The sequence below is a fragment of the Bombyx mori genome, chromosome 1, assembly GCF_030269925.1.
Source record: "Bombyx mori chromosome 1, ASM3026992v2".
NCBI lineage: Eukaryota > Metazoa > Arthropoda > Insecta > Lepidoptera > Bombycidae > Bombyx > Bombyx mori.
This window is the reverse complement of record NC_085107.1, coordinates 6,486,877-6,588,866: the sequence shown is the minus strand read 5'-3', so window position 1 is coordinate 6,588,866 and position 101,990 is coordinate 6,486,877. Positions and strand designations below refer to the sequence as shown.

Genomic DNA, 101,990 nt, shown 5'->3' with positions numbered 1-101,990 from the left:
GGGGTTTCACTGTCGACTGTAGATACTTACTGATGGACTCCCTCTTATCCTTTCGGCCACGACATATTCTTGAGTTAAAATGAGAGGGCTTTTATACAGTTTTCTGGAGAGGAAGGGCTAATACCTAGATCTTCAATGATTTTCATGACCTTGACGGCAAAATTAGTAATACGGTTTATTTTTATACCAAATTTTCAACTAATATTAATAATTTATTTCTATCAAAGTAATAATAGATTGCTATGCAAACGTAGCCTTGAAATCTGTAATTGAAATGAAACATCTTAGTACGTTCAATCAGATTTATCTTTTATTGTGTGATAAATTTCTCACTTCAATGTGTTTCCTACTTATTATGAGACACGTGGTTTTATTTCAAGCATTCAAGCTCAGTCTTCAGACTTAGTATGCATTAAAAAGAATAATAATATTTCTTTAATTTTTATTCATTTATTGTTACACGAAATTCCATTATTATGTCAATTAATGTTAGAAAAAAAGGTAAACAGTTACAATGACACAACTCCTAAATATAAATTTCAATTGAAAATTTCGAAATAAAATTGATACTTTTTTCTTATTTCTTAATCATATATTAATTCTTCTGTACGTACCGCTAAAATTTTCTTAAGCTGGCTGTATATTTTTTTGTTTTTTTTTTGTGTTTTCTAGTTTTCATTTAAAAACGGACTCGTGAATATACGGAGCGATTAAGCCAAACTCTTTTTTTAATTTTATCAGGGTTTGAAAACGTATATTTTCCTCCATTACATTTTAATACATCAAACTGGATATAAGAAGATAAATTACTCCACGAATTATGTTATATGTACCTAATAATTTTCAATGTGATTTTTAGTGATTTCTCTCGGTATTTCTAATTTCCGTAACAGCACCTGTAAGTTTCAATATTATTACCTTTAACAGGGCGTTATGCAGATTCCGAAATCAAGATAATAAACTTAATTATACGGATGTATGCATGACCAAAATCTTTGCGTCTAATATTTTTCAAAAATCACTAAGCCCGTATGATAATTCTAAAGGCTACTGAATTCATCTAAAATCATATATCTAAATAGCATATATTTAAGTAAAACAACAATAATATCTAGTAAGAAATTTAATAGTTTAGAACGTTTAAAATAAATAAATTTTACATCTGTCTCTAGATAAGTCCTAGATATTTAAGTCCAAATCAATACTTTAAAAAATGCATATAGCACCATAGTCACCGATTAAATGCATTATTATGTAGGAATAGGAACTTCTCTATACTTGACAGTAATGTATTGCGAGGAGTGTAATAATTAGCTTATTTACATTATTTCCTTCTGTTGTATTTGCGTTTTAACTAACTATATCGGAATTGCTCTTCCGACTTCTTCATATTTACATTAACTTGTTAGACATATAAACACTGGATGATCAACCCACAGAGTTTCTCGCCGGATCTTCTCAGTGGGTCGCGATTCCGAATTAACGGTAGATTCAGCGAAGCACTGCTCTTGCTTGGGTCAGTGTCAGCTATTCCCTCAGGTTGAGCCATTGAGCTCACCGAAAGGGCCGTAAGTAGTTGGAATAAGCCCTGCGGCGACCAATGATTAGGTACGAAAAAAACTGGACAAGGGATCTAAATTCAATCATAGTCATAGATACATCAAGACTTAAATACGTTTTACATATGATATTTATAAAAAAATTATTAGTAAATATGATGGACACAATAAATAAATAAAACGCTAGGAAGAAGAATAAAAAGATGATAAGAAGATACATTTATTATGTGTTCTTATATGTTATAATTAACGCAACAAACTATTAACACGTTAGATCCACTGGACTCTACTATAAAGAGCGATAGATTCAAAAAATTACTCATCTAATAATGGTAATCCTATATAGGTCTGTGTGGTCATCCCAATGGTGCTCAATTTCTGAACGTCAAAATGTCAGCGAGCGACGTCCGCCATTACACTCGTTCTCTTTCAAATCCAGTCGCCAAGAGCAAGGCATCAATTTCATATTTCTCTTAAGTTAACTATTTAAATTTGTCATATAAGGGTAATATAAATATTCCATACTCAAAATACGGTCCACGCTTAATTATTACAACGCACTGTATAATAATGTTATTATACATTACTATAAAGTAACTTTAATAACGTTTTTTATAACTTTTTTACTTGTTAATTGAAAAGTTATGGGGTGTATACACTATTTAATACTAGAGTCATATAAAAACATATCACTGAATAGCGTAATTAAAAACTCAATTGGAACCCATATTTTTAATGCCATGGAGTACAATATTAAAATATAATTCCCATACATTATTCTGTAGCGCAATAATACAACCTACTCCCCAAACATCATATAAAATTACCATTATTAAGTCAAATCGCTGTCAAGGTATCATAATGGTTATTATGAGAATAATTATGAGAGTTCCGTTTTGTTTTTCTATTTGGCTACGGAACCACTAAAAAGTAACTCTTGGCCTGACATAAAGTTGGTAACATAATACCAAATACCATAACGGCCAAACCTCATCGGAGGACATGACATTTATATTGATGGGATAGCGTGGTTCAGAAAAATGCGACGCGCAAAATTAAGCATTCACATTTGGGTAATTACTGGTAATTTCCATAGGGGGGTTCACCTTAGCTTTTACATTTTACTTAGACAGATTGTCATTGCCGTTCGGTACATTCTTATTTATAAACTAGCTGACCCAGCAGCCTTTCTAGTGCCTCAATCGATAAATAAAAGACCTAAACTTTTGTATAAAATAAACTTAAAACAAATAAATCCGTTCGACGTGGAACACATCAAAGGGAAAACAAAATTGTTATTTTCATTTAAATCCGAGCATTTTCATATTTATCTACCTTTTAAAACTTCTCTGGACTTCCACAAATAATTGAAGATCAAATTTAGCCAAATCGGATAGGGAGACTAACGAACAGCAATTCGTTTTTATACATGACATATAGATAGATATCGTTGGCGGATCTGCATAAGACGGCGCATCTAGTGCATGCGGCAGAGCTGTCTATTCAGTCGCAAAACATGCGATCGCTTTTGGCCTATGCAAGAATTCGAATCAACATAAATGGCATTAAAGCATACTTGTTTAATCTTGAAACATGTTATCTCTGATACCGGTTCAAAAAAAAACCCACAGCCGGTTCGTCTTATGAAAGAAGAACCGACGAAACAAACTCCGCGAGCTTGTCTTATTATTTTATTCCACTACTATTACTCTTTTTGTGTTCATATAAACATTGATATTAATATTAAACAATATAAAATTTTAACAAAACAGAAGAACGACTTTGACAAAATTAAATGATGATGGGATTTGGGAGGATACGAAATGACGCGTTTAGAGCAATCGATGTCAATTAATCATTTATTATTGAGGATAACTGAAAAACTACTGGTCAGATCTTGACAAGAATCAGCTTTCTATAAAAAAAATTTATCAATATAGGTTCATCTACAAAAAATTTGTAAGGTAACACATATAAAATATACAGTCGAATTGAGAACATTCAGATTTTTTGAAGTCTGTTAAAAATACATAACCCAAAATAAAAACAGTTCAGATACCTCATACTCATAGGAAAACATACGCTAGTAAAAGAAATTCTTGCTTATTATTATATTATATAAGTAGTATTATTCTCTGAGACCTTGATTGAGAAGAATCGATTGCTTTCATGCTGTATGCTCTTTGCTACTTCTTGAAGTTTATATAACTTTGTAAATTAGGTGTAAAACTTCAGCAATATATTCTCAATTGTAAAGTCGGTGTTACAATTACGATATACTTGATATTATGTAAACAAAAACATGGAAGATTTTCAATTACTCAGTACTCTTCATGACTCACATGGTTAAAAATTAGAGTCGTTGTTGCCTAATATTAATCAAATGTATCAAGTAAATTGAATCCTATCTTACTTGGGTTTTGCTAGAAAATGGAATGCGAAAATTAAAATTTCGCAGAAAATTTTAGATATTGATAAAAGTAATGAATGGTCTCACACATTAAAATAAATGATTAGAATAGGTTATCCTAGGATTAGACACGCTTCTACGTTTTTACGCCACGGTTATTAATTTACTTTTATTGCACATACACGATAGCCCAGCTATTCTAGTGAGAAGTTTTCGCTGTCCATTGACATCGGCAATACCAGGGGCGCGGCCACTCCGCTACCTCCCATATGGTAAACGTTTTTTTTTATGGTATTTCACATAAAAAACACACAAAAGTATTTTTGAATTGTATCTCGCGAAAATGCGAGTAGTCTTTATTATCTTCAAGTATATCAATTTTTATTGAATTTAATTTTCTGTAAGCATTATTATAATGGAATTTGCAACAATTTGCATAATATGGTGATTATGAATGTGTAAGAGAATATTTTAAAGAAAATTGAAGTAATATTATATTTGTTAATAAACAATAACATGTAATAACACCCTAACACACCACGCTAGGGTGCTCGTCAGCGGACGCTAGGCGCACAAGTTCCCGAGATCGGACGTCGCAGGCGCTGCGGCAGGGTGCGCCGCCGCCGGCTGGCCGCTAGTGCTGCTATCATAAAGTGGCCCCCGCTCCTCGCGGCCTTCAGTCAAACCTGAGACCTGCGAACGCCAACACGCCTTCGCGACGCCCACTCTCGCAACGAACCGCCGAGACACAACACGCGAAGTGAACACTTGTGAGCGAGTCGCGCGCCCTTTCTCTCACGCAGTGTGATCGTGCTCTGGTACGTGAATGCAGAACCGGACTACTCTCTTAACACGAGACATCACCGATAGATCCGTTTGGACATTTAGCATTACCCAGCAGGTGAGTGAAATTTTTAATTTAGCACAGCGACTGTTGCATATGCGAGTTGTCGACGACCACGATCCTGTTTCAATATTACTTTCCAAAAGGCCTCCTTGAACGTCGCGCCGTCGATCGGTGGTCAAAGCGCGAGTCGCAGACGCATTCGCGAAATATTTTCGCAGAAATATCGTGGGCGTTCTGTAGATACACTGTTGGGGTTACGCGGATCTCGGCTCGTTTTCCGCTCTGTGAGTATCTGACGGTGTTGGTAAATATGCCGAGACGATTATGTAAAAGAACTAGTTGAACGAACGTCTGCTATTTTCTAGACTCGCGCTTTGTCCGCCTGTACCTCGCGCTGATGTCGCCGTAGTAAAAAGTAGCCGTCGATTCGACGCGTATGTTTGATTCTTTTGTTTGTATATTATCTACCCTCGAGTGATACGAAACAGAGAAACCTATTTTCATAACACCTACGACGTGGAGAGCCGTGAAATTTTATTATTTTTGATCAATAATAAAAACATGAGTTACAAATTACTTTTGTTCATATTGTGGTTTATTTATGTTTGGATGACGTAAATACATGTTATCTAGTGTAAAAGTATTCGTTTTATTTTTATGGAAATGCGACAAGAAAATTCTTTATTAACCTTAGTGTTGCAGCCAATTGATGCGTGATCCACAAATAATAATATACAAAAATTAATTAGGCAACTATTAAATGTAACGTTAGTTGATGATAACACTATAAGCATAAATTCTGTAGAAATATCTATTTGACACAATGATAGTAATGTTTACGTTACTATTTGTTCAACTAAACGCATAGTTTCTATGTGGATACTAAGCGTTTTATACATGCAAAAATGATGAAATAAAAATATCAATTAAAAAAAATTGTTAAATAAAAATCTTCTCTTTTTTTTGCGTAATTTATACAACAGCCCATAATAAAACATATAAAGTACAAATTCAAATTCAAATTCAAAATCATTTATTTCAACTTAGATGTCAGTATGACACACTTGTTGAATGTCAAAATACAAATAACAATGTTAACTCTACCACCGGTTCCAAAAAAAGCCACAGTTCTGAGAAGAACCGGCGAAACAAACTCAGCGGGCTTTTTTTTTTTGTTTTTTCTCAAATATTTTCTTTTTTTTTAAATAAATAGAAATATTCACAATAAAAGAAAAAACAAGTCAAAAAAATACAATTAAAAATAATAATAATAATAATGAAAAATGAAAAGGCCAGGAGCGAGCGCCTCATTCCCACGTAGTGCCATCTAGTAAATAATCCTTAACTTTATAATATGCCTTGTTGCACAAACGTTCCTTAACAGTTTTCTTAAATCTATGAACAGGTAGTAGTTGAACGTTTAGTGGGATCTTGTTGAAAAGCTGTACACCCAGCCCCCTAAAAGAGTTGCTTATTTTCTTAATTCGAGCCGCCGGCAACGCAAGCCTATGTTTGTTCCTAGTGTTCACATTGTGCAAATCGCAGACTCTGGGGAATTCTTCAATGTTTTTACGCACGTACAATAAATTTTCAAAAATGTATTGGGACGCTAAAGTTAGAATTTTGATTTCCTTAAACTTGTCCCTTAAGGATTCCCTCGGGTGCATATTATAAATAGCACGAATAGCCCTCTTCTGCAGGATGAAAATCGTTTCGACATCGGCAGCATTGCCCCATAGCAAAATGCCATAGGACATAACACTATGAAAATAACTAAAATAAACCAGGCGTGCCGTATCTTCATTAATATACATTCGTATTTTTTTTACCGCAAACGCTGCAGAACTAAGCCTACTCGCTAACTTGCATATGTGAGGACCCCACTGCAGCTTGGAATCAACTGTTATACCAAGAAAAACTGTCGAATCCACAAGCTCCAGTGTCTCTCCACTTACAGTAATATTAGTGTCAACTTGTTTAACATTAGGTGTGGTAAATTTTATACATTTTGTTTTTTTGTTATTTAATAACAGATTATTAACACTAAACCAATGTACCACGCGCGAGATAGCATCATTCACATCGTCATAATCTTCCAAATGTCGTTTAATTTTAAACAATAATGATGTATCATCAGCGAATAATACGACCTCGTGACGGGTTTCAATAAACTTAGGTAAATCATTGATATATACAAGAAATAGGAAGGGACCCAATATGGAACCCTGAGGAACACCCATATTAAGTAAGACACCGGAAGATCTGGTTCCTTTAACGTCTACTTTTTGGATTCTTCCGGAATCTAGGAATTTGCATATCTGTAGTAATTACTTTCAATATGTAAAAACCGTTAAAAAAAATCTTGTTAAGTCGGTTTTGCCTCCTCTGGTCAAGTTCACTGTACGGACAAATATAAAACTATTTATTATACTAATGTTCATATTAATCAATATAGCTTCTTAAGTGTCTCAATATAAGTATCTCTTAAGACTATTTATAAACTCTGGTCGAACGCAAGTTTATACTGACTTCCTTAATTTAATGACAAAATTTTTCCATTGCGGGAACCGCATTCCATTGTAATTAACAAGTTTCTAAAGTATTAATTTTTATTATTATTATTTTATTAAATTTATAAAGTAATAAACTAATAAAATAATGGCAAAATAAACATTTTATAAGCCAGTAATCTTCCAGAGAAAATATTAACGGGTTGTTGAGGCTTATATAGGCTTGCACGGGTGGATTTGAAAATTCTGTCTATTTTTAAGTCTTGGATCATTTAAGCATTCTCGTATGAAGGATCAAGTCTGTCGTTATCACAAAATAATATATGACTTTGCTCTCACGTTTCAAGGTGATTTAGACAGGAGTCCACGAATACCGTAGACTTATATCTACGGCATAAGAAAAATCCTTTAGACTTCGTAATGACAAAAGACACGGGCGGATGTACGTTAATTCAAATGCCCGAAATATAAAAAAAAAAGAAACTACTTTGAAACCTTGAACTTTATAAAGGTCGAAATAATGTGCCTCTACTTACGGTGTAACAGAATCGTAAGAGCAACTTTTAACGTCATCGCCAACGTGTTTAGCTCAAGAAATTCCTTTGTAAAAAATGTAAAATTGCTTACAAAGACGATCATGTACCAACTGACTGACCTTTGCAATGAGAAACTATTTTTTCCGCATATTTATAAATATTGAAACATAACTGAGGTGCGGCGCATGCTCTGACAATTTAAAGAATAGGTATCGTCTTAAAAAGGGTTTTTAAATATTTTTTTGTACGTCATATGCAAACAAATTTGAGAATGACTTAGAAAAAAAGTCATCATTATATATATGTCATTTTAATCATAATACACACAGAATATAGATATAATAGAAATTTAGAACACAACATTTATTTGTGTAGGCCAGTCTCTCAACCGAAACTATGATATGAAATATGTATGTAGCTATTGCAATTGTTCAGGCTTACAATTATTTATGATATTAGCAAAGGCAAATTTTAGGCAAAAATAAATGAATACATTCTTAAAGACATCATCTATTAAAAGTTGAATGATTTTCGCCTTAGAACACACACCGTTTGAAGTACTCTTGACGATCAGTCATTTTATAGAACATATGAACCAACCCTTAACTGCACTTTTGTTATTTTATCTTCCTGTACATTCGAAATAAAGGTATACACATTTCCATGCTGTTATACAATTTCTGTTGCAATAAACGTGACGTGATTCTTGTTTTCGGCCTGATTACCATTGCGAAATGGAACCAAATAGATTCTATATACAAACGTTTAGCTAACTTGGACATCTTCTTATAAACAAATTAAGTTACAGAAACGAGGTTTCGCACAGCATTCCTTGTTTTCTATAAGAAAAAGTTTTCTAAAAAGAATAGTTCTCGAACAATTCAAACAATAATTGAAAGAACGAAAAACTCTTGAAATGATTCCTCGTCAATTAAAGATAACTAGTTTGAACCGGTATGGTTCGGTTTTTGTTCAAAGCAACAGGATTAGTTTTTTTATTTTATTTATTGCATAGATGTGTGGACGAGCCCACAGCCCATCTGGTGTTAAGTGGTTACTGGAACCCATAGACATCCACAACGTAAATGCGCCACTCACCTTGAGATATAAGTCCTAAGGTTTCAGTACAGTTACAACGGCTGCCCCACCCTTCAAACCGAAACGCATTACTGCTTCACGGCAGAAATAGGCGGGGCGGTGGTACCTACCCGTGCGGACTCACAGGAGATCCTACCACACACACAACTGACACATGTCAGTTGCACACATAATTATTATAAAATTTTACTATGGGATTACGAGTATGTATGTACAGTAAGCACGTATTGTGACAGTAATGTAGTTTTCATAATTTCAAATTAGATTTAAATGATGACTCATTTTAATAAATTTAAATTGTTTCACATGTCAGACGTGTGTTTTAAAAAATACCATTATACATGTACATAAGTAAATTGTTCTTATGAATATTCTAATCTCTTTATATTTATTTTATATTATTGTTGAAATGAAACGGGGTGCTTGCTCTAAAAGATATCTTGATATTCATGTTGGAGTTTGAAAAACATTTGTTTGTTCGTGTTTTGTAAGATCGCGTGTTCATCCATTTGGGTTTAATCTTTCCTTAATAATAGCTTCTGACATTATGACATTAACGAAAAAAAGGTGTCGTGCTAGTCTTTTCATCAAAAATCTTGGCATTTCATAAATTTTAACGACAGAGCGAGTGAACAGCGGCACCTTTAAAAAAATTACATACCCTAAGACGTCTTATCAGAATAGGCAAGAAGATAATAAAATGAATGGCGCCAATAATTGGTGTTCTGTGATTAGTTTTGTATATTTTCTAATTTTTTTTTTTTCAAAAATATTTTAGCTCATTGTTATGCTTTACATAATATTATTTGACGAGAAAAGCAGCTTCAGCCAGTTTCGTACAACTGATTCATTAATGACGTAGCACTTATATAACTCTGATGTGAAATGAATATTCAAATAATTTTGCTATCGAATTAAAATTTAAAGTTTGGGGAAAAAGAAAAAGGGACGATCTTGCACCGAGACAGTGTTTTTGCTAGATAGATTACGGCCCAAAAGCTCGGAACTTGTTTGTATACACGAAAACTTATCTAGAAAATTTCGATGGCGTGATTCTAATTTATTTTAAACATTTTCTATTTTATCACAAAAAAATATAAATAAAGTAAAAAAAAGTTTTTAGTTCAATACAAAAATATTTATCCTGAAAATTAAATTTGAGTAAAGCTTTTCAAGTTCATAATGTACTGGTGGTGGTGAGTATTATAAGCCTCAATACGCATAACATGCCATTATTCTACCTAATTCTGCAGCGAGGCAGTCAAACCATCCAAGCAAGACCCTATACACAATACAATTGAGAGGTCACGTTGTGTTTTCTACAGGCTGGTCTGGAACCTGTTTACAGAACTACATATAAAATACAAAAGTAATACACGCCACAAAACTGTTATTAATGTGATAAGCAATTCGTATTGGTATTAGACAGTCAAGCTGTGCCAATTTATTTTACAATACCTTTTCAAGCAATAAATGCGATTTGTTGGCTGACAGACGTATGGAATACATAATGAAAAGTGACTGGCGATATTCATAACAAGCGACCGTCGGTTATTGGGAACAAATCAGATAGACGCTGAGAAGCGCGCTTGGGTTTTTTTTCGATTATAACAGTCAATTACATTGCGCGGTATTTTGGCTCAAGTACACGCCTATTGCTGAGACCGGTCTCAACGGATTCCGAGATAAGATACTGGAACAGGTTTGCAAGTGCGTCGTCCGTTCTTGGATTTGGCAATATAGGCAAATAAATGCACTCAGACAGTCAGTCAAGGTTGGCTTTATTGAAAACTGACAATTTAAAAAGTTAGCCCGCTAAGCGCAACCCGGTGGCGGCAATCAGTTTCTCGAACGTTAAATGCAACATAACTGTTGTGACACAACGAAACATGTTTTGTATTTGCACAAATATTTATAATTGATTAAGTGTTGCGCAAATATACTATGAGTATTCAAGTTTATAGAGTTAATTTACTATGCTGTGCGCTGTACGTACAGCTCATATAATATTAATATTTTATAGAAACAAATTTGTTTGTTTTGAATTTTCATAAATGAAGAGGAACTAAATTTGCCCTAGACGAAGCGGCGCTAAATTTGAATTCCGTCTGCAAAAAAAATATGCGTATGCGTTACGCCTATATTAAAGGGTAAATATTGACTTTACTAGTTTATAAAATCCTGTACTACGAAATCACAGACATCAACAAATTTATTTCGTCTATCAAAATGTGTACATAATATGTTCATATCTAGAAATTAATGTTACCATTTTGGTACAAAGAAAAGCAAAGGTTTTCTTTTTTTAAATTTGTAAATCAAATGTTACTAGTTAGGTTTTTTTTTTATTGCTTAGATGGGTGGACGAGCTCACAGCCCACATGGTGTTAAGTGGTTACTGGAGCCCATAGACATCCACAACGTAAATGCGCCACCCACCTTGAGATATAAGTTCTAAGGTCTCAAGTATAGTTACAGCGGCTGTCCCACCCTTCAAATCGAAACGCATTACTGCTTCACGGCAGAAATACGCAGGCAGGCGCGGACTCACAAGAGGTCCTACCACTAGTAATAGTTAAGTGCTAAAAATAAAGATCGTAATAATTTAAAGCGTTTTTTTTAGAGTCACCAACACAGGTAGTAAGTGGTTCTAAAGATTTGTATAAAATGATAAAAAAAAAAACATAAAACAAATAAAACTCGTGCTTTGAGCATCAGCCGTTGAGATATGAAATATTTGCTGATCACTTCTGCACGCAGCTCTTTCCGACTTCAATCGATAGTTATTAATACTTTGTGAAACGAAGGGAGCCAATTCAGAAGCTAGCTTTCAATTGCTTTGACAGCGGCTAATATAAATTTGACCGAACCGATAATAATATGTATTGAACTTTATTTGACTTTTTTTTTTTTTCCTACCTAAGCTGATAGCCTTAGGGGCTATTTTAGTGTAACCCTAACGTTTGTAGGTGAGCTCACGGGGCTCAAACCTGATGACGTTGCTAACACGAACCCTAGCAAGAGCCGTGCTTCGCAGAATCTACCACCGGATCGGAAACGCGACCCACTGAGAAGATCCGGCGAGAAACTCAGTGGGCTGTGTCTGAGAGTTAATTTACTCGTCGAGCCCTTCGTCGCAAGCGACGGGTTCGACGAGAACGGTGACCGGTGCTTGAAGTACCTAAAAGCACCGTTAGTGGATCGGGAGGATCCGAGATGACCTGTTTTGGGCGACTTCGACTGCTTTCCATTCTGTCCGCAGGATCGGGAATGTTCCTTTATTTGACGCTTTCGTTTTTAGATTAAGCTTTTGTTCATTTCAATCGCGGGCATAAAAATTACGTAAACGTAATTAGGAACTACAATATTATATTTTTATTGCCAATATTATAAAACAGCAAAGATGTTACAAATATTGTAATTAAATGGGCGTATACAGTAACGAAGTGAAGGAAAGGAAATAGGAAAAAAAGTATATGAAGAAAGAGAAGTAGTAATTAATAAAAAAAGGCCTCTAAGTAGCCTAAGTTAAAGTTAACAACCGCATTATCGGTCTTCGGTTGCTGTCTACTAATTAACAGATAACAGTAGACAAGGGTTCCGATGAGACAGTTATGCTAATGAATAGAACGAGATAGAAACCCGTCTGGGAGCAGCGGGAACCATTAAGATCGTACAAGCCTTTATCAGTTCATTAGGTAAATTACGTATACATTTCGACGGTCGATGAGAAGCGTTTCAAATATTTTAACAGCTGATTATTATTTTTTTATTGCTTAGATGGGTGGACGAGATCACAGGCCACCTGGTGTTAAGTGGTTACTGGAGCCCATTGACATCTACAAAGTAAATGCGCCACCCACCTTGAGATATAAGTTCTAAGATCTCAGTATAGTTACAACGGCTGCCCCACCCTTCAAACCGAAACGCATTACTGCTTCACGGCAGAAATAGGCAGGGCGGTAGTACCTACACGCGCGGACTCACAAGAGGTCCTACCACGAGTAAATAAAGTATTTATATTTTTATTTAATTTAAGTTTAAGATTAAGTACTTTTTTTTTTTTATTGCTTTGGACGGGCTAAGAAGCTTACGGCTTTCCTGGTGACGAATAGTCGTAGGACTTCATAAAAACAACGGAATGTTAATACTAGCGCTTGTCTTGGGATGTCAGTTTGAAGTCTTAATTATTATTAATAGTGGTCCTTGTTCGTGAGCACGTGCCGTATTTAATTTGAAAATAATGTTCTAAGAAATGAATCTCGTTTATATTTGTATCACTTGATTCGGGTATAACATGAGCCTGGTGGTAACGCTTTAGAAATTCGTTTCTACAAATTGTTTCAGATAATTTTTCTGCAAGTTTTCTTGGCGTTTACGAATATTTAAAAAATAAAAGTTAATTAATCATTTTAGTATCAATTAAAAAATACAGATCTACATTAATAAAGTTGCAAACATTCGAAATTTTGTGTCGTGTTCGAAGTCGTCGCGGCCTAAAGGATAAGACTTCCGGTGCATTCGTGTTGAGCAATGCACCAGTGTTCGAATCCCAGGCGAGTACCAATATTTCTAATGAAATATTATACGTACTCAACAAATGTTCACGAATGATTTCCACGGTGAAGGAATAACATCGTGTAATAAAAATCAAACCCGCAAAATTATAATTTGCGTAATTACTGGTGGTAGGACCTCTTGTGAGTCCGCGCGTGTAGGTACCACCGCCCTGCCTATTTCTGCCGTGAAGCAGTAATGCGTTTCGGTTTGAAGGGTGGGGCAGCCGTTGTAACTACACTTGAGACCATAGAACTTATATCTCAAGGTGGGTGGCGCATTTACGTCGTAGATGTCTATGGGATCTAATAACTACTTAACACCAGGTGGGCTATGACATCGTCCACCCATCCAAGCAATAAAAAATAATTTAGCTCGAGCACTCATCAACCGAAGATTTCACAATCACATGCCGTAAATACTTATTTAAATTACACGAATTCGATGTTCAAGTGTTTACGTTAAGCACATAGCAAATGTATTTCTTCGTTTTTATGCAAATAACGGTAAATGGCCTTTATTTAAATACTATATAAAATGTATATAACTTTACGTACTGAATAGCGCAATGTTTACATCAATATAGCGATCAATGTTATCTTCGATGGTTCAATAGCAGACGCGCGTCGAAATAACATTCATTAACGAAAAGCAGATAGGGCAATCATGGATAAGCGACACAAAATAATGACCCGTCTAAGAAATGGCAAGTTCTGTGCACCGGCTCCAATTAACATGATAGTTAAGCAATAAGCTTAAGATTGAATACAAAATAAATAAATAACCGATAATCAATGACATTACGTTCATTTAACATTTTTAGAAACTTTCTAATTCATAATTACGCATATTTCGGAATTTTAAAATAAACTTGCTTGCGTCATAGAAATGGAAATAGTGGGTTTTTAACAGAAATCTCCAAACGCTTGAAGGAGGTTACACGTGATGCTAAGGCTGGCTGGTACTTTGCACAGAGAGTGAGTCTGGCTGTCCAACGAGGCAACGTAGCCAGTATCTTGGTATGTGCCTCCTTCAAGCACATTGGAAGATTTGTTCTACTGTGTAAGTTGATTTATGTTAAATTATTTTGATTTGACTTTTTGTTAATAATAAAATCTTTAGTGAGAGGATAATACATATAAGACTTTTATTTCTTGTTGATACTACGCAACATTTATAGCAAAACCTAAAATCATTACAGAATCGTATATTCTGTGAAGCAGGGCCATTAATATTAATCTGAACTTCGTTTGTATTGTAACGGAATTCACGACGCAACCGTAAATGTCAAATAACTCGCAAACGGGTGAGCACATTGGATTTCCCACACCAAACTGCTTAGTTGTAAATGTTACTAAATGTTTAAGAGATAATAATTAGTTAATGTCGATGCTATGGAAGCACATTTTAACACCAAAATCGTTTCGATTAAATTGGTCTATGCTACTCAAAGAACTCACTGTTTCGTGGGAACAAAACACTATCAAAGGATTTCGTACCTACGTCACAATAACATACAGATACAAATAGATTAAGCAAAAATGGCCACAGTAGAACTGAGAGTGTGGGTGTACCCGAGAATTATCTTTACAACACATTCGTAGCTCTAGATAGACGAACTCAGGATAAATCTCATATAAAATTAATAGGAACTTTTATTGTAACTAACTGTAACTATATCTGTTAATTATCCATGCGGGCTCACAGCATATTCTATATTTTCATCCCAAGACGTTTCGGCCTTATTGAAAGACATTTTAGGAACAGCATTTTAGGAACTGACGTAAGTTTTTGCCAGAACACGAGTATCCAAAATGGCTTTAAAGTCATCTGCAGACATAGGATGTGAGTCAGAAGGAGGCCTCCCTAACGCTAGGTTGCAAGTGGCGCCATATTCCCCTTCCCTTTTTTATGTTTGAGAGATTACTGGCGGCCCGGAGGCCTTTCAATTTTACCAGGGTAGGTGGGCTCCTTTTCCTACAACGCAATGAGCCACTCACCCGAACTTGAATATTATATATATTCTATACTAGCGGCCCGCTCCGGCTCCGCTCGGGTCTTTAAATAAAATTTCAACGATATTTGACGTTGTTTTATTTTTTAAAATTAAAAACACTTATTGCGGCATTACTATAATAGTTAGGCATATGCTGTCGCGAGACTTTCTTTTCGCGAGAATCCCAAAAATTTTTTAAAAAGATTATAGCCTATGTCACTCGAGAATAGTGTAGCTTCCAAACACTGACAGAATTTTTCAAATCGGTTCAGTAGTTTCGGAGCCTATTCAATACAAACAAACAAACAAATCTTTCCTCTTTATAATATTAGTATAGATAATATTAGTATAGACTATCTAAGACATTCATCCGACAGGTTCGATTATACTCCACATTTGAATCTGATTAAATCAATACGGTAATGTGTTACATGAAAGAAGGTCAAACTAAATGATCGGAGTTGAAAAAACTATTAATTAGCTAGTTCACACAATTTATATTAAATTAGCGCCGGTTTGTATGTGAATACTATTTCTTAATTGGTGGAAGCTATAATTTGTATTTACGCAATATACATGTGTCTCTTACTGCGAGACAGACTCAGGCTTGATTTCTTTAAATTTAATTTCATTATTTAAAGTATTATTGCGATAGACATTTGGACGTTTAGAATATACGTATTTTATGTACTCACACAGAAATAGGCAAAGGCAAAACAGTACCTTTTCCTTTTTTTGTTTGGTAATTACTGACGAGCTTTAGTGTTATTAATAAAAATATATAAAGCAACAGCCAGTTTTTGTTCCATCTTACAAGAACATATTATTATATGTCAATAGTGTATATAGTGTCTATAAGTTAGCGACATCTGAAGATCAAAAAATAATGCAAGCCCCGCAAACCTGAATCAGGCAATTAATAATAGTTTCAATATGTTTCCCTAAATTATAGACCGTCGGTCACAGCTGCGGCTTACTTAGTGAGCTTCAAGACTTTTCTTATGTAAATAAGACATTATCTATCATTTTGTTTAAAGAAAACAAAATACCTCGGGCATTTAATTTCACTTTTGAGATGATTTATCAAAAAAAGCCTACAAAAATACAAAGCTAATAAAGTGCACGTCGGACATACAAATAATGTAGTGTAGTAGTAGTAGTAATGAAAAACTTAACGGAGTATCTCACACTACGTTTATGTGAGGAATATAAAATGTAGTTGTCAAAACAACTAAGAATCATTATAAGAAACACACTTGCGTATATAATAACACTTCAACAAGTCAACCACAATAAATATTTTATGGCACGACAATGTTTTTTTATTGATTTTATCATATTTAACAATACGTGTCTTCAATGTTCATTTTGCACATGAATAATCAAACAGTGCAGTAGTAATTATGGAACATGACTATAATTGCAATAATAAAAATTTCCTCTTAGTTAAAGACGTATAAAAAACCTTTAGAATAAAAACCAGCATAATAGTAGCTATTTCACAATAACATTTTTACTTCAATGTTATTTTTCTCAGTTATTTCTGACAAAGTATTTTTAATGAACGTGTTTATGGTAGTTAACATTCGTGCTATCATGCATTTTACTAATATTAACATCAGAATCATAATGTGGGATATATATTTTGCAATAATCACTTTTGTAATTTTGTGGTTTTTTTTTGTCTTTCGTTTTGTCTCTATCTCTAGACTTGAATTTTGAGGTCAATTATTCAGAGAAATCTTACTCTAAAAACGGTCACTCTATACATTGGAACCAAATACAATTGAAGATGAAGTCACAGATATTTTATCTTGAACTTTAACAACACGTAGTGGTTTTTTAAAATATTATTTTAATAGAATTTTGCTAGAATAATATTTTCGAGTATTTTGAATAGTTTAGTTATGGACAATATAGCAGCGGAGGTTTTTATGCCGATTTAGCCACGCGCCTCATCGAACCTTGTACTAATAAACTAGTTTAGTATTTTATTATTATTATATTTAGTGGTATACAGAAAACGCAGAGCGCGCGAGATGCCTTTACAACATTGGACCATCTTCTATCTTTGCCAACCTATTTAAATAAAACTAATATTAAAGCCTAACTTCATGTTAATTCAGAATCGAATATTATAGTTAAATTGGCCTTTATAATATTAATTAGCCAGGTCAAATTTAATCGTAAAAGTTTCTAAAGTTCAAATATAATACTAGTGATTGTTTTGTGTGAAGATAGGTCTTTTTATTAAGGTCACGTACATACACAGACACTTCAATATGATTATTAGTGAATTTAACTTCAAAAGTATTTGACCTGGTCTTACCAAATAGCTAACGAAATACGTTCGAAAAATAGGAAGAACATAAGGAAAATAAACAAATTTTAGTAGTGTTGAAATCAGATACTAATAAGCCATTTTTTAAGCATAATAAAAACGGACTAAACATGCTCTATCCGTTGCTTTCACTTCTCGATTCACGGAACCTCACGAGTTTATATTAATATATTTTGTATAACTACATAATTAAAGTACATCGATAACCGATTGATTTTTTCACTGGTTGTAGGACCTCTTGGGAGTCCGCACGGGTAGGTACCACCACTCCGCCTATTTCCGCCGTGAAGCAGTAATGCGTTTCGGTTCGAAGGGTGGGGTAGCCGTTGTAACTATACTGAGATCTTAGAACTTATATCTCAAGGCGTGTGGCGCATTTACGTTGTAGATGTCTATGGGCTCCAGTAACCACTTAACATCAGGTGGGCTGTGAGCTCGTCCATTCATCTAAGCAATAACCAAAAAAAAAAAAACCTATGCTATTTTAAAAAGTGAATAGTCCAAATAAAAACGTAATAAATCCGTAAACTTCATAAAACGTATTTTCATTGCCGTTGCTTTATTTTTCGTTTTTGTATGTATCCATTGTTACACTACCAATCCCTTGAGCCTTTTTGTAAACCTTTATAGAATACAAGCGGACAGCTCCGGCTCCGCTCGGATCTTTAATAAAAATTTCAACGAAGTTTGACGTTGTTTTATTTAAAAAAATAAAAGAACACTTATTGTGGCATACCTATAATAGTTAGACATATGCTGTCGCGACACTTTTTATAAATAATAATGTGCTCTACAAAGTCGTAGTACATTATTTTATTCTATCATCAATAGTTTTCGCAGGGCACGCGATGTAAAGAATATTTTTACACCTTGGGTTATATTATTGGAGTTTTAGTAAGGATCCCAAATTTTTTCAAAAAAGATTATAGCCTATGTCACCCAAGAATAGTATAGCGTCCAAACAGTGAAAGAATTTTTCAAATCGGTTCAGTAGTTTCGGAGCCTATTCAAATCAAACAAACAAACAAATCTTTCCTCTTTATTAGTATAGAAGATTAGTATAGATTTACCGTAGAAGAATGTACTAACTACCCTTATGAATACTACTTACAACATAATCGGGGCTTGATTAATTGTACAGATAGTTTCGTCGCGTTTCAGATCGAAAGAAACATTAATAGTCCACCTGAAGACAAACGTTTTGCGAAAAAAATAACAATAAATATATTATAACACATTTTGTAAACAATTAAACCTAGTAGTCGTTTATCCGTCACGAACAGCGAATTAAATAACAAATTAAAAATAAAAATACAACTGTCTATTACTCCAATACAAATAAATGAAAAAAACAAAACACAACAGTATCAGTGAATTATAAGATATTGAAGTCACCTCCGTGTCTGTACACTGCGAATAGTTTCAAATCGCAGTCAATGACATGAGTCGTATTGTTCATTCACGACAAGTGTTCGCAGTGGCAGCTGGTTTTGTCATTTGCCAGATGAAAAGTTAGTTTCACTCAGGATAAGCAATTGATTTTAAATGCAAAATTGTTTCAATTTTTTTCTTTCTTGTTCTTTTGCTTTGAAACAACTCACACCGAGTGATAATGGGTTACCGGAGCCCGTAGTCGTCCACCTTGAGACTTGAGGTCGAATTTTCAATTGTATTATGTAAGGGCAGTTCCAATCTTCAGCCCGGAGCGATAGAATGCTTCGCGGTAGAAATAGGCAAGGGGCGAATGTCATACAATTTAAATGTAAATTTAATATTGGTGGTAGGACCTCTTGTAAGTCCGCACGGGTAGGTACCACCGCCCCGCCTATTTCTGCCGTGAAGCAGTAATGCGTTTCGGTTTGAAGGGTGGGGCAGCCGTTGTAACTACACTTGAGACCATAGAACTTATATCTCAAGGTGTGTGGCGCACTTACGTTGTAGATGTTTATGGGCTCCAGTAACCACTTAACACCAGGTGGGCTGTGAGCTTGTCTACTCATCTAAGCAATAAAAAAAACGAATGAGCTCGCACCTTGTGCTTCGGCACGCAGATAATAGGCACCACAACGGTAGGTAATTGCGTGTGGCATTACGCCTGTCAACTGAAATGCAATTTAACGATCGTTTTTTTTTATTCCCTACCTATTCACTAGTAGTCTGGGGAGCTATTTCGAGCTATTTCGGATCGTAGTACGCTGGTACAATACTCAGAAAACGATGGGGTGGTGCTATTCTAAGCCGACGTCATACAGCCATGTAGTTACATAGTTAAAAATACCATTCGAACTTGAAAGTTTCAAGTGGAAAATATATGAAATATGCGAGTGTCTATCTATATTGTTTTTGTGTTCATATAAGTCGTAGCCAACCAATATTTAGAGATCTAAATATGTTTTATTGAGATATATCTCTCGCGTATATCGTTTAATTGTTCTAATAAACGAACACGCTTTGCGGTATCTTTGATGTAACCACTTCTTTCTAGTTCTTAATTAACAGTCGAGCTTATATCTTAATGACGATTAAATGTAGATTTTATAAACGGTTTCTTTGCTTTGATGGGGGGATTTGTTTGCGCCCCACCTGTTGTTAAGTAGTCAAGGTGGTCCATAGAAGTGAGCAGTGATCTCGTTAACAATAATATTTATTTAGATTCGAAATGAAATGGAGTCATACAAAATTTAGTTCATTCGAAAATACATTTTTTTATGGGATTTTATGACCTGGTAACTATGACCTTTAAGTCATGTCTTATTTTAATTTATATTCTTTATATTCTTGTTTTTATGAAAAATGGTAATACGAAGTGAAATTAAAAGAAATGAGGAGATGATATAGGATGAAATATAATCTCAGTAAAATGGTCGTCATTTACTGAGATTTTTTCAGTGGACTTTTTGTAGGATCCCGAGAAGTTACGTTCAGTGGCTTTGTTTCATTTTCCCATATTTGTGCACTTCCACAGATACCTCAACAGTTAATAAACCACCGTTATTACACATTTGAGCTCGTCCACCCATCTAAGCAATAAAAAAATAAAAATAAAAAATAGACAAAATAAAGCAAGTCACACAACTTCAGTCCTCGCGTTCCCATTCGAAAATACATTACCTTTTTATTACGTTTTAATTGACTTGCAATCGAAGGCCAAGGGATTATACCGATATCACAGTTTTTATTTCGTGCAGTAACGCAAAATGTCACCGAACTACATTAATGAGTTTTAGTCATTCAGTTCGGTTCATCAAACCTGGATGACCACAAAACGTGACCGTTCACAAACTCACTCATCGAACTCACTAATTAATCTGCATTGTTTGATTTTATTCATAAATAGCGTTACCGGATCTATTGTTTGCAATAGTAAATATATATAACACTCGTCACATAGTATTTTCGTGCCATACTGAAAAATGTAAATAGGTGGTAAATAGATAGAACTGGTGGTAGGACCTCTTGTGAGTCCGCGCGGGTAGGTACCACCGCCCTGCCTATTTTTGTCGTGAAGCAGTAATGCGTTTTGGTTTGAAGGGTAGGGTAGTCGTTGTAACTATACTGAGATCTTAGAACTTATATCTCAAGGTGGATGGCGCATTTACGTTGTAGATGTCTATGGGCTCCAGTAACCACTTAACACCAGGTGGGCTGTGAGCTCGTCCACCCATCACAGTAATAAAAAAAATAGATATTTTAATAAAAGAGGTATTAATTAAATACCAGAAAATATGTTTCGCTCTCAAATGTTATTGATCGTAACAATGTTTTGTTTTAGAACAGAATTGATTTATTACGTACTTGAAATGTCTGCTACATTATACCGTTTATCAGAATAGTCTTTTGAATCTACGGAAACAAAACTGGGAAGCCTTTGATTATACCAAACAAGTTAATTATATTGTGAAGGCATAAGGTCACGACTATTTCGTAAATGCCGTTTAATTCTGTTTTGCATCTATCCTTTGAATCTTCGAGTAGAGGCCGACCGCTCTTGTATACACAATAATATGCTTAATTAATATTGTAATTTAATCGGAATGCAATATTTCCTGCTAGTGTGACACTGGTGCAAGATTCAGAATTAGCCTATGTCGAGCCACATAATATAAACCAAAGACGATCAATGTCCAAATGTGTAATTACACGAATTTTCTTTGCTTAAATAAATGTTTGAAGTTTAATGTACATTATATTATGTTGTCGTGTGTTTTGTATTCTACGGAATCTCGAAAATTTTGAACTATATAAAAGTCTACAGCCGCCGCAAGAAAAAGTCCACGATCGTTAGAAATTAACGTAAAATACATAAAACATTTCGCTTTAAAAAAAACATGATTGTTTGCACACAATAAAAAGAAAGTAATAAAAAGAAAAACCCAATCCTGTTCGATGTCAAGTTACGCTCTACCGCTGATATTTCGCAAACTTTCACCGCGTGGAATAACATACAAAATAAAACATCATTGATGTTCCACATTACGTTCGCCTAGCGCCGGACGATGTAAGACGCTATTTATTTTCCTCTAGCTCTTTTACTAGGGTTGCCAGAAGTGCTGTTACAAAACTCGCGCACAATTCGTACAGAGCATTTCAACTAGCAACAATTATTTTCATAATTATTTGCGCATGTTTTCACGTTATCTCTTTACCGATGTATTAAATTATAGAAATAATTATGCTGTTTTACAGCGATTCGGTATTTTCAACTGACAGCCCTGCTTTCAACCCGTCAGGGCGGACATTTAAATGTACAAAACAAATACTCGACTCGAGCAAGGAACAGACGCTCGTTCGACCGTTAAGTTGACATAGTTATAGACGGCTGACATGGTTCGGCGGAACGGAACTCGACATCTCGAGACTGCAGCGAGGATCGACCCGGCTCTTGGTTTACCCTTTATTAAGCAACTGGCTTTTGCCCGCGACTTCGTCCGCGTGGGATACCTAGTTACTTAATTGGCATAATGCAAAATTTTACCCGTGACTTCATTTACGTAGAAAGTGAAAATATTTTTAAACAATACAATGTTAAAAGTGTATTTAAGGAAACAAAATCACGCTTTTTAACCGACTTCAAAAGAGGAGGTTTTCAATTCGGAAAAAAAACTGATTTTGAAATATTCTTTATTGGTGCTCCGCTTTTATTGGTCTTAGCGTGATGTTATATAACATATAGCCTTCCTCAATAAATGGGCTCAAATCGGACCAGTAGTTCCTGAGATTAGCGCGTTCAAACAAACAAACTCTTCAGCTTTATAATATTAGTATATAGATGTACCCACTCATTTTAAAAATAAACACAAAATGTGAATTTTAATGTGTTGCGAATAACAATTAACGTCTTTGGAACATTTGTTGGTTCATTAAATTCCTTTCCATTAATTTAAGTAATGTTCGAAGTATATTGCGAGAAATCGCAGTCATATTTTTGTTTTGTTTTGCGGCCGACGATTATATTATTCATTTAAAATATATGGCCAAAGTGTTTACTAAAAACAAATTTGCAGCATCATTCACGGCCAAAAATCTTGAGTAATTTTCGCATGCGCCTTTGTTTTTTCTAAACAATACTTTGTTAAGACTCAGTGAGGACACATTGGGAAACTCCGAATAACTTAAAATCGTTTTGAGACTTTTTACCGTTAAACAAAACTTTTTTGTTAATGCACGATGTGTATTGTTGATTAGGTCACGAGGAAAAATAAATAAATTATAAACTGAATAATAATAAAACCGTAAATAGGATTAGAACAAAAAAAAACTTGATTTTTATTGTATTTGACGATTATCCACCGTATCTAATTCTCGCTAATTATTTTCAAGTCAACAGGAAAATAATATTAGTTATAAAACGTGTGCACAGATAACATAAAAAAAAAAAACTAGATGATTTTATGATGATTGAAGATAATAAGCGAAACAATTTTTAATCATAGAAACAAGTTTGGATTTTTCGATTCATGGCCGTTATCGTTTTAGTAGAAAGCTTAACAACGAAGCACAGCTAAAAAATTGCAATTATAATTTTCAAGCAAAAAAGTTAAAGATCAAGTTAACGTCCTGTAGTTACGAAAGTCAAATTTCGATTACCGTCCATTAATATTTTTTTGTAATGCTGATAAATTGAGGTATATTTTGCACAGTCCCAACAAAAAATGCCTTTACGCGTAAGATGATTCAATGTTACGAAGTGGGAATATAAAATTTGTTTATTACTTTACACACGAAACCGGTGACTGTCACAAGACGACCCTTTACATAGCGGCTGAGCCGGCTTACCTTGTGTCTTGTGTCAATGACAGGGTTTTCAGGCAGAGCTTATTTCGTGACAACAATGTTTTTTGACACAAAACTGTCCGCCAACATCGATCATACGAATAAATAAGTACTTTTCAAGTGTGGTTTCAAATCAAAACGGTTTGTTCAGGAACGTATCCCGCTTGACTTTGTCTTTATGACTGTACAAGAGAGCGATTTAAACACAGCCCATTGAGTTTCTCGCCAGATCTTCTCAGTGGGTCGCGTTTCCGATCCGGTGGAAGATTCTGCGAAGCACTGCTCTTGCTAGGGCCAGTGTTAGCACTTCGGCTTGAGCCTCGTGAGCTCACCTACACGTTAGGGTGAAGCTGAAATAGCCTCTCAAGGCTATCAGCATAGGTAGGGGAAAAAAAAGCGATTTTTCTGTTTTGATGTGTTTCGTGGTAGGGTAAGTAATTTCCAACGTTTGCTCGGAACAAAGTTAGTTGTCACGACTTCTGGACTGTTGTTTGTTTGTCTTTTCACACGTCCAGGAAATTCCGTGTGCACTGACCGGATTCAACGGAACCTTTCTTCACTGTTAATTACGACTTTTTACCATCGTCAATGTTAATTTTCTTATCGCATTCAAAGAACGAGACGAAAGGCCGTTTTTATCGCAATACACTTAAATTTATTCTTGCAGTTAAAGAAAGATACTTAATACTTTGGCATGTGAATCTGGGGTTTATTAAAAGTGCAATAATAAGTGGTGCTATTATTTTATATTAAGTTTCTGTGGACTCATTTAATATTTCGCAAATTTAAAACTGTTTTAACAATGATTTCATATGTTAAATTGTGGAACCTACATACTGGTGGTAGGGCATCTTGTGATGTGTGTGTGTTTATTTTTGAGCGTCATTTATGCCGCAAAAAAATGTGTATATCGGTCTGAAGGTACACGATAGCGTATATCTTAAACATTTTCATGTCTATAGCCCCGATATTCAGTTAAAATCAAACTGAGTATAGCAAGATCAGGCCCTGTAGTACTCTTGTAATAGTATTTCATCACGGGAATACTCATCGATTGACACAAGATATTTTCTAATGCTATCAAAACACGACGTTAACCTTTCAACAGCTGATTTCGAATGTAAGTGTTAACTGAATATAAATATAGAAGTACTCGATTCACATGAGCCTCATAATTGTTACTTTGGTGTACATTTGGGTTGTTGTGGAATGCGACATACAAAGAACTGGGACATAAGGTTTTTAACCTGACAAATCTTACATCAGTGACGCAGTTTCACATAAGTCATTGCGGGTTTGCGTCGAAAAAATTTGAAAATGCATTTGTTGAGTTCCAATTAAACAGTACGTTCGTTAATAATTATTTAATGAATATAGCTATATCTTATCTTATACCTTTAAACGAGCAATTCTTGTATATTAATATATATATATAATCTGAATCTCGGAAACGGCTCCAACGATTTTCATAAAATTTAGTATACAGGGGATTTCGGGGGCGATAAATCGATCTAGCTACGATTTATTTTCAGAAAATGTTGTTTTAATCGTGTTTTCAATAATCAACTCTTGCCGACATCTCTTGGCGAATAATAATACTATTTTTCTTAATTGAGGGCAACTAATCGCTTTAAAGACACAACAAGATGGCGTTATCAAAAAAAAACCGAACAAAGCTCGGTCATCGTCTAGTGTATATTAATGAACAAAAATTAACAATTATTGCAACGTTCTCGTCTGGTAATATAATAAACACGAAATTGGCAGCGAAAAACGGGTCTTAAAAATCAAGAATAAAAACCTTTCTTGCATAGGCTTAAATGCAATTAACATCTGAAATTAAACGTACAAAGTAAGCAATGATTGTCCACTGTTAATAAAGATGTCCATGAAATATACACGTTAATAAATTAAGTAAAAACCTTTCGACGAAACGGGATTTGCATATGAAATATTTTTTATGATTTTCATATAATTACTAGTACTATAGTTACTAGTTACTATAATTACTAGTTTTATCAGAAGATGATTATATAAAATTCAAACTTTATTGCTGTTGATCTTAAATAAGTCTTAGATAGATAGATAAACTGAAATAAGAACTGATTCGAAAACCCATTTAGCGGTATAGTTATCAGAAGCTATTAATTTATATTTCTTAAAACAGATGTGGTACTTTGTTTCAATGGAGAAAATGGAAGATGAGCATAACAACGATACAAGTTTATTGGCTGGCACGCTGATCTGACGTCATTATCCGAGATGCGAAAATGTCCTTCACTGCTCTCACAAAATATATGTTTTTAATACATTTATGCAATTGCAATTACAATTGCGACATTTAAAGACGTCTTCTCGACCTTTTTGCCATGATTAACCATTTTGTAGGATATTATGTTAATTCTTGTCCATTGTTAACAACAAGAAAGAATGAATACAAGGTTGTAGATTCAAACGGAATAATACAATGTACATAAAGTATTTTAAAAAGTAATCAATGATTTTAATGTAGCATATATAGATTTACTTTGCCTTGCATAAATATATTATTATAAAATATCGCATATAAATTGGCTAGAATTTATGTGGACAGGAATAATGTGAATTCAATCTAAGTAAACTATTTATTGCCTATGTCAATTTATTAACACACAGATCTTATCTTATATCTTATGTAAACTAATTTCACCGACTTGTTCAAGAAAATCAAGAGCGTTCGAAATTGCCTCGTTGAAGGAAATAGGTTTTTATTTCTACTTCATCAGAAACCATGTGCATCACAGATGGTTTCTGATGGACCGACGATCTATTGAGATTCGCGGGGATGCGCTGGATGCAGGACCGGTCTTTGTGGCGAGGCTTGGAGGAGGCCTATGTTCAGCTGTGGACATCTGTGGGCTGATAAGAAGTGCATCACACAAATCTCACATCTTCCTGACAAAAACGGATAGCTTTCTTGAATCAACTTTGGGCACAAGAAGAAACTGAATTAATTTAGTTTCTGAAATAATAATTTCTTTCTAATTTTCAAAGTTAGCGAAAGTAATCTTGATATTACTAATTATCCTTTAGCATTTTAACTAACGGAAGTTATTTAATTAAAAGGAATTGAAACCTTAAGATCTGTATTAATTGAATCTGTGAATCGCGAAAACAAATGAAAATACTTTATTCATTGTGAAAACTATAATAGACATTGAGTAGGTAGGTGCTCTTGGAAATCATTTATTTTAGTACAAAGTCGATAGTTGAACATTTTGAGTCGCGCTAACTGTAATTGTCGTCACTCTTGTTTGTAACACAGCTAGGAAAAGGCTGAGGTTCTGTTTACTAAACGTTACGCGAAACTATGAAAACAACAATGAGTTCTCGCCGCATGGTTACGCAGCCAGTTCTCATTGTGGTGGTAACCGTGTGTGTGTGTATTACCATTGTTATATGTGTACTTTCATCGGATTTACGTTTTATAGCCATATAGTCAACTAGTACGTTTTAAAAATGCATGAAAAATACGTGCTAGTTCATTATCGATTCAATAAAAAAATATATCGTTTCTCGGTAAATTTAAAGGAAGACCTCTTCATGGAATCAATATAATAAGAGCATGCTCATTAATAAACGTCTGACCTTTAATCTTATGTCATTGTTTGTAATGTAAAATATTTTTGTTTTCAGTATGTTTTTTATTTTTTTATTGCCCTTGTAGGCAGACGAGCACATGGCCCACCTGATGGTGAGTGGTTATCATCGCCCATGGACTTCAGCAATGCCAGGGGCAGAGCCAAGCCGCTGCCTACCGCTTAATACTCTCCACAGGCCTCGTTTGAAGAAGAACATGTCATAGCGCCCGGGAAACACCGTGGAGGGGTTGCTGAAACAACAATATGATATAATTAAGTTTAATTTTTGGCTGCGTTAAAATAACTGCTATTTCGTAGTGGCATTCCTTTGTGGCAGAAATAAGTAAAATAGTACCAATCTGGCACACTCGCAATATATTCCACGAACCAATTTCACTCAAAATATGGTACCGACTCCCGTAATAACAAATAATGAAAATAATAAGTAATTTGTTATGTTATGTTTTTTATAGGCTCAGGCTGTATGGAACGTAACAGTACTATTATTATGTAATAAAAACCACTCTCTGAGTTGGAGTGAATCAATAATACTAAAACGATAAAAATAATATTTTTTTATATTTTATTTTAAGTTTAAATCAGGTAGGCCGTGAGTTCATTCACCCAACTACGTAATGAAATATATACATATATTTATAAAATATTCGTATATAGATTGGCTACCGACCAATTGAAAATCAAGTTTACAAAAAACACATGCTTTTGGTTTTTCGAGAAGTATACCTAAACACATAAGCCTTTAGATCATTTTGATTACCACACCATGTTTTTATAGAAACGTTATTTAGAAAACAATGGCGGCCCGTCCGGCCGAACGCGAATAAAAAAGCCGTATTTGTCGGCTCAAACTTTATTTACATCGCTCAACAAGCGTTTTTATTTAATTAATCAAACAATTAATTGAGATACATATTCGTTTTGAAACATAAAATGTTTACTGGAGTCTTTTATTTCATCACGTCATTTATTTCACCAAATAACATTGTGTTGAAGGTTCATTGGCGTATAGGATATTATTAATTAGATATTATTATTAAGACTAGTAGTTACTTGTTGTCTGATCCGGATTATATGTGTATTGGAATAAAAACTCAGAAAAAACAACTCAAAGCCAGAAAAAAGTAGTAAACAAATTACTAATAATTAAACAAATAACTAATTGAATTTCAATTATTCAATATTTTGTATGAGTATGCAAAGTATTTGATGTGTAATTAAAGGAATTTATTATGACGAATCCACAACCGAAACCACAAGAATAAAATGTTTATTATTTTAAATGAAATTTTCCTCACGTTCCAACATTCTAACTCGTTTATGTAATTCCCTCTTATTAGGGTATATAAGGAATACGATTAGTTATGTATGGATCCAAGCGTTTATCGTTGTTTAAGTTCATTTTGAATCTTATACCGTTCACAGGGACGTCTTAAACTAGGATGGGGCCCTTAGGCACACAAGAATTTGAGGCCCTTTTGAAAAGTAAAAAAAGCGAATTATAATTTAAAAAAATTACTGAGTATGAGACCATTTATTATAGGTAATCAAATACAGTATGATATAATATGTCATTAATGATATTAGAATGCTGCTGGAAAGAAACAACATCGATCGCCTCTTTGTTACTTTTTAATTACGTCTATATCGGGAGGTACATAATGTAAACAAGTGAATACGCACGCTGTGATACCGCATATCCTGCAACAAGTTCAGCCGGACAGCCTGTCAACCGTTCACATGCCCTATAGGTGAACTAAATAAAACTCAGTACCTGGAAAACCGCAATTGACTACATAATATAATATCGTAAATGCAGACCTGACTGAAGTGATTTTAATATAACATAAGCAAGAAAATATACAAACCTGTGAGATTTCGGTCGAAAGCAATATTTATTTATTTATAACTTCATATACTAGAAAGTATAAAGGCAGACTTAATGCCATAGGCATTCTCTAACAGTCTACCTTAGGGAAGTGCAGAGATGAACCTTGGTAGGTGTAGTTTGAAGGTGATATTACTTAAACATATGTGTATATATAACATACGTAATATTTATATATACAAATACTCGTACTTAAATAAATACATATACATAAATATATAGATATACATAAATATCGTTGTTTTCTTTTGTTTTAATAAATAAGGGCTTAATAATTTGTATCGCTGTAAACGATTTCGTGACCTCGATAAAGTTCCTCGATTCAGCGGCGGGTGTCATCCACGACGAATTAAGGCGTCGGACATTATGTTGTCATGTTATAACGAAAGAGCCTTGCCACAAGGTTGTTTCGGCGCTGCCCCGTGTGTGGAATCCATAATAGCCTTGCAGCAAGGCACAGCTCGAATCATATTACCTCTCTGTCTTTCGGGGTGCATTAGAAGGAGGTAAGAGAGGTTCGCAAAAAACCCTGTTATTAGTATAACAGGTATTTGGAAAACGTTACATTACCGAACATCCAAACCTGAATATTTTATCGATACTAAATTATTTTCCTGTTTTCTGTACGAAAAGTCATTTTTTTTAAATGAAACGAAAGCTTAAGTTATTGATGTGATTTATGCAAACGTCAGATATGATAAAGAGATAACATTAATATTATTTTTTTCCTTGAATATTTTACAACATCGAGCGCACAAGTATTGTGTGTGTATTTGACGTTTCTGATACATTGGAATTCACAAATCGCCAGTTGTTTTTTTCGCACATTAGCTTCCCCCGCATTACGTTTTGAGATTTCGACACGGCCTGTTAGACACAGTTTGACATCACGAACACGGTATTATGGAATGTTTTTAATTATTCATAGTATGTATAAGTAAATATACAACTAGCCTCATTTAATATAAATAGTAAAATAGATTCTGTAATACTAATATATCGTTTGACAATTAAATTGATTTCATTAAATAATATTTATTACTGAAGAATTGTATATATTATATAATACTACGCAGGCAGCGCTGCACTGGTTGTTCTGGCGAAGCGTGGGGCAGGCCTACGCCCAGCCGTGGACATCTGTCAGCTGAAAGATAGATCGACTCAATAAATAGACGGAGTGGTGGTCCTAATAAATTCAGGTTACAATACGCTATACCACCATTCTTCAAAACAGAGAGTAAGGTGGAAGTAAGGTAGAACCATAGCTGTGATGACAAGTGGCAGCTGGTGAAAAGCAGTAGAATCTGTGGGAGACCTGGTTCGCCTAGAACTTTCGATTAATTTTAATACTTTCAATAAAACCGCGCTATGAGAGTGGGGTGTTTACGTTTACACAGTGCCACTAGATGGCACTCGAGTCATAAACAACGATCAGGTGCTTTGTACAAGCCCAGAAAAACTTAAAATGTCACGAAAGTGTAAATAAATACGATGCTGATGCATTTTGTTTCATAAGTGGTCAATTTATTAAAGTTCAAAAGCTAACTGTTTCATGCCATGTATTTTTTTTCCGTCTAATTACGATCTAAAATATCGAAATTTTATGCTTTGCAATCAAAGTCAAATTTGGTGTTCACCCGTGTTATCAACGATATATATAACATAACAAATAGAACTCTATGTGACGTTATTATGTAATCGAAATATGCCCTGTCGAATTGTGGTCGTTTATGGGGCGGAACGAGGTCAAAGGCACGTACATGAATATATAAAACATTATGTAACGTGCCGCTGTAAAATCGAGCTATTGAATTTTTTTATAAATAAGCATTGTCGTTATTCCAGTCTTCATTTTATTTTCACACGCCGTTTTCATGTTGACATGTGTGTGGATAAAAACAGAAACGGTACATTACTATTCTGAAAGAAAAAAAATGTAATATATAGTATAATTTCATATTTACGAGTGTCTGTGGTTAGTGACTTTTGTAAGGTATACATGAAAAATTACAAAGATAGAAAGAAGCAGCGGCTTGGCTCTGCCCCTGGCATTGCTGACGTCCATGAGCGACGGTGACCACTTACCATCAGGTGGGCCGTATGCTCGTCTGCCTACAAAGGCAATAAAAAAAAAAGAAAAAAAAAAGAAAGACTGATGGAGAATTTATTTTCTTTTATAATGGTTTTTCATTTCAAGCTTTTGAACAACAAAGCCGAAATACGGTAACTGTTACCGGTTTTTCTTATGCTTTACGCGTGTACAAAACATATTAAAATGTTTCAATTAACATTACTTTTGTTTTTAATGAGGATTATTACCAACACCATTTGTTTTGTTAGCAGTTGTACTATCGGTCCAAGTTTTACATATTTATGTATTAACATATCAACTACAAGGTATTTATTATTCTTATTATTCTTTAGATAGTTTTATTTATTTATTTTTATTGCTTAGATGGGTGGACGAGCTCACAGCCTACCTGGTGTTAAGTGGTTACTGGAGCCCATAGGCATCTACAACGTAAATGCGCCCTTGAGATATAAGTTCTAAGGTCTCAAGTATAGTTACAACGGCTGCCCTACCCTTCAAACCGAAACGCATTACTGCTTCACGGCAGAAGTAGGCAGGGTGATGGTACCTACTCGCTCGTACTCATAACAGGTCCTACCACCAGTAAAAACGCCCAATTATCCAATCACCAGTGGTTTCAACTCTGCTAATATTGAAATTGGAACATAATATAAATTTATTAATTTACAAGTCATCCAAAAGAAACATTTTATCTAATGCAGAAAAGTCTTTTGTAATCGGAGTAGTGCCAACCAAGATAAGCTTCTTCTAGCATGCAAGGTTTTATGTAATATTTGACCCGCGCTACGGGCTGTACAGAATGTTGCCAGTCCTTTGAAATTGGCAATTAGTTTTATGTCACCAGATCTACACGATCATTTGGTAATAGGAGCCGTAACTGACAGGGCGGCTGGTGGCGTAAATAAAGGCATAATTAAAAAAAAAAACCTTGCAACCTGAGAGTTCATAGTTAAGCATGATATTGTCTACATCTTTCGCGAGCCGTAGACACAACTAAATCAACTTTTATATATGTACTGTTTACCATGTTTTAATGACATGATCATTTCCGTGAATAGCAGAGTAATGATTTTTTTTTATTGCTTTTTTAACCTCTTTTTGTTGCATCGATAGGTGGACGAGGTCACGGCCCACCTGATGTTAAGTGGTTACCGGAGCCCATAGACATTTACCACGTAAATGCCGCCACACACCTTGAGACATGAGTTCTAAGGTCTCACTTTTAACAGTAACGGCTGCCCCGCCCTTCAAACCGAAACGCATTACTGCTTCACGGCAGAAATAGGCAAGGTGATACTTACCCGTGCGGACTCACAAGACCTCCTGCGGGTTTGATTTTTATTACACGATGTTATTCCTTCACCGTGGAAGTCGATCGTGAACATTTGTTAAGTTCGAATTTCAATGTTAACCCATTATAAATTATAAGCATATAATTATTATCTACATTATAAAAGTATAGGAATCTATCCCCAGTGCAATTATGGTTTGTTTCTAGTAACAAGATCTCTTACCTCATAAAATATTACTGGTTATTTACGTTATCAAAGGTGCAGGTGTAAAAGCGGTTCGTGATAATAAAAGTAGTATTATAAAAGATAGTCGCTCCCTTACGACTATCTTTTTATTGCTAGAGCTACTATTGCTAGAAACATTGCAATTTATGTTTCACAGTCCCTGTTTTATATCAGATACGCGTTCTTACAAGAGCCTTTTCGATGTTGCGGAGAACCGGTCGTATCAGCGCAATCTGGCGCCATTCCACACAATCAAGCTATAACATCATTTCAAACCTTAAGTGTATATGAATAAATTCAATTTTGGTATAACTGCAATCAGGGTTAGAATAGACGACGCATAAAATGAGACTTCTATTTTAAGTTTGAATTTTCTTTAAAGAATCACGAATACTTTAAACTAGTTATGTTTATGCAACAGTACATGCATAATAGTAAAATAATCCAGAAAACAAAACAATAGTAGTAGTAATTTTAATAAAAATAATAAAGCAGTAAAAAAATATTTTTATTTATTTTTTATAACTCAACTAGTATATGCTGCTCATTATGGATAGGTTTATTTGATATTGTGTCTAAATGAAAAAAAAAAACGTATATCTTGTTCATGAATAATGTAATACTGTGAAATTGCTTTTGGGTACCCAAGACCCTGTTGTATTTGAGTACCAATACAATTACATATTGTGCAAACTATACAAATATGCACAGCTACAAACATGTTCAAAGTACATAAAGAAATATTGTTATTATTTTGTTTGACACAAAAAATAATGAACTGCGATCTTAACCGCGAAGTACATTGTTTTATTTGAATAAAAAATAAATCGTTTTGCGTATTTTACGTGTTTAATTCATAATTCAATGTAGCCGTTCTGGGGAACTTAAACGATGTGTACTCGTTTTGTTCATTCATCGTCAACCACAAAAAAATATATCACTTTTTTACGCACAGTAATAAACTCATATTACTCTAGCCCACTGAGTTTCTCGCCGGATCTTCTCAGTGGGTCGTGTTTCCGATCCGGTGGTAGATCCTGCGAAGCGCTGCTCTTGCTAGGGCTTGTGTTAGCAACGTCCTCAGGTTAGAGCCCCGTGAGCTAACCTACTCGCCCGGTTACGCAGGCATAACCCCTATTAGCATAGGTAAAATAATAATAACACTCTACTTACTAAATTAAGTAATTAGTGATACTTATTATACGTAACACCTATACCCAGGGATGCAAAACTGATATACATATATTTGTTTTAAAAAGTAGCCCTGTGTGCTTAGTGGGAGTTTTTAACGTTCTCGACAGCGTAGAAGTTAACTCAAATTTGTATGTAGCTGGAACAGCGCCCCTAGCGGCATACGTAGGCAAACGTTCCAACTCCGTACAAATTTGAGTTAACTTTTACGCTATCGAGAACGTTAAAAAACTCGCACTAAGCACACTGATTACGTAGACCGTTGTCATATGACAGCGTACAAAGCAAATGAAAGTAAGTTAACACGATTGTTTCTGTGTTGGGGTTAATGGTTTGTCAATAACCATATTTTACATTAACGATGCCTACATTTAGCTTCCGCATAGGTAACTGTAATACGTATACGTATTTTTAATAAAAACAAATTCTGTGTATCAAGTTAAGGTCTACAACGATCGATGCTCAAATTCAGTTTTATCACTATCGGATACAAATTTTTTTATTGAAAATTTTCATAACTATAAATTATTTATTAATTAATAAACAATATTTGAAGTAAGTTTCCTAATTTATGTTTTGTAATGTGACGGAGCAGTCAATTCAAAAATTTGGGGAAGAATATTAAAAACTAGGTAGCAACAACTATGTTCATTTCCAAACACAACGCGACTGGGCGATACGTCACGTGCTTGTGCTATTGAACAGTTGCTATTTACATTTTAAACATACATGCCGTACATTATTTGGGACATCGGCAAACTAAGAAAACGAAGCCATCAGAATGTCACCCGTTATGATCTTAACTGCATTGTAATGAGACAGGACAAGGGCCATCATGAAACGGAGCAGCTTAAGTGAACGATGACATTTAAATTAGTTTCAATGGTCAAAGACGAGGATCGGCTGGGAATGATCTTAATGAACCCTCGAGCTTCATTGTTCGTTTAAATCAGGGGTTCCCAAACTTATTTTGTCTAATGCCCACTTTGAGAATACATTATTTTTAGCGCCCCCATTTTTGTCACCTACCTAAAAACCACTATGGCGAGAGCTCAGTCGGTGTCTAAGGGTCCTCGTAGATGAAATTACAAATCGCCTCTCAAGCCTCTACACAACGCCCCTATTTTTTTTCTGGGTCTCTTACCGCCCCCCTTTAGGACTGCAGCGCTCACAAGGGGGCGTTATTGCCCGCTTTGGGAAAGGCTGGTTTAAATACTTGAAGCTGTTTCGAAAGATGAAAAAATAAACGATAAGTGCATTCTGTGAGATTCGCGATGCGCGGTCCGCCGGTAGTCAGCTCGGCAAACACCGGTTTGAGTGCGTGACCGTCTTACAGCAGCCTTGTCGGCTGGCGCCATTAATACTGAATTCTCTCACTCACACTCGTCAAACATCGAACGGTACTTTAAACTTAGCGACTCACGAGACGGATGAGCGGCTGTGAATTTGAATGATTTTCGCATTTTTATCATGCGCGCACGCACTGGTAAATGCTTTTTCAACGCTTATGAGATGCTTGCAAACAAATTTAATTGAAACACTGACGCGATCACGCTTGGGGGCAACAAAGTGGTAAGCACTTATTTGTGGTTTATTCAATTTTGATTCATACATTTTGAGAAGCAATAATTGTCCTAATTTAAGGTTAAGTTAGGTTTAATTTCAATTATAACACACACGTGTATTTCATGTTATTCACGCGAACCATGTAATACACTGTTATTGCCTATTGTTAATTATTTACTTACGAAACAATTACACATAAAATATTATTATGGCCCATTTTTAGCTTAAAGGGTCTAGAAGAACATTTGGGTATCTTATTAGTGCTAAAATTAATCAATTTTCTAATTGTTCGTTATCGATTCGATAATTGGACAAGCTACTCGAGTCTAATCGATTGACTATCGTTATGACAGTTGTGATCTTCAAACAATAGGCGGTAATCGATTATACAATGGTCTACTCATTATGCTGTGGAAGCTTCGAGATGGTCAAACGACAAACGATTGCACCTTGGAGAATAATCTAGAAAACACAATATTAAGCAGACACTTTTGTTGTAATCTCAAACAAAAAGTAAATTAGTAAGTTTATTTGTCTTTTCGTAAACGAAGCACAGTATGTAAGTGGATATATGGAGAGCTAAATTTGTTACAATGATAGTATGTAATACAATCCGTTTAAAAATATGTGTATATTTATGATTACTAGAGATCCCGCAGTAGTTGAAATTCGACTATAATTAATTGGAATTGTAAGTTTGTACACTATTATGATTGTATTTTATACTTCTATAACCAAAAATTTCGCCAAGGCTACACTACAAAAAAATATTAATAAAGACAAACATTATTTAATCTATTCTCAATTTGACCATAGACGTCGAAAACAAAAGTTTGACAATAAATAGTATGCATGCGTGTGTGCGTCAAATACATGGTATGTAGTGTGTGTAATGTTTTCTTTATTGATTTAATGTATCTTTTATTCATTATTTAAAAAAAATATTAGCATTGTGCACTTATTCTCTATATTCTCTATAAGTGTGGAAAATTTCATACTCCTCCGTCCGCGCAATTTTCGTAAAAAGGGATACAAAGTTTTTGCTTCACGTATTAATATATAGATGATTCAAGTAAATTACATGAAACAGGACATTAATGTTTGGAATCTAACACTCGCAATTTATGTATATACGCACTTGTTTAACGAATGTATGAAGTCGATTATCTTTATTATTACATTAATTTATTGGAAAAAATGTTAATCATTAAATGTAATATAAAACATATTTTTTATAGTTCCCTTATTAACATTGAATAAGGTGTGGAGAGTCATTGTTTTTAAATGTATCTTAGGCCCTTTACTTCTGACACATCGGAACACGTCACGCATAACTAAGACATTTTTTCCTCATATTTTCTCCATCGAGACACGTCCTGCAGCAATTGTAATGCGATCGAACTAAATTAAGTCACTATTCCGAATGTTGCATACACATACATATAGATTAGTATTCCCAGAAGAATTTTCAATGAAGGCTGTAGAGAGGAAAAGTAAATGCTTCTGAATATTTTATCTACAATGGATTTCTCGTCCTATTAGGACGTCCTATTCGTTTTATTACCTATGCGTGTTATTCTCTATAACTTTATTAAATTGTTTAAATATTTATTGTCAAGAATTTCTAGAGAATTGTACTATTTTTTCTTATAATCGACGTAACAATTTATTAAGACACAAAGAGTTGTAAAGGACTTTAACTGCGTCGTCCTTGCCTTGTTTGAAGAGAATGAACTGCGAGACGTGCTTTTTTCAATAATACCTAGTCTTCGTTTGTTTATTTCTAATATTATTTTTCAATTCTTTCAGGTATTTATATTAATTGATTTTTTTAGACAATCAACTGATTTCAGCTGAAAATAGGCTTAGATTTTAGACGTTTTATTAAGAAATTATTAAGATGATACTGCTCGGTTAAGCGATGAGAAATACTTATTAGATTAATTCTGCCCGTAGTATCTTAAAAATATAACAATAAAAAAATCAACTGAATTTGATCTGAAAATAGGCTTAGATTTTAGACGTTTTATTAAGAAATTATTAAGATGATACTGCTCGGTTAAGCGATGAGAAATACTTATTAGATTAATTCTGCCCGTAGTATCTTAAAAATATAACAATAAAAAAATCAACTGAATTTGATCTGAAAATAGGCTTAGATTTTTGACTTTTTATTAAGAAATTATTAAGATGATACTGCCCGGTTAAGCGATGAGAAATACTTATTAGATTAATTCTGCCCGTAGTATCTTTATAATATAACAAAGGATCGCCTGCTTAGTTAAAGATAAAAGCACTATGATTCATGTGTCATATTACAATCAGATCGAATATTTTATGTGTATTCAAACGTTAACTAATAATGCTCGTGCTACCATACGAAGTAACATAGAAAGATAGGACCGGAGACTGTAATAATATCATTGGAATAAACAAGAAATTAACTGTACTTAAATTTCGAGTGAACGCAAATAAAAAAACAAATTAGCATGTAACGAATTAGACGGACATTGCAATTAACATTGTTTTTCAAGCATCTTCCTCATAGTTTGTAAGCGAATTTTATGTTAAATAACGTTGTTACTAATTTAAGTGTTTTCTTTACGTACGTTTTCGGATTTATCAGTAAAAATGTTATGTATTTTTTATCGTTGCAAAACCGGGTATATTATTTTTTAATGGTTAATTTTATTGCCGTTAGATTATGAACGTTCTTGTCAGTAAATTATATGTAAAAAAAAAATTGTAAATATAAAAACAAAAGTAGGGGTTTAGTAAAGTTTTTTTTTTTTAATTCTTTTTGTCGCTATCTTTTCTTAAGCGCGTCTTTTTATGACCCTCATATAAAGTAACTTCATAGGGATAGATAATTTATTTTAGTTTAATCCTGTTACAGGCGCCTTGGTAATGCGCTCCGGGTTGTCCTTGTGTCGATTTTTAACTATTATTGAAGTTATACTTCTTTAGGCGCGTTATAAAAAAAAGATGAGAGTGATATTTTACGGTGCGCGCGCATGGTGACACAAAATTAACAGAATGAAGTTGTCTACTAAATTGCTCATTACAATGCGACCGACGTAGCTTGGCGAGTCTGAATATAGCCGCAGGTGAACTTTCCGAACCGTACCGAGAATTACCGAATTTATACGATGTCAAGAAAAGGGATGTCCAAAATGCGTGTTTGAGGATGTTGTTTAATCGATTTTTTTTCAAATTAATTAAAATTTAAATTAAAAAAAAAGAAATAAATTTAATATAAATAAAGTATAACTTCTTACGCGCGTACATAAGTACACGCACCCTTTTTATTTATACTACCATTATTTATTTCACTATTGGAAAAGTCCTTAAACAACTGATGCTATTACAAGACGTGGTTTTTGCAGTGGACCACTTACACTATCATTATTTACGTCGTTACAGTAAAGTGTAAAGTCATCACCGGAATACACTTTATAATTATAATTACATAAATATAATTAAGACCGACAATGCTCAGCTCCGGTGTAAATGTTAATAGATGAAATAAATTTGATTTAATTTGCACAAACTTTTCGAAAACACAAGACTAAAAATAGATCAAGGTTTCCTTCGTGTTAAATTCCAAATTATATTTATAGAAAAGTGACACCGTCCTAACATAGCAAAATATGATACAGTATATTACGTACTTTACGATGGCTTGTTAATAATTTAGATTACAATTAAACGAAAATGGATCTTCTGAATCTTCATAACACTTTTAGGCTAGTTAAAGATTACTTTTGATAAATTTCAACATACATAATATATACATATCGCTTCTTCAAGTATTCTGTATCAAAACGCTCCACCGTAAACTTCGTTATATTTTAAAATCAATTAAGATATCACATAATAATGATTGTGCGTAATAATATAATTTCAGTAAATATTGACACGCTTTATTGACATGGTAATTATACGGTGGGTGATAGATTTCGTTTAATTAGCATGCTCATTAAATCTCCGCAAGCGTAATTGAGTTATTTGGGACTACGGAACACGTAGCACGTTATAATAGAACTCCTTACTTCATGGACCATTCATTTGGATTTTCCAATACTAATATAAAAGAAGCCATATCCTTCGAATTGAAAACTTTTTATTGTTTTTGAAATCTGTTAAAATACATACAAATTGTTGTTGTTAAAATACAAAAAAATCGTTGTTGTTAAAATACAAAAAAATCGGTTTTAACTGTAAAGTCGGCTTACTGAAGATAGTTGAATGTGACAACGTCATAAGAAAATACTGATGGAATGGATTTATTTTTCAAATGAAACGCCTCAGAGCGAGGTAACGCCGCATGAGTCATGTTTTTTCGTGCGTGCAGCCGGCTCCATCGAATTATAAGACGTTGTCTCGTCAAAAAAATACAATAAATTGAATATCGGCATTAAAGATGTACCACATCGAGTTTCTAGGATTACTAAAATTCCGTGACTGCTTCGTTCGAAATTTCCACTCGCGCGTTTAATATTAACGTTGATTTGAATACCAATTGACCATTTGAATTTTATTTATCAGGACGCACAAAAAATTAACCAAATATAAGCCGCCCACAAAAACAAATATAAGGAACTTAACAATTAAACTCGAGAGAACGCCTTGCTTATATTTGACTGTTGACCATTTGAACCTTGACTTGACCGTCTCAGCGATGATTTTTTTTTTTTTTTTTTTTTTTTTTTTTTTTTTTTTTTTTTTTTTTTTTTTTTTTTTTTTTTTTTTTTTTTCTTTTTTTCGGGCCGGGGGCCGAACCTCCTACGAGGTCCCCGCGCCTAGGGGGCGCGCGGGGTATGTGAGACTCAACGACCTGCAGGTGTTGAGAGCAGATCGCGGGCCCAAGGATTTTAGGGCCCACCCACTAAACGACTCCCCTGCACTCTTACACCCGACGTCCGATCTCCGTCCGGGGTCAGAACCCATTCAGAGTAGGGGGGTTCCCGCGGTCAACACTACAACCAGACACGCGGCGCCACCCCGAGGACGCCCGACCGACGGGTCGTCGAGGCGATAGTCGATGACCAACGACGTCGGTCTCCGCGGTACGGCGGCCCTACCAGGCCGCCCGGGCGGTGCCGCTGGTGTTCCGGGATACCCCGCTGGGCCAGAACCAGCCTGCCGGGTCGGAACGCGATACACCGCCGACCGGGTTGCTCTTCAACAGTATGTTCGGCGACGACAGCGACGACGAAAATGCGGACCGCATCGCAGTCCGCAGCCGCCGACGCGCCGTCCCGTCCTCCTGGTGCCAGCGCGCTAGAGTGACGGTAGCGTGCGGCGCAGCCTCAACCCCCTTAGGTCGCCCCGTGACCATCACCGGGAGGAGACTGCCTCCTCATAGGGGCTGGAGCTGGACAAACGCCCTCCTCCGAACCCCGGCTCGACGGCGGCGGCACGGCGCCGAGAGGGAAGAAGAGCTCTCCCTCTCCCGTTCCGCCGCCTCCTTCTGCGAGATGGTGGACTCGCAGAAGTCGAGCATCGCCTGCCAGGACTCGTCGCTGCCGAGCATCGTAGCCACGACGGTCGGAAGCGACAAGTCCGGTCCTATTTTTGCAACGAGGACGCGGCGCTGCTCCGCGAAAGCGGTGCAGTACGCGAGCGTGTGCTCCGCTCTCAGCGATGATGGCTCAACCAAGGTAAGCCGAGGTACAACACAGAATTTTAATTACACGTTTAATACAAAACCATTTTCTCAACATTAAGTTTTATGATGATTAATTACTACGGATACATCATGAAATATGTATTCCATCACGAAAATTGTATTTAATGTGATTTTTAGAACGATTATTACGTAGAATATTCTGACTGGTACATTCTTAAACATTTGAATAATACGTCTGAAATCGTATATTCGAAAATTTATATGGCATATTATTTGGAAATGCCAATTAAACTTATTATAAGTAATTCCAATAAAAACTTATCAGAGTATTTCCAATATAAATGGTCATTATCTAGATAATTTTGATTGAACCTCCAAAGAGATGATTGTGTATTTAGATAAACTAAAAACATAGCGAAATTCGACGTGCATTCATACTGAAATTTTCAGACCGAATTATTTCGTGTTTTTTTTAGCGGTTAATGTGGCATCCAACATTTAAAAATTTCCCGCAAATGCTTAATGCCAATATTGTGATATGTGAGCGCGTTTTGGAGCTGTATTTTGTCATTAAGATCACGGAACACAACTCTTGCAATTAAATATTTAGTGATCGCACAGTATTATTATAGCCTATCTTCTATCTATATAAAAATGAATTGCTGTTCGTTAGTCTCGCTAAAACTCGAGAACGGCTGGACTGATTTAGCTAATTTTGGTCTTGAATTATTTATGGAAGTCCAGAGAAGGGACAAAAGGTAAATAAATATGAAAATGCTCGGAATTAAATAAAAATAACAATTTTCTTTTTCCTTTGATGTGTCCCCCGTCGGACGGATTCCTTTTCTTTGTTTTAAGTTTATTTTATACAAAAGCTTAGGTCTTTTAGTTATCGATTGCGGCACTACGCAGTCTGCCGGGTCAGCTAGTTATAGTAATAAATAAATATACTCTGAAACGTGATCGAAAACGTGACCAATCCGGGTGCACTGCATTACAATTTATTCAAACGTAACCTACCATTACATATGTATGAAAAAGACCCGTTCGATGTATTCGTGAATACCGAGACCCGATTACAAAGAGTTTTATATATGCTTCCAGCAAACTAGTATCGCGTGCCGTTGATCTTGGAAATACTAGATTGCCTTGATTTTATTTCTTTTTACTTTACAAAGTACACACTCGTGTCACCTATAGAACAAAAAAAAAAGTAATTGATTTTATCTGTCGCCACTACGTATTATTATTATGTTATATATTAATAATTTATGTTAAATGTATTAATTAATGAAACGTGGTTCTTATAGTGACGTAGGCTTTAGATGACAATTTCAAACCATCATCACGAGTTACTCTACGTGACAAACTTAGATTTGATAAGGTCTGTAGAAGAACGGGTAAGTCATCCGTATATTATTATATCTTTAAAAATAAAATAAAACTAGACGTTTGTATGTTAGTCCTCTATGCGTTCCTAAGCCGTTGGTCTGATTGTGGTGAGGTTTGGTGCAGTTGCTGTTGGTAATTCAGGGAAGGTTCTTGTCATATTTTCATCAATGTACAGTAAGAGTAGCGTGCGTAGTTTCAACAAAGTGCCCTTTGTCCTTCTGATTGTATTGAATTTCTTACTGGTGGTAAGGTGTGGTAGGGTGGGGAAGTCGCTATAACTATACTTGAGACCTTAGAGCTTATATCTCAAGGTGGATGGCGCATTTACGTTATAGATGTCTATGGTCTCAGATAACCACTTAACACCAGGTGGGTTATGAGCTCGTCCACCCATATTTAAAAAAAACTCACTTGTCACTTCAGGGAACGTCTCTGGTATCAGTACAATACAAATCAGTACACGTCCTCGCACGGGATCCATTAGTTCAAAACCATACATGGACGTTCGATCTACATAATATATCTCACCAGTTTAGTTATAAAAAGAAACTTGAACCGGCTCAACCGGCACCGCAAGCTATCGATTACTGCAGGTGTCTTTAAAAAAATGTTCGGGAGACTCCTTTTTTTTGTCCTTGGCCGCTAATTTAAGTGCAGTTTCGCACTACGACAAGTAAAGATTTCACATTCTACTTTCACCGGCTCGTTTTTTTCGTTGCTTGCTCGGTGTTAGTAAAACATTAACGCAACCTGGAAGCCGACGTGAATGTCGCCAACAAATCTCATTGTGTCAACGGCTATTTCAGTTCTCTGATGATTTTGTAACCTTTATAATATTGCTTTATACATATTTTAATTTAGACTACTACTGCATCTACTGCCTTCACATACGAGTGGGGTATATGAGTCGACTATTATCAAAGCCGGCAATGTGACTTCTGGACAATTATTGGTAAATCAGAAAAACGAATTATTGACTTTGTATTCCATTGGCAGTCACAAAACTCTTCTGAACGACATCTTAGATAAATAACAGGTTAAGTATTAACCTTTATTTAATGCAGGTTTTGAACCGTATCCTTTGAAGGAGACGATTATATTCAAATCAATCTGTATTGACATATCAATAATATTTTTTTGTCCAAATGCACAGATTGCCACCTTTGATAATAGACGACTCAGATAAAACGTTGTTTTGTGTAACCAGTAAGCTAGATCAATGTTTATTTCATTTCATTTTGTGTATGTAAGTATTACGTTTACGACTTCATTTTAATAATTTCGTAACTATTTTAATTAAGGTATCGGTTTCCGCTGATAATATTAAAATTCTGTTCTTCATATTTGAACAAATTGTAGTAAATAAAAAGTAGTCGATAAATTAACAATCCGAAGGCCGGGCTCGATATGACCTTGCAGTGGTGTATTGGGTAATAAAACTGTTTAAGTATACCTAGTACCTATTTGCCGATAAAAAATACTCATTACTATTTGACACATTTGTGTTATACGTATGAGTTTAAAATTAAAGATATGCACGAGTATGTACATGTCAGAAGCTAAGCATCGGATCTTATTTTGTCATTCATAACATACGGTTTCTCTGTGTTTTTCGTCCAGTTTTTGGGGTTTCAACAGTAATTTTAAGATTGTCACATAATAAATAAATTAGAACTAATAACAATTTCAAAATTTTCAAATTCGCTCATTTTCAATTTCAATCCATCAATTTCAAATCGTAGATATCCTATATCACATATATGAATACAAAAAGTACAGACTTTTTATTTAAATAACAATATACGCTGCGTGGCAAGGCTTGGGGGAGGCCTATGTCCAGCAGTGGACGTCCATGGGCTGATAGGATAGGATACGCTGCGTTCATAAATAGCTATAAATTGATATTGTTCATAATGCTTATCGTAATAGTTTATATAAAGTGCGACTTTCAAACGGTCACGACACATAGAATTCAAAAATAATCGAATACTCTGATGTACATATTTGTACAATTCTAAATCGTATTGCCATATACCGAGGTCTTTAATGTGGAAGTTTTTTGAGACAGCTTAGTGACATAAATTCACGTGATGCGCACTTATAAACATTTTGAACCGATCGATTAAATTTCAGTTTACGTTCATAACACTATAAGAATACCAAATACAGTTTGGTTGCAACAACAAGGAAAACAATAACTGGTTACTGGTACATCTGGAAGCACAATGCACAGAATCGACTACACTGAAGTACTGGTATTTTTTCTTTAACAGATCTTTAAATTTTTATACGTCATGAAACTAGCGCTAGTCAGAACGAAATAATTTTTTTAGCGCCCAATATTTCCAGTATTAATGCGGGCCTATTAATCTTTTTACGAGTATAGTCATTTACATTCTTATTATTCAATCCTTTTTTTTTAATTAGAGTAATATGAATATGAAAATTATATTATTAATTACAATTAAACTTGAATGTATTTAATTTATCGCAATCGATACGAGGAACCACTCGTCCGTGTGAACAACCCTGCTTACAATTTAAATGTGTATATTTGAGTCGACTAGTATCAAAGCCGGCAATGTGACTTTTGGACAATTATTGGTAAATCAGAAAAACGAATTATTGACTTTGTATTCCATTGGCAGCCACAAAACTCTTCTGAACGACATCTTAGATAAATAACAGGTTAAGTATTAACCTTTATTTAATGCAGGTTTTGAACCGTATTCTTTGAAGGAGACGATTATATTCAAATCAATCTGTATTGACATATCAATAAAATTTTCTTGTTCAAATGCACAGATTGCCACCTTTGATAATAGACGACTCATTTATTGTACTTATTGTGTACTATTCTCACCGTACTAGAAGTATTGTCTTAAAGTAGTGCAGTATAGATAAGAAGTTTATGTGTAAATTTATGTTCACGTGCGTACAATTTAGGTGACTATCTAAACCTGTTTTAATTTGCCTCCCCGCAAATTTTTACAGACTTTTTAAGGCACCTCCTTGCTATACGCCTTAGTCAATAATAAGTTAATTAAACAAACTACACTTATTGTTGTTTCATTCCTACGTTATCTTTAGCGCTTAAATAAATATAATTATAGAGTAAATAGTAAAATATAACACATTTATCATGTCCGTTATAGATAAAATATGTTCTTCATAAACACAGAAAAAAACCTCAGCGGTTAAGTCATTTTATACAATGCTTTTAAAACTATTACAGTTAATTTGTTGATGTATTATGCTTTGTCGTCGCAATATGTAATGAAAATTATACAATGATTAACAAAATTGTTAAAAAATGTTTTCATTTTAGTTTTGAACTTAACAAGCAAATTTGTAAAGATTTTCTCAAAAAAAAAACAAATTTTGTTTCTCATATCATTAGAACAAAATATCTTTTGTATTAACAAAATAATAGGACAACAAAAAAGGCGTATAGTTAATCATGGAGCTATTAAAACATTAATTACTCTCGAGTCAAGAGACTGTCTTTTTACTGAAACTCATTCATTTCACACGAAGTATTATAAGTTATAAACGACTCTAACAATTTGTTCCTATTAAATATAAATGTTTAGCTTCTAACCGAAATATTATATTTGGATAATATAAAAGCACAGAGCATTCTTTCGGGGTGTGAAAATATGTTACCGTAATATATTTTCTTTTGTCGCTGATGGCCTAAGGGGTTATACTGTAAACGTGTTTCGCCTCTCGAAAGATGGGCCTTCATTTTGTTTCGTTTGATGCGAGTTCTGATTCTTTATTTCAATTGCTGTTACATAAGACGTTCCCTTGTGCTCCTGTACCTTATTTTTATTTGTTTGAATATACGAATACTGACGTAACCACGGAAATTGTAAACTATTCTAAACTTCAGAAATAATTAACACGAAAACGAACCGTGATAAAATTTTAATTATGTCTATGACTAGTGTAAATCAAATAAAATATTAAATGAAATCAAGTTTATATATATGATTGGTTTAAAATAATATTTTTAAAGGAGGGATTTAAATAAAATAATATAGTTAGAGATAAAATAGGTATTTTAAGGCTGTTTAGTTATATACAAATACTAGCTGTACCCGTCCGCTTTGCTGGGTATTTAAAATTAAGATTATTATTTCGCACTCCCATAAAGATTCTCATCATTAACGCCCCCGCAACTAGTGTAGGGAGTCCAACACTCATATAAATATTAGCCTATCCATTAAGTACATGTATTTTCTACATGGATACTAAATTTCAAGTCAATCGGATGCACGGTTCAGTAGTTATAACGGAACATCCGTAAAAACCACTGCAGATTTGTATATTAGTATAGATGAACTTGGCTGTATGTGTGTTTATTTTCTTAAATAAATAAATGCTGCCCTACCCATCATTACGGTGAACGAGTTATGTTCGTATTAATTTTTTTAAACAAGTTCCCTCTTAAATGCATGCCGCACGTGAGTCACGGGGCCATAAATATTGAAGTAAAAAATTAAACGAAAGGCACTAAAGTCTCTTCGACAGGGTTTTTAAAGGCACTTTATTTGCCTTAATAACTGACTAAGAACAGACATGGTGCTGTAGAGAATTAAAGAACAGTTTCGAAAAATTAAGCGTAACTGATATATTTTCCTTACACATAGGAACGCAGGAAAAATTACATTTGTCTGAATTATTTTTAATTACACGATATACAACAAGGCAGCTGACACGCGGGACCGATGCATTTGCGTGTCACGCGAAGTCAACAAGGGGTCTACGACAGACTTGCTTTCTTAAAGTTTTTTTGCACTACCCTCCATGCAATACAAGTGAAAATCAGCTGAGCGTTTTAATGTCTATGGACTTCCGTAATCTTAACACCAGGCGGGCCATTAGTTCGATAATTTTTTCTTCATTATTCCTTCATCGTAAAAGTTGTTCGCGAAAGATGTGTTAAGTACGTATTTCCTGTATTCAAAAAATATACTTTGCTAAAACGATGGATGGACTTAGAATAAAAAGTCTGACAAAATAAGGTGCGGTGTAATGAAATGTTTCTGTAGCGTACTTAATACTTGTAATATAATACTTGTAATAACGAAAAACCGCCTACTCGTCATGAGATATCCGAAACTATCCGTCCGACGGACTTAAATTTGGGATAGATACTCCTTTTATAATAAGCGTTCACTAAGAACGGTTTCGACCAAAATGCTCCAGTTTTTTTTACCTACCCTCGTACTATCGAATAAAATAGCTCTTAGCTTAACCGTGACTATCTGAGCTTTAAACACAAATCTAACTGAATTCAAGGAAAAAACAATGCCTACATCTTGCTATTAAATCATATTCTTTTTTAAAATATTTTTTCTATTTCAATTATGCATTTAAATCCATGTAATAAACTAATGCGCACATATCTTGGAAATGACAGGCATTATGTTGTTAGTGACACTTAGAATGATTATTTTTAATAATAGTAATCTTTCGTTGGGCATGATACGGCAAAAACCCTTAATAATTTAGCTCATAAGGATAATAACAGAGATCACATTGAATTAAAATCATTATGTTTACCCTCGATTTGATGCAATTAGAGAAATGATGAACACGATGATGCGATAACAATGTTCATTATAACTACTTATGTATTTTTGTAATATAGTAATTCACCTAATGTCCGATTACATAGCAAAAAAATAAATTTGGGCATGAAAGACATGGGCATTTAGTTTCTATAAAGCCATGATTTCCATTTTCGAATTATAATTTCTTTGTATTTTTTTAAAGTAAATTTCGCCTGTGGAACGACCTTTAGTAATTTTTTAAAAAGTTTTTTCGTAAGACCTTAAGAAAAAAAACGTACGAAAACGTATTAAAACAGCTCTGTAATATACTTGCAACAGTGCTTTATTCTAGCAATGTACAGTGAGCTGCAAAAGTGCATGGACATTGTAAGACAGAAAAATTCTAACAACCTAAAATGAATGTCTCTTTAATATAAATTTTAAAATTTAGAACGTATGGCGAGTCAGGTTTGATACATATGTGTGTAATTATATTTGCGCCGGGGTCATTACCATATATTATTATATCTACAGCGTATTTCTAGTGAAAAAAAAAACCCACCAATGCCGTCTAATTTATTTTTATGACCTTTGATTGAGGTGTTCACAAGATTATCGGTTTTACGGTATCCACGTAATTCTGCTGCTGACTGTACATACTCATATTTTAATACTTCTTTCCGTAATTACTCAGTAGCCTACAAAATAAATTGATGCTCCCATGTATGACGGAACTAATTCTGCACATTCAATGACTTTAATAGTGGTAATTTGACGTTGTGTGCTGGGCATAATACGGCAGAAGAACCTTGATGTAGTTTACATCCATAATAATAAAAAAAAAACATATTAAATTATTATGTTTTATATATTTACTCCGATTTTATGTAAGTTTTGTAAGTGTCTATCTAACACGTCTATGTAAGTACACACTTGATAAACTAAATCATTTACTTTGGTCAAAATGAGCTATTTAATGTACACGTGTAAGATGATACACGTGTATATTAAATAGATTCCATTGAAATTTGAATTGAAAATAATAATTTATCTATATATATAAAAATGAATTGCTGTTCGTTATTCTCGCTAAAACTTGAGAACGGCTGGACTGATTTGGCCGATTTTGGTCTTGAATTATTTGTGGAAGTCCAGAGAAGGTTTAAAAGGTAGATACATATGAAAATGCTTGGAATTAAATAAAAATAACAATTTTGTTTTTCCTTTGATGTGTCCCCGTCGGACGCATTACTTTTATTTGTTTTAAGTTTGTTTTATACAAAAGTCTAGGTATTTTATTTATCGATTGAGGCACTACGAAGTCTGCCGGGTCAGCTAGTTTAGTAATAAAACAAACACAGAATTTGTATACAGTACAGAAAGCCCCACAGACAGCCCACTGAGTTTCTCGCCGGATCTTCTCAGTGGGTCGCGTTTTCGATCCGGTGGTAGATTCTGCAAAGTACTTCTCTTGCTAGGGCCAGTCTTAGTGTACTTGTTCGGCAAATCTAGTATAACCCCTCGAAGTTTCCAGAATAGGTAGGTTATTATTATTATTACAGAAAGAGAGGAGAAAGAAGAAATGTGGCCGTTTTAGACTTGTGAAAGAAATGAAAATATTTGTATTAAGTAGTATCTGTTTTTTGTCTCTAAACACTTTTCTTGAAACTCACAGTCATTACATTGCCGACATCGGCACCCATCGAAATTGTATCCCACTATCCTACCCCTTAAAGTAGAAGGCGCAACTGTTTTGCGATTGAAATAGACTAGTGGTACCTACTACTAGTGATGATAAAACAGATATAAAAATGATATAATTCAGTTATTTACCTAATAACAGCAGTGTTTGATGGCTTTAATTATAGATTACATGATATACTCACGCTTTAGAGAAAATGTTCAAAAATTTCATATCCTATTAAAAATTTGAACTGATCCATGTTTTAGATTTTGATATATACATTATTTTTTGTACATATTTTTTATACGATTTGTTTGATGTATGCGTTATCCTTAATTGGTATTAGCATAGTTGTTATTCCATGAAAGCTGCGTTTTCCTGTAATTGAGATAATACATATTCTAAGAACCTTTTATTCCTCTTTAGAAAAATATGTCTCCTATCCTTATATGGATTCTGTTCTTTCTTATATTCTGTCTAAATATTCTTTGTTGGAAAACCTAAATAAATAAATACCGCACTACTTCTCTTTGCCTTTTTTTTTATAGCTTAGATAGATGGACGAGCTCACAGCCCACCTGGTGTTAAGTGGTTACTGGAGCCCATGGACATCTACAACGAAAATGCGCCACCCACCTTGAGATATAAGTTCTAAGATCTCTGTGTAGTTACAACGGCTGCCCCACCCTTCAAACCGAAACGCATTACTGCTTCACGGCAGAAATACGCAGGGCGGTGGTACCTACCCGCCCGGACTCACAAGAGGTCCTACCACCAGTCTTAAATTTATCTTGCCTTCGTTCAATATGGTTTATAGTGAGGTTTTCGTAATAACACCGCAGCGCTTGACTCATAAGGTTTCAGCCATGCTCTCTAAATCGAGTGTATTCATACTGCGGTATAAAAATACTGTTTACTGTGCCTTCGCGCCAAACCTTTTTTTTTTGTTGAAGGATACTAAAACAAAAAAAAATAGTTAACTTTATCTTTAAAAGTAAATAAGTAAATTTAAATTATCGTCATTAAACAAATGACGATCAGTACTTATTCTTTCTTGACGAATAGAATAAATATATTGTACAAACATTAGACTCAAATTTGTATGTACATACTGTATATTACTGTATACATACTGTATATTACTCGTCACGGTTTTTTATCTATTAAGTAGGGGGGCACAAGTTCTGAGGTCCTACAGACCGTTTATAGATAAATACATTTAACACGTTTTTTTATATACAAAAATAATTGTCTATCTATCTCTTTGTTTCTTTTATTCTGTTTTTTGTTAATGTGAACGCACATCTATTGTTTATTTGGTAGAAAACTTTTTACAGTTACTGTTGACATTTCAAAGTAGGGCTCTGTCATGGAAAGTCAACACATGCTAGAACTCGAAATTTTTGACAAAACATTTAAACATACTGTGGATAGGTAGAAGGTATCATGGGTAAACTAGTATTAAATGGTTACTGATATTAGTACATTATTAGTACCACCGCCATGATATTTAATAGCTAATGGGCATATTATTGAGAAACATTGAACTTGCTTTAAGAGTTAGGACCCTGACATTGCTGCACCACTCGATAAGAACGCACTAGACGTCTTATCCACTGCACTGCGTTCAATTCAATATTATCCTTGCATGTTGATCCCAGATATGAGACTGTTACTTGACAATTATAAACTTCTGAAGGAACAATCGACGTCTATTCATTACTGTAACAAGAAGAACATTAGATCACTCACGTTTGTTACTTACTAGCTTCAATTTTAAAATACCACAAACAAAGACGTTCTTGTATTGTGATTTTTTTTGTTGGTTAAACTTTTTTATCCATCCGGATCTCACAAATGACCATATCAATCACTTCAAAAATCCCAAGGAGGCAAATTATAAGTATGACGTCACGACGAGCAGATTAAGAAGTTAATTAACACAAAAAAAAAAAACATTTCGTATTGTTTTGCACGAGATTGGATGAGATTTACAAGCGGTGTTGATAACAATTATTATCTCGAACTACACGCCCGTAAAGACATTAGTCAAATTTTATATCATTAATAGTTCTAGCCTTAGACACGTCCTTGTGGATCCATCAGATCAATAACACTTGTATTACACGCCTTCAGCTGTAAAACTAGGAGCAGGCTTAGGGACTCTGGTAAACGTACATGGCGAACTCGGAAAAGAGTTGTACGTGCAACCTAGCCCATATGTCAGACCACTGAGTTCCCTGAAATCACTTCTCTCCTGGCTGAGCCTTTGCTCGCCCGCCGATCCTGGTAAAACTGGAAAGGCCTCCAGGCCTCCACTAATCCATGGAAATAGAAATACAAGTGTGGGTGATGGGAGGACCATTAATAATTTTTCAAATGACTTCAATTATGATAGAAGAATTTCATACAGCCTGTTTGGTCGGTGGTGCGTTGTGACCACGCACATGTATTTTCTCATCTCTTACTCATGGATATCGATAACACACGAAATCACTTGAACGCGCGAGTGTCTCGCGAACGTCTGTACCTCTGCACGGACGAAAGCAAAATTCTAAATGATATGGAGGGATTTTTTTTCCTACCTATGTGATAGCCTTGAGAGGCTATTTTAGCTTCGCCCTAACCTGTAAGTAAGCTCACGAGGTTCAAACCGGGAGTGTTGCTAACAGTGGCTCTAGCAGTGCTAGGAGCAGTGCTTCGCAGAATCTACTACCGGATCGGAAACGCGACCCACTGAGAAGATCCGGCGAGAAACTCGGTGGGCTAATAGATCGATAATAGCTGAGCATGGGCTGGCACAAATTTTGGCGCGTATATTGCAGGATAGGACTGCTACGTGTGCCATAACTTAATTGTTCCATCGCCACCAATAAAAGTATTTCTATTTAGTATTTTTAATTTAGTAGTTTGGTAAACGTTAATTTTAAATCTTGGTAACATTCAATTTGAAAATGTGCTGTTGTGTTCGTAAAATCCAATAGCTACTTTTAGCGAAGTGATGTTGCGGACACACAATCGTATGATAATAAGCACATTATAGATGGCTGACAATAAAACAAGCAATTTCCTCGGACATTTATTATTCGTTTACGTTGAATTAACCTCAAAAATAGCCCATTGAATAACTACATCCAATTGACAACATAATTCTTTGTAATAATGTGGTTAAGTTCGTTCGTTCAGAATGTGTTTGTGTGCCTTCATATTTGTATTCAACTTTAATATGTATTGTTGATTCATTCAATTAAGCATCGACCTGCTGACTAGACGACGACCATGGGCGACGGTAACCACTCACCATCAGGCAATCATCAATCGTCTGCCAACAAAGGCAAAAAAAAAAACTTAACCACTTGTTTTCATATTGTGAATTAAAAAAACCACAAACGCAATGAACTGAAAACAAGATACATATTTTACTAACATAATATATTTTGTAATTTTAAATTATGACCCGATCATTTATTTTCTGTGTTATGAAATAGTCCATTTTAAAAAGAATAAACTGGGTATTTTGTGATTTAGTAATACATGTGCAAGTTGGTTGAGTATTTTTGAGAGAAAAAAAAAAGGTGTAAAATCATATTAATATCATTGAAATAGAAATGATAAAATTCAACAGCCTGCTTCTAAAACAATTGAACAAATGGGATTGCTTACACAGCTTATTATATTGACCCAAAACACATTTAATATATTTTTGTGCATCGGTTACGAATGTTCTTTGTTGAAAATGACACCTTTTGTATGGTATCTGTATAATGTATGTGTAATTTACATCCCAATTTCCGACATTCGAATAATTAGGACGTCAAAGAATAGAGTTTTGTAGAGAATAAGCTTTGTACCTTATTTACAAATATTTTTTAAATTTACAAAACATTTTTACAATTAGTTGTATTAAGGTTATTTTATTTGATTTCGGTACAAGAGTGTGGTCAAAAAATCTCTTTACACTAAGGATTCAGAAATGTAAATACTTGCAAATCAATTTTTTTTCGCTTGTCTAAGTACAATGTTTTTATTTGCAAAACAGTATTAAACGAATGTTCTAGAGGTAAAAAGATACCATTACAGAGGATGGCCCATGTGAGGATCGAACTCACGACCTTCGCGTTATTAGCACGACGCTCTAACCAACTGAGCTAATAGGCCGATGTTAAGGGAATTCAAAACCTTAAGCTTAAACAAAAAATTGGTCATCTGAATTAAAGAAAATCTGGTTCAAATTGCCCCTTTTAGTAGTATTATAGCAATAGCAATTGGTTAGATACGCTATACAGGGTGCTTTTTTATGAATATAAGTTTAAGATGGGTTTTTAAATTATATGTTTAATTATATGTTTTAAATATACGCAAAGTTTAATATGGTTAGTAAACTTATTAGGAACTATGGAAACGTCTTATTTACAGGACTTTAAATGAATGTATATTATCCTGAATATTACGTAGCTGTGTGTATTTTTATATAATAATATATAAATGTATATAGCCGCTAACCAATAAATTAATTTCCTATTAAAACCATACATAGGTATTATTATTAAATATAAATACTGAAAAGAGTCAAGTAAATAATAATAATATTATGGACGTGATAAAACTGCAGTAGAATTTTGTAATATAACAGGTCATATTTTTTTAGTAATGAACACTTTGTTATTGCATTTAATAAATAAATTACATCAAAAGTTCAACAGGAAGATGTTGACTGTTGTTTTAACCATCAACTAAACATCATTGAATTATGAGTATAATCAATAGAATTATGTAAGAGAAACGGGTCAACAGTAAATCGCGATTTCCGTCTCTTTTAGATGTACGTACATTATTGACGTTTCTGTTGTGTTTTCAAATTAAACAAATTTAACATATTGTTTTTACCATAAGTATTCGATTTTATTTTTCTAGAGAGTCATCTTTAAGGAAGCAAATCAATTGGAACACAACAAATAGTTTAAAAGAACGTTTTAGTAGAAAATAACAAAGAAAGAAATTCAATATGAAATGAAATGCGGCTAGTAACATAGACGGTCCCCACCGTTGTTGCTCAATGCTTAAAGATTGGTTCATAAAGATATTTGCATCGGATTCGTATATGTGTTTCCGTGTACATACTGTGAAAAACGTAAAAAATAGATTAAAAAGATACCGTTACACGGGATGGCCCATGTGAGGATCGAACTCACGACCTTCGCGTTATTAGCACGACGCTCTAACCAACTGAGCTAATAGGCCGGTACTGTGAAGGATGAAGACCAGGATCTAATGGGGAGATAAATCTAGTGCGCATGCTCCAGCCACAGAACCTTTGGTCCGCACATATTTGTAGGAAAATCCAAAAGCACGACATCTATTTTAATTTGACGACAATCTAAAGTTCCGAACTGACTCTCAGAATAACTGAGTTTCAAGCGTTTTCGTTTTGAAGCTAGATGACTCTGTTTAACAATTTCTGACGTATGCAAATCTCCACACATTGTTGTCATTATTCGCTTTACACGTATAAATGAGGCCGTCAGCGCAAAAGTGGCTTAACCCACAATTCATATTCGTGCTCATGCATTGTAATTTATTTAAAACATAATAAATTTTCCTGCACAATCGTCCTATCCCTAGTTTCATCCATGAATAACAGATGACTTTGTAAACATTATATTAGCGCGTATTTTCTGCCGACGAAGTATTTGTAAAGGTAAATTCGAACCTCATTATCTCCATACTAACTACGGTAAGCTTAGGTCACTTTTGCGCTGACGGCCTCATATATACCTAAACCTGACGTAATGAGTTAGAAAATTTAATCGAGACAGCCTAAAATAGAGAGATTTCATGATGATCCTGAAGATTAAATTCCAATTTATCGTTTCCTCTTCTTTTGTTTATTTAACAATTAGTGTTCAGTTAAAACACGTCTTAGTGACGTGTCCGTTGCTGACGAACCTCGACTATGATTCCTTATCCATACACGATAACTGTCACGACGAAGACCTAGTTATAGTTTTAAGGGCGGGCCTTGGATTTCTGTTTTGAAGTTGGAGATATAAGCCTCTAGTTTTTCAAGGTGTGGAATTATGTGATGCCAAAGCTAACAGCGACGGTACGTTTTTTAGTAGTTAGCCACTCCCACAATTTCCAATGAGTAGGCTCCGCAGAACGGGGGTGTCGATACGAATTCTCCCGCCCGCCCCAGAAAATATTCTTAAGACGAACGCCCTTGTGTTACACAGTTCGTGGACGATCCTGGGCCACTAAGGCGGTCGCTGTGAGATTTCGTGTAATCCAGACGTGGAGTGTTGCTTAGAGCTAAGTGGAGTTTCTTGTAGTGTTCATACTGAACGTGCTTACCCTGAGCGAACTCAGAGAAGTAAACTAGTTTGGAGAGGCTTAATTGATTCGTATAATGTGATTACAATAATAAAATATTTTATTTATTCGAAGATTCCGTGTCTGCAATGTCCGTTGTACCTATAATCTCCGCGCTTCAACAATTTGCCACTTAATGTGTAGACTCGACCTCAAACTTTTTATATGGCAGACTTCGTGCTTTACTATAAGGTAAGCTATATCAAGACACTGAAAAAACTTTAGGCAGAAATGAAGAACAAAAATTTAAGTTAAATAAAAAGAAACCTGTTGCCATTTTATTTTAAATATTTATCTTTTATCTATATATATAAAAATGAATTGCTGTTCGTTAGTCTCGCTAAAACTCGAGAACGGCTGGACCGATTTAGTTAATTTTGATTTTGAATTATTTGTAGAAGTCCAGAGAAGATTTAAAACGTAGATAAATATGAAAATGCTCAGAATTAAATAAAAATAACAATTTTGTTTTCCCTTTGATGTGTCCCCCGTCGGACGGATTCCTTCTGTTTGTTTTAAGTTTATTTTACACAAAAGTTTAGGTATTTTATTTATCGATTGCGGCACTACGAGTCTGCCGGGTTAACTAGTTTAGAATATAAATTAACGAAAGTAAGTTTTAGCAGCTAATAAAACATATTTACAAAAGCATCGTGCTTCATCAATCCGTGCTCACCATTATGTTGTTAGAAGGCAATTTACCTCGACACGTTTCGGCGACACAAAAACGGCCTATTGTTGTAAAAATATGCACACGACCGCGGAAATGGCATTTTAATTCTTAAGATTTCCAATAGTAAGTCAAAATGAAATGATAGGAAACTTTATTTGTATTAAAGATCATTCAGACAAGTATTTTAAAATTAATTCATATCTTGTTTTCTACTTGTATTCAAGTTCGGTAAAAATTCATTACGTATTTGCCAGATAATCTAATTTTTTGCATTTTAATTTTAAATGGAAAATAATATAATTAATGTATTCCCTTTTTATTCTTTGAGCTATTTCAATTTACTAGACTTCGACTAATGTTTTAAATATGTCGGGGATAACCGATACCTCAAGATTTAGGTTAATATTAAGTATAAAATTTTCCTTTGTTGTTTTTGACGAACAGAAAAGAAAAGATAAACAAAGCTGGTTTTTTATCTATATATTTTCCAAGCACATATTTTAATGATTTTTTTATTTCATTTCCTTTGTGAAGACTACAAACGAAATTGACTGCAAATCAGTTTTTTTTGTTGGTGTATTGGCAAACGAACTGTTTTGAGGGACACCTGATATAAAATGTTTGGTTCAATGTGATACTCGCATGATGACGACATAGCGAATAAAGTTAGGATTGGTGTAAATAAGCTACCTGCTACCTAGGGGTAACCAATTATTAACAGCAAAGGATTTTTTGTTCATTTATAACAGCTTAAGCTTGGCACATTCGTTTAGTACGATATGTTTTCACATTATAAGGAAAACGTCGATTCATTTGCATACGAACAAAGTTGTTCAGAAAAATCTTATCATGAATAATAAGATACTTATAAATCTCAGAGGCAAAGTGAATTATTAAAGGAATAATATAATTTATTCAAACACATTCATGGACACGATTCATTCGAATATTTTATATTAGGTATAGATTGATATTACTCTTATATGTATTTGATACTAAATTGCTACTATAACCGGCGAAATTTGTTTTATTCGATTTTTTTTTAAATCATTTTATTATAAGATGTTTTAAAATTAGTAGTACAGTTTAGAGAATAATAATAATAAAAAACTTCAGAGGTGTCAAGGGACACCCGGATGGAACGAAGTTCCTTTCGATTAATTAGTGATGGAATTGTAATTTTTTTTTTTAAGTTATAGTAATAAATTACGTCATTATGAAGAAAAAAAAACAATACTATGAACTAAATTACTATTGTTGAAACGCTATCTCGAGAAACTGTACTCATTACGCGGACCAATCGGATACGAGCAATGTCACGCGATAAGCGCCTACACGTTGATTGGTCAGAATGACGGATCTAAAAAGTGTCGTGACAACTTTTCGTAAGAATTTTTTCCGTCTAGCCCCCTTTCACAACGCGCGATAAGGAACTTCGTTCCAATAATTATAAGCTATACTAATAATTTTTCATTTAAACCGAAACATACGCGAATTGATTGAATACAATAATTAATGCTATCTACATAAATTTGCCGCAGCAATTAAAACAGGTTCTAAGCTAAAAAAAAAACCTTTACACAGAACGATAAAGTTTGTTAATAAAACAAGTTGAATATCGAAAGGTCGCATAAAATGCGTCAATCGAAATAATTTTATGCAAGTTTTATTAGTAATTTCAATCGTGCGAACAAAATTTAGTATCTCAAACGTTTTTATTGTCATTGGTTTCTGATATTTATACAAATCTAATATGTATGTATACTATATTAAACGGAACATTTTATGTTAAGTATTTCGCTATTAAATAAAGTATACTTTATTTTATTTTATTCATTGGGTACAGCACAGAACATTACAAGTAACACATTATACATTGATCTCGCACTAAATGCTAACACAATTACAGGCTTCCACTGCATGCATTGGTAAAAATAGCGGTTCAAAAAAATGTAACATCGAAATATAGACACGAGTTCTAATGACTCTCTCTCTCTCTTTCTCTCTAGCTATTTATCCCACATCACCTTTCCTTATTCTACTCCTCCACTTCGCTCTGTCTTCGACATCCTCGTCGGTAACATTGCATTCCCTCTTGTCCTTCAGCTCCACACCTTTCCAGCTTGTCTTGTGTCTTCCTCTAGGTTTCCGAGTTTAAATGACTATCACTTTAAAATTAAATTTTACAAACGGTGCTTTTTTTTTGCTTAGATGGGTGGATGAGCTCACAGCCCACCTGGTGTTAAGTGCTTACTGGAATCCATAGTCATCCACAACGTAAATGCGCCACTCACCTTAAGATATAAGTTCTAAGGTCTCAAGTATAGTTACGACGGCTGCCCACCCTTCAAACCGAAACGCTTTACCGCTTCACGGCAGAAATAGGCAGGGTGGTGGTACCCACCTGCGCGGACTTACAAGAGGTCCTATCATTAGTAATTACGCAAATTATAATTTTTCGGGTTTAATTTTTATTACACGATGTTATTCCTTCACCGTGGAAGTCAATCGTGAACATTTGTTGAGTACGTATTTCATTAGAAAAATTGGTACCCGCCTGAGATTCGAACACCGGTACATCGTTCAACACGAATGCACCGGACGTCTTATCCGTTAGGCCACGACGACTTCATTCTATTGAATTTAGCATTCGTATGTGAGTCGCGGGTAGAAGCTCACGTTCGTCTGACAACCCTCGAATCCGCGGAAGGCTGTCGTAATAATAAATACGAATAAGCTATGCACTTCAGAAGCGGAACTAAACGTTGTCATAAATTGTGTTGATAGTATCATGGATGCGCAGTAGCCGGGGTCGCGCTATTAAAACAAGCTTTCCGGAATCGTGCATATTATTTTAATTTCAATCAGCGTACTAACCTGTGATTTAATGCGTTGCCGATCTGTTTAGTAAGCATCCGATTCGTACTTTATATCCGAGTATGATTCAAGGACTGTTCGAACATCAGTCGTATCGTTAACATACTCGACGATAACGTTTCAGAAATTGTCACAATTTTGTAGTTTTTTTCTTTGATTTTTGCGTGTCGTTAAATGTTATTTTAATTATGTGCTGTGTACTGGAATTTCAAATTTCAAATTCAAAAGCATTAGCCACATCTTCATGACTAGTTACCAATTTATCATCTATTTTTAATGAGAATTCTTGGTGGCTATTTCTGACTAAAGTTTAATCTCGCTTTTTTTCGAGAGCTTTAGAGTGTTTTCTTTAAAGTATTTTAACGACAATAGAGGAGCGACATCAATCGTAAAGTAATCGTAGTTTTTAAATGTTAAAAAAATGCTCCGATGCGTTTTAAAGATAAAAATCTCGCGAGACAATAATAGGCTGTTTATGGTATAATGGATGATACTGTTTTTTTTATTAATAACTAACATATAGTGATGAGACTCTGGCCACTAACTTCCGCAAATTAAAGTACTTTATCTATTATTCTCACTGTTACGACTTGACGCAGTTGCAACTAAGTAAATTAGAAGGTAACTAGCGCCTTTGTTTATCTAAGTTTGTAAATAAATATGTCTCCTATATCTATATTGTTAAGTACGTATTTCATTAGAAAAATTTGTACCCGCCTGCGGGATTCGAACACCGGTACATTACTAGATACGAATGCACCGGACGTCTTATCCTTTAGGCCACGACGACTTCAAATACATATTTATATTAAACGCATATATTTATATCGGTATATATGAATATTTGATTCCCATAATACAGGGAATCCTGGTTTGGAGCTAAGTCACCGTGTGACTTTTATATTTAGGGATCGAACTATAGAATTATAATGTTACTGCTTAAAATATATTTCAGTTCATTTTATTACGAAGGAAAACTTTGTCCGTTGTTATTTAATACTAATTTATAAACAAGGCCTAAATTTGCATGAGACGTAAATGTTACCAAATTAAATAACATCTAAATGTATCTTTACTTCGAATCGCATCGCTATATAAAAAATTAAAAAAAAAAAACTTTAAAAAAAAATACGGATAAGCAGCTTAGCTATTCTCGATCTTGATAGAATCACAATCGCAAAATGCTAACAATGGGAAACAAAACCGGTATTTAATAACTCGGTTTTGTATGATACATATTTATTGAACCACAGAGAATATGTGCCAAACATTTTAACGAGAAATAAAATATTTTAATGAGATTTTTTTTTTTTACACAATTAGCTTCACAACTACATACGTGTAGTCGAATAGTAATTTTAATTTGTTGAACAAATAAAATATTTTAATTATAGTACTAATAAACATGAAATTATACGATCGTGAGTGAAATGAGATATCTTGAAACGAGTTATGGTTGGAGGAAGTTTTTGAAAATAATAGTTTAGTATTATAATGTTATAAAAAGTATAAATAATTCATTATTGTAAACCAACCACTTTATTACACTCACACGCACTTAAACACATCGACACAACACAATCAGATTCAAACTTATTTTGCAAGTTATCATTCGACAAAATTCATATACCTATTTAACTGGCTTACCTTTACCTTAGTTGGACTACCTGTGCTCATTAATTATGTTAATATTTTTTGGAAACATAATGTGTTTCTTTAATTTGCTCATGTTTAAGAAAACATCCTCTGTACCCTGTGTCTAGTTAAATGCTGTTGAAACATTGTTGATTAAATAAATAAATAAATAAAATAAAACATCCAGAGGTATTTGTTAAAGAATTAAAAGAACCAGTCAAAAGAACATTTGCAATACGCTAATTGCTTGTAACGTAATTAAAAAAGGAAATAATGTAACAACATAACACAGAGCAACGTTTTACATAATATACGTTTGTCTGTGTATGAAACAAGCTCTTACATAAACCACGTTCGATAAACACGAGCTATCTGAATATTCACTAACGTACGTATTACTCACGTACAATTTATTTCTAATATTTATAGGTAGGTACCCGGTGTTTGAAGTGAAACTGTAACGTTGACATTTCACTGTAACTCAATTTACATTCAAAGTACATCAGTATTCAAATACAACGGCTTAACTTGATAAATTAACATAAAAAATTTTAGCAAAAACCTCTTATCTGTCTACAAACAATAAAAATATGCTTTCGGTTGAATGTTCTTCTTTTGAATGGGGATAATTCGATCACATTAACAAAAACAAAACAATAGGGTTTGTTCGATATAAGCGCTCAATGGCTGTCGTGTGCAATGCGAATGATGCTGTGCGTACTGATGAGTTTCTGTACTGACCGGCGCCGTCTGGTTGTAGCCGCCGAGGCCTGGCCTGCCACTCACCCGGACCCCGCCACGGACCCGCGGGGATTTATCAACGACTTCTAGAAACGACGAAAACGTAGTACGTACCCTTCTTTTAGTTGCTACTTAAGTTAATGCTTCCATGAGTTAATTGGTAATTACGTAGTCTACTTTTTTTGGTCGGGCATATTGCAAGCCCGAACGGGTAAATATTACCATTTTACTGGTGGTAGGACTTCTTGTGAGTCCGCGCGGGTAGGTACCACCGCCCTGCCTATTTCTGCCGTGAAACAGTAATGCGTTTCGGTCTGAAAGGTAGGCAGCCTTTGTAATTATACTGAGATCTTAGAACTTATATCTCAGGGTGGCTACAAAGTGATCTCGCGTTTTTGATGAACCTGCAGATTTCGACCTTAAGGTCTTTAGCTGAGAAACGCTATTCACACGACTGCTACAGGGCAGATGAGTTGCGACTACGTTTGTCAACGGTATAAAAAAAAATCAAAATACAGTGAAGAATATATTTTAACATTTTGTAAATTAGAAAACGCATTCTTTTTTCAAATTTATATCTATCTATTAGCTAACTGTTATATTTCTAATATGTAACTTTGATAGCTTTATTTTTTGTTGACCACACGATAATTTTTATGTACTCATACATAAATTGAGTAAAAAATGTTATAAATACAAATTTGAATTAAAACAATTTTAATTATTATGAATAACGATTTTGTTGTTGTGACCATGCATTTCAAATAATTTTTTCGTGACCAACCGTTTTCGTTAACGATTCTCTTTTTATGAATTCAAAGTAATAAAATCTTGAACAAAAATTACTATAATACTCGTAGGATGAATGCACATCCTTTCACAATTCTCCGGTAAACATATTATCATTGTTTTTGTCATTGTCTAATGACTCAGAGTTTTGTTTGAGCTCAGTATCATACGCGTGATTTGAACAGCTGGTCACAACTCAAAACTGAAGTGACACACTTTGAAAATATAACAACTCACTTCGCGAACTAAATGGAAGAATGTTTTTTTATAACGTTTATTTTTGCTTACTTGAGATCTAATCCGAGAAGATAATTGCAACCAAGTTACTGGTGGTAGGACCTCTTGTGAGTCCGCGCGGGTAGGTACCACCACCCTGCCTATTTCTGCCGTGAAGCAATAATGCGTTTCGGTTTGAAGGGTGGGGCAGCCGTTGTAACTATACTTGAGACCTTAGAACTTATATCTCAAAGGTGGGTGACGCATTTACGTTGTGGATGTCTATGAGCTCCAGTAATAGGTATGTTAAGAATCTGTGCATTATTGATATACTATACAATGAAACTTTCATTTTTAAATATTTTGTAATTTAATATTTTAAGGTAATTTTTCTTAAAGCTTAAAGCTCTTTTTAGCCTTCTTGCCCTTATCCCACATTATGTTAGGTTAGTGCAGAATGTCTTCTTATTATGGTGTATAGGGATATGACATGAGCTTTACGATCGGCCGTCTGCCTGATGTTAACCCTTCTTGGCTCATTATATCTTAGTGGTATATACATTTTATCCATAGCATTAGCATTATTTTTTATTGCTTAGATGGCTGGACTAGCTCACAGCTCACCTGGTGTGCTAAGTGGTTACTGGAGCTCATATACATCTACAACGTAAATGCCGCCACCCACCTTGAGATATGGGTTCTAAGGTCTCAGTATAGTTATGACGGCTGCCCTGTTGGCAACCCAACGAATTGGTATAAAACCTTTTTTATTGTTGTGGTTGTGGTTTTTGAAATTACTTTTGAATTTTGGAATGTCTTAAATTTGTCATTCTCTTTTTTCCGTGCTGTTGTACGCGATTTATAAAATTTCCAAAATATACAAATTTTATACGTGCAATCCTCGCGAGCTTATTTATTAAGTTCCTTGCCCATCCTAATCCTACAGTCCACTACATAATTGGGTCCTTATAGCCGGATATGAACAAGCGACCTATAGACCATACCCAGCGTAACGTCGCATTCGATGGGTTCGACGAGAATGATGTCCGGTGCTTGAAATCGGAAACTTCGACATTATGTCGAGACTTCAATGTCTGTTAGCGATCGCAATGATCTGATCTTTAAGACATAGATGCCATCTCCACGCAGTTAAAATGAAAAATATATTGAAAGGTTCACACATTTGTATTTATTTATTTATTTACGAATAAAACTCATACGTAATCTACGTAAAGTTGGGTTTTATGTTTTATCGCGACTTCGAAGAATCGAAGACTGGACTCACAGTTTTTATGTCGTTTTTTACTTCGCTTCCATCATTATTATTGCTCTTCCGAGAAACGTTTCGCGCTATAAAGCCTTAAAAAACATTCGGTCAATTTGAAAACACATTTTAGTAAACCGGTACAAACAATTTCATTCTATGGAGCTTCTTTTTTCGATCTTCTGAATCAAATTGTAGTGATACTAGTGACCCACCCTCGTACCGCTTCGGAAACTGTTATTTATTATTGATTTCTCCACTATTTAATAATTGTTATTAAAAATATAAACCTTCCTCTTCAATCACTCTATCTATTAAAAAAAACCGCATCAAAATCCGTTGCGTAGTTTTAAAGATTTAAACATACATAAGGACAGACAGATATAGGGACAGAGAACGCTTTCTCTGTCCCTATATCTGTCTGTCCCTTTTTTGTTTTATACTATGTAGTGATTATGTTTCCAAGAGTCTTACTTATTCATTAGATACACCTATCGAAGTAGACGTCATAGTATATGATAATTATATTTAAAGAAAACCGCTAAGTAACAAGCAGGTCATATTAGGATTTGCTGATTAACATAAACAGTTATCAGACAATGTCGAACGCTCAGAGACGAGTGAGAGAGATATTTAAGCGAAACTCATTAGTTAACGTGATACCAAATGGATTGACCTGGTGCTCCAAATATCTGGGGAATGAATGTGTGCTGTAAGTAACTGTCGTGTAGCCTCCGGTTGCAGACACAGACTACCTGTTTGACTATGCTATCGAAAATAGACTGTCATACTGAAATATACAATCAACTTTTTCTGATGTAGCGGTTACTGGCACAAAGTGAATGCCGTCTCAATTTCTAGATACTTTATAATATGACACGTCATTTGTATTTTAACATTGGCTATCCTTCATATAAGAATGAATGGCTGCCGTGCAAATTGATATCGGCACCTGAATGGACAAGCTTTTTAAATTTAAAGTCGGTTAATAAGCCTGTACGTGTTTGCCGACACGTTTTCTTTAACATAAGTTATATTTTTATTTTTCTTCCACCGTTTTGCGATATTTAACTGTTTTAATATGAGTGTTTCAAGATATATTTTATAGGATGAATAATTACTATCCTCATACTTGATTTCGATGTTTGGTTTATGTTTGACGTTACTACTTTATTATAAGATGACAAACAGTGGCGTCGTATTTATTAAAGTTAATTCAATGCGTACTGTTATCGACGAGTTATATTATATTATTTGAATTATTATTATATATATTATTTGAATCATAAAAAATCACCTTTCAATCAGTCATAACTTTCAAGTTATAGTATACGTATGGAAAGCACATTTTCTAGACCTCATTTACTGTCATTGTGATGTACGAGTATTTACATTGTTAACAATATCGGCCAAGGCTATGCTTACCTGCATTATTTTATTTTAATAACTTCAACGCGCATGACAAATTGCTTAGTTCTTAAAATAAAGACTCTCCGGAGTAATCTCCGAAGAAAAATCGAAATGTACCTGTCGGCATTCAGCAGCTCATACTTACTTGTTTAATATTTCCTTTTCATAATACTCTTTGTAACACGTTCATTAAGATAGGCGATTCTATTTGCTAACATTAGCTGGTGAGTTCATTGCGAATAGCGACTAACAATGGAGGTGTGACGCCATGTTTGTTTAGGCTTCGTTCAACGAGTTTCCAGTAATCATATTAATATTTTACGTTCATTTACATGAAAGTAATTCATTTTTATACTATCTGCATTGTATTTACATTGGTTTATCCTTGACAATTAACTTACGCATTGAATTGTGAATTGTTCTCGTTCATTAGACTCAATTCGAACTATTGCTAACGGCACGGCTCACCCGGAGGACAAACATTTACTAAGGACCTTGAATAAGTTCTCGCTCTTTCTTTTACAAAATAAAAGACTAAATTAAATTATAAGTAACAAAGACATTTCATTCAAAGTATTGTCCATCACTAGCGACTACTTTCTCTCATCTTTCTGGCAGTATATTAATTCCGCGTCGGAAAAACCACATGTCTTTTGAAGCTATCCAAGAATCGATCCATTTTTTAGCTTCTTCATAAGAATTAAAGCGCTGCTCAGCTAGGACATTTGCCATCGAACGGAATAGTTGAAAATCAGAAATGCTATGTCAGGTAAATACGGCGGGGTACGGTGGGGTAATTTCCTATTAATAAAACTTGCCATTGAATCGTTTTCAGGTAGGTTTTCACTGGTGTTGCAACATGAGGCCGAGAGTTGTCATGTAGCAAAATCACTTTCTTTTAAGGCTTATTATAAACTAGCCGTACTCGCCCGTTTCGCTGAGCATTTAAAATTAAAATTATTATTTATTGTCATTATTATTAGGGAGTCTAACACTCATGTAAATATTAGCCTATCCATTAAGTACATATATATTCTACATGGATACCAAGTTTCGAGTCAATGGGATGCATGGTTCAATAGTTATAACGGAACATCCGTAAAAACCACTGTAGATTTATATATTAGTATAGATATGCTTGATACGTACGAACTTATTATTAATTACGTATATTAATGTAGTTGGCCAGTTTAAAATTTAAAAGAGATACACGTATTTATTCAGAAACTTGATATAAAGAAACATGAAAGCCGTTCAGATATTGTATAAGACATTCGAATTCGACCTCTGAACCTAGCATTACCGGTTCAAGAATGCCAAATTTGGTATTAATAAGTGTTAATTAAAGTACATTTTCCTTTACGAGACAATGTTGACTTCATAAATATGTACTACCATTTAAATTTAACTTCGACAGAAATAAACGTGTCGCCACATATCACATGTAATTCAATGACATATGTTTTATCTTGGTTATTAAAATTCTAATACTTCATAAAATTTATGTTTTTGTTTTTTATTGTTTGTCCGTGCCGTGTGTCTTCGAACGTTTAAATATTGTACAGTTTCAAAGGAAATATTTCTTCCAAAGTATCACCATTGTATGATAGATAACGCGTGAGTCGCCTTAAGAAAACTTGTAAAAAATATTAAACTTTAATAACAGATCGGTACGACCCAGATTTACTTATCTAAAGATCACAATATGCTCTATTGAAATATGCAGTATTTAGTTTCACAAATTTCTGCTGCGAAAGTGTCGAAGAGAGTTAGTTACACGATACATGATGCAATCGAGACATCATCCTGACATGTCAAGGCCGGTAGTGGCATTCACGTTGACATGTTTTTGGGCCGCAACATAAAAATATCTATGCCACCGCATGAGGGGAGGGTGATGGGAGAAATAAACTAAACGCTTCACTTTCCCCCGTTTGCCTTTTCATGAGTTTTGTCTCATGCGAGGTTTGGACGTTGGTTGTTGAGCGACAGGAGGTTTTAGTCGGTTCGACACCGACATGCTCCGCCCGCCATTCCCAAAGGAAGGCGGAAGACCGGCGATTTTTTTTATTGCCCTTGTAGGTAGACGAGCATACGGCCCACCTGATGGTGAGTGGTTACCGTCGCCCATGGACTTCAGCAATGCCAGGGGCAGAGCCAAGCCACTGCCTACCGCAAAAAACAAATGACAAAAAAAAATGCCACCGCACAACGTCAATCATGACGTACCAGTTTGATTAATAGCATAAATCCTATTACGTATCATATCAAAACACCGAATTATATACATACTTCCTTCAAACTCATGGAATACAACCGAATTTGTAATTATGAACGATTTCAACAAAATTATTTTAGAAGCATGTATTATAATCGCTCGAAAAATTAATTGATCTACTTCCACGAACATTTGTACTAATATGTATGCACAAAATGTGTATGTAATAATTTTAAACGTCACAATGACGTCACGAAACATAAATAAAATGTATTCGTGTTCTTTTATCGACGTCAATACGAAAAAAAATTAAAAGGATTTTAATGAAATAGTAATTTTCAAATTATTAGTAGTAGTTTCAAATAGTAATTTTCAAAGTTAATGTAGAACAACCACGAATGTATCACGAACGTGTTTACGTAATTTGTGTTTTATTTGGGGAATTTGTTGATTAGTTTTTCATTTTGGGGTATTAGATAATGTACAATACTACCGCTCATAAATTGAGGATGTCTTTTGTTTTGCTAAAATTTCGATTTCACGCATGGCACGTTCTTAATTATCATGTCTGGTTTAGTGAAAATAACCTTCTTTTTTTACACACTAAAGCTAACTGCTAGCGCTAGGGGGCTATTCCAGTTTCACCGGTTTGATAGGCGAACTCACGGACTTTTAACCTGAGATAGTTGCTTATATTTGCAAGAGCAGTATTTCACTGAGCTCAGTGGGTTAGTGTCTATGTCGAATTCTAACTCAACGAGATAATATCACTGAGCTTCGGTTATTTTTGAAGAAACTTTCTATATAGTAACACTCGCTTCAATAATTTGGGCGCTGGTGAGTCAGAATAAATAAATCAGATGTTTCGTCTTCAATATCTGGACGCAATGAGTATCTTAGTAAGGCTTTTAATTTTTTTTATATCCCTTGTAGGTAGATAAGCATACGGCCCACCTGATGGTGAGTGGTTACCTTCGCCCATGGACGTCAGCAATGGCAGGGGCAGAGCCAACCTGCTGCCTACCGTTAAGTACTCTCCACAGGCCTCGTTTGAAGAAGGACATGTACAAGAAGGACATGTTTCGTTAACGCCTCAAATACTCGTTTCATTTTTTTTTCCTGCCTGTGCTGATAGCCTTGAGAGGCTATTTCAGCTTCACCCTAACGTGTAGCTGAGCTCACGGGGCTCAAACCAGAGTGTTGCTAAACTGGCCCTAGCAAGAGCACTGCTTCTCAGAATCTATCACCGGATCGGAAGCCACTGAGAAGATCCGGCGAGAAACTCAGTGGGCTGTGTTTCTGGGTTAATTCGTTCGTCGAGCCCTTCGTCGCAAGCGACGGGTTCGACGAGGACGGTGACCGGTGCTTGTGGTGCCTAAAAGCACCGTTAATGGATCGGGAGGATCCGTAATGACGTGTTTTGGGCGACGTCGAACGTTTCATTTCATATATATAAATACATAATAATAACGTAAAATGACTAATTTTCATGTGACTAGGACAGTGATTCTCAACCTTTTTTTTGTTGCGGCACATATTTAACGATTTCAAAATTTGGCGGCACACAAAAAAAAAAGATAAAAATTATTTACTTACTACAACACACTGCATAAATAGTTTATCAAAAAAAATTAATATACGAAATAAACTATTTATTTATATTTATATTCATGTTTAAAATATTTTTCTTTTAAAATGATATAATTTAATAATATTAACTTTATTATATATTCGCAAAATTTGGCGGCACACTTTTGAAATTTGGCGGCACACAAAAGTGCCGCGGAACAGTGGTTGAGAATCACTGGACTAGGAGATCGAATATTAAAATCGGACAGCAAATATTATGTCGAGTCGATGACTTTCGCCAATTAGAAGTTTGGTGGTCGACTGTCACTTTCATTGACGCGTTGTTGGCGTAACAAACAGTTTTTATGAGCCGTTATTCTTTGCGAATCTTGTGGTAATACTCGTAATATAACGATCTATCTATGTATGTACACTGAGAGGTAAAATTTCAAGTTATTCATGTCACCGCACTAGTAAGTACATAACAATCATTACTATGTATGTATTGCCGTAGACGCAATTGGGCGTGTTTTTCCGGAAATTTAGGATAGTTGTTGCAATAATACAATTGAAAGGCAAGCAATGCAGGTTCAATATTTTAAAATGTCTCATCGTGGTGAATGCTCTTGTTGATATTTTGGTGCTCTGACAATTTAGGTTGTTAAAAAATACCCGAAATCGAAGTAATATTATATTCGATTTATTTCAATTATTCCAATTACGGATCTACTGGTATACCTGTTGATAAATTGAAATATTTTAAACTTATTCATCAATAAAGAAACGGCACCGTCTTATCTCGAACTATGACTATATCTTAGTAGCTTAGATCATAAGTTAAGAAACTAGAAATACTAGTCCTCCGAGTCCACTTCGCTCGAGACTCATAAAATTAGACCTAAGAAAGTGCTTATTCTATAAATAGACGAGAGACTGAGCATCCTACAGAGTAAATTTATGAAATAAGGGGATTTTGTTCTGAAAATCGAGCGCAATTAAGTCGAGACTTAGAAAACATTAGAATAAACAATAATAAAATACAACGAACTAATATTACGTGATACGATAAACTTTAAAATTTTTAATAACAAAATATTTTGTCACCATCGTATAACCATATGGTTGAAATTTTGACAGGATAATAATAAACGAATTTTTTTATTATTCAAAGCATTATAACGTGGAAAATACCGAATTTTAATTTGCAAAATATCTTGTTTAATGTCTTTCAAATAAAGTACCTATAAACCAGTTGAATTTTAAAATTTTTTAGCTTAACACTCAAAACAAGAAAATTAGGTAAACCAATTAATTCGGTATTTCCTTAAGACTTCATAATTTGCAGACAGGATACAAAACAGTTTTATTGCAAAATCATGTGTGTATTTATTTTGTCTTACAAATTTATTTGGTTTTGAGAACAATGCTTGAATGTTTTTATACTGTCCTATACTGGTGGTAATATTGGACAGGTACTGCCTGCTTATTTCTACCGCAAAGCAATCATGCGTTCACACTAGAAGAGCCATGAGCTCATACACCTATGCAAGAAAAACAATTAAAAACAATATATAATATTACGTTCACATGACATCGCAGATATAACTCAATAAAAATTTTAAACATCTGTTATAAATCACAAAGTTTTCCCGTCCGCGTGTAGCTGAGATAGCCCCTTAATATACCAGCGCAAAGATACGTAAAATAATAATAACGAAAATCTTTGTCACTACCTTAACCCACTAGGTGGGGCTGGCACACTCCATCCATGTATTCTTCGAGGTCGACCTCATCCCCCTGTACCTAAATTAATAATAATGATAATGAGTTTTCATAAATGTAATTATGAATGATGAATGAAATTTTACTATTTTACGTTGTCACGCCAACACATTATTATTATTACCACACAAACTCGAGAACGTTGTACTGACTTAACAGTCGTAATCATCCGATTAGGAGTCAAGCGTAAAGCTTTTCAGAAAACATTTTCATGGTTGCCGACACGGTAACGCTCAGTTGCCGAGGTCATCCGTGACGTGTGTGAAAATTATAATTTTTGTTTGGTATTTAAGCTTCTTTTACAATTATCACTAGCCTAACGAGTGATTTTCCGAATCATAGGCAACCAGACACTAACAATAAAACAATCTAAACTGTAGCTATAAAATTAATAATTTCATTAAAATAATTATTATCTATCGATATATATATAAATAAATAATTGTAAAATATTAAAGATTACTAGTATACGCTCAATGATCGAATTTCTACCACTATAATGATTGACGCTTCAGGATGTAAATTTCTTCCGTTTCATTCTTTCCCTATGAATTGTTATATTGAAAAAGAAAAAAAAATGTTGACTAGTTTTACTGACTAATTTATTTATCGACAATGACAACGAAAATTTATTTTATTGATATATATATCTAATTTTCATTCAATAAGTAGGATATGAGAATGTTTATAATTCTACTACATAAAATACTAATTACAACGCATGATCTCATTCATGTGTAGCTTATGTCACATGTAGCTTATCGTTTTGTTTTAGTGACACTAATTTAGTGAATAGTTAACTCGTTATATTAGCCCCAAATGACGTCACACGTTATAAAGTTTTACTCGGTCAAGTTTTATAGACTATACGCAGCACTCTAGAACAATAAAAGTTGCCTGGTTCCAAATTGAATAGAACGCTGAAGGTTTGTTAACAGTATTACTAAACAAAATTGCAATTCCCAATTTAAGATCTTGTGAAAAGATAATTTGAAATATGTATATGGTTAAAATTGACCAATATATAATTAATATATATGTTCACAGCGTTTTAAAACAAAATCAGGTCTTGGTAATAAATTAAATCATAATAAAACCGATCATCATACTCACCTTCAAATTAAATTAAAACTGTCACTTATATCTTTGTAACTAATTAATAAAAGTGTAGCAATTATGGTCAGCTTTTGATTGGGTTAAGTAAAAGTATGGTAAAATAACAGCTAATTGCTAATATACTGCTCGTGTAATAAAAACAAATTTTATTATTATAATATTTAGAGTAAATTTATTAATATCAGATTAAATTTACATTATTTAAAAAAATAACATACAAAAAATAGCTGCCGCTGGTGTCCATGTCTACAAGACAATCCACCGTTATTTAAGGCTCCAGAGTGAGAAACCTCCTCATTATTATTTTTATTTGCCTTTGTCAGTGGTTTTTATTATTTTTAAATGAGACAACAAGGTTTGCGCTATTACTGCGCTGCTTTTTTCTGCCGGAAAGCATTGTGATTACAAAAGTTGACTACCGCTTGTCTCAAATCGGGTCATGAATTTGCCTTCTTATATAAAGCGATATAAAATAACACTCTGATCGTATAAAACGGTTAGACACTGATTCGAGTGTAGACAAAAACGTATGTACGTGCTTACTTGCATTGCAAAATGTCGTGCGGACATGTAGAAAAGCGCCAAGGTTACCCAAAACGCTGATCGTTTCTTATATTCGACGTGATTTCCACACGCAGCGACCAAGTCACGACTGCATTCAATAGAATACACATCCGATTAGTTTGTTCAATGCACATTTTATTGAAATCACTCGACACGAGTCAATGGTTCCGTTGCTTTCTCGACTTACGGCCGGTTCGGGTAAGTGCAGTCATAAAGTTATTAATCGCGTTAATGTTCATCTAAATCATATCTTTTTTATTCATTTATTTCTTAGATGGGTGGACTAGCTCGCAGTTCACCTGGTGTTAAGTGGTTACTGGAGCTCATAGGCATGTACATCGTAAATACGCCACCCACCTTGAGATATAAGTCTAAGGTCTCAGTATAATTATAACGGCTATCCCACCCTTTCTAACCGAAACGCGTTACTGCTTCACGGCAGAAATAGACAGGGTGGTGGTACCTACCCGTGCAGACTCACAAGAGATCCTACCACCAGTAAATCGGGATGAATCCTGAAGATATGATATAGTATTAAAATTGGTAATCACTGGGGTTTGGCCATCGCTCGATGGGTAGGTAGAAATGCTTATTGTAATGTGAGGTTGTGGTTACCGGAGCCCGTAGACCTCAGAACAAGAATTCTGCCACCCAACTTGAGACACGAGGTCCAAGTCTCTCTTAGACTGATATAATCGCTGTCAAACCTGAACGCACAACTGCTTTGAGACAAAAATAGATTGCTTGTGGATGGATTCACAACACGCCCCGCTACCGGTAATTACGCAAGATATTTTTTTCTATCAGCCTGAGGGATTTCTGTCGCGTTGTTCGATACGAATACTCGAGACGCTTTTAGAACACAAACACTTCAATAAATATTGTTTTTTATTTTTATTAAATTGACTGTTTGGCTTTTGCAAGCTGTTAATTCGAGGCTTAGGATGATGCAAACGTAGATGCCAACACGTTTGAGGGTGTGGCAGTTTAAGACGCAATTGTTAAGCCTTTAAAAGTTGACGGTTTTATTAAGCTTTTTAAAAGCTTAAGCTCCGAGTGAATGTGTTCTTTTTTAATATTATCATAATGAATTAATACATTTTCACAAAGAAAAAAACAAAATGTGTGCAATTCACACGTGGTAGAAGTGAAACCTTCTAAAATTAAAATACAATTATCCTAAACGTCTTAAGTATATGTAAAATTTTGTCATTAGTAAATAATTGTAAGGTAGCGCCCTCTGTGAATTGATATTTTAATTTCACGTATAATCCTAAATTAAAATTCACTACAAGAGCTTTCATACACACGTTAGTATTAAAAAATCTCACAGATGGCGCTGTATTAAATAGTATGTAATATTTCTGTCTCATTCTTTGCTGGCTTCATCCTACACATTTTTGTATTTGTGTCTCTTACCTGTCGTTTTTTCCGTTGCATCCGGTTTGAAATCACAACGATTCTAAAGAAGTTTTCACTTCAAAAATCTATCTAAAAAAATATATATTTGTATGTATAAATAATAATGAAATACTTATCAGGAGAAATTCCACTTTATTACGTTCTGTGATTTGATTACATCAAAATACGTTTATCCAATTCAATCAGCATTTGAATAGATAAAGACTAGCGCCAGTTTCTAAGTTGTTCTCAATCTGATCACATTTGTGAAACTACAGTTTTACGCAACCAAATACATCCACTGTTTGCTTCCATATTTTTTAAGACTTGTTTTTGAGTTTTTTTATTTCCAAGCTAAAAAAAACTTTAGATTATTATTCGATAAATTAAGATACGCTATTTATAGCTCGCCAGTAATTCAACAATAATATTTATTAAAAGATCGTGAACTTCGATTGTCGAATGTCGGCTTCATTAAAATTTTCGATTTCTTGTACAAAATAAAAGTTATGCTACAGCTCGTTGGTGATTTAAAGAAAAAAATAACCAAATGTTTGTTGAACATATTGTTCAAATCTTGATTACGTTCATTTGAAAGTTATGATTCGATTAGCTAAGTGCGCTTTCATTACTGTGAATGAAAGAAAGGTATTTGACCTTAAGGTTAAGCTCGTGTTATTTAATCACAAATTGCGAAGACGGTTGTTTCCAAAGTTTCCGTGCTAGCTGATCGTTCACAATACGGTGCTGGCGCGAGACTGCACGACCTTGATATTTCGTATCTTGAATTCCCTACAACAAAAAGCTATTGTGTGTGCCTCTCAAAGTTTTCTTATTCCGTTTTATTGTGTAAAATCTACAAATCACGTTTTTTTTGTCGCTATATTAAGCAGAGCGTAAGATAGGTCCCAAACTCCAAAAAGGAATAACAAACTTCCTTAATACAAATGGAAAATAGTAGTAGACAATGGAGACGACTATATAATATGTTTATTTGTTGTTTTAGCAAATTTATATTTCACCAACACGCAATGTATAATCATCTCTGTAGATGAACTTAGCCACCGCTTTACATGAGAAACCTGACAACGAAGTTCGTAAATTCAAGAACAGATCCATTGCTACCGATATTCATAATCGTTACTCAATAGTCGATATTCTATGACTGGAAGTAAACGTAAATGTAATCGTGTAGATATATTTTTTTTCTGTTTCACCGACAACAGGAAGAGCCTTTAAGAATAACAAAAACAAAATGATCTCATATCGTTCAACATACGTTGTTTGATTTTACAGTTTTTATTTGATAAATTTTTGAGCACGCTCGGTTTTAATTCCCTTTAACATCGCATCGTTGCAATACGAATGACAGTTTAAAGATGTACTAGAATTTTCTTTTACGTGTTGGGCTAGCGAAATACACGACCTCTCCCAAGATACTTTGCGTTTGCAATTGCGACACATGTTGAGGGATCAACGCCTTCATTTAGGAACCGCTTAGAACAGGATGGTCCGGCTTGCGCCGGTATTAATCGCTAACAGCCGCCGCTCGCCGCCTTCTTTAATTGTCATCATGTATCAATGGTATTGCGATGTCGTGCGGGATAAGCTTATTTCAAATTCCGCACGATCCTCACCAATTACTTATGTACACGCACCCGTCCGTTACATTCACTGAGCTTTGAATATTAAACGCTTAAACTAATCAAATAAAACATTGTAACATTGCGGGTGAGTTTATCCTTTGTTCATAGAACTTTGTTCTTGGAAATTTCCGCAGCGAATACAATTCTGTCAAAACGAATCTCGCGGAAAACATACAGAACGTTATTGTTTTAATTTTATTCAGTGCCGTAAATTCTGCGTTCTAAATCAAACAACTACATAGTGATATTATCACACAATTGTAAGATGTCGTGTTTATGATGAAACAAAAAAAAAACAATTTTGTCATTTAAATTTATACAAGTAAATCCGAGTACGCAGGTAGTGTACCTTTAGGCTAAAATTGGCTATAACGTATGCTGCCAACACCCGGGGTCAAGAATCTCGTTGGCAACACTGCAGTTACTCCGTAATTATTTACTTTCGGCCTGTTGGTGTTGGTTTTCAAAGAGTCCGTCGATTTTTTTTTTGGTACGTGATTTCGTGCAAATTGATCGAGTGTAGATGAAATTCGATAATCCCAATACTGCGAAACACATTCCTGTTTTAAAATTCTCCTTTCCTGTTAGGTATGCTAAATACAGTTACAATTAATCTATATATATAAAAATGAATTTCTGTTCGTTAGTCTCGCTAAAACTCGAGAACGGCTGGACCGATTTGGCTAACTTTGGTCTTGAATTATTTGTGGAATTATTTGGTTTAAAGGTTAGATAAATATGAAAATGCTCGGAATCAAATAAAAATAACAATTTAGTTTTTCCTTTGATGTGTCCCCCGCCAGACGGATTCGTTTTGTTTGTTTTGAGTTTATTTTATACAAAATTTTACGTCTTTTATTTATCGATTGAGGCACTACGAAGTCTGCCGGGTCAGCTAGTTTTTAAATAAATCTATCGTGGATAAATTATGTTTGACAAGACGTTAAATTAAAGCTAAATAACTATCTATTGCTAAGTTAAGATTATCGTTCACTGTCAATATTAAGTATGTGAAGAACTTGTACTGAAGAATGCCGGTACAATTTATTTAACATTATTTATCATGATCGTATCGCGGAAATATATCTGTCAGTCTAGGAGACCGGTCCGACTGAATCCGCTAATACAAAGAATGCAAAAACTAGAACAAGCCGTGACGTGTGTGGTTTTAATGAGAAAACTTGAATGATTTTAGAGTTCGCCAATATAAATAAATATAACTATTAATACTTATTGGTTTTGGACACGAAATTATTGTGTTTAAGAAATGTGATAAGTATTATACGATTTCATTAATTAATTTAAAACAATTGAAACGTATATTTATTTACATCTTATACCTTTAAACGAGCAATTCTTGTATATAAATATATATATAATCTGAATCTCGGAAACGGTTCCAACGATTTTCATAAAATTTTGTATACAGGGGATTTCGGGGGCGATAAATCGATCTAGCTACGATTTGTGTTCAGAAAATGTTGTTTTATTCGTGTTTTCAATAATCAACTCTTCCCGACATCTATCGGCGAATAATAATACTATTTTTTTTTAATTGAGGGCAACTAACCGCTTTAAAGACACAACAAGATGGCGTTATCAAAAAAAAAAACGAGCAAAGCTCGGTCATCATCTATTTCCTTTTTATGAGGCAATCGACGATATCCGTCGATTCTTCATATTAATTTAGGTTGTTTCAACAATATTCTGAATAAGAAAATCTCTCTTCTTTGTTACATTTTTACGTCCAAGCCACTTATTCATTTTTAATGACATTCTCTAGTTTAAGCGCTAGAAAATAATATTGATGTTTCAGTTTTCTGTTGAGCAAAAGTCTTCGCCAACTTAATTTAAATCATAAGTACACGGAACCTGAGTTTCGTGTGGAAAAGTTTAAATTATGTATTGTAATTTTTTTTTTTCAAAGATTCACATATATTTTTTTTCTATTTCTTAAATGCTTTGTAAAGTAAAATTGGTTTGTAAAAAAAACATATATATTTTTTTAAATGTTTTATATTATTATTACATTTATACACTTATGGAAGTTTATTATTCAATTTAATTCCGAAACTTAATTGTGAAACGTAGTGAATCGCTTTTTTAACGTGCTTTTTCACTTTCGTGCTTTTATGTTTCATTAGGATAGGAGACAGGATAGATAAGTTTACAACCATTCTTGCTGCTGCCCACCAGCCATTTGCTTAATCTGACGGAAAAGGTCGAGTTTCAATTTTATTAGATATGTTTTTATTTATTACAATTCATGTAAAATTTCCACTGGCAGATTTAATGGCTAAGGCACTCTCTACCAATCAACCAAAGATGGTGCAAAATAAATGGTAGGTCCATAGAAGTATATATTAAATTATAAATACATACACAAAAATATATACATACCATAAACAAGTGTAAATATATATGTACATACATTTATAATAATAGTTTATACAGTATTCAAATAAAATCAAGTAATAAATAACTTAACTTCAACTTAATAAATACATGATTTTACTATCCTTTCAAACAAAACCAGAAAATACATTGCGGCAGAAAGAAAGCAAAACTGATATATAATTTATAATATATATTACTTATATTATAATTTTCAGTACGCACATTATCACTTTTATATCTATGAATTCTAATAAAATAGTGGAACGCTTGGTATCTATCTCCGTTTTCATTTCAAGCCAATCAGATGATCTGCCGTTCCGTGCCTCGATAAAATTATGTTACAATGATAAGTCAGTCCGTGACCCAGATGTATAGTTGCGACGATTTATTACCACTGAAATCATAATAACAAAATTAATTAGTACCTACCTCAGTGTTTTTATATAGAAGCTTCTCAAGATTGATTAATAAATTTTCAATTGTTAGAGGTTTGTTTGGGTTTTATTATTAGGTCATTAAGTTTCACAATGTAACCACCAAATATGTGATTAGTAAGTAAACAGAGCAGCTACGGTAAACCTTTAGGGCCTAAGAGGTCAAATTAAACATCCGTATTGAACATAATTCGATTTGCTTTCATTGATTTTAGTACAATAATACAGTCGGCAAGTTTTTACGTTAAGGATTCGTGAGTTACATGCTGAATTAGCGTTCATGCTTAACTGGGTAATTCTTTTTTTGTTGTTGTAAAACAGTATTAACGTTCGAAATAGAGGTAAAAAGATACCGTTACACCGGATGGCCCATGTGAGGATCGAACTCACGACCTTCGCGTTATTAGCACGACGCTCTAACCAACTGAGCTAATAGGCCGGTACTGTGAGGGATGAAGAACATGATGTAATGGGGAGAAAATTCTAGTGCGCATGCTCCAGCCGCAACGCATTGTTGGATTTCATGACATCTAGCGATCGTTCCATCTATTCCCTTTCGGATAACCTTAGCTCTGCATCCTTTTCTAGGAACATTTGAAAGCGCGACATCTATTTGATTTCACAACAAATTACAGAAGGTCTAAGTGATTCGAGTTTTTTTATAGGTTTAAGGGTTTTCCTTTTGAGAAAAAAATTGTACCAAAATACGAAAAGTAAATTTTTTTTTTGGTTTTTCGGTAAGCTGCTATAAAATCCAAAGTTTAGTTCCGAAGTGACTTTGTATTGTAGATGCGATTTCACCCCAAATTGACTTTTGGTATCATGTAAAAAACTGACATTTTCATTGTTTTTATGCATCTTTATTAATACTAAAAGGTTTTATTTCCATTAAGGTTCCCAAAAATTCAATTACCTAATTCTGAATCAATGCTGCCATCTATACACATGCCATCCATACATATGGCACCATTGATTCCGCCATACGGGGGAAAACGAATCCCTTTTCTCATTCTGGTGAATACCAACACGACTGGATCCCGTGATTCGAACACTGGAAGACAGATGGCGATAGAAATATTTTCAACTCTAAAATATAAAAAAAAAATTTAATATTTATTTATCCTTTATTAACTTATGCTTCCGCAAATAAACCGTGCGATTGACTTGAAGCTTGGCACAGTTCTTGTTTTAGAGATGGTTTTGATAAAGTATAGTTCAATGTACAATTGATGGTGTGTGAGTAGTTTAGGAGTAGATTGTATTTTAATTATTCAGCTAGCTACATATAGTATGATCTCAGCTCAGTAAGGCCGAGCTTAAAATTTTAAATTTAATTAACATACAAGTTGTACAACATCCAAAAACTAGACTAAAAAGATACCGTTACACGGGATGGCCCATGTGAGGATCGAACTCACGACCTTCGCGTTATTAGCACGACGCTCTAACCAACTGAGCTAATAGGCCGATGTTAAGGGAATTCAAAAACTTAACCTTAAACAAAAAATGGTCATCTGAATTAAAGAAAATCTGATTCAAATTGCCCCTTTTAGTAGTATTATAGCAATAGAAATTGGTTACATACGCTATACAGGGTGTTTTTTTTAATTATTATAAGATTAAATTCGGTTTTTAAATTATGTATACTTATCTGTTTTAAACATACGTAAAGTTTCATGTAGTTAGTAAACATATTAAGAACCACAGAAATGTCTTATTTTCAGGATGTAAAAATTAATGTGTAATATTTTGCAATTTACGTAGCTGTGGGTATTTTTCTTAAACAATAAATAAATGTATATAACACGAACCGCTAACCTACTGAAAATAAATTTATTTCATTTTAAAACTATACCTAGATTTTATTATTAAATGTAAATACTCAAAGAGTCAAGTATAAAATGGATGTGATAAAACTGCAGTGGAATTTTGTAATATTTGGAACAGCTCATATTTTTTTAATAACGAACTATTTGTTAGTGTATTTAGTAAGTAATATACATCAAAAGCTCAAAAACAAGATATTGACTGTTTTTTTAACTATCAACTAAAAATCAAAAAAATATTAATGTAATCAATAGAATTATGTGAGACAAACGGGTCAACAAGTAAATTTCGATTTCGGTCATTAACATAAGCATTATTGACGTTTCTATTGTGTTTTCAAATTAATAAAATTTAACATAACTGTTTTTTTTTTCATAGTATTCGATTTTATTTTTCTAGAGTGCCATCTTGCTCCTAGCAAATAAATTTGAATACGACAGATAGCTTAAAGAACGTTTTAGTAGAAAATAGTAAAGGAAGAAATTCAATATGAAATGAAATGCGAATACTACGGTCCTCAATGTTTAAGAGCGGTGTGCTTAGTGCGAGTTTGTTAAAGTTCTCGATAGCGTAAAAGTTAACCCAATTTTGTGTGCAGTTGGAACAGCGCCCCTAATGGCAAACGTAGGCAAACGATCCCATCTATACTAATATATAAATCTACAGTGGTTTTTACGGATGTTCCTCATACCCGATCCTGTAGACCGAATGGTAAACAGTCGACGTCGCCCAAAGCACGTCATTACGGATCCTCCCGATCCATTAACGGTACTATTAGGCACCACAAGCACCGGTCACCGTCCTCGTCGAACCCGTCGCTTGCGACGAAGGGCTCGACGAGCGAATTAACCCCTAGACACAGCCCACTGAGTTTCTCGCCGGATCTTCTAAGTGGGTCGCGTTTTCGATCCGATGATAGATTCTGCGAAGCACTGCTCTTGCTAGGGTCAGTGTTAGCAACTCTCCGGTTTGAGCCCCGTGAGCTCACCTACGCACGTTAAGGTGAAGCTGAAATAGCCTCTCAAGGCTATCAGCATAGGTAGGAAAAAAAAAAAAAAAGTATGTTCCGTTATAAGTACTGAACCATGCATCCGATTGACTTGAAACTTGGTATCCATGTAGAAAACACAATGACATGTACTTAACGAATAGTCTAATATTTATGTGAGTGTTGGTCTCCCTACACCAGTTGCGGGGGCGTTAATTATGAGAATCTTTGTGGGGATGAGAAATAATAATGTTAATTTAAAATGGCCAGCTAAGCGGACGGGTACAGCAAGTTCCATATAAATATGAGCTAACTTTTACGCTATCGAGAACGTTAAAAAACTCGCACTAAGCACACAGATCATAAAGATATTTGCATCGGATTCGTACATATGTGTGTTTTCGTGTACATAATATAGATAAACGCAAAAAATTGAGTAAAAATATACCATTACACAGGATGGCCCATGTGAGGATCGAACTCACGACCTTCGCGTTATTAGCACGACGCTCTAACCAACTGAGCTAATGGGCCGGTATTGACAGAATTAAAAAAATTTACCCTAAACCAAAAATAGTCATCTGAATTTTAAAAAATCTGGCTCAAATTGCCCTTTTTAGAAGTATATAGCATCAGTTATTGGTTAAATACGCTATAGAATTTTTATAGTGTTTTCGAAATGTTAATTAAGGATTTTATACAAAGGAAATATAAAGGATATATAAAGGACCTTTTCCGGAATCCAGGACCCAATTTTAACCAATTTTATGATATTACAAAACATTACTGCCTACTTAGTTTCCCAAAAATCAATATACAACTTGTGAGCGAAATCTGCTATCTACATTGACGACGTGAGTTTCCTCCCTCGCCCTCACAAATTTCAATAATTACAACTCTTGAATTGATTCATGCTTTTGGAGATAGATGGCGGATAGAAATATTTTAAGTCCTTATACTAATGATACGAAAAAGCAGTAAGAAATTGATAAAAGGACTATATAAATATTGAAGAGATAAATGTACAAAATACTTTTATGAACAGATTAAGTAGCCGCATTGAGGTCCGTATTATACGGTATGTCGTTTTTAGTTTAAGATATTGTATTTTGACTAAATGTTGTATGTTTATTGTAATTATTTTCAGTTTAACTTTATCCACGAACGGTAGGACGTTAGGGGTATTCAATGAGAGATGAGAATTAGTGGAATTAGTGGAAAGAAAGCTTCCGTTATGGATGCATGATATTGTACACCAACGATATCTTATAAGCACAATCTTCTCTCTATTCGACTTATCTTGAATTCCATTAATCATAGTTTGTTCTTTCGATAGATATTTATACAAGCGTTTTTCTAAATTTTATTTATTTATCGTATGGCATTCGTTTACACTGCGTGGATATAATTTAAATTTACAGTTTGTGAAATAATCGATAGCTTCTTCTGTTACATTTTTGAGATCTTCCACTTGGCCTGCGAATCTCGTTAGTGGGCATTCCATGACAATGTGGCGTATAGTTTGCTCTGAGCATCCGCAATCACAGCTTTCGTTTTCCGTCCAGCCCCATCTCTTCCGCAGTTGGTTACAGTGACCAACTCCCGTTCTCAGGTGGTTGAGCATGCATCAGATTGGGCGTTTTTATTTGAAACCAGGTGGGCTGGAGTGTGGATTCAGCTCGATTCTAAATTATATATCGATACAAGGTTTTCATGAAAAACCCTATTGTTTCAAGGGTGGACTTTGATTTAAAGATTTATTTGAAAGTGATATTTTGCTATGCTAATTCCCGTTTTTTTAATACGCATCATGCTTTTCATTAACGATCTAAAATCATATAAACCTGAAGCAAAAAATCCATTCTCAAGACTAACGATAATTAGTACGCTAATGAATGCTTAATTGTGAGCATAAAAAAATTGTAAATACCCGCAATGTCGTATGCTTGTAACTTGCTTATTGTTGCCTAGTTTGAGACGTCATAAGCCTAGTGTGAAGTAGAATACGTTAGCTGCTAAATCCGATAGTTTCAGGAAATAACATGCTTAAACAAATAGGACTTCTGCTTGCCCTAACGTATTATAATCGTTCGAATTAAGCCATCTTTATCGTACTTTTTTGGTAGGACCTCTTGTGAGTCCGCACGGATAGGTACCACCGCCCCGCCTATTTCTGCCGTGAAGCAGTAATGCGTTTCGGTTTGAAGGGTGGGGCAGCCGTTGTTACTATACTGAGACCTTAGAACTATATCTCAAGGTGGGTGGCACATTTACGTTGTAGATGTCTATGGGCTCCAGTAACCACTTAACACCAGGTGGGCTGTGAGCTCGTCCACACACCTAAGCAATAAAAAAAAAAAATCGTCAGATTTTGGCGTGGTCTAATAATGTTAGATTAAGGCTTACTAGATAGATTAAATAAATACCCGGTACTAGCAGGATAAGTTTACTAACAATCACGTATAATCCGAAAACAACATATCCTCATATTTACCACATTGTTCAAACTTCGATACACTTTTCACGAATACACGAAACAGTCGCGAAAGCTTTGACTTATGCTATAAAACATATTGTAATAATACTTCCGGAATTATTTGAATTGTTGAAAAAACAAAGACTGCGTAAATATAAAATGTATCCATGAATACGAATTTCAAAAGAAGAGTATATGAATATTGGCCTATGTGGGGTTCGAACCCACGACATTCGCGTTATTAGCACGACGCTCTAACCCCCTGAGCTAATAGGCCGGCACTTTAAGGGATGAAAATCTCAATTTGATCCTGGGAAGCTGAGTTATGCGCATGCGTGAAACCCCAGACAGACCTAAGCTCTTTACTACGTCACTACATTCGCATCAAAGCTTTGAGCAACACCGGAATTTTTATTACGTAGTTTTTGCATTTGATGAGTATCGAAATGATTATATAATTTAACAATGAAAAATAATCTATGTCATATATCTGACAATTGTGAATACATCTGAAGCCTTCAATTACTTTTGCGAAAAAAAGAAATTGTTAAAATTACATTTTATCAGTACATACCTACTGCATGAATGGATCTGTTGTATATTTAAACTGTGATTAGGATAACTGTATTCTAATATAATTTTAAAATCTACTATAGATTCAGTGTTTTCATTATGAATGCACACGAGTATATAAAATTTAATATTTTAATGAAAACGTTTAGGTATTAAGAAACTTTATAGTTTTACTCATGAAAAACTATTCATTTATTTGCACTTGCATTTATTATAAAAAAAATATTGTGATATGCATATATTAGACATTCAACAATCCACTTTAGAATTTTCATTATTTGTTTTTTAGTTAAGTAATTATTAAGTCTTTTACGGCGCTGTTCCGGTACATCTACATATATAAAAATGAATTGCTGTTCGTTAGTCTCGCTAAAACTCGAGAACGGCTGGATCGATTTGGTTAATTTTGGTCTTGAATTATTTGTGAAAGTCCAGAGAAGGTTTAAAAGGTAGATAAATATGGAAAATGCTCGGAATTAAAAAAATAACAATTTTGTTTTTCCTTTGACGTGTTCCCCGTCGGACGGATTCCTTTTTTTTTGTTTTAAGTTTATTTGATACAAAAGCTTAGGTCTTTTATTTCTCGATTGAGGCACTACGAAGTCTGCCGGGTCAGCTAGTATTTGATAAGTATTTATTTAGATAAATTAGTACCTGTCTTGAAATTGATATCCTCGCTTGATATCCTCGTTGGTCGATTGTTTGTGAGTCTGACTACTGCAAGAGCTTCGATTTCGATTCCTAGCTGGAGTCAGTTTTTATATTACAGGTATTTCGACTTGTTCTTGTCTCATATGTCCTTTCTGTTTGTTATTATGAAATGTGGAAGTAATTATGATAAACAAAAACATCTCCGGTATAGTGGTCTTACATAAGTGGGTACTATTCGTATCGTATCGTACATATAGGGCGTAACTAAAGATATGAAAATCAAAAACCTTTTTTTTTATTGCTTAGATTGGTAGACGAGCTTACAGCCCACCTGGTGTTAAGTCGTTACTGGAACCCATAGACATCTACAATGTTAATGCGCCACCCACCTTGAGACAGAAGTTCTAAGATCTCAGTATAGTTACAACGGCTACCCCACCCTTCAAACCGAAACGCATTACGGCTTCACGGCAGAAATAGGCAGGGCGGTGGTACCTACCCGTGCGGACTCACAAGAGATCTTACCACCAGTAATTACGCAAATTATAATTTTGCGGGTTTGATTGCGGTAGGTAGAGGTCCTACCACCAGTAACAATATAGTCTATACCGAATAGTTATATGGCAGCGTGAGAGTATTACTATACGGCTCTATTGTATGACGGACTTGATCAGTAATTAATACTCAGCCTAGCTTACCTCATGGACAAGAATAACTTTTATTTCCGGTTCGTCCAACAAAAATATGTTTCACGTGATATTGCATACCACACTCGCACTAATATGATTAATTGCTCAAGATAACATTATTAAAACGAGTGACGCTGTGTCTTAAGTAAATGATTTGTAACTGTATTTACTTTATCAGTAATAGCTGCAGTGTATATCCAGAGTAATCACAACGAAACTAAAATTAAAATAAACACGTTGCGTCTTATATTAAACAACACACTTGAAATACGATGTTCGGATATCAAAACAAGATACTGTGGCCTGTCGTATCTGAAGATCTGCAACATTGAACCTCAATTGAGTTGCATCATGTTGGCAAATAAAAATAAACCTTCAGCCAATAAAGTGATATTAATTTCCGCGTGTCTGAGATGCTGAAGATTAGTTACTGCTTACGTGACGAACCTCGGAGCTGCTGATTTCGTGTGAACGCTAAGTATTTGGTTGAAGATTGCGTGCAGTAATGATTTCATATCTTGTACGTAGCTTAAATAGCGGTTACAGTCTGTTAAATACTTGTATAGTTAGAAGCGCGAGACATTTCAAGATTTGGAATCGAACATTTTCCGAATTCAATCGATTTTCACCCGAAATTTATGACCACGACCACTCTGCCAAGAGTCCAAACGATTGAGAAGAAGAAGAATCAATTTCCGATATGGTCCAATATTAATTATATGTTTTTTTTAAATAAGATTATCTTTAGAAATATTACTCTGCCAACTATCGTACTTATCAAACTACATTTGACACAGCTTTTGTCGGCAGTTTTGCCTCCTTGGAATACATTTTGTACCTGGTGGGCGAAGACATGTTTCGCAGTGCAATACAAGTCAGCTCATATTCTGTCCCAGGGCTTATGCAATTTTCATCAAATGCGGTCAAAATCGATTCAGTGATTCGTGTGACAGAATTACACTCATATTGATATCCCTGTGGGCTATCAATCGAAGAATACATAAGAAAATTCTAAAAATATTCGAATGTCGATAGCTCTTATTCGTAATACCCGAATTCGATGAAATTCCGGATCAGGATCAGGAATTTTGAATACAATATAAGTTACATAAAGTTAACAATGGCCATAATTTCAGAATCATATATATAAGACAAGACGATGAAGATGAATTCGTGTTAAATTTGCTATTTATCATATTTAAGGTATATAGCAAAAATTAACACGAATTAATTTGGTGTCGTCCACGAAAAATCATTTGTCTATTTTCATTAATTACGTAATAATTAAAGACGCCACAAAAAGTTATCTGTTTTTATTTGAACAACAATAGTAGTAATAGAATTTAAAATGCAATTTTTATGCAAATTTTTTCGGTACTCGTTTTAGTGAAGGTCGTTTTTGAGACGGTTCGTAGACGAAACAATTTGTTTTCATTGATTTATATAGTTAACGTAAACACTGCGAATCAAAAAGGAATGCTTAATGAAGTAACGAAAATGTAAATACAAATCGACGCTTGAAAGGCAAACGTGACTAAGCGACAATACGTGAACTTTACAGTAGACTAATTTAAAGTTGAAATACCTGAAAACAAAATCTATTTTAACGAATCTAGCTGTAGTAGAATCTAGCTAGTAGCTGTAGGATTGAAATGATTTTAATAGACCTAGAAATATATTTTTTTGCGCATCGAATATGGTTATTGCCTATCATTTATGTACAGTTATTGTTGCTTAGTCACTTTTGTTTTTCAAGCGTCGAAATGTATTCTGATTTTCAGCTGAAACAAAAGCTTGTCGTTCATACTATATAAAGGCTAGCTTAAACATAAGCACCAAAGGGTGGAGCGATTTTAAATTTAATAAAAAATTCCACCGCAAAAATGAATAAAATATTTAAAATCTGGAGATTTTTTCGTTTTGTATTGTTACACTACAAAACACCGTTTCTTGCAAATTAACCTTAGAAATAGTAATAATATGATATATGTAGCAACGGATATTTTTAATGACGGATTTAAGGGACAATAAGTATAGTAAAAAAATTCTCGCTATCTTTTTCGCAAGCTAACTTTCTAATTCTAATTGTGGTTAAGTCATCATCTGTAATAGAATTTTCTTCTAGTTATTCTAAAACTGCCACATTTGCATTGTTTTTTTAAGTTAGTTAACGATTTCTTTCGTTCCCTTTACCTATGATGTTCAGCAACATAACTTCGAATTTCAGTAACCTATGTTCCTCTGGTTTTGATTTGCTGACGATCACTGCTGCTAATTAAGCTCAACTTTGTGTAACATTTCCGTAATACCTGTATTCATGTACTGAATATGTAATAATTTAATGACATGAAAAAAAATATGAATCAACATTCCTATTCATACTTATAGCACGCAACGCTCATATTAATGCTATTTGATTAATTTCTTGTCGTTCCCACGATACTGAGTAGCGTAATTGTGAGTTTTCACTTCCGGTATCCTTGACATCAAATCAGATCCAAGGCTGAAATCAAATTACACCTCTATCAAACGCATACAATATAGCTAGTTAGATAGACAGACATTTTTCGTTTAAATACTGTTTCGTCATATAGATTTTAGATTTACTCGGTTTATTTCAAAATTAAATTTAAGGAATCAATTCCAATTCAATTCAATGTATTATTTACAAGCAAATTAAATTGCATCGTGTTAAAGTCGATTAGCGAGTAATTGTACTTATGCTTGAATTTGTTGGAATGAATCGATTATCGTTTTCATTATCGTTTTAATTAATTGCAATGAACGGAAAAAAAAAATACCGGAATAAGATTATAGATAGATCTTTTGTTTCTTTTGAATGTTAGTTTATTATCAATTACTTGGAGCTCATGCTATCAATAAGAGAAATTGACTACACATCTCTTCTTGGAAGCATTCATGTGGTGAGGTCTATGGACATTGGTATAAAAAACCACAGACGATTCGTTCGCTCGTTCGCTAACCTATAGTAATAAAATTCTACTAGGCCTTCTATTAAAAAGTTTCAATATCAGCTTATATTTGCTCGAATCCATTGTTTCCGCGGGATGGTTAATTAAAAATCTATTAAATTACCCGAAATAAAAATTCGTAAATGTATCGTCACTAACAAAAGAAACTTAGTTTTGGACCAGCCGTCGTTTTCAGGATTTTAATCACCCTGTATGTTATTTCCAGGTTATGTCGCGAATATTTCCACAAACAAAACACAGCCTTCAAGTAATCTCTAGGCAGTATAATATTTTTGTTATTCAGGACACTTCAAGAGGTTATTTGCTATAGAAGGAGCGTCGTGACAACATAGCACGACGCAAGGATTAAGTTTTAGTTTTATTCAAATTACTGACGCTATTAAAATAGAGATTGTATTTTAGATAAAAGAACCATTCTTTGTTCTGCGATTTGCGAAGAGATTTTCCTTAAAAAGATTTGCAAAACAACGAGCTTCAACTAGGTGATAATACAACTCTAAAATAAATTAAGCGGAGCCAATTTCGTATGATTGATTTGCTACTGAGCTGTAGAACGCAATGTCCTAAAGTTCTAACCACAAATAATATGTAGGCATTAGAAACTATATAATGCATAGAGTTAAAATCTTAAATTAAGCTGTCAGTGATTGGATTTCTACTAATCTTTATGAAGAGATAAAAAATATTTATAGTAAATTCAGGCAACACTGTGTTACTTAATAAACTAAAACATTTTTTTAAGCTGATATGAATGAAAAATAAAGACTTGTCTTGCAATTATGTTAAAATTATTCATCTAAAAACAATCTGTTCATTTACAGCTATAAAAAACAAAATACGTGACATATCGTGGAGTCAATAATAAAATATCTGGATAAGATATTATTAATGAAGATGTGATTATATTTGATTTCAATGAAGTGCCCAGTGCAGTACCATGTGTACCACATAATCACGTTTACGTTACATGTGATATCATAATTGGATATTAAAACGATTCTACGATATCAAACAAGTATATAATTCAAGACGCAAGTACACTGTCTGGGAAGAACTAACTTAGAAAACAATAGCGGCTACAGGCCCTCATTAAACGTTACTGAATGAAAACAACCCATTATCTTACATTTAATCTAGCCCCGCTATGAGTCGAGTTGTTTTAATAAGCGAAGAAGCATTTACGAGATATTCCGGCTTATATATATTTAACAACGAGTTTTTTCCCTACGTATTTGCTGGTAGTTTAAGGAGCTATTGCAACTAAGCTCTGACTGGTATGTGAGCTCACGGGCACGGCCTGAGAGAGCTTGCTAATACTGACCCTAGCAAGAGCAGTGTGTCGCAGAATCTACCACCAGATCGGTATTGCGACCCACTGAGAAGATCTGTCAAGAAACTCAGTGGGTGACAACGTACCTATATATACAGTACCAACAATGTCATATATGTAACTAACTCGAGGGTAATTTAGTACGCAATTTTTATTATTATTTAAAATACATTTTACGAAATAAAATTCTCTCTTCGCCTTTAATTTCGCTCTTATTTAACTGGGCGTTGTAAGTGTTATTAGTTGTTTCGTTCAAGAATCACCATCTTACATATTACCGTCGTGAAGCATTCGTGGATTTCGCTTTGAAGAATAAGTACATATAGCTGTATGACTATTGAGAATTCCACCTGATATTTCAAAGTGGTGGAGGTGAGAGGCCTCCCTCCCACAAGGTGACTGTCGACCTATTCAGGTTCTCGGGATTCCGCTGGACGCAAGCAGCGCGGGACCGGTCGTTGTGGCGAGACTTAGGGGAAGACGCCTGAGGGCGGAAGGATAGATTGTCATTATTTATGTCTATAGGTATCGGTAATCACTTAATTTCCCGACTTCCTCAATCAAAGCGATAAAAAATTAAATAGGGCGCTGATCCAAAATTTTTAATTTTGTTGTTATATAAATCTATGAACCGTTCTCATTTTAAGTATACTTACTCACTTCTGTTCTGTTCTTTCTTTTAGTTTAGTTGCAAAAATTTTAGGCTTATAACTGGAGCCATGAAGAAAGTCACGATTCTAGTATCATTTGACCACTCGTTACGGTTACCGGAAAATAAACATTAAACATCAACTTCTGGGACATGTTCAATGTATGTAACATGTGTACCTATATTGTTCATGTGTAGACAGTTCACACAAAGCATCGGGCAGGTTTTGTTACTAGCTCCGACATAGCGTTGCTAATGTTACCATCAACAGTGCGAGCCAGCACAACGATGACTCGTGTTACAAATCTAACAACGGCCATTAGGTTGCACAATGGAACATTTAATGTCTCAAGCTGTTTTGGAGTGTCTACATGATCAGAATACGCCTTGCATTTCGTCACCGAATGATGTTTGGGATTCACATACGTTCGACTTCTACACTACACTGCCGCATATTTTTAGAACAATAATATTGAACACTAAATCAATGCAAATGTTTTTTTATTTTTATTTTGTTGGTAATGAACTTATTTATACTTTATGGCGAATCCATACAACGAATCCAATGAAAAATGTTTCATTTGAAATTTATGCATGTATTTAGCGCCTGCGGAAATTATAAAATTTTTATTCGATAATAAAACGTAGGATATATACACACAACCGGATAAACTATGCAATATATGTGCAAAGTTTTGTTTAAATGCAGTTGAAATAAATTAAGACAATGAAATGGTATACGTAATCCGACCCTAATTAATAATTATTATAACAAATAAAATTGTAACCTCCTGTTTGTCACATTAAAAACGAAATTGGAATGTTGTTCAATAGTATTTGTTGACAATAACGATAAGCAGAATTAAAATTTCATAAGATATATCAATAATGACACAATTTTTTTTTGATTGTTTTCTTCCTTATCTTAAGTTGCGAGAGATACTTACTAAGTAGACCATCATGCTAATAGGCATGAAACATAATATTCAATTTTAAATGTGAAACACAGGCAGAAGACTTAAATTGCCACCGTGTTAGTTTTCAGACATATAACTTGTTCTTGGCTTGTTCATATAACTGTTCACTATTAATCACTAGCGGTATATGTGAATAAAATTACATACACAGGTGCACTAACTTACGGTCCACTTGATGTTAAGTGGTAACCCATAGATATCACAATGCGAATGCCATTAACTTGAAACATGGGGTCTAAGTTTCAATTGTAGAGTTTACGGGTTGTCCAAACCCTTTAGACGCTCGCCGGATCTTCTCAGTGCGTCGCGTTTCCGATCCGGTGGTAAATCACTGCTCTTGCTAGGGCCAGTGCTAGCAACACCTCCGGCTTGAGCCCCGAGAGCTCACCTACACGCTAGAGTAAAGCTGAAATAGCCTCTCAAGGCTATCAGCTTAGGTAAAAAATTGACGGGTAGGCGTGATTGGTTACGGCAGTAATTGTCAGGTTGGAAGTACCAACCGTCCCAGCCTACAATACGACCACCAATAATTACGCAAGACATATAATTTTAGCGTGTTTTATTGTTAACACACTATTATTTAACTGGTGGTAGGATCTCTTGTGAGTCTGCGCGGGTAGGTACCACCACCCTGCCTATTTCTGCCGTGAAGCAGTAATGCGTTTCGGTTTGAAGGGTCGGGAAGCCGCTGTAACTATACTTGAGACCTTGGAGCTTATATCTCAAGGTGGGTGGCGCATTTACGTTGTAGATGTCTATGGGCTCCAGTAACCGCTTAACACCAGATGGGCTGTGAGCTCGTCTAACTATCAGAGCAATAAAAAAAAATTTAAAAAAATATTACGTACTCACCGGAGTCACCGGTAAATTTTCGGTTCACATGTTTCACGCGTGATTGTTAAGCTAGCGTGTGTGCGTGTATACGGCGATATTTTTTTTTGTAAAACCGACAACAATAGTGATGTATTTATGTACCTACTCTATCAATATCGTCTATTGTGTCAGAGAGCGTGTATCAAATCGTAAATAATTGTTACAAACACCTCTTTTGACCGTCATCGCTCAGGGTTACAAAACTAAAACTTTTTAGAACATTTTACGTAACTATTAAAATCAAAGTAATAATCATAACGCCAAAATATTTTCTACCAAGGATCGGATAAAAAAAAAAATATATATATATATATATATATATATATATATGCTATACATGCTTTGAAAACAAACCACACGTGATCCAATGTAAAGTTAGGAAAACAATGAGATCATTAAAAAGTATCAGTCACGATAGGTCTATACATTCCTTTGACTAGAATAGTACTGCGTATTAACAATGTATAGGATAGCACAACGATTAACAATAAGACCGACGACCGACCTTAACGATTAACAACCCTTCCTAAAACCTAAACTATATAAATGTTGATATAAATATTCGCTTTCTAGGCCAGGTATAAAAAGCACTTCGTTTATTTTCCTTATTATTTATCGATGCTAAGCGTCCAAGCAATCTACGGCAAAGCGACTGGCGAACTCCGATCACAAATTTAGGATTCAATATCCTTAAAACGTTTAATCAGTAAAAAAAATTTGGAAAGAATTCAAACGTCTGAATGTGGGGGAAATATTTAAGTAATATAAGCAGCATCTATCTTACATAAAACGTGTGATAAATTAATATTATTGCATTTTTATCTATAAAAAATTCGTGTGGACAATAAATCTCACAGCTGTGCCAAGTTTAGGGAAATAATTCCATCATGCACAAGCAAGGACATAGCGATTTAAAATCATTTAAGTCACGCTGTTTCGAGCGAATTTATTTGAGTTGAGCTGTATCGTTCTGTGCAACGCAAGCTAATTCATTCTCTAGGCATTTTGGTTTTGCAGGAAAAGAAAATAATTTATAGGTTACAACGAGACTTTTTTCCAGTTAAAAATAAATAATGCGGTTCTCACATTCGTCACTCATAAAATATTCTGAAATATGTTATTATTTTTGTCCATACTCCTTATAATAGCAATATAATATATAATACAATTAAAAAAATTGTTGCTTTGTATTTCTTGATCAACTTCACGTTTACCTAATAAATATGCTTTGTGAATTTTTAAAGTTTATTCGCATTCTGAATACGAATGGAACCTCTGAGGAATTTAAATTTTGTTATGCTTGTTTATTATTCCACTTAATTATTTTTTTTGTGTAACGTAAACGGCGATATGTTATTAGAAAAATTGATTCAAGTAAATATTTATTATGTCTTTTTGTTTTTAACAGGGCAAAAGAGATAACACGGCATGACGGCTACTCACGGAGGCGGACGTGAAGATGAACGTCCGGACAAAGATTCTGTATACACCATCAAAATCGGGTTCAAGAATGATGGTTATCAGCACGACCGCGACTCGAACGATGACATAGTCAAACCCCCGCCTTTGCCCACCGAGGAGGACAACTACTCAACCGGAAAAGTAAAGCTTTCCAGGAACGAGAAATGGAGAATTCTAAAGAACGTGGCAGCGGTTAGCGCCGCATTCATGGTCCAGTTCACCGCTTTCCAGGGAACCGCAAACCTGCAATCGTCGATAAACGCCGCAGATGGCCTAGGAACAGTCTCACTGAGTTCCATCTACGCAGCCTTGGTAGTCTCGTGTATATTTGTACCAACGTTCCTGATAAAAAGACTAACTGTTAAATGGACCCTTTGCCTCTCAATGATATGTTACGCACCATACATCGGGGCCCAGTTCTACCCGGCATTCTACACGCTGGTGCCGGCGGGTGTTATTGTAGGTCTGGGCGCAGCTCCTATGTGGACTGCAAAAGCGACGTATCTCACGCAAGCGGGTAGCGTTTACGCGAAGCTAACTGACCAAGCCGTTGACGGGATTATCGTGCGATTCTTCGGCTTCTTCTTCCTAGCTTGGCAAACGGCTGAACTGTGGGGAAATCTGATCTCAAGCCTCGGTAAGTTAGTTGGTCGAACTGTTAGCAATTTCTTTTTTCAAATTAGCATTTAACTGATGAGTAATGTGTATATTTTCCGTCCAGTGTTTTCATCGGGAGAGCACAGCACAAACTCTACAGTCGTGGATACCAACAAGACTGCCCTTACGTGTGGAGCTAACTTTTGCGTCATAGGAGGTGGTCACCATGACAACCAGAATTTGCACCGACCACCGGACAGCGAGATCTACGAAATCAGTGCAATTTACTTATCCTGTGTCGTTGTCGCCGTCATAATGGTAGCCCTTCTTGTTGACCCATTGTCTAGGTAAGTTAATTTTTATATGAGACAAATGAGCACAAACCGCTTCTTTAGAAGTATTTAAACATAATTACTATAATGTGTTTAGTATTAAATGTGTCTGACAATAATACCGATGCACACATATATTGATTTTTTGAGAGCAAATTTAGTAAAACGCAAGATTGTTGACAGAACATAAGTTACCAAATGAAAATGGTGTTCTAAAGGTTCTTAACTATGTAGATGATCTACACTTGGATTTTAATGTAAATGTCAGTTTTTTATAAAAACATGTCTGAAATTACATAGCAAAAAACAATCTAAATTCATTTTTAAAATTTAATAAATAAATCTTATTCTTAATTGCTTGGCTACGACCAATACCTAAATAAACAATAGATTTAAAAAAATATATTTTTGATGTAAGTTGTCACAATATTTTACCTTGAGTTAATCTTAAACTATTATCAAGTTTTATGTATCATATAAGCATGCCTTCCATTTTATGTTTATTTCAATAAGTATTATTTTAGGTACTAAGTTCTATCTGTAATACAATGAAGAAATTACGATAAAAAAAAACGATTAAAACATTCTGGATGCTTTATCTTCTTCCAGGTATGGTGAAAAACAAAGGAAAGCTGATCCATCTAAGGAGCTCAGCGGTATACAATTGTTATCTGCTACCGCTTATCAGCTGAAGAAGCCAAATCAGCAACTTCTTATTCCAATCACCATCTGGATTGGAATGGAGCAAGCTTTTATTGGAGCTGACTACACTCAGGTAGGCAAACAAATGTTACACGTTAAAAATATTTTAAGTGATAATTTTTCTGCAATCCATTCACTTATGCTAATGACAAACAGCGTTCACAAATCAATAGTCCTTTAGTCTTTGCACCGTGCTGACGTCATAGAGAGAATATCGCTCGCGCCTATTGATCCTTCTTAATTGTTTTTTTGTTTAAAATTTTAAAACGACGAATGATTAATAGCTGTCCGAAAAAGGTAAAAGAGCAAAGCGTCTTCGTCATTTATCTTCGAAGCGAGGTTATGTGGTGGTACTTTGTAGCAATTGAGAATTATGAATGCGCTTAATCAGTGATTCTTTGTTTTCAGGCATACGTCTCGTGCGTTCTCGGAATTCGCTCTATAGGCTACGTCATGATATGCTTCGGCGTCGTCAACGCTCTCTGTTCGCTGGTATTTGGTTCGGCCATGAAGTTCATCGGTAGATTTCCCATATTGATAATGGGGGCCGCACTGCATTTCGGCCTGATTGTCTGGCTGCTTGTATGGAAACCCGACCCCAGATTTCCGACGGTGTTCTTCGTAATTTCTGGACTGTGGGGTGTTGGAGATGCCGTATGGCAAACTCAAGTCAACGGTGAGACTATATTGATTCTGTCATCGAATTAATGCACTTTAGATATGACAAATAAAGTAATAAATAAAGCATTGAAACAAATGAATATAATGTAATCGGTGTTGTCAAGTTGTAACGAAGTACAAATCCAATGCCAATTACCACAAATTATTTACACGACGTGCTATGTATTTATTTTCGGAGAAAATATTAATATATGCGGGATTGTAACGACACAGTTGCATCGCTCGACATGAATGTGTACATGCACTGTGCATCTTATCCTTTTAGACGTGACTTCATTTCACAGTCTGATTCTCACAATGCAGGGATCAGGGTCAGATGATGTTGTATGGTTGGCTTACGATTATTTATTTATTTCTTTTGCTTGGCCACAGGCTTGTACGGTGTCCTGTTCAGGCGCAACAAAGAGGCTGCGTTTTCAAACTACCGCCTCTGGGAAGGCGCTGGTTTCGTTGTGGCTTATGCCTACTCAACGCACCTGTGCGCCAGAATGAAGCTTTACGTGATGATGGTGGTGCTCTTAATCGGTGTCGTTGGATACATTATAGTTGAAATTCTACATAAAAGGAAGGTAAGTCTGAGATTCGTATGTATATTGCTTTTTTAATAACTAACTTGGACAAATAGATACCCAATTTATTGCTTAGATGGGTGGACGAGCTCACAGGTCACCTGGTGTTAAGTGGTTTTATTTTTTATTTTTATTGCTTAGATATGTGGACGAGCTCACAGCCCACCTGGTGTTAAGTGGTTACTGGAGCTCACAGACATCTACAACGTAAATGCGCCACCCACCTTGAGATATAAGCTCTAAGGTCTCAAGTATAGTTACAACGGCTGCCCCACCCTTTAAACCGAAACGCATTACTGCTTCACGGCAGAAATAGGCGGGGTGGTTGTACCTACCCGTGCGGACTCACAAGAGGTCCTACAACCTACCATATTTTATACAGATCTTGAAATTCATAGACATCGCGCGCCTTGCCTAGTACTAAAGTAGAAAGAATTTAGTCGGGCATATTGCTACTGTGAGCGAATGACAAAGCAAGATTAATATTCTGCATAGCGTATATTTATTCAACATAATAATCCTTGTCTTTTCACATAGGCTCTTCGTCAGAAGGCTATCGCAGAGGACCCGGCAATCGCCGCTCAAGCCGCCAAAGAACCACCAGAAGAAGACGACGAGAAGGATGAAATTGACGACGAAATCGTCATCACTCACCTGTAAAGCCATGGCTGCTTGTCTCGGGCTGTACCGGGACGCAGCTAGTGCACTAGTGTCCTATCTGAGCAGACCGTCACATCTCATTAAAGGTCGTTTCACAAAGGTTTGTGCTTTTGCAAAGCCTTTACGTCGTCAACAAATGCCCCGTTATATTTGGAGCATCACACTGCCCAGTTAGGACATACGAAAAATCACGTCAAATAACTCCACAGGCAACGTAGAACTTCCATGACGTACAAAATATCATGCCATACATGTATATTAATATAATTTCAGATGATAATCTAGTTTAGGTACACAAAATCTCTGACATTCGTATTGTAAACATAAATGAAATGGATATCTATGTAATCTTTTCTATAGTTTTAATAGTCGACTTCAAAAATTCTATGCGAAATATTACAATAGTACAAAATTGCATGCGTGTTTTCTAAATATTTTTCTTTTCAATTTTAATCATGACAAATTTTAACAAAGTGAATATTTATGTTTTATTATTTTAAATTTTTAATAAATTTGTACAATCTAACATATATATAGGGCTGGCTTTTCAAGAAAATTATATTAATATTCTTTAAACTCTCTGTCATTCTTTTGTGCGTTATCTTTCGTCTTATTGTTTGACATTTGGTAGATTGACTTTTTTATGTTTCAATGTGTAAAATTGTGTGTTTTCAGAGATAAATTTATTTCTTCATGACTTTTTGAAATGTAATAATAGTGTTATAAATCAAACGTTATTCTGATAAAATATAATTATCACGAACGGACTAGCAAATTTAATTATCTATGTTGATTTCTTCAGTTGAAATCGAAAAGGGGTTGATATATAAATTTTATTATATTTATTAAAAATAGCTAGTTCAAAAACAAAATTTCATCGAAGTGGTAAAATATGAATTTGTATTAAAATCAGTGCAGGTAAGGCATTTCACGCACGTTGCAGTACTGTGTGCCTTACAACAAAAAATTGCGTGATTTGCATCTGGGCATGGCTTTATTATATTTTTGATCGTTTTCATAATAATGAATATCATTACAATATCCGTGGCTGTCCATTGGATCCCATGATAGTTGCTATTAAATAAATTGCTTCCTGCAGACGTAGACAAATGCTGTTGTCTTGTCAGCTACATAAAAGAAATAATAAATGGTTCTAGCATTGTCTTTTACTGGCGAGTATTATTGCTGCGAAATCTTCCACAGTCAATTTAATTGTACGCGGAAGAAAAATATATAATTTCGTCCTATTTCGGTTCCCAGCGTGTTTGTACAATTGAAAATATTTATTGTAGACTTTATATTTAATTATTGTTTCGAAAAGCACTTCTTGAATGATTTTGCAAATCTTATTTTATTTTTATTGCAACAATTCTCATGATCGTAATTTTGAACTCTTTAAGAATTTAAAATTTTATCTTTTTTTTTATTTTTTTTATTAATTTATTATAATATCATCGACAGATATCGTTACATGAATTTTATGTTATAATATTTTATGAGACATAATATATCTATTAAAATTATTTATTTAGACATTTGTTTTAAAATGTAGTAAAGCGATATCCATTAGGCACGTCGTCCACGACATTACTCAAAACATGACAGATTCAAACTCGGATGTGTCAACGTTGTATTTTAATGGCGGTTTCGAGTAGGTAATAATTTTTTTTTAAATTTATTGGCATCGTATAAGAACCTGTCATTCTTATATCTAATTAGCAGCTGGCTTACTCTATTTTGAGTAGTATCGTGGACGGAGGCCGAGAACATTTTTAAACACCGACGTTTGATGTCATCTATTTTATTTGGATGTTTATAAATTAAAGTATACATAAGATATTTAGATCAAATAAATTAATTTTTAGGAATATAAATATTTTAAATAGATAGGTTACTTAGAATGTAGATAAATTGACAAACGACCCGTAGGAAATATGTAGAAATAAAATGTTTCGTTTATTAATAATTAATGAAATAAATACTACATCTTCTTGTGTTACTAATTGCCTGATTGTTAATTTTTAAATGTCAGCGTAGTTTTTGATTCCGATTCAGCTATAGCTTTGTAAACTTGTCGATGGTAATTTTAAGTCTTTCTTTCACAATAAGATCAATGCGGGATGTATTCCATATACATATTTAACTAATCTCACTGTGCAAGTTGCAAAGCTTTGTTAAGAAATTCAATAAAAAATTAGACATTAATGAATAAACGAAATATTATTCTGCTTCGTGTGTAACATCTGCAGGTACATTTCACTAACGAAATGTGCATAAATCTATTGATTTCATAAGTTATCTGTATTTAAGTTTATGTACCTATTTTCAACGGGTTGTACGTTTAAAATTGTAGGGTTTGATGTTTGAGTATTCTAAAATATCTTGTATCCCATAATAGTTGGTCATACCGCAGCAGAAAATGAGCGGTCTATTGCATATATCCATAGTATATCCATATCCGCACACTTTCACGCTTTCTGTGAAACATTGGTAAACTTAGCACCTTCTGTACCAAATATACTATAACCCAAAAAGTGGGCTGCTTCTGAATCTCATTCATTAAGTATTTATGTTTATTTACCTAAAAAAAAAAAACATTGTACTATTTTAAACGTAATCACGTACTTGTTAGCATTAAGAATCTGTAATTTAACATGGCTGCCTGCCTATACTATATATTTTCTCGCGTGCTCACATAATAATTTAATCAAAAGTTAGATAGATAAGTTAAAAACGTCCTATTCATAATTTTGAATGTCGTTCACGATGGTTCACGAGGTGGAAATCATGCGACATCAGACCGTGAAAATATTCTTGAATCAGGTTGTTGATATTTATATTGAAACTTTTAACAAATTTTAAGACAGGAACGTTATGAATAAATTACTCTTAGACATTATTTAAAAATATAGGTAGGTGAAAAAACCACGTGATAAATAACAGTAAAATAAATAAATGTATTACTTTTTAAGATTAATTTTAGAGTAAATTAATTTTTAAATTACTTGGTTCTGTAGTTCTTAGGATGTATTATTATACATTTCTTCTTTAAATCGTATAATATCATCTTATATTATTAATGATATTGTAATGATAATATTATTGATGAATTTTGTGATGAAATAAAATTAGAAAAATTGTTCATGTCTTTATTATATTCGAATCGATTAATAAATTGTAAGAACATAAAAAAACAGGATTTCATTATTCTTCTCCGATCAAAAACATCATCATCATCATCATCATCAACAGCCCACAGTCGTCCACTGCTGGACATAGGCCTCTCCCAATCTACACCACTGAGCCCGGTCTGCTGCTCTCCTCATCCACTTCTTGCCGGCCACCGTGCGGAGGTCATCGCACCATCTAGCCAGGGGGCGTCCCACGTTACGTCTTCCGCTGCGCGGTCTCCACTCGAGAACCCGTCTGCTCCATAATCCATCAAAAACATATCATGATTATAACATTATTTAAAAAAAAGCATTCCACTCAATCAGTTTCGCCTGTTCTAATCAGGACTGTGGCTAGACCTTAACTTTACAGGTGGTAGGACCTCTTGTGAGTCCCCGCGGG

The 101,990-nt window shown here is 34.5% G+C and overlaps 1 protein-coding gene, 1 long non-coding RNA gene and 6 other non-coding genes across 10 annotated transcripts; 1 reads left to right on the top strand and 7 right to left on the bottom strand.

Moving 5' to 3' along the window:
- Positions 1-4,533: 4,533 nt before the first annotated feature.
- Positions 4,534-101,611, top strand: LOC101744139 (UNC93-like protein). 2 transcript variants are annotated; one of them, XM_004929758.5, is made up of 8 exons: positions 4,534-4,870; positions 62,603-62,689; positions 94,824-95,513; positions 95,598-95,820; positions 96,415-96,580; positions 96,916-97,183; positions 97,561-97,757; positions 98,295-101,611. In XM_004929758.5, the coding sequence occupies exons 3-8, from the start codon at positions 94,844-94,846 to the stop codon at positions 98,415-98,417; spliced, it is 1,647 nt and encodes a 548-aa protein (XP_004929815.1). In that variant the 5' UTR covers positions 4,534-4,870; positions 62,603-62,689; positions 94,824-94,843; the 3' UTR covers positions 98,418-101,611. The 2 variants fall into 2 exon arrangements, with proteins under 2 accessions (XP_004929815.1, XP_012549045.1); XM_012693591.4 differs by lacking the exon at positions 62,603-62,689 and having other exon boundaries at positions 4,562-4,870.
- TRNAI-AAU (transfer RNA isoleucine (anticodon AAU)) lies at positions 54,373-54,446 on the bottom strand. Its single transcript has one exon. It is a non-coding gene; the product is annotated as a tRNA-Ile (tRNA).
- TRNAI-AAU (transfer RNA isoleucine (anticodon AAU)) lies at positions 55,456-55,529 on the bottom strand. The gene has a single exon. It is a non-coding gene; the product is annotated as a tRNA-Ile (tRNA).
- Positions 78,559-80,459, bottom strand: LOC119629216 (uncharacterized). Of its 2 annotated transcripts, none has more exons than XR_009973120.1 (3): positions 80,303-80,459; positions 79,178-79,349; positions 78,559-78,767 (listed from the first exon to the last, which is right to left on the bottom strand). It is a non-coding gene; the product is annotated as an uncharacterized LOC119629216 (long non-coding RNA). The 2 variants fall into 2 exon arrangements; XR_009973123.1 differs by lacking the exon at positions 80,303-80,459 and adding an exon at positions 80,090-80,201.
- TRNAI-AAU (transfer RNA isoleucine (anticodon AAU)) lies at positions 79,755-79,828 on the bottom strand. Its single transcript has one exon. It is a non-coding gene; the product is annotated as a tRNA-Ile (tRNA).
- TRNAI-AAU (transfer RNA isoleucine (anticodon AAU)) lies at positions 80,783-80,856 on the bottom strand. The gene has a single exon. It is a non-coding gene; the product is annotated as a tRNA-Ile (tRNA).
- TRNAI-AAU (transfer RNA isoleucine (anticodon AAU)) lies at positions 82,665-82,738 on the bottom strand. The gene has a single exon. It is a non-coding gene; the product is annotated as a tRNA-Ile (tRNA).
- TRNAI-AAU (transfer RNA isoleucine (anticodon AAU)) lies at positions 84,884-84,957 on the bottom strand. Its single transcript has one exon. It is a non-coding gene; the product is annotated as a tRNA-Ile (tRNA).
- Positions 101,612-101,990: the final 379 nt, after the last annotated feature.

What these genes read in the sequence shown, in the direction of transcription:
- LOC101744139 (XM_004929758.5), top strand. Translation starts at nt 94,844, where the DNA reads ATGACGGCTACTCACGGAGGCGGACGTGAAGATGAACGTCCGGACAAA. An exon ending in TTGGAGCTGACTACACTCAG is followed by an intron (nt 96,581 to 96,915) that starts GTAGGCAAACAA and finishes CTTTGTTTTCAG; the next exon opens with GCATACGTCTCGTGCGTTCT. An exon ending in ATGGCAAACTCAAGTCAACG is followed by an intron (nt 97,184 to 97,560) that starts GTGAGACTATAT and finishes GCTTGGCCACAG; the next exon opens with GCTTGTACGGTGTCCTGTTC.